We start from the raw sequence: 144,179 nt of genomic DNA, 5'->3' as shown, positions 1-144,179 counted from the left end.
TCCACTAGTACTATAAAGGGTGGTCCTCTCAGTACTATAAAGGGTGGTCCTCTCAGTACTATAAAGGGTGGTCCTCTCAGTACTATAAAGGGTGGTCCTCTCAGTACTATAAAGGGTTAACCTCATAGTACTATATTCCACTAGTACTATAAAGGGTGGTCCTCTCAGTACTATAAAGGGTGGTCCTCTCAGTACTATAAAGGGTGGTCCTCTCAGTACTATAAAGGGTGGTCCTCTCAGTACTATAAAGGGTGGTCCTCTCAGTACTATAAAGGGTGGTCCTCTCAGTACTATAAAGGGTGGTCCTCTCAGTACTATAAAGGGTGGTCCTCTGTACTATAAAGGGTGGTCCTCTCAGTACTATAAAGGGTGGTCCTCTCAGTACTATAAAGGGTGGTCCTCTCAGTACTATAAAGGGTGGTCCTCTCAGTACTATAAAGGGTGGTCCTCTCAGTACTATATTCCACTAGTACTATAAAGGGTGGTCCTCTCAGTACTATATTCCACTAGTACTATAAAGGGTGGTCCTCTCAGTACTATAAAGGGTGGTCCTCTCAGTACTATAAAGGGTGGTCCTCTCAGTACTATATTCCACTAGTACTATAAAGGGTGGTCCTCTCAGTACTATAAAGGGTGGTCCTCTCAGTACTATAAAGGGTGGTCCTCTCAGTACTATAAAGGGTGGTCCTCTCAGTACTATAAAGGGTGGTCCTCTCAGTACTATAAAGGGTGGTCCTCTCAGTACTATAAAGGGTGGTCCTCTCAGTACTATAAAGGGTGGTCCTCTCAGTACTATAAAGGGTGGTCCTCTCAGTACTATAAAGGGTGGTCCTCTCAGTACTATAAAGGGTGGTCCTCTCAGTACTATAAAGGGTGGTCCTCAGTACTATAAAGGGTGGTCCTCTCAGTACTCACGTTTGATCTGTTTCAGGGTGGGCTTCAGCAGGTCTAACCACACCTACAAGAACAGACAAACAACAATACGCTTTAGAACTACTTTATTAACACTTCAGAAACCTTTAGAAACAGAACCACAGAATAGCAGAACTAGAGCCTGCCTCTAACACAGCTGAGACCGGATGGCTCTTCGTGGGTGGGTGTGTGTGTGTGTGTGTGTGTGTGTGTGTGTGTGTGTGTGTGTGTGTGTGTGTGTGTGTGTGGTGTGTGTGTGTGTGTGGCTCCATTCCAACAGTCTTAGGTTTTAGGGAGGGAACACCACATGATGAAACACAGGCATGCACAGCCAGCTCCATACAGCCTGGGGTTAAAGGGGTTAAAGCAGCCAGCTCCATACAGCCTGGGGTTAAAGGGGTTAAAGCAGCCAGCTCCATACAGCCTGGGGTTAAAGGGGTTAAAGCAGCCAGCTCCATACAGCCTGGGGTTAAAGGGGTTAAAGCAGCCAGCTCCATACAGCCTGGGGTTAAAGGGGTTAAAGCAGCCAGCTCCATACAGCCTGGGGTTAAAGGGGTTAAAGCAGCCAGCTCCATACAGCCTGGGGTTAAAGGGGTTAAAGCAGCCACCTCCATACAGCCTGGGGTTAAAGGGGTTAAAGCAGCCACCTCCATACAGCCTGGGGTTAAAGGGGTTAAAGCAGCCAGCTCCATACAGCCTGGGGTTAAAGGGGTTAAAGCAGCCACCTCCATACAGCCTGGGGTTAAAGGGGTTAAAGCAGCCAGCTCCATACAGCCTGGGGTTAAAGGGGTTAAAGCAGCCACCTCCATACAGCCTGGGGTTAAAGGGGTTAAAGCAGCCACCTCCATACAGCCTGGGGTTAAAGGGGTTAAAGCAGCCAGCTCCATACAGCCTGGGGTTAAAGGGGTTAAAGCAGCCACCTCCATACAGCCTGGGGTTAAAGGGGTTAAAGCAGCCACCTCCATACAGCCTGGGGTTAAAGGGGTTAAAGCAGCCAGCTCCATACAGCCTGGGGTTAAAGGGGTTAAAGCAGCCAGCTCCATACAGCCTGGGGTTAAAGGGGTTAAAGCAGCCAGCTCCATACAGCCTGGGGTTAAAGGGGTTAAAGCAGCCACCTCCATACAGCCTGGGGTTAAAGGGGTTAAAGCAGCCACCTCCATACAGCCTGGGGTTAAAGGGGTTAAAGCAGCCACCTCCATACAGCCTGGGGTTAAAGGGGTTAAAGCAGCCAGCTCCATACAGCCTGGGGTTAAAGGGGTTAAAGCAGCCAGCTCCATACAGCCTGGGGTTAAAGGGGTTAAAGCAGCCACCTCCATACAGCCTGGGGTTAAAGCAGCCAGCTCCATACAGCCTGGGGTTAAAGCAGCCAGCTCCATACAGCCTGGGGTTAAAGGGGTTAAAGCAGCCAGCTCCATACAGCCTGGGGTTAAAGGGGTTAAAGCAGCCAGCTCCATACAGCCTGGGGTTAAAGGGGTTAAAGCAGCCAGCTCCATACAGCCTGGGGTTAAAGGGGTTAAAGCAGCCAGCTCCATACAGCCTGGGGTTAAAGGGGTTAAAGCAGCCAGCTCCATACAGCCTGGGGTTAAAGGGGTTAAAGCAGCCAGCTCCATACAGCCTGGGGTTAAAGGGGTTAAAGCAGCCAGCTCCATACAGCCTGGGGTTAAAGGGGTTAAAGCAGCCACCTCCATACAGCCTGGGGTTAAAGGGGTTAAAGCAGCCACCTCCATACAGCCTGGGGTTAAAGGGGTTAAAGCAGCCAGCTCCATACAGCCTGGGGTTAAAGGGGTTAAAGCAGCCAGCTCCATACAGCCTGGGGTTAAAGGGGTTAAAGCAGCCAGCTCCATACAGCCTGGGGTTAAAGGGGTTAAAGCAGCCACCTCCATACAGCCTGGGGTTAAAGGGGTTAAAGCAGCCAGCTCCATACAGCCTGGGGTTAAAGGGGTTAAAGCAGCCACCTCCATACAGCCTGGGGTTAAAGGGGTTAAAGCAGCCAGCTCCATACAGCCAGGGGTTAAAGGGGTTAAAGCAGCCAGCTCCATACAGCCTGGGGTTAAAGGGGTTAAAGCAGCCAGCTCCATACAGCCTGGGGTTAAAGCAGCCAGCTCCATACAGCCTGGGGTTAAAGGGGTTAAAGCAGCCACCTCCATACAGCCTGGGGTTAACGCAGCCAGCTCCATACAGCCTGGGGTTAAAGCAGCCAGCTCCATACAGCCTGGGGTTAAAGGGGTTAAAGCAGCCAGCTCCATACAGCCTGGGGTTAAAGGGGTTAAAGCAGCCACCTCCATACAGCCTGGGGTTAAAGGGGTTAAAGCAGCCACCTCCATACAGCCTGGGGTTAAAGGGGTTAAAGCAGCCACCTCCATACAGCCTGGGGTTAAAGGGGTTAAAGCAGCCAGCTCCATACAGCCTGGGGTTAAAGGGGTTAAAGCAGCCAGCTCCATACAGCCTGGGGTTAAAGGGGTTAAAGCAGCCACCTCCATACAGCCTGGGGTTAAAGGGGTTAAAGCAGCCACCTCCATACAGCCTGGGGTTAAAGGGGTTAAAGCAGCCACCTCCATACAGCCTGGGGTTAAAGGGGTTAAAGCAGCCACCTCCATACAGCCTGGGGTTAAAGGGGTTAAAGCAGCCACCTCCATACAGCCTGGGGTTAAAGGGGTTAAAGCAGCCAGCTCCATACAGCCTGGGGTTAAAGGGGTTAAAGCAGCCAGCTCCATACAGCCTGGGGTTAAAGGGGTTAAAGCAGCCAGCTCCATACAGCCTGGGGTTAAAGGGGTTAAAGCAGCCACCTCCATACAGCCTGGGGTTAAAGGGGTTAAAGCAGCCAGCTCCATACAGCCTGGGGTTAAAGGGGTTAAAGCAGCCAGCTCCATACAGCCTGGGGTTAAAGGGGTTAAAGCAGCCAGCTCCATACAGCCTGGGGTTAAAGGGGTTAAAGCAGCCAGCTCCATACAGCCTGGGGTTAAAGGGGTTAAAGCAGCCACCTCCATACAGCCTGGGGTTAAAGGGGTTAAAGCAGCCAGCTCCATACAGCCTGGGGTTAAAGGGGTTAAAGCAGCCAGCTCCATACAGCCTGGGGTTAAAGGGGTTAAAGCAGCCAGCTCCATACAGCCTGGGGTTAAAGGGGTTAAAGCAGCCAGCTCCATACAGCCTGGGGTTAAAGGGGTTAAAGCAGCCACCTCCATACAGCCTGGGGTTAAAGGGGTTAAAGCAGCCACCTCCATACAGCCTGGGGTTAAAGGGGTTAAAGCAGCCACCTCCATACAGCCTGGGGTTAAAGGGGTTAAAGCAGCCAGCTCCATACAGCCTGGGGTTAAAGGGGTTAAAGCAGCCACCTCCATACAGCCTGGGGTTAAAGGGGTTAAAGCAGCCACCTCCATACAGCCTGGGGTTAAAGGGGTTAAAGCAGCCACCTCCATACAGCCCGGGGTTAAAGGGGTTAAAGCAGCCAGCTCCATACAGCCTGGGGTTAAAGGGGTTAAAGCAGCCAGCTCCATACAGCCTGGGGTTAAAGGGGTTAAAGCAGCCAGCTCCATACAGCCTGGGGTTAAAGGGGTTAAAGCAGCCAGCTCCATACAGCCTGGGGTTAAAGGGGTTAAAGCAGCCAGCTCCATACAGCCTGGGGTTAAAGGGGTTAAAGCAGCCAGCTCCATACAGCCTGGGGTTAAAGGGGTTAAAGCAGCCACCTCCATACAGCCTGGAGTTAAAGGGGTTAAAGCAGCCAGCTCCATACAGCCTGGGGTTAAAGGGGTTAAAGCAGCCAGCTCCATACAGCCTGGGGTTAAAGGGGTTAAAGCAGCCACCTCCATACAGCCTGGGGTTAAAGGGGTTAAAGCAGCCAGCTCCATACAGCCTGGGGTTAAAGGGGTTAAAGCAGCCAGCTCCATACAGCCTGGGGTTAAAGGGGTTAAAGCAGCCAGCTCCATACAGCCTGGGGTTAAAGGGGTTAAAGCAGCCAGCTCCATACAGCCTGGGGTTAAAGGGGTTAAAGCAGCCAGCTCCATACAGCCTGGGGTTAAAGGGGTTAAAGCAGCCAGCTCCATACAGCCTGGGGTTAAAGGGGTTAAAGCAGCCACCTCCATACAGCCTGGAGTTAAAGGGGTTAAAGCAGCCAGCTCCATACAGCCTGGGGTTAAAGGGGTTAAAGCAGCCACCTCCATACAGCCAGTCTTCATCTAGCCCATTATCAAGTCACCAGTAGCACTGTCCAGGGGTCAGTAACTAACTAACCATAACCCTAACTCACTGTCCAGGGGTCAGTATTGGGCAACATTCATGACTCAGAACATTGCAGATATAAAAGCGTGGCATTAGGCTCTGGTCTAAAGTAGTGCACTAAAGAGAGAATGGGGTTCCATTTGGGACGTATCCTAGTTATAAAGAACACAGTGCTGCCGTCTGACCATCATCCTCCTGGGGTTAATTAGTTAGTTATAAAGAACACAGTGCTGCTGTCTCACCATCATCCTCCTGGGGTTAATTAGTTAGTTATAAAGAACACAGTGCTGCCGTCTCACCATCATCCTCCTGGGGTTAATTAGTTAGTTATAAAGAACACAGTGCTGCCGTCTGACCATCATCCTCCTGGGGTTAATTAGTTAGTTATAAAGAACACAGTGCTGCCGTCTCACCATCATCCTCCTGGGGTTAATTAGTTAGTTATAAAGAACACAGTGCTGCCGTCTGACCATCATCCTCCTGGGGTTAATTAGTTAGTTATAAAGAACACAGTGCTGCCGTCTCACCATCATCCTCCTGGGGTTAATTAGTTAGTTATAAAGAACACAGTGCTGCCGTCTGACCATCATCCTCCTGGGGTTAATTAGTTAGTTATAAAGAACACAGTGCTGCCGTCTGACCATCATCCTCCTGGGGTTAATTAGTTAGTTATAAAGAACACAGTGCTGCTGTCTCACCATCATCCTCCTGGGGTTAATTAGTTAGTTATAAAGAACACAGTGCTGCCGTCTGACCATCATCCTCCTGGGGTTAATTAGTTAGTTATAAAGAACACAGTGCTGCCGTCTGACCATCATCCTCCTGGGGTTAATTAGTTAGTTATAAAGAACACAGTGCTGCCGTCTCACCATCATCCTCCTGGGGTTAATTAGTTAGTTATAAAGAACACAGTGCTGCCGTCTGACCATCATCCTCCTGGGGTTAATTAGTTAGTTATAAAGAACACAGTGCTGCTGTCTCACCATCATCCTCCTGGGGTTAATTAGTTAGTTATAAAGAACACAGTGCTGCCGTCTCACCATCATCCTCCTGGGGTTAATTAGTTAGTTATAAAGAACACAGTGCTGCCGTCTGACCATCATCCTCCTGGGGTTAATTAGTTAGTTATAAAGAACACAGTGCTGCCGTCTCACCATCATCCTCCTGGGGTTAATTAGTTAGTTATAAAGAACACAGTGCTGCCGTCTGACCATCATCCTCCTGGGGTTAATTAGTTAGTTATAAAGAACACAGTGCTGCCGTCTCACCATCATCCTCCTGGGGTTAATTAGTTAGTTATAAAGAACACAGTGCTGCTGTCTGACCATCATCCTCCTGGGGTTAATTAGTTAGTTATAAAGAACACAGTGCTGCCGTCTGACCATCATCCTCCTGGGGTTAATTAGTTAGTTATAAAGAACACAGTGCTGCTGTCTGACCATCATCCTCCTGGGGTTAATTAGTTAGTTATAAAGAACACAGTGCTGCCGTCTGACCATCATCCTCCTGGGGTTAATTAGTTAGTTATAAAGAACACAGTGCTGCCGTCTGACCATCATCCTCCTGGGGTTAATTAGTTAGTTATAAAGAACACAGTGCTGCTGTCTCACCATCATCCTCCTGGGGTTAATTAGTTAGTTATAAAGAACACAGTGCTGCCGTCTGACCATCATCCTCCTGGGGTTAATTAGTTAGTTATAAAGAACACAGTGCTGCCGTCTGACCATCATCCTCCTGGGGTTAATTAGTTAGTTATAAAGAACACAGTGCTGCCGTCTCACCATCATCCTCCTGGGGTTAATTAGTTAGTTATAAAGAACACAGTGCTGCCGTCTGACCATCATCCTCCTGGGGTTAATTAGTTAGTTATAAAGAACACAGTGCTGCCGTCTCACCATCATCCTCCTGGGGTTAATTAGTTAGTTATAAAGAACACAGTGCTGCTGTCTGACCATCATCCTCCTGGGGTTAATTAGTTAGTTATAAAGAACACAGTGCTGCCGTCTCACCATCATCCTCCTGGGGTTAATTAGTTAGTTATAAAGAACACAGTGCTGCTGTCTCACCATCATCCTCCTGGGGTTAATTAGTTAGTTATAAAGAACACAGTGCTGCCGTCTGACCATCATCCTCCTGGGGTTAATTAGTTAGTTATAAAGAACACAGTGCTGCTGTCTCACCATCATCCTCCTGGGGTTAATTAGTTAGTTATAAAGAACACAGTGCTGCTGTCTCACCATCATCCTCCTGGGGTTAATTAGTTAGTTATAAAGAACACAGTGCTGCCGTCTGACCATCATCCTCCTGGGGTTAATTAGTTAGTTATAAAGAACACAGTGCTGCCGTCTGACCATCATCCTCCTGGGGTTAATTAGTTAGTTATAAAGAACACAGTGCTGCTGTCTGACCATCATCCTCCTGGGGTTAATTAGTTAGTTATAAAGAACACAGTGCTGCTGTCTCACCATCATCCTCCTGGGGTTAATTAGTTAGTTATAAAGAACACAGTGCTGCTGTCTCACCATCATCCTCCTGGGGTTAATTAGTTAGTTATAAAGAACACAGTGCTGCCGTCTGACCATCATCCTCCTGGGGTTAATTAGTTAGTTATAAAGAACACAGTGCTGCCGTCTGACCATCATCCTCCTGGGGTTAATTAGTTAGTTATAAAGAACACAGTGCTGCCGTCTGACCATCATCCTCCTGGGGTTAATTAGTTAGTTATAAAGAACACAGTGCTGCCGTCTGACCATCATCCTCCTGGGGTTAATTAGTTAGTTATAAAGAACACAGTGCTGCCGTCTCACCATCATCCTCCTGGGGTTAATTAGTTAGTTATAAAGAACACAGTGCTGCCGTCTCACCATCATCCTCCTGGGGTTAATTAGTTAGTTATAAAGAACACAGTGCTGCTGTCTCACCATCATCCTCCTGGGGTTAATTAGTTAGTTATAAAGAACACAGTGCTGCCGTCTGACCATCATCCTCCTGGGGTTAATTAGTTAGTTATAAAGAACACAGTGCTGCCGTCTGACCATCATCCTCCTGGGGTTAATTAGTTAGTTATAAAGAACACAGTGCTGCTGTCTCACCATCATCCTCCTGGGGTTAATTAGTTAGTTATAAAGAACACAGTGCTGCTGTCTGACCATCATCCTCCTGGGGTTAATTAGTTAGTTATAAAGAACACAGTGCTGCCGTCTCACCATCATCCTCCTGGGGTTAATTAGTTAGTTATAAAGAACACAGTGCTGCTGTCTGACCATCATCCTCCTGGGGTTAATTAGTTAGTTATAAAGAACACAGTGCTGCCGTCTGACCATCATCCTCCTGGGGTTAATTAGTTAGTTATAAAGAACACAGTGCTGCCGTCTGACCATCATCCTCCTGGGGTTAATTAGTTAGTTATAAAGAACACAGTGCTGCCGTCTCACCATCATCCTCCTGGGGTTAATTAGTTAGTTATAAAGAACACAGTGCTGCCGTCTCACCATCATCCTCCTGGGGTTAATTAGTTAGTTATAAAGAACACAGTGCTGCCGTCTGACCATCATCCTCCTGGGGTTAATTAGTTAGTTATAAAGAACACAGTGCTGCCGTCTCACCATCATCCTCCTGGGGTTAATTAGTTAGTTATAAAGAACACAGTGCTGCTGTCTGACCATCATCCTCCTGGGGTTAATTAGTTAGTTATAAAGAACACAGTGCTGCTGTCTCACCATCATCCTCCTGGGGTTAATTAGTTAGTTATAAAGAACACAGTGCTGCCGTCTGACCATCATCCTCCTGGGGTTAATTAGTTAGTTATAAAGAACACAGTGCTGCTGTCTGACCATCATCCTCCTGGGGTTAATTAGTTAGTTATAAAGAACACAGTGCTGCCGTCTGACCATCATCCTCCTGGGGTTAATTAGTTAGTTATAAAGAACACAGTGCTGCCGTCTGACCATCATCCTCCTGGGGTTAATTAGTTAGTTATAAAGAACACAGTGCTGCCGTCTGACCATCATCCTCCTGGGGTTAATTAGTTAGTTATAAAGAACACAGTGCTGCTGTCTCACCATCATCCTCCTGGGGTTCTGGTACTGTAGCCCAAAGTAGTCTCCTTCAGACAGGTTCAGATGGACACACACCAGGTCAAACAGAGCCTTGGCCGGGGCACGTTGCTGTGGAGAGACAGAATAGAACAGAAAACATCAGGTTACAGACAGAACAGACACCAGGTTACAGACAGAACAGACACCAGGTTACAGACAGAACAGACACCAGGTTACAGACAGAACAGACACCAGGTTACAGACAGAACAGACACCAGGTTACAGACACCAGGTTACAGACAGAACAGACACCAGGTTACAGACAGAACAGACACCAGGTTACAGACAGAACAGACACCAGGTTACAGACAGAACAGACACCAGGTTACAGACAGAACAGACACCAGGTTACAGACAGAACAGACACCAGGTTACAGACAGAACAGACACCAGGTTACAGACAGAACAGACACCAGGTTACAGACAGAACAGACACCAGGTTACAGACAGAACAGACACCAGGTTACAGACAGAACAGACACCAGGTTACAGACAGAACAGACACCAGGTTACAGACAGAACAGACACCAGGTTACAGACAGAACAGACATCAGGTTACAGACAGAACAGACACCAGGTTACAGACAGAACAGACATCAGGTTACAGACAGAACAGACGCCAGGTCAAACAGGGCCTGTGGCTATGGCTCCATCCAATGAATATAGAGCTGAAGGCAGGTTAAGTTCCAATGTCCACACTAGCCTCCACCTAGAGACCACCATCCAATACACATAGAGCTGAAGGCAGGTTCAGTTCCAATGTCCACACTAGCCTCCACCTAGAGACCACCATCCAATAAATATAGAGCCAATCACAGTGCTGTGAGAGAAAACAACCTCTCTCTAATTGGCTGTTCCTTCTCCTCAGCTGGAGTTAATAGATGGTAGAGCCACAGTCAACAGCTTCTATCCAGGCTGTAGAAGTTAGTGTGTTGTTAGCAGAGCTACAGTCAACAGCTTCTATCCAGGCTGTAGAAGTTAGTGTGTTGTTAGCAGAGCCACAGTCAACAGCTTCTATCCAGGCTGTAGAAGTTAGTGTGTTGTTAGCAGAGCTACAGTCTACAGCTTCTATCCAGGCTGTAGAAGTTAGTGTGTTGTTAGCAGAGCTACAGTCTACAGCTTCTATCCAGGCTGTAGAAGTTAGTGTGTTGTTAGCAGAGCCACAATCTACAGCTTCTATCCAGGCTGTAGAAGTTAGTGTGTTGTTAGCAGAGCTACAGTCTACAGCTTCTATCCAGGCTGTAGAAGTTAGTGTGTTGTTAGCAGAGCTACAGTCTACAGGTTCTATCCAGGATGTGGTAGTTAGTGTGTTGTTAGCAGAGCCACAGTCAACAGCTTCTATCCAGGATGTAGAAGTTAGTGTGTTGTTAGCAGAGCTACAGTCAACAGCTTCTATCCAGGCTGTAGAAGTTAGTGTGTTGTTAGCAGAGCTACAGTCTACAGCTTCTATCCAGGCTGTAGAAGTTAGTGTGTTGTTAGCAGAGCTACAGTCTACAGCTTCTATCCAGGCTGTAGAAGTTAGTGTGTTGTTAGCAGAGCCACAGTCAACAGCTTCTATCCAGGCTGTAGAAGTTAGTGTGTTGTTAGCAGAGCTACAGTCTACAGCTTCAATCCAGGCTGTAGAAGTTAGTGTGTTGTTAGCAGAGCTACAGTCTACAGCTTCTATCCAGGATGTAGAAGTTAGTGTGTTGTTAGCAGAGCCACAATCTACAGCTTCTATCCAGGCTGTAGAAGTTAGTGTGTTGTTAGCAGAGCTACAGTCTACAGCTTCTATCCAGGCTGTAGAAGTTAGTGTGTTGTTAGCAGAGCCACAGTCTACAGCTTCTATCCAGGATGTAGAAGTTAGTGTGTTGTTAGTAGAGCTACAGTCTACAGCTTCTATCCAGGCTGTAGAAGTTAGTGTGTTGTTAGCAGAGCCACAGTCAACAGCTTCTATCCAGGATGTAGAAGTTAGTGTGTTGTTAGCAGAGCCACAGTCAACAGCTTCTATCCAGGCTGTAGAAGTTAGTGTGTTGTTAGCAGAGCTACAGTCTACAGCTTCTATCCAGGATGTGGTAGTTAGTGTGTTGTTAGCAGAGCTACAGTCTACAGCTTCTATCCAGGCTGTAGAAGTTAGTGTGTTGTTAGCAGAGCTACAGTCTACAGCTTCTATCCAGGCTGTAGAAGTTAGTGTGTTGTTAGCAGAGCTACAGTCAACAGCTTCTATTCAGGATGTAGAAGTTAGTGTGTTGTTAGCAGAGCCACAGTCAACAGCTTCTATCCAGGCTGTAGAAGTTAGTGTGTTGTTAGCAGAGCCACAGTCAACAGCTTCTATCCAGGCTGTAGAAGTTAGTGTGTTGTTAGCAGAGCCACAGTCAACAGCTTCTATCCAGGCTGTAGAAGTTAGTGTGTTGTTAGCAGAGCTACAGTCAACAGCTTCTATCCAGGCTGTAGAAGTTAGTGTGTTGTTAGCAGAGCTACAGTCAACAGCTTCTATCCAGGATGTAGAAGTTAGTGTGTTGTTAGCAGAGCTACAGTCTACAGCTTCTATCCAGGATGTAGAAGTTAGTGTGTTGTTAGCAGAGCTACAGTCAACAGCTTCAATCCAGGCTGTAGAAGTTAGTGTGTTGTTAGCAGAGCTACAGTCAACAGCTTCTATCCAGGCTGTAGAAGTTAGTGTGTTGTTAGCAGAGCTACAGTCTACAGCTTCTATCCAGGCTGTAGAAGTTAGTGTGTTGTTAGCAGAGCTACAGTCAACAGCTTCTATCCAGGCTGTAGAAGTTAGTGTGTTGTTAGCAGAGCTACAGTCTACAGCTTCTATCCAGGCTGTAGAAGTTAGTGTGTTGTTAGCAGAGCTACAGTCTACAGCTTCTATCCAGGCTGTAGAAGTTAGTGTGTTGTTAGCAGAGCTACAGTCAACAGCTTCTATCCAGGCTGTGGTAGTTAGTGTGTTGTTAGCAGAGCCACAGTCAACAGCTTCTATCCAGGCTGTAGAAGTTAGTGTGTTGTTAGCAGAGCCACAGTCTACAGCTTCTATCCAGGCTGTAGAAGTTAGTGTGTTGTTAGCAGAGCTACAGTCTACAGCTTCTATCCAGGCTGTAGAAGTTAGTGTGTTGTTAGCAGAGCCACAGTCAACAGCTTCTATCCAGGCTGTAGAAGTTAGTGTGTTGTTAGCAGAGCCACAGTCTACAGCTTCTATCCAGGATGTAGAAGTTAGTGTGTTGTTAGCAGAGCTACAGTCTACAGCTTCTATCCAGGCTGTAGAAGTTAGTGTGTTGTTAGCAGAGCTACAGTCAACAGCAGGGTTCTTCATTTCCAGTCCTGGAGGATGATTCATCTGTTAATAGAGCATCAAACTCTCACCTTCTCCTCGCTCTCTGTCAGCAACAGAGACCTCAGTTTGTCCCAGATACAGCAGCTGCCACGAGGCCCTGACTGTTCCCCGATGTCCTGAATGAACCCAGATACAGAAGCTGCCACAAGGCCCTGACTGTTCCCCGTTGTCCTGAATGAACCCAGATACAGAAGCTGCCACGAGGCCCTGACTGTTCCCCGTTGTCCTGAATGAACCCAGATACAGAAGCTGCCACGAGGCCCTGACTGTTCCCCGTTGTCCTGAATGAACCCAGATACAGAAGCTGCCACGAGGCCCTGACTGTTCCCCGTTGTCCTGAATGAACCCAGATACAGAAGCTGCCATGAGGCCCTGACTGTTCCCCGTTGTCCTGAATGAACCCAGATACAGAAGCTGCCACGAGGCCCTGACTGTTCCCCGTTGTCCTGAATGAACCCAGATACAGAAGCTGCCATGAGGCCCTGACTGTTCCCCGTTGTCCTGAATGAACCCAGATACAGAAGCTGCCATGAGGCCCTGACTGTTCCCCGTTGTCCTGAATGAACCCAGATACAGAAGCTGCCACGAGGCCCTGACTGTTCCCCGTTGTCCTGAATGAACCCAGATACAGAAGCTGCCATGAGGCCCTGACTGTTCCCCGTTGTCCTGAATGAACCCAGATACAGAAGCTGCCATGAGGCCCTGACTGTTCCCCGTTGTCCTGAATGAACCCAGATACAGAAGCTGCCACGAGGCCCTGACTGTTCCCCGTTGTCCTGAATGAACCCAGATACAGAAGCTGCCATGAGGCCCTGACTGTTCCCCGTTGTCCTGAATGAACCCAGATACAGAAGCTGCCATGAGGCCCTGACTGTTCCCCGTTGTCCTGAATGAACCCAGATACAGAAGCTGCCATGAGGCCCTGACTGTTCCCCGTTGTCCTGAATGAACCCAGATACAGAAGCTGCCACTAGGCCCTGACTGTTCCCCGTTGTCCTGAATGAACCCAGATACAGAAGCTGCCACGAGGCCCTGACTGTTCCCCGTTGTCCTGAATGAACCCAGATACAGAAGCTGCCATGAGGCCCTGACTGTTCCCCGTTGTCCTGAATGAACCCAGATACAGAAGCTGCCACGAGGCCCTGACTGTTCCCCGTTGTCCTGAATGAACCCAGATACAGAAGCTGCCACTAGGCCCTGACTGTTCCCCGTTGTCCTGAATGAACCCAGATACAGAAGCTGCCATGAGGCCCTGACTGTTCCCCGTTGTCCTGAATGAACCCAGATACAGAAGCTGCCATGAGGCCCTGACTGTTCCCCGTTGTCCTGAATGAACCCAGATACAGAAGCTGCCAAGAGGCCCTGACTGTTCCCCGTTGTCCTGAATGAACCCAGATACAGAAGCTGCCACGAGGCCCTGACTGTTCCCCGTTGTCCTGAATGAACCCAGATACAGAAGCTGCCACTAGGCCCTGACTGTTCCCCGTTGTCCTGAATGAACCCAGATACAGAAGCTGCCATGAGGCCCTGACTGTTCCTCGTTGTCCTGAATGAACCCAGATACAGAAGCTGCCACGAGGCCCTGACTGTTCCCCGTTGTCCTGAATGAACCCAGATACAGAAGCTGCCATAAGGCCCTGACTGTTCCCCGTTGTCTTGAATGAACCCAGATACAGAAGCTGCCATGAGGCCCTGACAGTTCCCCGTTGAACCCAGAAGTAAAAAGGAGAGGCGTGGAGAGGCCTAAGCAGCACCAGACCTCCAGACCCTACACATACCAACATTACAGCAGCACCAGACCTCCAGACCTCCAGACCCTACACATACCAACATTACAGCAGCACCAGACCTCCAGACCTCCAGACCCTACACATACCAACATTACAGCAGCACCAGACCTCCAGACCTCCAGACCTCCAGACCCTACACATACCAACATTACAGCAGCACCAGACCTCCAGACCCTACACATACCAACATTACAGCAGCACCAGACCTCCAGACCTCCAGACCCTACACATACCAACATTACAGCAGCACCGGGACCTCCAGACCTCCAGACCCTACACATACCAACATTACAGCAGCACCAGACCTCCAGACCTCCAGACCCTACACATACCAACATTACAGCAGCACCAGACTTCCAGACCTCCAGACCCTACACATACCAACATTACAGCAGCACCAGACCTCCAGACCTCCAGACCTCCAGACCCTACACATACCAACATTACAGCAGCACCAGACCTCCAGACCCTACACATACCAACATTACAGCAGCACCAGACCTCCAGACCTCCAGACCTCCAGACCCTACACATACCAACATTACAGCAGCACCAGACCTCCAGACCCTACACATACCAACATTACAGCAGCACCAGACCTCCAGACCCTACACATACCAACATTACAGCAGCACCAGTCCTCCAGACCTCCAGACCCTACACATACCAACATTACAGCAGCACCAGTCCTCCAGACCTCCAGACCTCCAGACCCTACACATACCAACATTACAGCAGCACCAGACCTCCAGACCCTACACATACCAACATTACAGCAGCACCAGACCTCCAGACCTCCAGACCCTACACATACCAACATTACAGCAGCACCGGGACCTCCAGACCCTACACATACCAACATTACAGCAGCACCATACCTCCAGACCTCCAGACCCTACACATACCAACATTACAGCAGCACCAGACCTCCAGACCTCCAGACCCTACACATACCAACATTACAGCAGCACCAGACCTCCAGACCCTACACATACCAACATTACAGCAGCACCAGACCTCCAGACCTCCAGACCCTACACATACCAACATTACAGCAGCACCAGACCTCCAGACCTCCAGACCTCCAGACCCTACACATACCAACATTACAGCAGCACCAGACCTCCAGACCTCCAGACCTCCAGACCCTACACATACCAACATTACAGCAGCACCATACCTCCAGACCTCCAGACCTCCAGACCCTACACATACCAACATTACAGCAGCACCATACCTCCAGACCCTACACATACCAACATTACAGCAGCACCATACCTCCAGACCCTACACATACCAACATTACAGCAGCACCAGTCCTCCAGACCTCCAGACCCTACACATACCAACATTACAGCAGCACCAGACCTCCAGACCTCCAGACCCTACACATACCAACATTACAGCAGCACCAGACCTCCAGACCTCCAGACCTCCAGACCCTACACATACCAACATTACAGCAGCACCAGACCTCCAGACCCTACACATACCAACATTACAGCAGCACCAGACCTCCAGACCTCCAGACCCTACACATACCAACATTACAGCAGCACCAGTCCTCCAGACCTCCAGACTTCCAGACCCTACACATACCAACATTACAGCAGCACCAGTCCTCCAGACCTCCAGACCTCCAGACCCTACACATACCAACATTACAGCAGCACCAGACCTCCAGACCTCCAGACCCTACACATACCAACATTACAGCAGCACCAGACCTCCAGACCCTACACATACCAACATTACAGCAGCACCAGACCTCCAGACCCTACACATACCAACATTACAGCAGCACCGGGACCTCCAGACCCTACACATACCAACATTACAGCAGCACCATACCTCCAGACCTCCAGACCCTACACATACCAACATTACAGCTCCACGAGGTGAGATCTTGTATGGAGCCCCAGGCCGAGGGAGATTGACAGTTATTTTGTGTTTCTTCCATTTGCGAATAATCGCACCAACTGTTGTCACCTTCTCACCAAGCTGCTTGGCGATGGTCTTGTAGCCCATTCCAGCCTTGTGTAGGTCTACAATATTGTCCCTGACATCCTTGGAGAGCTCTTTGGTCTTGGCCATGGTGGAGAGTTTGGAATCTGATTGATTGATTGCTTCTGTGGACAGGTGTCTTTTATACAGGTAACAAGCTGAGATTAGGAGCACTCCCTTTAAGAGTGTGCTCCTAATCTCAGCTCGTTACCTGTATAAAAGACACCTGGGAGCCAGAAATATTTCTGATTGAGAGGGAGTCAAATACTTATTTCCCTCATTAAAATGCAAATCAATTTGTAACATTTTTGACATGCGTTTTTCTGGATTTTTCTGTTGTTATTCTGTCTCTCACTGTTCAAATAAACCTACCATTAAAATGATAGACTGATCATGTCTTTGTCAGTGGGCAAACGTACAAAATCAGCAGGGGATCAAATACTTTTTTCCCCTCACTGTACACCCACCTAGTACCGGGTCGGACCCTCCTTTGCCTCGAGAACAGCCTGAAATTGTTGGGGCATGGAAACGTTGCTCAATTGGCATCAAGGGACCTAACGTATGCGAGGAAAATATTTCCCACATCATTACACCAACGCCACCAGCCTGTACCGTTGACAGAGATACATGACTACAATGTACATCTGTATAGCAAGCCACGGCCACATGACTCACTGTCTGTAGGGGTGGTGTACCTAATAATCTGGCCACTCAGTGTATATTATAGAACGTGACTCACTGTCTGTAGGGGTGGTGTTCCTAATAATCTGGCCACTCAGTGTATATTATAGAACATGACTGTCTGTCTGTAGGGGTGGTGTACCTAATAATCTGGCCACTCAGTGTATATTATAGAACATGACTCACTGTCTGTAGGGGTGGTGTTCCTAATAATCTGGCCACTCAGTGTATATTATAGAACGTGACTCACTGTCTGTAGGGGTGGTGTACCTAATAATCTGGCCACTCAGTGTATATTATAGAACGTGACTCACTGTCTGTAGGGGTGGTGTACCTAATAATCTGGCCACTCAGTGTATATTATAGAACGTGACTCACTGTCTGTAGGGGTGGTGTACCTAATAATAATATCATAGAACATGGTTCCAACATCCATCCATCCACCAGTACATTAATCAGCACCGCTCCCACAACAGGCAATGGAAAAATAGTTAATCTTGGACCTAATAGGACTCAGCCAAGAGAATGGGAAGGATCTAACCTCCAGTGTTAAAGCATTGGTGCCAGAGCTAATAGGACTCAGCCAAGAGAATGGGAAGGATATATCCTCCAGTGTTAAAGCATTGGTGCCAGAGCTAATAGGACTCAGCCAAGAGAATGGGAAGGATATATCCTCCAGTGTTAAAGCATTGGTGCCAGAGCTAATAGGACTCAGCCAAGAGAATGGGAAGGATATATCCTCCAGTGTTAAAGCATTGGTGCCAGAGCTAATAGGACTCAGCCAAGAGAATGGGAAGGATCTAACCTCCAGTGTTAAAGCATTGGTGCCAGAGCTAATAGGACTCAGCCAAGAGAATGGGAAGGATCTATCCTCCAGTGTTAAAGCATTGGTGCCAGATCCTGGGAACTACAGACATCGTCCAAAGCATTGGTTCCTGTACTCACTGATACGTGGAAGACCTCCGTGACGTCGTCCAGCAGCTGTACCCGGATAGAGACCTGTCGTCCTGGGGCCGTGGTTCGGGGCTGCTGGCCTGGTTCCAGGGTAGACACCCCAAAACTCTCTGGGGCCCCCAGCCTCTGGGCCGCCAGCGCGCTGTCCACCGGATCCACCATGGTGCCTCAGATCAGTTCCTCAGACAGCAGAGTCAGCCTCTCTACTACACTCACACACCTGAGGACAGACAGGGAGACACGTCCAGGATCCACTCTGAAAACAAGGACACATATCTGAACAGGGAGGCTCAGAGACTGACCTCCAGAAATGTATTGTGGGGGTATCTTAAGAACAGCGATTCTCAACTGGTGGGTCGTGACCCAAATTTGGGTCGCAGGAGGTTTTGAAATGGGTCATGGGTGATTTATTTATTTATTTGTATTAATAATTTGAAATGAAAATAATACTCCAGTCTGAATTTAACTTAAACCAGGTAGAAAGTGTGTAGAAATGATAATGAATTTACATTTTTTTTATAATTTAATCTCTGAACAATATTTCTTCAATCCCAGTATTTTCCATATTGAGCTATTAGCAGCTATTTCGGTTGATTTTGTCTCAAACCAGGGAGTTTATTAACATTCTTCATCAAGAATATTGGCTAAATGTTATTATTGGCAATGAAAGAGGTGGGAATGTTGTTCCCTTGTCATATAATTGCTACATTTAATATCAATATAGCGTTAAAAATAGTTTTCCAGATTGTATTTCGCCGATTCTTTTTCGCGATGCAAATATTGGGTTGCGACTGAGACAACCTGGTTCAATTTGGGTCCTGTGGCAAAAACCAGTTGAGAACCACCGATTTAGAGGACAGAGTATTGTTTTCGATACTAACAAGCTAGACATGTTGTTTTGTCCATCTAATTCTCTTGCTGCAGCTTTTTTAGTTCCAGTATTTCCATTGATGTTTCAGCAGGCAAGCAGCCCTCCCAGCCGGAGTGGACAGAGACGGTGAACAGAGAGCCAGCCGGAGTGGACAGAGACGGGGAACAGAGAGCCAGCCGGAGTGGACAGAGACGGGGAACAGAGAGCCAGCCGGAGTGGACAGAGACGGGGAACAGAGAGCCAGCCGGAGTGGACAGAGACGGGGAACAGAGAGCCAGCCGGAGTGGACAGAGACGGGGAACAGAGAGTCAGCCGGAGTGGACAGAGACGGTGAACAGAGAGCCAGCCGGAGTGGACAGAGACGGGGAACAGAGAGCCAGCCGGAGTGGACAGAGACGGGGAACAGAGAGCCAGCCGGAGTGGACAGAGACGGGGAACAGAGAGCCAGCCGGAGTGGACAGAGACGGGGAACAGAGAGCCAGCCGGAGTGGACAGAGACGGGGAACAGAGAGCCAGCCGGAGTGGACAGAGACGGGGAACAGAGAGCCAGCCGGAGTGGACAGAGACGGTGAACAGAGAGCCAGCCGGAGTGGACAGAGACGGGGAACAGAGAGCCAGCCGGAGTGGACAGAGACGGGGAACAGAGAGCCAGCCGGAGTGGACAGAGACGGGGAACAGAGAGCCAGCCGGAGTGGACAGAGACGGGGAACAGAGAGCCAGCCGGAGTGGACAGAGACGGGGAACAGAGAGCCAGCCGGAGTGGACAGAGACGGTGAACAGAGAGCCAGCCGGAGTGGACAGAGACGGTGAACAGAGAGCCAGCCGGAGTGGACAGAGACGGTGAACAGAGAGCCAGCCGGAGCAGCAAGGACATACAGAACAGACACAGGTTGCCATGGGAATAGAAGTATTCAGCCCAAAAAAGGACAGATAATTACAGTGTGAACCAGGCCAGATCCTGTCTGCCTGTAACAGTGTGAACCAGGCCAGATCCTGTCTGCCTGTAACAGTGTGAACCAGGCCAGATCCTGTCTGCCTGTAACAGTGTGAACCAGGCCAGATCCTGTCTGCCTGTAACAGTGTGAACCAGGCCAGATCCTGTCTGCCTGTAACAGTGTGAACCAGGCCAGATACAGTACTTCCCTGTCTAAACCAGGCCAGATACAGTTCTTCTCTGCCTAAACCAGGCCAGATACGGTACTTCTCTGTGTAAACCAGGCCAGATAAAGTACTTCCCTGTCTAAACCAGGCCAGAAGCAGTACTTCCCTGTCTAAACCAGGCCAGAAGCAGTACTTCCCTGTCTAAACCAGGCCAGAAGCAGTACTTCTCTGTGTAAACCAGGCCAGATAAAGTACTTCCCTGTCTAAACCAGGCCAGATACAGTACTTCCCTGTCTAAACCAGGCCAGATACAGTACTTCCCTGTCTAAACCAGGCCAGATACAGTACTTCCCTGTCTAAACCAGGCCAGATACAGTTCTTCTCTGCCTAAACCAGGCCAGATACGGTACTTCCCTGTCTAAACCAGGCCAGATACAGTTCTTCTCTGCCTAAACCAGGCCAGATACAGTACTTCCCTGCCTAAACACGGCCAAATACAGTACTTCCCTGCCTAAACCAGGCCAGATACAGTTCTTCTCTGCCTAAACCAGGCCAGATAAAGTACTTCCCTGTCTAAACCAGGCCAGATACAGTACTTCCCTGTCTAAACCAGGCCAGATACAGTACTTCCCTGTCTAAACCAGGCCAGATACAGTACTTCCCTGTCTAAACCAGGCCAGATACAGTACTTCCCTGTCTAAACCAGGCCAGATACAGTACATCTCTGTCTAAACCAGGCCAGATACAGTACTTCCCTGTCTAAACCAGGCCAGAAGCAGTACTTCCCTGTCTAAACCAGGCCAGATGCAGTACTTCTCTGTCTAAACCAGGCCAGAAGCAGTACTTCCCTGTCTAAACCAGGCCAGAAGCAGTACTTCTCTGTCTAAATCATGCCAGATACAGTACTTCCCTGTCTAAACCAGGCCAGATACAGTACTTCCCTGCCTAAACCAGGCCAAATCCAGTACTTCCCTGCCTAAACCAGGCCAGATACAGTACTTCCCTGTCTAAACCAGGCCAGATACAGTTCTTCTCTGCCTAAACCAGGCCAGATAAAGTACTTCCCTGTCTAAACCAGGCCAGATACAGTACTTCCCTGTCTAAACCAGGCCAGATACAGTACTTCCCTGTCTAAACCAGGCCAGATACAGTACTTCCCTGTCTAAACCAGGCCAGATACAGTACTTCCCTGTCTAAACCAGGCCAGAAGCAGTACTTCCCTGTCTAAACCAGGCCAGATGCAGTACTTCTCTGTCTAAACCAGGCCAGAAGCAGTACTTCCCTGTCTAAACCAGGCCAGAAGCAGTACTTCTCTGTCTAAACCAGGCCAGATACAGTACTTCCCTGTCTAAACCAGGCCAGATACAGTACTTCCCTGTCTAAACCAGGCCAGATACAGTACTTCCCTGTCTAAACCAGGCCAGATGCAGTACTTCTCTGTCTAAACCAGGCCAGAAGCAGTACTTCCCTGTCTAAACCAGGCCAGAAGCAGTACTTCTCTGTCTAAATCATGCCAGATACAGTACTTCCCTGTCTAAACCAGGCCAGATACAGTACTTCCCTGTCTAAACCAGGCCAGATACAGTACTTCCCTGTCTAAACCAGGCCAGATACAGTACTTCCCTGTCTAAACCAGGCCAGATACAGTACTTCCCTGTCTAAACCAGGCCAGATACAGTACTTCCCTGTCTAAACCAGGCCAGATACAGTACTTCCCTGTCTAAACCAGGCCAGATACAGTACTTCCCTGTCTAAACCAGGCCAGAAGCAGTACTTCCCTGTCTAAACCAGGCCAGATGCAGTACTTCTCTGTCTAAACCAGGCCAGAAGCAGTACTTCCCTGTCTAAACCAGGCCAGAAGCAGTACTTCTCTGTCTAAACCAGGCCAGATGCAGTACTTCCCTGTCTAAACCAGGCCAGAAGCAGTACTTCCCTGTCTAAACCAGGCCAGATGCAGTACTTCTCTGTCTAAACCAGGCCAGAAGCAGTACTTCCCTGTCTAAACCAGGCCAGAAGCAGTACTTCTCTGTCTAAATCATGCCAGATACAGTACTTCCCTGTCTAAACCAGGCCAGATACAGTACTTCCCTGTCTAAACCAGGCCAGATACAGTACTTCCCTGTCTAAACCAGGCCAGATACAGTACTTCCCTGTCTAAACCAGGCCAGATACAGTACTTCCCTGTCTAAACCAGGCCAGAAGCAGTACTTCTCTGTGTAAACCAGGCCAGATAAAGTACTTCCCTGTCTAAACCAGGCCAGATACAGTACTTCCCTGTCTAAACCAGGCCAGATACAGTACTTCCCTGTCTAAATCAGACCAGATACAGTACTTCCCTGTCTAAACCAGGCCAGATACAGTTCTTCTCTGCCTAAACCAGGCCAGATACGGTACTCCCCTGTCTAAACCAGGCCAGATGTAGTGCTTCTCTTTCTGAATCAGAGACCACTTCATCTGAGGGAGTGAACCGCATCGGTGGTCAGTGACCTAACAGCTAACACAGTAAAATTTCAGCCAGCTTGCAGGTTAGTCACTAGACTCTACCATGACGTTGACACAAGTCTAAAAAAAAAATGGTATTTTATAATAATAATAATATGCCATTTAGCAGACGCTTTTATCCAAAGCGACTTACAGTCATGCGTGCATAATTTTTTTTTTGGGGTGTATGGGTGGTCCCGGGGATCGAACCCACTACCTTGGCGTTACAAGCGCGGTGCTCTACCAGCTGAGCTACAGAGGACCACAGACTCTGGGACAGACTCTAAACCAGACAGTATCATTGATATAGACAGTTAGACACCGAGAGATTAGAGGAGGTTAAAGGTTAAGACAGAACAAACCTCTGTCCCTCAGCCCTCAGGTTATCCTCCTCCACATCAGTCTGGAACCACAGCCTCCCCCTCCTCTGCCCCCTTAAGGGGTCTATACAGTCTGGAACCACAGCCTCCCCCTCCTCTGCCCCCTTAAGGGGTCTATACAGTCTACTGGAACCACAGCCTCCCCCTCCTCTGCCCCCTTAAGGGGTCTATACAGTCTGGAACCACAGCCTCCCCCTCCTCTGTCCCCTTAAGGGGTCTATACAGTCTGGAACCACAGCCTCCCCCTCCTCTGTCCCCTTAAGGGGTCTATACAGTCTACTGGAACCACAGCCTCCCCCTCCTCTGCCCCCTTAAGGGGTCTATACAGTCTGGAACCACAGCCTCCCCCTCCTCTGCCCCCTTAAGGGGTCTACACAGTCTACTGGAACCACAGCCTCCCCCTCCTCTGCCCCCTTAAGGGGTCTACACAGTCTACTGGAACCACAGCCTCCCCCTCCTCTGTCCCCTTAAGGGGTCTATACAGTCTGGAACCACAGCCTCCCCCTCCTCTGCCCCCTTAAGGGGTCTATACAGTCTACTGGAACCACAGCCTCCCCCTCCTCTGCCCCCTTAAGGGGTCTATACAGTCTACTGGAACCACAGCCTCCCCCTCCTCTGCCCCCTTAAGGGGTCTACACAGTCTACTGGAACCACAGCCTCCCCCTCCTCTGCCCCCTTAAGGGGTCTATACAGTCTGGAACCACAGCCTCCCCCTCCTCTGCCCCCTTAAGGGGTCTATACAGTCTGGAACCACAGCCTCCCCCTCCTCTGCCCCCTTAAGGGGTCTATACAGTCTACTGGAACCACAGCCTCCCCCTCCTCTGCCCCCTTAAGGGGTCTATACAGTCTGGAACCACAGCCTCCCCCTCCTCTGGCCCCTTAAGGGGTCTATACAGTCTACTGGAACCACAGCCTCCCCCTCCTCTGGCCCCTTAAGGGGTCTATACAGTCTACTGGAACCACAGCCTCCCCCTCCTCTGCCCCCTTAAGGGGTCTATACAGTCTGGAACCACAGCCTCCCCCTCCTCTGCCCCCTTAAGGGGTCTATACAGTCTGGAACCACAGCCTCCCCCTCCTCTGCCCCCTTAAGGGGTCTATACAGTCTGGAACCACAGCCTCCCCCTCCTCTGCCCCCTTAAGGGGTCTATACAGTCTGGAACCACAGCCTCCCCCTCCTCTGCCCCCTTAAGGGGTCTATACAGTCTGGAACCACAGCCTCCCCCTCCTCTGCCCCCTTAAGGGGTCTATACAGTCTACTGGAACCACAGCCTCCCCCTCCTCTGCCCCCTTAAGGGGTCTACACAGTCTGGAACCACAGCCTCCCCCTCCTCTGTCCCCTTAAGGGGTCTATACAGTCTGGAACCACAGCCTCCCCCTCCTCTGCCCCCTTAAGGGGTCTACACAGTCTACTGGAACCACAGCCTCCCCCTCCTCTGCCCCCTTAAGGGGTCTATACAGTCTGGAACCACAGCCTCCCCCTCCTCTGGCCCCTTAAGGGGTCTATACAGTCTGGAACCACAGCCTCCCCCTCCTCTGCCCCCTTAAGGGGTCTATACAGTCTACTGGAACCACAGCCTCCCCCTCCTCTGCCCCCTTAAGGGGTCTATACAGTCTACTGGAACCACAGCCTCCCCCTCCTCTGGCCCCTTAAGGGGTCTATACAGTCTGGAACCACAGCCTCCCCCTCCTCTGCCCCCTTAAGGGGTCTATACAGTCTACTGGAACCACAGCCTCCCCCTCCTCTGCCCCCTTAAGGGGTCTATACAGTCTGGAACCACAGCCTCCCCCTCCTCTGGCCCCTTAAGGGGTCTATACAGTCTACTGGAACCACAGCCTCCCCCTCCTCTGCCCCCTTAAGGGGTCTATACAGTCTACTGGAACCACAGCCTCCCCCTCCTCTGGCCCCTTAAGGGGTCTATACAGTCTACTGGAACCACAGCCTCCCCCTCCTCTGCCCCCTTAAGGGGTCTATACAGTCTACTGGAACCACAGCCTCCCCCTCCTCTGCCCCCTTAAGGGGTCTATACAGTCTACTGGAACCACAGCCTCCCCCTCCTCTGGCCCCTTAAGGGGTCTATACAGTCTACTGGAACCACAGCCTCCCCCTCCTCTGGCCCCTTAAGGGGTCTATACAGTCTACTGGAACCACAGCCTCCCCCTCCTCTGCCCCCTTAAGGGGTCTACACAGTCTGGAACCACAGCCTCCCCCTCCTCTGTCCCCTTAAGGGGTCTATACAGTCTACTGGAACCACAGCCTCCCCCTCCTCTGGCCCCTTAAGGGGTCTATACAGTCTGGAACCACAGCCTCCCCCTCCTCTGGCCCCTTAAGGGGTCTACACAGTCTGGAACCACAGCCTCCCCCTCCTCTGGCCCCTTAAGGGGTCTATACAGTCTACTGGAACCACAGCCTCCCCCTCCTCTGGCCCCTTAAGGGGTCTATACAGTCTGGAACCACAGCCTCCCCCTCCTCTGGCCCCTTAAGGGGTCTATACAGTCTGGAACCACAGCCTCCCCCTCCTCTGGCCCCTTAAGGGGTCTATACAGTCTACTGGAACCACAGCCTCCCCCTCCTCTGCCCCCTTAAGGGGTCTATACAGTCTGGAACCACAGCCTCCCCCTCCTCTGTCCCCTTAAGGGGTCTATACAGTCTACTGGAACCACAGCCTCCCCCTCCTCTGGCCCCTTAAGGGGTCTATACAGTCTGGAACCACAGCCTCCCCCTCCTCTGTCCCCTTAAGGGGTCTATACAGTCTACTGGAACCACAGCCTCCCCCTCCTCTGTCCCCTTAAGGGGTCTATACAGTCTGGAACCACAGCCTCCCCCTCCTCTGGCCCCTTAAGGGGTCTATACAGTCTACTGGAACCACAGCCTCCCCCTCCTCTGGCCCCTTAAGGGGTCTATACAGTCTGGAACCACAGCCTCCCCCTCCTCTGGCCCCTTAAGGGGTCTATACAGTCTGGAACCACAGCCTCCCCCTCCTCTGCCCCCTTAAGGGGTCTACACAGTCTACTGGAACCACAGCCTCCCCCTCCTCTGGCCCCTTAAGGGGTCTACACAGTCTACTGGAACCACATCCTCCCCCTCCTCTGTCCCCTTAAGGGGTCTATACAGTCTGGAACCACAGCCTCCCCCTCCTCTGCCCCCTTAAGGGGTCTACACAGTCTGGAACCACAGCCTCCCCCTCCTCTGCCCCCTTAAGGGGTCTACACAGTCTGGAACCACAGCCTCCCCCTCCTCTGCCCCCTTAAGGGGTCTATACAGTCTGGAACCACAGCCTCCCCCTCCTCTGCCCCCTTAAGGGGTCTATACAGTCTGGAACCACAGCCTCCCCCTCCTCTGGCCCCTTAAGGGGTCTATACAGTCTGGAACCACAGCCTCCCCCTCCTCTGGCCCCTTAAGGGGTCTATACAGTCTACTGGAACCACAGCCTCCCCCTCCTCTGCCCCCTTAAGGGGTCTACACAGTCTGGAACCACAGCCTCCCCCTCCTCTGTCCCCTTAAGGGGTCTATACAGTCTACTGGAACCACAGCCTCCCCCTCCTCTGGCCCCTTAAGGGGTCTATACAGTCTGGAACCACAGCCTCCCCCTCCTCTGCCCCCTTAAGGGGTCTACACAGTCTGGAACCACAGCCTCCCCCTCCTCTGGCCCCTTAAGGGGTCTATACAGTCTGGAACCACAGCCTCCCCCTCCTCTGCCCCCTTAAGGGGTCTATACAGTCTGGAACCACAGCCTCCCCCTCCTCTGCCCCCTTAAGGGGTCTATACAGTCTACTGGAACCACAGCCTCCCCCTCCTCTGCCCCCTTAAGGGGTCTATACAGTCTACTGGAACCACAGCCTCCCCCTCCTCTGCCCCCTTAAGGGGTCTATACAGTCTACTGGAACCACAGCCTCCCCCTCCTCTGCCCCCTTAAGGGGTCTATACAGTCTGGAACCACAGCCTCCCCCTCCTCTGCCCCTTAAGGGGTCTACACAGTCTACTGGAACCACAGCCTCCCCCTCCTCTGGCCCCTTAAGGGGTCTATACAGTCTACTGGAACCACAGCCTCCCCCTCCTCTGCCCCCTTAAGGGGTCTATACAGTCTGGAACCACAGCCTCCCCCTCCTCTGTCCCCTTAAGGGGTCTATACAGTCTGGAACCACAGCCTCCCCCTCCTCTGGCCCCTTAAGGGGTCTATACAGTCTACTGGAACCACAGCCTCCCCCTCCTCTGGCCCCTTAAGGGGTCTATACAGTCTACTGGAACCACAGCCTCCCCCTCCTCTGGCCCCTTAAGGGGTCTATACAGTCTACTGGAACCACAGCCTCCCCCTCCTCTGGCCCCTTAAGGGGTCTATACAGTCTGGAACCACAGCCTCCCCCTCCTCTGCCCCCTTAAGGGGTCTATACAGTCTGGAACCACAGCCTCCCCCTCCTCTGCCCCCTTAAGGGGTCTATACAGTCTACTGGAACCACAGCCTCCCCCTCCTCTGGCCCCTTAAGGGGTCTATACAGTCTACTGGAACCACAGCCTCCCCCTCCTCTGGCCCCTTAAGGGGTCTATACAGTCTGGAACCACAGCCTCCCCCTCCTCTGCCCCCTTAAGGGGTCTATACAGTCTACTGGAACCACAGCCTCCCCCTCCTCTGCCCCCTTAAGGGGTCTATACAGTCTGGAACCACAGCCCCCCCCTCCTCTGGCCCCTTAAGGGGTCTATACAGTCTGGAACCACAGCCTCCCCCTCCTCTGGCCCCTTAAGGGGTCTACACAGTCTACTGGAACCACAGCCTCCCCCTCCTCTGGCCCCTTAAGGGGTCTATACAGTCTGGAACCACAGCCTCCCCCTCCTCTGCCCCCTTAAGGGGTCTACACAGTCTACTGGAACCACAGCCTCCCCCTCCTCTGCCCCCTTAAGGGGTCTATACAGTCTGGAACCACAGCCTCCCCCTCCTCTGGCCCCTTAAGGGGTCTATACAGTCTACTGGAACCACAGCCTCCCCCTCCTCTGCCCCCTTAAGGGGTCTATACAGTCTGGAACCACAGCCTCCCCCTCCTCTGGCCCCTTAAGGGGTCTATACAGTCTACTGGAACCACAGCCTCCCCCTCCTCTGGCCCCTTAAGGGGTCTATACAGTCTACTGGAACCACAGCCTCCCCCTCCTCTGGCCCCTTAAGGGGTCTATACAGTCTGGAACCACAGCCTCCCCCTCCTCTGCCCCCTTAAGGGGTCTATACAGTCTACTGGTACCACAGCCCCCCCCTCCTCTGCCCCCTTAAGGGGTCTATACAGTCTGGAACCACAGCCTCCCCCTCCTCTGCCCCCTTAAGGGGTCTACACAGTCTGGAACCACAGCCTCCCCCTCCTCTGCCCCCTTAAGGGGTCTATACAGTCTACTGGAACCACAGCCTCCCCCTCCTCTGCCCCCTTAAGGGGTCTATACAGTCTGGAACCACAGCCTCCCCCTCCTCTGTCCCCTTAAGGGGTCTATACAGTCTGGAACCACAGCCTCCCCCTCCTCTGCCCCCTTAAGGGGTCTATACAGTCTACTGGAACCACAGCCTCCCCCTCCTCTGCCCCCTTAAGGGGTCTACACAGTCTACTGGAACCACAGCCTCCCCCTCCTCTGGCCCCTTAAGGGGTCTACACAGTCTACTGGAACCACAGCCTCCCCCTCCTCTGCCCCCTTAAGGGGTCTATACAGTCTACTGGAACCACAGCCTCCCCCTCCTCTGGCCCCTTAAGGGGTCTATACAGTCTACTGGAACCACAGCCTCCCCCTCCTCTGCCCCCTTAAGGGGTCTATACAGTCTACTGGAACCACAGCCTCCCCCTCCTCTGCCCCCTTAAGGGGTCTATACAGTCTGGAACCACAGCCTCCCCCTCCTCTGCCCCCTTAAGGGGTCTATACAGTCTACTGGAACCACAGCCTCCCCCTCCTCTGCCCCCTTAAGGGGTCTATACAGTCTGGAACCACAGCCTCCCCCTCCTCTGCCCCCTTAAGGGGTCTATACAGTCTGGAACCACAGCCTCCCCCTCCTCTGTCCCCTTAAGGGGTCTATACAGTCTACTGGAACCACAGCCTCCCCCTCCTCTGCCCCCTTAAGGGGTCTATACAGTCTACTGGAACCACAGCCTCCCCCTCCTCTGCCCCCTTAAGGGGTCTATACAGTCTACTGGAACCACAGCCTCCCCCTCCTCTGGCCCCTTAAGGGGTCTATACAGTCTACTGGAACCACAGCCTCCCCCTCCTCTGGCCCCTTAAGGGGTCTACACAGTCTACTGGAACCACAGCCTCCCCCTCCTCTGGCCCCTTAAGGGGTCTATACAGTCTACTGGTACCACAGCCTCCCCCTCCTCTGGCCCCTTAAGGGGTCTATACAGTCTGGAACCACAGCCTCCCCCTCCTCTGCCCCCTTAAGGGGTCTACACAGTCTGGAACCACAGCCTCCCCCTCCTCTGGCCCCTTAAGGGGTCTATACAGTCTACTGGAACCACAGCCTCCCCCTCCTCTGGCCCCTTAAGGGGTCTATACAGTCTGGAACCACAGCCTCCCCCTCCTCTGCCCCCTTAAGGGGTCTACACAGTCTGGAACCACAGCCCCCCCCTCCTCTGCCCCCTTAAGGGGTCTATACAGTCTGGAACCACAGCCTCCCCCTCCTCTGGCCCCTTAAGGGGTCTATACAGTCTACTGGTACCACAGCCTCCCCCTCCTCTGGCCCCTTAAGGGGTCTATACAGTCTGGAACCACAGCCTCCCCCTCCTCTGCCCCCTTAAGGGGTCTACACAGTCTGGAACCACAGCCTCCCCCTCCTCTGGCCCCTTAAGGGGTCTATACAGTCTACTGGAACCACAGCCTCCCCCTCCTCTGGCCCCTTAAGGGGTCTATACAGTCTGGAACCACAGCCTCCCCCTCCTCTGCCCCCTTAAGGGGTCTATACAGTCTGGAACCACAGCCTCCCCCTCCTCTGCCCCCTTAAGGGGTCTACACAGTCTGGAACCACAGCCCCCCCCTCCTCTGCCCCCTTAAGGGGTCTATACAGTCTGGAACCACAGCCTCCCCCTCCTCTGGCCCCTTAAGGGGTCTATACAGTCTACTGGAACCACAGCCTCCCCCTCCTCTGTCCCCTTAAGGGGTCTATACAGTCTGGAACCACAGCCTCCCCCTCCTCTGGCCCCTTAAGGGGTCTATACAGTCTACTGGAACCACAGCCTCCCCCTCCTCTGCCCCCTTAAGGGGTCTATACAGTCTGGAACCACAGCCTCCCCCTCCTCTGCCCCCTTAAGGGGTCTATACAGTCTGGAACCACAGCCTCCCCCTCCTCTGTCCCCTTAAGGGGTCTATACAGTCTACTGGAACCACAGCCTCCCCCTCCTCTGGCCCCTTAAGGGGTCTATACAGTCTACTGGAACCACAGCCTCCCCCTCCTCTGGCCCCTTAAGGGGTCTACACAGTCTGGAACCACAGCCTCCCCCTCCTCTGCCCCCTTAAGGGGTCTACACAGTCTGGAACCACAGCCCCCCCCTCCTCTGCCCCCTTAAGGGGTCTATACAGTCTGGAACCACAGCCTCCCCCTCCTCTGCCCCCTTAAGGGGTCTACACAGTCTACTGGAACCACAGCCTCCCCCTCCTCTGCCCCCTTAAGGGGTCTACACAGTCTACTGGAACCACAGCCTCCCCCTCCTCTGCCCCCTTAAGGGGTCTATACAGTCTGGAACCACAGCCTCCCCCTCCTCTGTCCCCTTAAGGGGTCTACACAGTCTGGAACCACAGCCTCCCCCTCCTCTGGCCCCTTAAGGGGTCTACACAGTCTGGAACCACAGCCTCCCCCTCCTCTGCCCCCTTAAGGGGTCTATACAGTCTGGAACCACAGCCTCCCCCTCCTCTGGCCCCTTAAGGGGTCTACACAGTCTACTGGAACCACAGCCTCCCCCTCCTCTGGCCCCTTAAGGGGTCTATACAGTCTACTGGAACCACAGCCTCCCCCTCCTCTGGCCCCTTAAGGGGTCTATACAGTCTGGAACCACAGCCTCCCCCTCCTCTGGCCCCTTAAGGGGTCTATACAGTCTACTGGAACCACAGCCTCCCCCTCCTCTGGCCCCTTAAGGGGTCTATACAGTCTGGAACCACAGCCTCCCCCTCCTCTGCCCCCTTAAGGGGTCTACACAGTCTGGAACCACAGCCTCCCCCTCCTCTGGCCCCTTAAGGGGTCTATACAGTCTACTGGAACCACAGCCTCCCCCTCCTCTGCCCCCTTAAGGGGTCTATACAGTCTGGAACCACAGCCTCCCCCTCCTCTGGCCCCTTAAGGGGTCTATACAGTCTACTGGAACCACAGCCTCCCCCTCCTCTGCCCCCTTAAGGGGTCTATACAGTCTACTGGAACCACAGCCTCCCCCTCCTCTGCCCCCTTAAGGGGTCTATACAGTCTGGAACCACAGCCTCCCCCTCCTCTGGCCCCTTAAGGGGTCTATACAGTCTACTGGAACCACAGCCTCCCCCTCCTCTGCCCCCTTAAGGGGTCTACACAGTCTACTGGAACCACAGCCTCCCCCTCCTCTGGCCCCTTAAGGGGTCTATACAGTCTGGAACCACAGCCTCCCCCTCCTCTGGCCCCTTAAGGGGTCTATACAGTCTGGAACCACAGCCTCCCCGTCCTCTGCCCCCTTAAGGGGTCTATACAGTCTGGAACCACAGCCTCCCCCTCCTCTGCCCCCTTAAGGGGTCTATACAGTCTACTGGAACCACAGCCTCCCCCTCCTCTGGCCCCTTAAGGGGTCTATACAGTCTACTGGAACCACAGCCTCCCCCTCCTCTGCCCCCTTAAGGGGTCTATACAGTCTGGAACCACAGCCTCCCCCTCCTCTGCCCCCTTAAGGGGTCTATACAGTCTGGAACCACAGCCTCCCCCTCCTCTGCCCCCTTAAGGGGTCTATACAGTCTGGAACCACAGCCTCCCCCTCCTCTGCCCCCTTAAGGGGTCTATACAGTCTGGAACCACAGCCTCCCCCTCCTCTGGCCCCTTAAGGGGTCTATACAGTCTGGAACCACAGCCTCCCCCTCCTCTGCCCCCTTAAGGGGTCTATACAGTCTGGAACCACAGCCTCCCCCTCCTCTGCCCCCTTAAGGGGTCTATACAGTCTGGAACCACAGCCTCCCCCTCCTCTGCCCCCTTAAGGGGTCTATACAGTCTGGAACCACAGCCTCCCCCTCCTCTGCCCCCTTAAGGGGTCTATACAGTCTGGAACCACAGCCTCCCCCTCCTCTGGCCCCTTAAGTGGTCTATACAGTCTGGAACCACAGCCTCCCCCTCCTCTGCCCCCTTAAGGGGTCTATACAGTCTACTGGAACCACAGCCTCCCCCTCCTCTGGCCCCTTAAGGGGTCTATACAGTCTGGAACCACAGCCTCCCCCTCCTCTGCCCCCTTAAGGGGTCTATACAGTCTGGAACCACAGCCTCCCCCTCCTCTGCCCCCTTAAGGGGTCTATACAGTCTGGAACCACAGCCTCCCCCTCCTCTGCCCCCTTAAGGGGTCTATACAGTCTGGAACCACAGCCTCCCCCTCCTCTGGCCCCTTAAGTGGTCTATACAGTCTGGAACCACAGCCTCCCCCTCCTCTGCCCCCTTAAGGGGTCTACACAGTCTACCAAACAGAGCCAACGGAGGTCCATTTGCGTCGCTCTCTATGTACATTTGTGCGGCTGAAATTTCGGAACGCGACACAAACGGACCTCCGTCGGCGCCGTTTTACGTAGAGCCCCTTTACCGTCTACAAAACAAAACATTCCAAAGCAGTGATGTCAATCTCAGACCAGATCGGACATGACTGGGCTGAATTCATCTCATTCTATAAAAGTTCCTTCCAACATTGTCCTGTTGACTGATCCAAAGCCTAAATAGGTGACAGCGTTATAGGTTGAGGGATTTGACAGAGGAAACAGCAACATGCAACCTTCCTTGAAGAAGAGCAGTATTTCAGCTAGATATCCCTGAGATAAATAATCACAATCAGCCATTAGATCAGATCTCACTTTCAGACTGTGCCAACCCTCCTTAGGCCGACAAGCTGCAATCAAAAGGTTAGGTTGGAAGTAATGGTTGGGACTTGGAACATTACCTGGCTGTATCCAAAATGGCCCCCTATTCCTTATGGGCCCTGGTCTAATGTACTGCATTATATTACACATCTTAGAATCAGCTATTAAAAACTACCAGAACCCACTGGATTCTCCAATTACATTGAATGAACTACAGGACGCAATACAAACCCTTCAACCCTTAAAAGTCCTGTGGTGTTGATGGTATCCTCAATGAAATGATCAAATATACAGACCACAAATTTCAATTAGCTATACTTAAACTCTTTAACATCATCCTTAGCTCTGGCATCTTCCCCAATACTTGGAACAAAGGACTGATCACCCCAATCCACAAAAGTGGAGACAAATCTGACCCTAATAGCTACCGTGGGATATGCGTCAACAGCAACCTTGGGAAAATCCTCTACATTATCATTAACAGCAGACTAGTTCATTTCCTCAGTGAAAACAATGTACTGAGCAAATGTCAAATTGGCTTTTTACCAAAACACCCTACGACAGACCACGTATTCACCCTGCACACCCTTATTGACGAACAAACAAAACAAAAGCAAAGTCTTCTCATGCTTTGTTGATTTCAAAAAACCTTTTGACTCAATTTGGCATGAGGGTCTACTATATAAATTGATGGAAAGCTGTGTTGGGGAAAAACCGTACGACATTATAAAATCCATGTACACAAACAACAAGTGTGCAGTTAAAATTGGCAAAAAAAAACAAATGTCTTTCCTCAGGGCTGTGGGGTGAGACAGGGATGCAGTTTAAGCCCCACCCTCTTCAACATATATATCAACGAATTGGCGAGGGCACTAGAACAGTCTGCAGCACCCGGTCTCACCCTACTAGAATCTGAAGTCAAATGTCTACTGTTTGCTGATGATCTGGTGCTTCTGTCACCAACCAAGGAGGGCCTACAGCAGCACCTAGATCTTCTGCACAGATTATGTCAGACCTGGGCCCTGACAGAAAATCTCAGTAAGACAAAAATAATGGTGTTCCAAACAAAGGTCCAGTTGCCAGGACCACAAATACAAATTCCATCTAGACACCGTTGCCCTAGAGCACACAAAAACACTAAATAATAATAATGCATTCAGAGCAGAATTAGGATGATTCCCGCTAATTATAAAAATCCAGAAAAGAGCCGTTTAATTCTACAACCACCTAAAAGGAAGCGATTCCCAAACCTTAAATAACAAAGCCATCACCTACAGAGAGATGAACCTGGAGAAGAGTCCCCTAAGCAAGCTGGTCCTGGGGCTCTGTTCACAAACAGACCCCACAGAGCCCCAGGACAGCAACACAATTAGACCCAACCAAATCATGAGAAAACAAAAAAAGAATTACTTGACACATTGGAAAGAACTAACCAAAAATACAGAGCAAACTAGAATGCTATTTGGCCCAAACAGAGAGTACACAGTGGCAGAATACCTTACCACTGTGACTGACCCAATATTCAGTGAGCATAGCCTTGCTATTGAGAAAGGCCGCCGTAGGCAGACCTGGCTCTCAAGAGAAGACAGGCTATGTGCACACTGCCCACAAAATGAGGTGGAAACTGAGATGCACTTCCTAACTTCCTGCCAAATGTATGACCATATTAGAGACTCATATTTCCCTCAGATTACACAGACCCACAAAGAATTCGAAAACAAATCTAATTTTGATAAACTCCCTTATCTACTGGGTGAAAAACCACAGTGTGCCATCACAGCTGCAAGATTTGTGACCTGTTGCCACAAGAAAAGGGCAACCAGTGAAGAACAAACACCATTGAAAATACAACCCATATTTATGTTGATTTATTTTCCCTTCTGTACTTTAACTATTTGCATATCATTAAAACACTGTATATAGACATAATGACATTTGAAATGTCTTTATTCTTTTGGAACTTCTGAGTGTAATGTTTCCTGTTAATATTTATTGTTTATTTCACTTTTGTTTATTATCTACTTCACTTGCTTTGGCAATGTTAACATACGTTTCCCATGCCAATAAAACCCTTTGAATTGAGAGAGAGAGAGCGAGAGAGACCGGCACAGTGTTTCCACAAAACCTTGTGTGCTAAGTGCTTCGACAAACAGTGCCATAAAGAGGCCTATTCTTCCTGAGGCAGCAGGCCTAACTAACTGAGTACACATCCAAAGCCTAAGTAGACAGCAACAAAGACAAAGACCACACTGACTAACGTTACTTTAATAAAGCGTTTACTATATAGCTGGTTGAGGAATAAAGTGTAACATTGATGGAGTAATTATTGAAGAAAATATGACTGGCTAGGCCACTCCAGGACCTTAATGTGCTTCTTCTTGAGCCACTCCTTTGTTGCCTTGGCCGTGTGTTTTGGGTCACTGTCATGCTGGAATACCCATCCACGACCCATTTTCAATGCCCTGGCTGAGGGAAAGAGGTTCTCACCCAAGATTTGACGGTACATGGCCCCGTCCATCGTCCCTTTGATGCGGTGAAGTTGTCCTGTCCCCTTAGCAGAAAAACACCCCCAAAGCATAATGTTTCCACCTCCATGTTTGACGGTGGGGATGGTGTTCTTGGGGTCATAGGCAGCATTCCTCCTCCTCCAAACACGGCGAGTTGAGTTGATGCCAAAGAGCTCGATTTCGGTCTCATCTGACCACAACACTTTCACCCAGTTCTCCTCTGAATTATTCAGATGTTCATTGGCAAACTTCAGACGGGCCTGTATATGTGCTTTCTTGAGCAGGGGGACCTTGCGGGCGCTGCAGGATTTCAGTCCTTCACGGCGTAGTGTGTTACCAATTGTTTTCTTGGTGACTATGGTCCCAGCTGCCTTGAGATCATTGACAAGATCCTCCCGTGTAGTTCTGGGCTGATTCCTCACCGTTCTCATGATCATTGCAACGAGGTGAGATCTTGCATGGAGCCCCAGGCCGAGGGAGATTGACAGTTCTTTTGTGTTTCTTCCATTTGCGAATAATCCCACCAACTGTTGTCACCTTCTCACCAAGCTGCTTGGCGATGGTCTTGTAGCCCATTCCAGCCTTGTGTAGGTCTACAATCTTGTCCCTGACATCCTTGAAGAGCGCTTTGGTCTTGGCCATGGTGGAGAGTTTGGAATCTGATTGATTGCTTCTGTGGACAGGTGTCTTTTATACAGGTAACAAACTGAGATTAGGAGCACTCCCTGTAAGAGTGTGCTCCTAATCTCAGCTCGTTACCTGTATAAAAGACACCTGGGAGCCAGAAATCTTTCTGATTGAGAGGGGGTCAAATACTTATTTCCCTCATTAAAATGCAAATCAATTTATAATTTTTTTTATCATGTGTTTTTCTGGATTTCTTTGTTGTTATTCTGTCTCTCACTGTTCAAATAAACCTACCATTAAAATTATAGACTGATCATGTCTTTGTCAGTGGGCAAACGTACAAAATCAGCAGGGGATCAAATACTTTTTTCCCCTCACTGTATGTTCTAAAACTTTGAACCGGTAGCAAAAAAAGAAACGTCCCTTTTTCAGGACCCTGTCTTTCAAAGAGAATTTGTAAAAATCCAAATAACTTCACAGATCTTCATTGTAAAGGGTTTAAACACTGTTTCCCATGCTTGTTCAATGAACCATAAACAATTAAATGAACATGCAGCTGTGGAACGGTTGTTAAGACACTAACAGCTTACAGACGGTAGGCAATTAAGGTCACAGTTATGAAAACTTAGGACACTAAAGAGGCCTTTCTACTGAAAAACACCAAAAGAAAGATGCCCAGGGTCCCTGCTCATCTGCGTGAACGTGCCTTAGGCATGCTGCAAGGAGGCATGAGGATAAATAAATTGCAATGCAACTCCAAACCGAGCTTCTTTAACAATGCGGAGGGCTCTGTATAGCTCCACATTGACATGATTGGTTGAAGGTAGATGGGGGCGGTACATCCTGTAGAAAACACAAGCTCACTTCCTTGACAACAGCTCTGCACTGCTCTGCGAAGCATGAATGCCCTGAGGTCATATCACCGTAAATACTGCCTGGCCAATGCAGACGTTGGATTGACCCTGCGCCCAGATGCACAAGGCACTTCTCTCTCCAGAATGCACTTCTCTCTCCAGAATGCACTTCTCTCTCCAGAATGCACTTCTCTCTCCAGAATGCACTTCTCTCTCCAGAATACGCTCTCACCCGCCAATTTGTGCACATTCATTGTTTCACACCTTCATTGTATAAATTGTTTGCGTTTGATTGTTAGTGTCTATCAATTCCCCATTACATATATCACCAGTAGTACATTTACCTTTAATTCCTATCATTTCTAATGTACAATGTTTGTTACAGTAATTTATTTTAATGCATTCAATATATTATTATTCCAGTCTTCCTGTTCTCATTGTCGGAGTGGACACATTGTTTGCAGAGTGCACAACCTACGCTATAATATATATATATTCACCTGCTATAGATGTGAGAAAACTTTTGGTTGATTTCATTCCACTTACAAGTTGTCAATTTAGTCCTTGTCTTTTGTTTGGAGCTCCTGTCCATGTTGAGTAAAGACGCATAGAAGTAGTCCTATAGGCTACCTGGCCTGCGCTCAAATGTAGGCCTATAAATGTAATAAATGTGCCCATTTGGGGATCTGATAGTATTTCTGATTGGCTTAATGCACCACCACTAATGACCTGTGGAGCTTCTCACAGTAATGTTTTCTTCACCTCAAACAGCAAGAAAACAAAGTCTGTTTTACGTCCATTGAGAATTACAATAGTTCCTCAATGTATTTGAAAAATCTTTCCAGCTCTCTCCATTTCGATTACCACTCAGCGTGAAAGGGAAAAATGTCATGCTCTGATCTCTGGAAACATCATAAAATAGGCTGATTTATCTATCAGTGCTCGACTTGGACTGAAATAGTTTCTGGTACTAATTTTGGCCTCTGGTACAGTTAATATTTAGGTGCAGGAGCTCCACAATCCTTTTGAGCTTCTGATATTCTATAAGACGAACAGGAGCTCAAGCAGTAAGCAGGGGGCTGTTTTCTTAGACTTCAGTGCGGCTTTTGACATTATCGATCATAGTCTGCTGCTGGAAAAACTTGTGTTATGGCTTTACACCCCCTGCTATATTGTGGATAAAGATGTACCTGTCTAACAGAACACAGAGGGGGATATTTAATGGGAGCCTCTCCAACATAATCCAGGTAGAATCAGGAATTCCCCAGGGCAGCTGTCTAGGCCCCTTATTTTTTATCAATCTTTACTAATGACATGCCACTGGTCTTGAGTAAAGCCAGTGTGTCTATGTATGTGGATGACTCAACACTATACATGTCAGCTACCACAGCGACTGAAATTACTGCAACACTTAACAAAGAGCTGCAGTTAGCTTCAGAATGGGTGGCAAAGAATAAGTTAGTCCTAAATATTTCAAGATCTAAAATAATTGTATTTGGTCCTCTGTAGCTCAGCTGGTAGAGCACGGCGCTTGTAACGCCAAGGTAGTGGGTTCGATCCCCGGGACCACCCATACACAAAAAAATAAAATAATGTATGCACGCATGACGGTAAGTTGCTTTGGATAAAAGCGTCTGCTAAATGGCATATTATATATTATATTACAAATCATTCACTAAACCCTAAACCTCAACTAAACCTTGTAATAAATAATATGGAAATTGAGCAAGTTGAGGTGACTAAACTGCTTGGAGGAACCCTGGATTGTAAACTGTCATGGTCAAAACATATTGATACAACAGTAGCTAGGATGGGGAGAAGTCTGTCCATAATAAAGTGCTGCTCTACCTTCTTAACAGCATTATCAACAAGGCAGGTCCTACAGGCCCTAGTTTTGTCGCACCTGGACTACTGTTCAGTTGTGTGGTCAGGTGCCACAAAGAGGGACTTAGGAAAATTGCAATTGGCTCAGAACAGGGCAGACTGTGAAGCAACACAAATGTATATCAGCGAGAAAGAATCCTTTAAACAAAAAACTATGGAGCCTCCATCCTACTAAACTACACTGTAGCAGTTACAGATCCATACAGCTATGGTGCCTCCATCCTACTAAACTACACTGTAGCAGTTACAGATCCATACAGCTATGGGGCCTCCATCCTACTAAACTACACTGTAGCAGTTACAGATCCATACAGCTATGGTGCCTCCATCCTACTAAACTACACTGTAGCAGTTACAGATCCATACAGCTATGGAGCCTCCATCCTACTAAACTACACTGTAGCAGTTACAGATCCATACAGCTATGGTGCCTCCATCCTACTAAACTACACTGTAGCAGTTACAGATCCATACAGCTATGGGGCCTCCATCCTACTAAACTACACTGTAGCAGTTACAGATCCATACAGCTATGGGGCCTCCATCCTACTAAACTACACTGTAGCAGTTACAGATCCATACAGCTATGGGGCCTCCATCCTACTAAACTACACAGCAGTTACAGATCCATACAGCTATGGAGCCTCCATCCTACTAAACTACACTGTAGCAGTTACAGATCCATACAGCTATGGGGCCTCCATCCTACTACACTACACTGTAGCAGTTACAGATCCATACAGCTATGGTGCCTCCATCCTACTAAACTACACTGTAGCAGTTACAGATCCATACAGCTATGGTGCCTCCATCCTACTAAACTACACTGTAGCAGTTACAGATCCATACAGCTATGGGGCCTCCATCCTACTAAACTACACTGTAGCAGTTACAGATCCATACAGCTATGGGCCCTCCATCCTACTAAACTACACTGTAGCAGTTACAGATCCATACAGCTATGGTGCCTCCATCCTACTAAACTACACTGTAGCAGTTACAGATCCATACAGCTATGGAGCCTCCATCCTACTAAACTACACTGTAGCAGTTACAGATCCATACAGCTATGGTGCCTCCATCCTACTAAACTACACTGTAGCAGTTACAGATCCATACAGCTATGGGGCCTCCATCCTACTAAACTACACTGTAGCAGTTACAGATCCATACAGCTATGGTGCCTCCATCCTACTAAACTACACTGTAGCAGTTACAGATCCATACAGCTATGGGGCCTCCATCCTACTAAACTACACTGTAGCAGTTACAGATCCATACAGCTATGGAGCCTCCATCCTACTAAACTACACTGTAGCAGTTACAGATCCATACAGCTATGGGGCCTCCATCCTACTAAACTACACTGTAGCAGTTACAGATCCATACAGCTATGGTGCCTCCATCCTACTAAACTACACTGTAGCAGTTACAGATCCATACAGCTATGGGGCCTCCATCCTACTAAACTACACTGTAGTTACAGATCCATACAGCTATGGGGCCTCCATCCTACTAAACTACACTGTAGTTACAGATCCATACAGCTATGGGGCCTCCATCCTACTAAACTACACTGTAGTTACAGATCCATACAGCTATGGGGCCTCCATCCTACTAAACTACACTGTAGCAGGTACAGATCCATACAGCTATGGGGCCTCCATCCTACTAAACTACACTGTAGCAGTTACAGATCCATACAGCTATGGAGCCTCCATCCTACTAAACTACACTGTAGCAGTTACATATCCATACAGCTATGGAGCCTCCATCCTACTAAACTACACTGTAGCAGTTACAGATCCATACAGCTATGGTGCCTCCATCCTACTAAACTACACTGTAGCAGTTACAGATCCATACAGCTATGGTGCCTCCATCCTACTAAACTACACTGTAGCAGTTACAGATCCATACAGCTATGGTGCCTCCATCCTACTAAACTACACTGTAGCAGTTACAGATCCATACAGCTATGGGGCCTCCATCCTACTAAACTACACTGTAGCAGTTACAGATCCATACAGCCACGGGGCCTCCATCCTACTAAACTACACTGTAGCCGTTACAGATCCATACAGCTATGGGGCCTCCATCCTACTAAACTACACTGTAGCAGTTACAGATCCATACAGCTATGGAGCCTCCATCCTACTAAACTACACTGTAGCAGTTACAGATCCATACAGCTATGGGGCCTCCATCCTACTAAACTACACTGTAGCAGTTACAGATCCATACAGCTATGGGGCCTCCATCCTACTAAACTACACTGTAGCAGTTACAGATCCATACAGCTATGGGGCCTCCATCCTACTAAACTACACTGCAGCAGTTACAGATCCATACAGCTATGGGGCCTCCATCCTACTAAACTACACTGTAGCAGTTACAGATCCATACAGCTATGGGGCCTCCATCCTACTAAACTACACTGTAGCAGTTACAGATCCATACAGCTATGGAGCCTCCATCCTACTAAACTACACTGTAGCAGTTACAGATCCATACAGCTATGGGGCCTCCATCCTACTAAACTACACTGTAGCAGTTACAGATCCATACAGCTATGGTGCCTCCATCCTACTAAACTACACTGTAGCAGTTACAGATCCATACAGCTATGGAGCCTCCATCCTACTAAACTACACTGTAGCAGTTACAGATCCATACAGCTATGGGGCCTCCATCCTACTAAACTACACTGTAGCAGTTACAGATCCATACAGCTATGGGGCCTCCATCCTACTAAACTACACTGTAGCAGTTACAGATCCATACAGCTATGGTGCCTCCATCCTACTAAACTACACAGCAGTTACAGATCCATACAGCTATGGGGCCTCCATCCTACTAAACTACACTGTAGCAGTTACAGATCCATACAGCTATGGGGCCTCCATCCTACTAAACTACACTGTAGCAGTTACATATCCATACAGCTATGGGGCCTCCATCCTACTAAACTACACTGTAGCAGTTACAGATCCATACAGCCATGGTGCCTCCATCCTACTAAACTACACTGTAGCAGTTACAGATCCATACAGCTATGGGGCCTCCATCCTACTAAACTACACTGTAGCAGTTACAGATCCATACAGCTATGGTGCCTCCATCCTACTAAACTACACTGTAGCAGTTACAGATCCATACAGCTATGGAGCCTCCATCCTACTAAACTACACTGTAGCAGTTACAGATCCATACAGCTATGGTGCCTCCATCCTACTAAACTACACTGTAGCAGTTACAGATCCATACAGCTATGGGGCCTCCATCCTACTAAACTACACTGTAGCAGTTACAGATCCATACAGCTATGGGGCCTCCATCCTACTAAACTACACTGTAGCAGTTACAGATCCATACAGCTATGGGGCCTCCATCCTACTAAACTACACTGTAGCAGTTACAGATCCATACGGCTATGGGGCCTCCATCCTACTAAACTACACTGTAGCAGTTACAGATCCATACAGCTATGGGGCCTCCATCCTACTAAACTACACTGTAGCAGTTACAGATCCATACAGCTATGGTGCCTCCATCCTACTAAACTACACTGTAGCAGTTACAGATCCATACAGCTATGGTGCCTCCATCCTACTAAACTACACAGCAGTTACAGATCCATACAGCTATGGTGCCTCCATCCTACTAAACTACACTGTAGCAGTTACAGATCCATACAGCTATGGGGCCTCCATCCTACTAAACTACACTGTAGCAGTTACAGATCCATACAGCTATGGGGCCTCCATCCTACTAAACTACACTGTAGCAGTTACAGATCCATACAGCTATGGTGCCTCCATCCTACTAAACTACACAGCAGTTACAGATCCATACAGCTATGGTGCCTCCATCCTACTAAACTACACTGTAGCAGTTACAGATCCATACAGCTATGGGGCCTCCATCCTACTAAACTACACTGTAGCAGTTACAGATCCATACAGCTATGGGGCCTCCATCCTACTATACTGTAGTAGTTACAGATCCATACAGCTATGGGGCCTCCATCCTACTAAACTACACTGTAGCAGTTACAGATCCATACAGCTATGGGGCCTCCATCCTACTAAACTACACTGTAGCAGTTACAGATCCATACAGCTATGGGGCCTCCATCCTACTAAACTACACTGTAGCAGTTACAGATCCATACAGCTATGGTGCCTCCATCCTACTAAACTACACTGTAGCAGTTACAGATCCATACAGCTATGGGGCCTCCATCCTACTAAACTACACTGTAGTTACAGATCCATACAGCTATGGGGCCTCCATCCTACTAAACTACACTGTAGTTACAGATCCATACAGCTATGGGGCCTCCATCCTACTAAACTACACTGTAGTTACAGATCCATACAGCTATGGGGCCTCCATCCTACTAAACTACACTGTAGCAGGTACAGATCCATACAGCTATGGGGCCTCCATCCTACTAAACTACACTGTAGCAGTTACAGATCCATACAGCTATGGAGCCTCCATCCTACTAAACTACACTGTAGCAGTTACATATCCATACAGCTATGGAGCCTCCATCCTACTAAACTACACTGTAGCAGTTACAGATCCATACAGCTATGGTGCCTCCATCCTACTAAACTACACTGTAGCAGTTACAGATCCATACAGCTATGGTGCCTCCATCCTACTAAACTACACTGTAGCAGTTACAGATCCATACAGCTATGGTGCCTCCATCCTACTAAACTACACTGTAGCAGTTACAGATCCATACAGCTATGGGGCCTCCATCCTACTAAACTACACTGTAGCAGTTACAGATCCATACAGCCACGGGGCCTCCATCCTACTAAACTACACTGTAGCCGTTACAGATCCATACAGCTATGGGGCCTCCATCCTACTAAACTACACTGTAGCAGTTACAGATCCATACAGCTATGGAGCCTCCATCCTACTAAACTACACTGTAGCAGTTACAGATCCATACAGCTATGGGGCCTCCATCCTACTAAACTACACTGTAGCAGTTACAGATCCATACAGCTATGGGGCCTCCATCCTACTAAACTACACTGTAGCAGTTACAGATCCATACAGCTATGGGGCCTCCATCCTACTAAACTACACTGCAGCAGTTACAGATCCATACAGCTATGGGGCCTCCATCCTACTAAACTACACTGTAGCAGTTACAGATCCATACAGCTATGGGGCCTCCATCCTACTAAACTACACTGTAGCAGTTACAGATCCATACAGCTATGGAGCCTCCATCCTACTAAACTACACTGTAGCAGTTACAGATCCATACAGCTATGGGGCCTCCATCCTACTAAACTACACTGTAGCAGTTACAGATCCATACAGCTATGGTGCCTCCATCCTACTAAACTACACTGTAGCAGTTACAGATCCATACAGCTATGGAGCCTCCATCCTACTAAACTACACTGTAGCAGTTACAGATCCATACAGCTATGGGGCCTCCATCCTACTAAACTACACTGTAGCAGTTACAGATCCATACAGCTATGGGGCCTCCATCCTACTAAACTACACTGTAGCAGTTACAGATCCATACAGCTATGGTGCCTCCATCCTACTAAACTACACAGCAGTTACAGATCCATACAGCTATGGGGCCTCCATCCTACTAAACTACACTGTAGCAGTTACAGATCCATACAGCTATGGGGCCTCCATCCTACTAAACTACACTGTAGCAGTTACATATCCATACAGCTATGGGGCCTCCATCCTACTAAACTACACTGTAGCAGTTACAGATCCATACAGCCATGGTGCCTCCATCCTACTAAACTACACTGTAGCAGTTACAGATCCATACAGCTATGGGGCCTCCATCCTACTAAACTACACTGTAGCAGTTACAGATCCATACAGCTATGGTGCCTCCATCCTACTAAACTACACTGTAGCAGTTACAGATCCATACAGCTATGGAGCCTCCATCCTACTAAACTACACTGTAGCAGTTACAGATCCATACAGCTATGGTGCCTCCATCCTACTAAACTACACTGTAGCAGTTACAGATCCATACAGCTATGGGGCCTCCATCCTACTAAACTACACTGTAGCAGTTACAGATCCATACAGCTATGGGGCCTCCATCCTACTAAACTACACTGTAGCAGTTACAGATCCATACAGCTATGGGGCCTCCATCCTACTAAACTACACTGTAGCAGTTACAGATCCATACGGCTATGGGGCCTCCATCCTACTAAACTACACTGTAGCAGTTACAGATCCATACAGCTATGGGGCCTCCATCCTACTAAACTACACTGTAGCAGTTACAGATCCATACAGCTATGGTGCCTCCATCCTACTAAACTACACTGTAGCAGTTACAGATCCATACAGCTATGGTGCCTCCATCCTACTAAACTACACAGCAGTTACAGATCCATACAGCTATGGTGCCTCCATCCTACTAAACTACACTGTAGCAGTTACAGATCCATACAGCTATGGGGCCTCCATCCTACTAAACTACACTGTAGCAGTTACAGATCCATACAGCTATGGGGCCTCCATCCTACTAAACTACACTGTAGCAGTTACAGATCCATACAGCTATGGTGCCTCCATCCTACTAAACTACACAGCAGTTACAGATCCATACAGCTATGGTGCCTCCATCCTACTAAACTACACTGTAGCAGTTACAGATCCATACAGCTATGGGGCCTCCATCCTACTAAACTACACTGTAGCAGTTACAGATCCATACAGCTATGGGGCCTCCATCCTACTATACTGTAGTAGTTACAGATCCATACAGCTATGGGGCCTCCATCCTACTAAACTACACTGTAGCAGTTACAGATCCATACAGCTATGGGGCCTCCATCCTACTAAACTACACTGTAGCAGTTACAGATCCATACAGCTATGGGGCCTCCATCCTACTAAACTACACAGCAGTTACAGATCCATACAGCTATGGAGCCTCCATCCTACTAAACTACACTGTAGCAGTTACAGATCCATACAGCTATGGAGCCTCCATCCTACTAAACTACACTGTAGCAGTTACAGATCCATACAGCTATGGGGCCTCCATCCTACTAAACTACACTGTAGCAGTTACAGATCCATACAGCTATGGGGCCTCCATCCTACTAAACTACACTGTAGCAGTTACAGATCCATACAGCTATGGGGCCTCCATCCTACTAAACTACACTGTAGCAGTTACAGATCCATACAGCTATGGAGCCTCCATCCTACTAAACTACACTGTAGCCGTTACAGATCCATACAGCTATGGAGCCTCCATCCTACTAAACTACACTGTAGCAGTTACAGATCCATACAGCTATGGAGCCTCCATCCTACTAAACTACACTGTAGCAGTTACAGATCCATACAGCTATGGTGCCTCCATCCTACTAAACTACACTGTAGCAGTTACAGATCCATACAGCTATGGGGCCTCCATCCTACTAAACTACACTGTAGCAGTTACAGATCCATACAGCTATGGTGCCTCCATCCTACTAAACTACACTGTAGTTACAGATCCATACAGCTATGGAGCCTCCATCCTACTACACTACACTGTAGCAGTTACAGATCCATACAGCTATGGAGCCTCCATCCTACTACACTACACTGTAGCAGTTACAGATCCATACAGCTATGGAGCCTCCATCCTACTAAACTACACTGTAGCAGTTACAGATCCATACAGCTATGGGGCCTCCATCCTACTAAACTACACTGTAGCAGTTACAGATCCATACAGCTATGGGGCCTCCATCCTACTAAACTACACTGTAGCAGTTACAGATCCATACAGCTATGGGGCCTCCATCCTACTAAACTACACTGTAGCAGTTACAGATCCATACAGCTATGGGGCCTCCATCCTACTAAACTACACTGTAGCAGTTACAGATCCATACAGCTATGGAGCCTCCATCCTACTAAACTACACTGTAGCCGTTACAGATCCATACAGCTATGGAGCCTCCATCCTACTAAACTACACTGTAGCAGTTACAGATCCATACAGCTATGGAGCCTCCATCCTACTAAACTACACTGTAGCAGTTACAGATCCATACAGCTATGGTGCCTCCATCCTACTAAACTACACTGTAGCAGTTACAGATCCATACAGCTATGGGGCCTCCATCCTACTAAACTACACTGTAGCAGTTACAGATCCATACAGCTATGGTGCCTCCATCCTACTACACTACACTGTAGCAGTTACAGATCCATACAGCTATGGAGCCTCCATCCTACTAAACTACACTGTAGCAGTTACAGATCCATACAGCTATGGGGCCTCCATCCTACTAAACTACACTGTAGCAGTTACAGATCCATACAGCTATGGGGCCTCCATCCTACTAAACTACACTGTAGCAGTTACAGATCCATACAGCTATGGAGCCTCCATCCTACTAAACTACACTGTAGCAGTTACAGATCCATACAGCTATGGAGCCTCCATCCTACTAAACTACACTGTAGCAGTTACAGATCCATACAGCTATGGTGCCTCCATCCTACTAAACTACACTGTAGCAGTTACATATCCATACAGCTATGGAGCCTCCATCCTACTAAACTACACTGTAGCAGTTACAGATCCATACAGCTATGGTGCCTCCATCCTACTAAACTACACTGTAGCAGTTACAGATCCATACAGCTATGGGGCCTCCATCCTACTAAACTACACTGTAGCAGTTACAGATCCATACAGCTATGGTGCCTCCATCCTACTACACTACACTGTAGCAGTTACAGATCCATACAGCTATGGAGCCTCCATCCTACTAAACTACACTGTAGCAGTTACAGATCCATACAGCTATGGGGCCTCCATCCTACTAAACTACACTGTAGCAGTTACAGATCCATACAGCTATGGGGCCTCCATCCTACTAAACTACACTGTAGCAGTTACAGATCCATACAGCTATGGAGCCTCCATCCTACTAAACTACACTGTAGCAGTTACAGATCCATACAGCTATGGAGCCTCCATCCTACTAAACTACACTGTAGCAGTTACAGATCCATACAGCTATGGTGCCTCCATCCTACTAAACTACACTGTAGCAGTTACATATCCATACAGCTATGGAGCCTCCATCCTACTAAACTACACTGTAGCAGTTACAGATCCATACAGCTATGGTGCCTCCATCCTACTAAACTACACTGTAGCAGTTACAGATCCATACAGCTATGGTGCCTCCATCCTACTAAACTACACTTCTCCAGTTAGTTTACACCAAGTTGTTGGAGCACGCTAGATTCAGTAGCTAATTAGCACAGGTGGTCACCTCATGTCTTCAGTCTGTTTTCCATAAACAAGCGCTGTAACATGGAGATATGGCCTTGTGGGAACACTAACCCTATCAAGGTGTGTATCAATTTAACCTTTCGTTTTTTGAAGAAAATAAAATAAATAAATAAATCACTGATATGAATGATAATGCGCTTCCAAAACTGTACCTGAAGCGACGCGTGTTAATGTTCAGATTGAGATTAGGGACTCGTAACAATACTCCCCCATACAGAAGACCCCTTCATCCTTAGCGCTTGATCATGACTCTCAGTTCCATTACACATAAGAGTCATCGGAGGAAGGCGTCTTCTGTAGGGGGGAGTTTTGTTAAGATCCCCGACGCCCGATCTGAACAGTAACATGCATCGCTTGCGGTACGGTTTTGGAAGCATAAGGACCATATCTTTCATATCAACCAGGTTAAATTGATACACACCTTGAAAGGGTTAGGGTTCCCACAAGGCCATATCTCCATGTTACAGCGCTTGTTTAAGTTACACAAGAGGCGGTCACCTGTGCTAATTAGCTATCTAGCATGCTCCCAACACCTGTGCTAATTAGCTATCTAGCATGCTCCCAACACCTGTGCTAATTAGCTATCTAGCATGCTCCCAACACCTGTGCTAATTAGCTATCTAGCATGCTCCCAACACCTGTGCTAATTAGCTATCTAGCATGCTCCCAACACCTGTGCTAATTAGCTATCTAGCATGCTCCCAACACCTGTGCTAATTAGCTATTTAGCATGCTCCCAACACCTGTGCTAATTAGCTATCTAGCATGCTCCCAACACCTGTGCTAATTAGCTATCTAGCATGCTCCCAACACCTGTGTGTAAACTTAACTCGGGAAGTGTAGTTTCATCGACTGGAGGCATCCACAGCTGTATGGATCTGTAACTGCTACACTAGGTATCTTTTTTATTTGAAGGATTCTTTCTCGCTGCTGTTTCGAAAGCCATAAATCAAGCTATGATGGACGTTTCTAAATGATGATTGACTTTTCAAAACATTTAAAACACAGCGTCGGGATTGTAGTTGACATGAGGCAGTCCCGGGTGAAGCTGGTGGCTGAGAACTGGAGGGAGAAGGCGGAATGCCTCCTGGAGTTTAACAGATACTCCGTCCAATGACTCTTCTGTTTACTGGACCTGAGACCTGGAGGGAGAAGGCAGAATGCCTCCTAGAGTTTAACAGATACTCCGTCCAATGACTCTTCTGTTTACTGGACCTGAGACCTGGAGGGAGAAGGCAGAATGCCTCCTAGAGTTTAACAGATACTCCGTCCAATGACTCTTCTGTGTACTGGACCTGAGAACTGGAGGGAGAAGGCGGAATGCCTCCTAGAGTTTAACAGATACTCCGTCCAATGACTCTTCTGTTTACTGGACCTGAGAACTGGAGGGAGAAGGCGGAATGCCTCCTGGAGTTTAACAGCTACTCCGTCCAATGACTCTTCTGTTTACTGGACCTGAGAACTGGAGGGAGAAGGCGGAATGCCTCCTAGAGTTTAACAGCTACTCCGTCCAATGACTCTTCTGTTTACTGGACCTGAGAACTGGAGGGAGAAGGCGGAATGCCTCCTAGAGTTTAACAGATACTCCGTCCAATGACTCTTCTGTTTACTGGACCTGAGAACTGGAGGGAGAAGGCAGAATGCCTCCTAGAGTTTAACAGATACTCCGTCCAATGACTCTTCTGTGTACTGGACCTGAGAACTGGAGGGAGAAGGCGGAATGCCTCCTAGAGTTTAACAGATACTCCGTCCAATGACTCTTCTGTTTACTGGACCTGAGAACTGGAGGGAGAAGGCAGAATGCCTCCTAGAGTTTAACAGCTACTCCGTCCAATGACTCTTCTGTTTACTGGACCTGAGAACTGGAGGGAGAAGGCGGAATGCCTCCTAGAGTTTAACAGATACTCCGTCCAATGACTCTTCTGTTTACTGGACCTGAGAACTGGAGGGAGAAGGCGGAATGCCTCCTAGAGTTTAACAGATACTCCGTCCAATGACTCTTCTGTTTACTGGACCTGAGAACTGGAGGGAGAAGGCGGAATGCCTCCTAGAGTTTAACAGATACTCCGTCCAATGACTTCTGTTTACTGGACCTGAGTCCCGATCAAGGGCTAGGGGAAAACACAGCTGCAAACACACGGTGTTAGCCAAAGCCCCGAAACAAATATTATATTATAGGCTAACTCTGTCTTGGATAACTTGGCTATTCACTATAACTCTGTCTTGGATAACTTGGCTATTCACTATAACTCTGTCTTGGATAACTTGGCTATTCACTATAATCCTGTTGGACGATGATCTTATCTATACATCTATTATATTCCAACTGGAGGAGATCTGTACATTCAGACAATGCAAAGGAGATAGAGAATTAACTGGCAAACCGCAGGAATTAGAGGTAAAGGAAAAATACAGGATATGATCGAAATTGGTTTTCCACTTGCATTTAAACTAGTATGGCTATCTTCCATCTAGCCTACACGGTTAGGGTGCTCGGGTAGCCTAAACTAAATAAAGACGCCCGTTCCTTTCTTACCCTTTTCTTTCAGATCGGGAGAGATTGTCCACGTGTATATTTTCCAACAGTGAGTTGACCGAGGTTTTATTCCTTTACGATCCAAACTCCGCAGATTTTAAACATTTGAAAGTTTCAGAGAGGAGAAGCGGCTCTTGAAACGCAGATTCTTCCTGGTCGCCATATCGGCTCGACTGACTGAAGGCTAACACTGCGTTACACTGTTATAAAATGTGGCAGACCATTGATTTTGTTACCCGGACAATAAAATCAGCACAGTAGTGCCTCCAGCACTCGGAACTGGCACTACACCTCAGCTGGTGTCTTCTGTATCAGGCCTCTAGAGTGGGAGCAATAGTACCACCTAGCGGCTTCACTTAAGCATGACCACGGTTGGGGCCGTTCAAAGTCGACCACTAGAATAGAATAGCCCCATATCATATGGGACCAGTAGAATAGAATAGCCCCATATCATATGGGACCAGTAGAATAGAATAGCCCCATATCATATGGGACCAGTAGAATAGAATAGCCCCATATCATATGGGACCAGTAGAATAGAATAGCCCCATATCATATGGGACCACTAGAATAGAATAGCCCCATATCATATGGGACCACTAGAATAGAATAGCCCCATATCATATGGGACCAGTAGAATAGAATAGCCCCATATCATATGGGACCACTATAATAGAATAGCCCCATATCATATGGGACCACTAGAATAGAATAGCCCCATATCATATGGGACCAGTAGAATAGAATAGCCCCATATAATATGGGACCACTATAATAGAATAGCCCCATATCATATGGGACCACTAGAATAGAATAGCCCCATATCATATGGGACCAGTAGAATAGAATAGCCCCATATCATATGGGACCACTAGAATAGAATAGCCCCATATCATATTTTAGCTCATTGGTCACCATAGCAACACCCACCCGTAGTATGCACTCCAGCAGGTATATCTCACTGGTCAACCCCAAAGCCAACACCTCATTTGGCCTCCATTCCTTCCAGTTCTCTGCTGCCAATGACTGGAACGAATTGCAAAAATCTCTGAAGCTGGAGACTCTTATCTCCCTCACTAACTTTAAGCATCAGTTGTCAGAGCAGCTTACCGATCACTGCACCTGTACACAGCCCATCTGAAATTAGCCCACCCAACTACCTCATCCCCATATTGTTATTTATTTTGCTCATTTGCACCCCAGTATCTCTATTTGCACATCATCTCTTGCACATCTAGCATTCCAGTGTTAATACTAATTGTAATTAGTTTGCACTATGGCCTATTTATTGCCTTACCTCCATAACTTGCTACATTTGCACACACTGTATATATATTTTCTGTTGTATTTTTGACTTTATGTTTTGTTTTACCCCATATGTTACTCTGTGTTGTTGTTTTTATCGCACTGCTTTGCTTTATCTTGGCCAGGTCGCAGTTGTAAATGAGAACTTGTTCTCAACTGGCTTCTTACCTGGTTACATAAAGGTGAAATAAAAAAATAAAAAAATAGAATAGAATAGGTCCAACTTGATCTAGAGACGCGGAACATAAACATTCAACAGCCAAAAGTGCTCTGGCCAGTACGGGTATCGAACCCGCGACCTTCGCGTTATTAGCACGACGCTCTAACCAACTGAGCTAACCGGCCGCTGAACACTCTTCGCGAAATGGAGTAATTTATCCCGGGGAAGAACAGCCGTTTTGCTTTTATGAATGCCGCAACAGTTTTGCGCTCATTTGGATTTTCAACGTCTTCTCCAAACAGCTACAAAATATCACCAAATATATAATTCAATAATATTATGTAGCTCAATTGGTAGAGCATGGCGCTTGCAACGCCAGGGTAGTGGGTTCGATCCCCGGGACCACACATACGTAAAAATGTATGCACACATGACTGTAAGTCCCTTTGGATAAAAGCGTCTGCTAAATGGCATTTTATTATTATTATTATCACATGTACTAAAATGCTCGGTGCAAATGTAGTGAACCGTGTCCTTGCGCCCTCCGCCGTTCACAGACTGTCACATCCAGTCCGGAGACGCGCTCTGCTTCGCGCCAATAGTGACAGCGCTGACAAGATGGCGGACAGTAGAGGAGGACAGGGAGAAAGGACAACACAGCATCATATTTAGAGTTGTCAGCGTGTTTTAAATGGCCTTTTTTTCCGATTTTAAGATAGCCAATGACTGCAAGATCGGAGCGTATCATATCCACTGAAACGGCTTTATGTTTGCGAGATGCAGGACAAAATCTGCTCTTTATCTGGCTGCGTTGAAAAGTCTGACAGTGCGGTTGGATGAAAGACTAGTAGGCTACAGTACAGCTGGCGAAGTGGCAGCCAGTAGTTCGATAACTAATCAGTGAAATAAGATCGTGAATGCTTTGCGGTCAAAATAAATGTAACTGTTCGCTAGTACAGTCCAGCTAACATTGTCAGCTAGCTATTTGTATTCATGTTGATGTGTTGGCACTGTGCAGCTAGCTAGCTAGGTAGGGTACGATGCTAGCGAAAAAGCTAAATAGGCAGTTTGCAAGCTAGCTAATTTTCTCAAGTAAATATTCCTCAGATGATTTGCTAGTGACAGTAGTTATGTTAACACAAGGACAACGATCGACGGACTAGCTTGCTAACACCATAAGGTTTTCGTGGCCGAGTCAACATGTTTTGAGCTTGTTCAGAAGGGGAAGGATTCACAAAACGCATCGATACGGACGCAAGACGCCATCCCCAGTCGGACCGACGCACGACCTGTGTCGTGTATTCTGCGTTCTAACTAGTGACCAGCTGAAGCTAGTTACCTGTAATAACCGGTCACTCTGTCGACGGGCGACATGGCTCACTCTCCGGTTCAGAGTAGCCTGCCAGGGATGCAGGTACGCTTGTTTTCACCTCATTTCTAGTAGCTAGCTGGCTAACGTCCACCTTACCAGAGCTCTCTATAGCTACATCACCTGCTGTCAGTTGCAGTTAACAATACTAAAGGCATGCACGGTAATCACAGAATGCTGCAGATTACTACTGTACTCATTTCTACTGTACAGTAATCCTTTCTACTGTACTGATTACTACTGTACTCATTTCTACTGTACAGTAATCCTTTCTACTGTACTGATTACTACTGTACTGATTACTACTGTACTCATTTCTACTATACAGTAATCCTTTCTACTGATTACTACTGTACTCCTTTCTACTGTACTGATTACTACTGTACTGATTACTACTGTACTCATTTCTACTGTACAGTAATCCTTTCTACTGATTACTACTGTAATCCTTTCTACTGTACTGATTACTACTGTACTGATTACTACTGAACTCTACTGTACTGATTACTACTGAACTGTGATGTCCAAACTTCTGAAACATAGACATGTATGATTGGTTCAGATTCGGTCTGGCCCGGACCAACCATGTGGTCTTATTTGGGGGCGGCGCTCATTAGAATAGTAGCCAAAATAAGAACATTTGCATATTTCTACCTTTTGTGTACCTATTTAGGTTACATAACCAGGAAGAGAATGATAGTCATATCCAGAATTATGCATTTCTGTAAAGTACAGATCAAGGACCCATGATGTAATTCCGTTACCGTAATTCCGTTACCGGATGTAAATCCTACTATAGTTCAATATACTTAACCAAACATTTTGTCTTTTTCAAACTCAAGGTGTCATGTCATATAGTTGATACCCCATTCTTTCTGCAGACATCTTTGAATCTTAATTCGGAGCAGATGTTTAAGAGTTTTTGGAAAACGTGATCGCATAAAAACTGAGGGAGATTTTAGTATAATTCTGTTACCAAACTTTGTATCTGCACAGTTCTTCCAGTAAATGTGTTTTTGTGACATTTCTAGCTGGGTTTATACACCATGATATCTGTGGCTGGGAGAGTTCACACAGGGAGGCTGGTTCTGTGGTTCTGTGGGGCGGCAGGTAGCTTAGTGGTTAAGAGCGTTGTGCCAGTAACCGAAAGGTCGCTGGTTCTAATCCCCAAGCCAACTAGGTGAAAAATCTGTCGATGTGCCCTTGAGCAAGGCACTTAACCCTAATTGCTCCTGTAAGTCGCTCTGGATAAGAGCGTCTGCTAAATAATGTAAATGTAAAAATGTAATGTAAATGTGTTTGGGTTTATACACCATGATATCTGTGGCTGGGAGAGTTCACACAGGGAGCCTGGTTCTGTGTTTGGGTTTATACACCATGATATCTCTGGCTGGGAGAGTTCACACAGGGAGCCTGGTTCTGTGTTTGGGTTTATACACCATGATATCTGTGGCTGGGAGAGTTCACACAGGGAGCCTGGTTCTGTGTTTGGGTTTATACACCATGATATCTCTGGCTGGGAGAGTTCACACAGGGAGCCTGGTTCTGTGTTTGGGTTTATACACCATGATATCTCTGGCTGGGAGAGTTCACACAGGGAGCCTGGTTCTGTGTTTGGGTTTATACACCATGATATCTGTGGCTGGGAGAGTTCACACAGGGAGCCTGGTTCTGTGTTTGGGTTTATACACCATGATATCTCTGGCTGGGAGAGTTCACACAGGGAGCCTGGTTCTGTGTTTGGGTTTATACACCATGATATCTCTGGCTGGGAGAGTTCACACAGGGAGCCTGGTTCTGTGTTTGGGTTTATACACCATGATATCTCTGGCTGGGAGAGTTCACACAGGGAGCCTGGTTCTGTGTTTGGGTTTATACACCATGATATCTCTGGCTGGGAGAGTTCACACAGGGAGCCTGGTTCTGTGTTTGGGTTAATACACCATGATATCTCTGGCTGGGAGAGTTCACACAGGGAGCCTGGTTCTGTGTTTGGGTTTATACACCATGATATCTCTGGCTGGGAGAGTTCACACAGGGAGCCTGGTTCTGTGTTTGGGTTAATACACCATGATATCTCTGGCTGGGAGAGTTCACACAGGGAGCCTGGTTCTGTGTTTGGGTTTATACACCATGATATCTCTGGCTGGGAGAGTTCACACAGGGAGCCTGGTTCTGTGTTTGGGTTTATACACCATGATATCTCTGGCTGGGAGAGTTCACACAGGGAGCCTGGTTCTGTGTTTGGGTTTATACACCATGATATCTCTGGCTGGGAGAGTTCACACAGGGAGCCTGGTTCTGTGTTTGGGTTAATACACCATGATATCTCTGGCTGGGAGAGTTCACACAGGGAGCCTGGTTCTGTGTTTGGGTTAATACACCATGATATCTCTGGCTGGGAGAGTTCACACAGGGAGGCTGGTTCTGTGTTTGGGTTAATACACCATGATATCTCTGGCTGGGAGAGTTCACACAGGGAGCCTGGTTCTGTGTTTGGGTTAATACACCATGATATCTCTGGCTGGGAGAGTTCACACAGGGAGGCTGGTTCTGTGTTTGGGTTAATACACCATGATATCTCTGGCTGGGTTAATACACCATGATATCTCTGGCTGGGTTAATACACCATGATATCTCTGGCTGGGAGAGTTCACACAGGGAGCCTGGTTCTGTGTTTGGGTTTATACACCATGATATCTCTGGCTGGGTTAATACACCATGATATCTCTGGCTGGGAGAGTTCACACAGGGAGCCTGGTTCTGTGTTTGGGTTAATACACCATGATATCTCTGGCTGGGAGAGTTCACACAGGGAGCCTGGTTCTGTGTTTGGGTTAATACACCATGATATCTCTGGCTGGGAGAGTTCACACAGGGAGCCTGGTTCTGTGTTTGGGTTAATACACCATGATATCTCTGGCTGGGTTTATACACCATGATATCTCTGGCTGGGAGAGTTCACACAGGGAGCCTGGTTCTGTGTTTGGGTTAATACACCATGATATCTCTGGCTGGGAGAGTTCACACAGGGAGCCTGGTTCTGTGTTTGGGCCTGGTTGGGAGGCTGGTTCTGTGTTTGTGCCTGGTTGGCACCTTGCTCTCCTTGCTGAGCATTTGTCTCCTTGCTGCTCTGCTGTTTGTTGCTACTTGGCTACCTGCCAAACTATTCACGTTTTACTTTTAATAAACGTTTAATCAATCTCTGTGTTCAACAAATTTACCAACTTTTTAGTTTTGTCCTCACTCATCTTTTTTCGTTAAACTTTTTCACCCCGGACGTTTATCCCGAGACAGAAGAGTCATTTTCCTGTGCGTTTTAGCTGCCAACTTTACGTTATTTTCCGTTTTTCCATCGCAACTTTTTTTTCCCTTATTCAACTTTTTCACTCCGGACGCTTTATCTGGACATGGCTCATCAACATCTTCAACAGCCGAAGCTAAGTAGTAACATTAACATGATGTCTTTTAATTGCAGTCGCTGTACTCATAATATACAGGAGAATTCTCGCCTTACGGCGAGAATAGCTGTGCTACAAGCCCAGCTTCAGACGCAATCGTTAGGCAAGAGTATTATCAGTGTAGGAAAGGAAGAAACAGCGTCTGTGCCACCAGTAAGTACAGACAGTAACGTTAGTATAACTCCCCCCGCACAGTCCCTGCAGCCGGACAACTTTCTCATGGCTTCTGGAGGGAAATACTGTTGGAATGCTCAACCGGTGTCGCTCATTCAGCCGACAGAAACCTTCAACCGGTTTTCCCCATTATGTAGCGAGTCGGAGTCTGAGTCTGAGTCTTCTCTAGTCTCTACTCCTCCCGTTACGGGGTCTGAGACGCCGAAGGCTCCCACCATTAGCTCTGACAAATTGAAAACCCTAGTCATTGGCGACTCCATTACCCGCAGTATTAGACTTAAAACGAATCACCCAGCGATCATACACTGTTTACCAGGGGGCAGGGCTACCGACGTTAAGGCTAATCTAAAGATGGTGCTGGCTAAAGCTAAAACTGGCGAGTGTAGAGAGTATAGAGATATTGTTATCCACGTCGGCACCAACGATGTTAGGATGAAACAGTCAGAGGTCACCAAGTGCAACATAGCTTCAGCGTGTAAATCAGCTAGAAAGATGTGTCGGCATCGAGTAATTGTCTCTGGCCCCCTCCCAGTTAGGGGAAGTGACGAGCTCTACAGCAGAGTCTCAGCACTTAATCGCTGGTTGAAAACTGTTTTCTGCCCCTCCCAAAAGATAACATTTGTGGATAATTGGCCCTCTTTCTGGGACTCACCCACAAACAGGATCAAGCCTGACCTGCTGAGGAGTGACGGACTCCATCCTAGCTGGAGGGGTGCTCTCCTCTTATCTACCAACATAGATAGGGCTCTAACTCCTTTAGCCCCACAGTGAAATAGGGTGCAGGCCAGGCAGCAGGCTGTTAGCCAACCTGCCAGCTTAGTGGAGTCTGCCAATAGCATAGTCAGTGTAGTCAGCTCAGCCATACCCATTGAGACTGTGTCTGTGCCTCGACCTAGGTTGGGCAAAACTAAACATGGTGGTGTCCACCCTAGCAATCTTATTAGGATAAAGACCTCCTCCATTCCTGCCATTATTGAAAGAGATCGTGATACCTCACATCTCAAAATAGGGTTACTTAATGTTAGATCCCTCACTTCAAAGGCAGTCATAGTCAATGAACTAATCACTGATCATAATCTTGATGTGATTGGCCTGACTGAAACATGGCTTAAGCCTGATGAATTTGCTGTGTTAAATGAGGCCTCACCTCCTGGTTACACTAGTGACCATATTCCCCGTGCATCCCGCAAAGGCGGAGGTGTTGCTAACATTTACGATAGCAAATTTCAATTTACAAAAAAAAAAATGACGTTTTCATCTTTCGAGCTTCTAGTCATGAAATCTATGCAGCCTACTCAATCACTTTTTATAGCTACTGTTTACAGGCCTCCTGGGCCATATACAGCGTTCCTCTCTGAGTTTCCTGAATTCCTATCAGACCTTGTAGTCATAGCAGATCATATTCTAATTTTTGGTGATTTTAATATTCACATGGAGAAGTCCACAGACCCACTCCAAAAGTCCTTCGGAGCCATTATCGACTCAGTGGGTTTTGTCCAACATGTCTCTGGACCTACTCACTGCCACAGTCATACTCTGGACCTAGTTTTGTCCCATGGAATAAATGTTGTAGATCTTAATGTTTTTCCACAAAATCCTGGACTATCGGACCACCATTTTATTACGTTTGCAATCGCAACAAATAATCTGCTCAGACCCCAACCAAGGAGCATCAAAAGTCGTGCTATAAATTCTCAGACAACACAAAAATTCATTGATGCCCTTCCAGACCCCTTCTGCCTACCCAAGGACGTCAGAGGACAAAAATCAGTTAACCACTTAACTGAGGAACTAAATTTAACCTTGCACAATACCCTAGATGCAGTTGCACCCCTAAAAACGAAAAACATTTGTCATAAGAAACTAGCTCCCTGGTATACAGAAAATACCCGAGCTTTGAAGCAAGCTTCCAGGAAATTGGAACGGAAATGGCGCCACACCAAACTGGAAGTCTTCCGACTAGCTTGGAAAGACAGTACCGTGCAGTACCGAAGAGCCCTCACTGCTGCTCGATCATCCTACTTTTCCAAATTAATCGAGGAAAATAAGAACAATCCAAAATTTCTTTTTGATACTGTTGCAAAGCTAACTAAAAAGCAGCATTCCCCAAGAGAGGATGGTTTTCACTTCAGCAGTGATAAATTCATGAACTTCTTTGAGGAAAAGATCATGACCATTAGAAAGCAAATTACGGACTCCTCTTTGAATCTGCGTATTCCTCCAGGGCTTAGCTGTCCTGGATCTGCACAGCTCTGCGAGGGCCTGGGATCGGGAGAGACACTTAAGTGTTTTAGTACTATATCTCTTGACACAATGATGAAAATAATCATGGCCTCTAAACCTTCAAGCTGCATACTGGATCCTATTCCTACTAAACTGCTGAAGGAGCTGCTTCCTGTGCTTGGCCCTCCTATGTTGAACATAATAAACAGCTCTCTATCCACCGGATGTGTACCAAACTCACTAAAAGTGGCAGTGATAAAGCCTCTCTTGAAAAAGCCAAACCTTGACCCGGAAAATATAAAAAACTATCGGCCAATATCGAATCTTCCATTCCTCTCAAAAATTTTAGAAAAAGCTGTTGCGCAGCAACTCACTGCCTTTCTGAAGACAAACAATGTATACGAAATGCTTCAGTCTGGTTTTAGACCCCATCATAGCACTGAGACTGCACTTGTGAAGGTGGTAAATGACCTTTTAATGGCGTCAGACCGAGGCTCTGCATCTGTCCTCGTGCTACTAGACCTTAGTGCTGCCTTTGACACCATCGATCACCACATTCTTTTGGAGAGACTGGAAACCCAAATTGGTCTACACGGACAAGTTCTGGCCTGGTTTAGATCCTACCTGTCGGAAAGATATCAGTTTGTCTCTGTGAATGGTCTGTCCTCCGACAAATCAACTGTACATTTCGGTGTTCCTCAAGGTTCCGTTTTAGGACCACTATTGTTTTCACTATATATTTTACCTCTTGGGGATGTTATTCGAAAACATAATGTTAACTTTCACTGCTATGCGGATGACACACAGCTGTACATTTCAATGAAGCATGGTGAAGCCCCAAAATTGCCCTCGCTAGAAGCCTGTGTTTCAGACATAAGGAAGTGGATGGCTGAAAACTTTTTACTTTTAAACTCGGACAAAACAGAGATGCTTGTTCTAGGTCCCAAGAAACAAAGAGATCTTCTGTTAAATCTGACAATTCATCTTGATGGTTGTAAAGTCGTCTCAAATAAAACTGTGAAGGACCTAGGCGTTACTCTTGACCCTGATCTCTCTTTTGACGAACATATCAAGACTGTTTCAAGGACAGCTTTTTTCCATCTACGTAACATTGCAAAAATCAGAAATTTTCTGTCCAAAAATGATGCAGAAAAATTAATCCATGCATTTGTTACTTCTAGATTAGACTACTGCAATGCTCTATTTTCCGGCTACCCGGATAAAGCACTAAATAAACTTCAGTTAGTGCTAAATACGGCTGCTAGAATCCTGACTAGAACCAAGAAATTTGATCATATTACTCCAGTGCTAGCTTCCCTACACTGGCTTCCTGTTAAGGCAAGGGCTGATTTCAAGGTTTTACTGTTAACCTATAAAGCGTTACATGGGCTTGCTCCTACCTATCTTTCCGAGTTGGTCCTGCCGTACATACCAATACGTACGCTACGGTCACAAGACGCAGGCCTCCTAATTGTCCCTAGAATTTCTAAGCAAACAGCGGGAGGCAGGGCTTTCTCCTATAGATCTCCATTTTTATGGAACAGTCTGCCTACCCATGTGAGAGACGCAGACTCGGTCTCAACCTTTAAGTCTTTACTGAAGACTTATCTCTTCAGTAGGTCATATGATTGAGTGTAGTCTGGCCCAGGAGTGTGAAGGTGAACGGAAAGGCTGGAGCAACGAACAGCCCTTGCTGTCTCTGCCAGGCCGGTTCCCCTCTCCACTGGGGTTCTCTGCCTCTAACCCTGTTGCAGGGGCTGAGTCACTGGCCTGCTGGTGCTCTTTCATGCCGTCCCTGGGAGGGGTGCGTCACTTGAGTGGGTTGAGTTACTGACGTGATCTTCCTGTCTGGGTTGGCGCCCCCCCCCCCCTTGGTTTGTGCTGTGGTGGAGACCTCTGTGGGCTATACTCGGCCTTGTCTCAGGATTGTAAGTTGGTGGTTGGGGATATCCCTCTAGTGGTGCGGGGGCTGTGCTTTGGCGGAGTGGGTGGGGTTATATCCTTCCTGTTTGGCCCTGTCCGGGGGTTTCTTCGGATGGGGCCACAGTGTCTCCGGACCGCTCCTGTCTCAGCCTCCAGTATTTATGCTGCAGTAGTTTATGTGTCGGGGGGCTGGGGTTAGTTGGTTATACCTGGAGTACTTCTCCTGTCTTATCCAGTGTCCTGTGTGAATTTAAGTATGCTCTCTCTAATTCTCTCGTTCTCTCTTTCTCTCTGAGAACCTGAGCCCTAGGACCATACGTCAGGACTACCGGGCATGATGACACCCTGCTGCCCCCAGTCCGCCTGGCCTTGCTGCTATTCCAGTTTCAACTGTTCTGCCTGCGGCTACGAAACCCCTACCTGTCCCAGACCTGCTGTTTTCAACTCTAAATGATCGGCTATGAAAAGCCAACTGAGAGACCTGAGCCCTAGGACCATACGTCGGGACTACCGGCCGTGGTGACTCCTTGCTATCCCCAGTCCGCCTGGCCTTGCTGCTATTCCAGTTTAAACTGTTCTGCCTGCGGTTATGGAACCCCTACCTGTCCCAGACCTGCTGTTTTAAACTCTAATGATCGGCTATGAAAAGCCAACTGAGATTTATTCCTGATTATTATTTGACCATGCTTGTCACTTATGAACATTTTTGAACATCTTGGCATGGTTCTGTTATAATCTCCACCCGGCACAGCCAGAAGAGGACTGGCCACCCCTCATAGCCTGGTTCCTCTCTAGGTTTCTTCCTAGGTTTTGCCTTTCTAGGGAGTTTTTCCTAGCCACCGTGCTTCTACACCTGCATTACTAGCTGTTTGGGGTTTTAGGCTGGGTTTCTGTACAGCACTTCGAGATATTAGCTGATGTAAGAAGGGCTATATAAAATAAAATTGATTGATTGATTGATTGGTTGGGAGGCTGGTTCTGTGTTTGGGCCTGGTTGGGAGGCTGGTTCTGTGTTTGTGCCTGGTTGGGAGGCTGGGACTGCTCTACCCTGGAGTTTCCTTCTGGAGAACCCCTTGGGAGTTAGGGTTAGGGCTCCCTGAGTGTTTCACTGTTGTTTCTCCTCTGATAAAGCTGCAGCTATAGACTGAGATAAAGCCAGGGACAGGAAAGAGTACTGTAGGGTTAGGGTCACAGGTCAGGACCAGGGAAGAGTACTGTAGGGTTAGGGTCACAGGTCAGGACCAGGGAAGAGTACTGTAGGGTTAGGGTCACAGGTCAGGACCAGGGAAGAGTACTGTAGGGTTAGGGTCACAGGTCAGGACCAGGGAATAGTACTGTAGGGTTAGGGTCACAGGTCAGGACCAGGGAAGAGTACTGTAGGGTTAGGGTCACAGGTCAGGACCAGGGAAGAGTACTGTAGGGTTAGGGTCACAGGTCAGGGTTAGGGTCACAGGTCAGGACCAGGGAAGAGTACTGTAGGGTTAGGGTCACAGGTCAGGACCAGGGAAGAGTACTGTAGGGTTAGGGTCACAGGTCAGGACCAGGGAAGAGTACTGTAGGGTTAGGGTCACAGGTCAGGACCAGGGAATAGTACTGTAGGGTTAGGGTCACAGGTCAGGACCAGGGAAGAGTACTGTAGGGTTAGGGTCACAGGTCAGGACCAGGGAAGAGTACTGTAGGGTTAGGGTCACAGGTCAGGGTTAGGGTCACAGGTCAGGACCAGGGAAGAGTACTGTAGTGTTAGGGTCACAGGTCAGGACCAGGGAAGAGTACTGTAGGGTTAGGGTCACAGGTCAGGACCAGGGAATAGTACTGTAGGGTTAGGGTCACAGGTCAGGACCAGGGAAGAGTACTGTAGGGTTAGGGTCACAGGTCAGGACCAGGGAAGAGTACTGTAGGGTTAGGGTCACAGATCAGGGTTAGGGTCACAGGTCAGGACCAGGGAAGAGTACTGTAGGGTTAGGGTCACAGGTCAGGACCAGGGAAGAGTACTGTAGGGTTAGGGTCACAGGTCAGGACCAGGGAAGAGTACTGTAGGCTTAGGGTCACAGGTCAGGACCAGGGAAGAGTACTGTAGGGTTAGGGTCACAGGTCAGGGTTAGGGTCACAGGTCAGGACCAGGGAAGAGTACTGTAGGGTTAGGGTCACAGGTCAGGACCAGGGAAGAGTACTGTAGGGTTAGGGTCACAGGTCAGGACCAGGGAAGAGTACTGTAGGGTTAGGGTCATAGGTCAGGACCAGGGAAGAGTACTGCAGGGTTAGGGTCACAGGTCAGGACCAGGGAAGAGTACTGTAGGGTTAGGGTCACAGGTCAGGACCAGGGAAGAGTACTGTAGGGTTAGGGTCACAGGTCAGGACCAGGGAAGAGTACTGTAGGGTTAGGGTCACAGGTCAAGACCAGGGAAGAGTACTGTAGGGTTAGGTTCAGAGCTGAGTGATATCCTAGCCCTAGGTTATGTCAGGGAAACAGAATAGAATATAACTCCTTTATTCAATATTCTGTTAGACATAAAGAGGACTTTTTGGCTTCATCATTGCTGCAGTGTTGCAACACGTGTTGTTGACAAATTAATGATATTGCTTAACTCTTATCACATGTCATGTAATCATATTCTAAGCATTGCTGCTCTCTCTCCCTCCTCCCCCCTCTCTCTCCCTCCTCCCCCCTCTCTCTCTCCCTCCTCCCCCCTCTCTCTCTCCCTCCTCCCCCCTCTCTCCCTCCTCCCCCTCTCTCTCCCTCCTCCCCCCTCTCTCTCCCTCCTCCCCCCTCTCTCTCCCTCCTCCCCCCTCTCTCTCTCCCTCCTCCCCCCTCTCTCTCCCTCCTCCCCCCTCTCTCTCCCTCCTCCCCCTCTCTCCCTCCTCCCCCCTATCTCTCCCTCCTCCCCCCTCTCTCTCTCACTCCTCCCCCCTCTCTCTCCCTCCTCCCCCCTCTCTCTCCCTCCTCCCCCTCTCTCTCCCTCCTCCCCTCTATCTCTCCCTCCTCCCTCCACCCCCTCTCTCTCTCCCTCTCCCTCCCTTCTCCCCTCTCTCCCTCTCTCCCTCCTCCCTCCTCCCCCTCTCTCTCTCTCCCTCTTTCCCCCTCTCTTTCCCCCCCTCTTTCCCTCCCTTCTCCCTCTTGCCCTCCCTCCCTCCTCGCCCCCTCTCGCCCTACCTCCCTTCCTCGCCCTCCCACCCTCCCTCCCTCTCACCCTCCCACCCTCCCACCTTCCTCGCCCTCCCTCCTCCCCTCCCTCCCTCCTCCCCTCCCTCCCTCCCTCCTCCCCTCCCTCCCTCGCCCCCTCCTCCCCTCCTCCCCTCCCTCCCTCCCTCCTCCCCTCCCTCCCTCGCCCCCTCCTCCCCTCCCTCTCTCCCTCTCTCCCTTCTCCTCCTGTAGAACCTGAAAGCGGACCCAGAGGAGCTGTTCACTAAGTTGGAGAGGATAGGTAAAGGCTCGTTTGGTGAGGTGTTTAAAGGAATAGACAACAGGACTCAGAAGGTGGTGGCCATTAAGATCATTGACCTGGAGGAGGCTGAGGACGAGATAGAGGACATCCAGCAGGAGATCACCGTGCTGAGTCAGTGTGACAGCCCCTTCATCACCAAGTACTATGGATCATACCTGAAGGTAGGTTATAGGGTTAAGGGTCAGCCTTATAGATCAGGAGGTCACCGTGCTGAGTCAGTGGGACAGCCCCTTCATCACCAAGTACTATGGATCATACCTGAAGGTAGGTTATAGGGTTAAGGGTCAGCCTTATAGATCAGGAGGTCACCGTGCTGAGTCAGTGGGACAGCCCCTTCATCACCAAGTACTATGGATCATACCTGAAGGTAGGTTATAGGGTTAAGGGTCAGGAGATCACCGTGCTGAGTCAGTGGGACAGCCCCTTCATCACCAAGTACTATGGATCATACCTGAAGGTAGGTTATAGGGTTAAGGGTCAGCCTTATAGATCAGGAGGTCACCGTGCTGAGTCAGTGTGACAGCCCCTTCATCACCAAGTACTATGGATCATACCTGAAGGTAGGTTATAGGGTTAAGGGTCAGCCTTATAGATCAGGAGGTCACCGTGCTGAGTCAGTGTGACAGCCCCTTCATCACCAAGTACTATGGATCATACCTGAAGGTAGGTTATAGGGTTAAGGGTCAGGAGGTCACCGTGCTGAGTCAGTGTGACAGCCCCTTCATCACCAAGTACTATGGATCATACCTGAAGGTAGGTTATAGGGTTAAGGGTCAGCCTTATAGATCAGGAGGTCACCGTGCTGAGTCAGTGTGACAGCCCCTTCATCACCAAGTACTATGGATCATACCTGAAGGTAGGTTATAGGGTTAAGGGTCAGCCTTATAGATCAGGAGGTCACCGTGCTGAGTCAGTGGGACAGCCCCTTCATCACCAAGTACTATGGATCATACCTGAAGGTAGGTTATAGGGTTAAGGGTCAGCCTTATAGATCAGGAGGTCACCGTGCTGAGTCAGTGGGACAGCCCCTTCATCACCAAGTACTATGGATCATACCTGAAGGTAGGTTATAGGGTTAAGGGTCAGCCTTATAGATCAGGAGGTCACCGTGCTGAGTCAGTGGGACAGCCCCTTCATCACCAAGTACTATGGATCATACCTGAAGGTAGGTTATAGGGTTAAGGGTCAGGAGATCACCGTGCTGAGTCAGTGGGACAGCCCCTTCATCACCAAGTACTATGGATCATACCTGAAGGTAGGTTATAGGGTTAAGGGTCAGCCTTATAGATCAGGAGGTCACCGTGCTGAGTCAGTGTGACAGCCCCTTCATCACCAAGTACTATGGATCATACCTGAAGGTAGGTTATAGGGTTAAGGGTCAGGAGATCACCGTGCTGAGTCAGTGGGACAGCCCCTTCATCACCAAGTACTACGGATCATACCTGAAGGTAGGTTATAGGGTTAAGGGTCAGCCTTATAGATCAGGAGGTCACCGTGCTGAGTCAGTGTGACAGCCCCTTCATCACCAAGTACTATGGATCATACCTGAAGGTAGGTTATAGGGTTAAGGGTCAGCCTTATAGATCAGGAGGTCACCGTGCTGAGTCAGTGGGACAGCCCCTTCATCACCAAGTACTATGGATCATACCTGAAGGTAGGTTATAGGGTTAAGGGTCAGCCTTATAGATCAGGAGGTCACCGTGCTGAGTCAGTGGGACAGCCCCTTCATCACCAAGTACTATGGATCATACCTGAAGGTAGGTTATAGGGTTAAGGGTCAGCCTTATAGATCAGGAGGTCACCGTGCTGAGTCAGTGTGACAGCCCCTTCATCACCAAGTACTATGGATCATACCTGAAGGTAGGTTATAGGGTTAAGGGTCAGCCTTATAGATCAGGAGGTCACCGTGCTGAGTCAGTGGGACAGCCCCTTCATCACCAAGTACTATGGATCATACCTGAAGGTAGGTTATAGGGTTAAGGGTCAGCCTTATAGATCAGGAGGTCACCGTGCTGAGTCAGTGGGACAGCCCCTTCATCACCAAGTACTATGGATCATACCTGAAGGTAGGTTATAGGGTTAAGGGTCAGCCTTATAGATCAGGAGGTCACCGTGCTGAGTCAGTGGGACAGCCCCTTCATCACCAAGTACTATGGATCATACCTGAAGGTAGGTTATAGGGTTAAGGGTCAGCCTTATAGATCAGGAGGTCACCGTGCTGAGTCAGTGGGACAGCCCCTTCATCACCAAGTACTATGGATCATACCTGAAGGTAGGTTATAGGGTTAAGGGTCAGGAGATCACCGTGCTGAGTCAGTGTGACAGCCCCTTCATCACCAAGTACTACGTCTCCTATCTCAAAGTGAGCACCACTATCCCATAATACCCCCCTGCTGTACCACTGTCCCCTGCAACACAACACTATTGATCCAGTCTGTTAGTCAGTACCATGTACAGTTCTGAACAGATGACCTCCATGTCGCTGTCTCTGGAGTGAATTCCCTGTTGGAGGGCAAACTGGGCCATGTCGCTGTCTCTGGAGTGAATTCCCTGTTGGAGGGCAAACTGGGCCATGTCTCTGTCTCTGGAGTGAATTCCCTGTTGGAGGGCAAACTGGGCCATGTCGCTGTCTCTGGAGTGAATTCCCTGTTGGAGGGCAAACTGGGCCATGTCGCTGTCTCTGGAGTGAATTCCCTGTTGGAGGGCAAACTGGGCCATGTCTCTGTCTCTGGAGTGAATTCCCTGTTGGAGGGCAAACTGGGCCATGTCGCTGTCTCTGGAGTGAATTCCCTGTTGGAGGGCAAACTGGGCCATGTCGCTGTCTCTGGAGTGAATTCCCTGTTGGAGGGCAAACTGGGCCATGTCTCTGTCTCTGGAGTGAATTCCCTGTTGGAGGGCAAACTGGGCCATGTCGCTGTCTCTGGAGTGAATTCCCTGTTGGAGGGCAAACTGGGCCATGTCGCTGTCTCTGGAGTGAATTCCCTGTTGGAGGGCAAACTGGGCCATGTCGCTGTCTCTGGAGTGAATTCCCTGTTGGAGGGCAAACTGGGCCATGTCGCTGTCTCTGGAGTGAATTCCCTGTCGGAGGGCAAACTGGGCCATGTCGCTGTCTCTGGAGTGAATTCCCTGTTGGAGGGCAAACTGGGCCATGTCGCTGTCTCTGGAGTGAATTCCCTGTTGGAGGGCAAACTGGGCCATGTCGCTGTCTCTGGAGTGAATTCCCTGTTGGAGGGCAAACTGGGCCATGTCGCTGTCTCTGGAGTGAATTCCCTGTTGGAGGGCAAACTGGGCCATGTCGCTGTCTCTGGAGTGAATTCCCTGTTGGAGGGCAAACTGGGCCATGTCGCTGTCTCTGGAGTGAATTCCCTGTTGGAGGGCAAACTGGGCCATGTCGCTGTCTCTGGAGTGAATTCCCTGTTGGAGGGCAAACTGGGCCATGTCGCTGTCTCTGGAGTGAATTCCCTGTTGGAGGGCAAACTGGGCCATGTCGCTGTCTCTGGAGTGAATTCCCTGTTGGAGGGCAAACTGGGCCATGTCGCTGTCTCTGGAGTGAATTCCCTGTTGGAGGGCAAACTGGGCCATGTCGCTGTCTCTGGAGTGAATTCCCTGTTGGAGGGCAAACTGGGCCATGTCGCTGTCTCTGGAGTGAATTCCCTGTTGGAGGGCAAACTGGGCCATGTCGCTGTCTCTGGAGTGAATTCCCTGTTGGAGGGCAAACTGGGCCATGTCTCTGTCTCTGGAGTGAATTCCCTGTTGGAGGGCAAACTGGGCCATGTCGCTGTCTCTGGAGTGAATTCCCTGTTGGAGGGCAAACTGGGCCATGTCGCTGTCTCTGGAGTGAATTCCCTGTTGGAGGGCAAACTGGGCCATGTCGCTGTCTCTGGAGTGAATTCCCTGTTGGAGGGCAAACTGGGCCATGTCGCTGTCTCTGGAGTGAATTCCCTGTCGGAGGGCAAACTGGGCCATGTCGCTGTCTCTGGAGTGAATTCCCTGTTGGAGGGCAAACTGGGCCATGTCGCTGTCTCTGGAGTGAATTCCCTGTTGGAGGGCAAACTGGGCCATGTCGCTGTCTCTGGAGTGAATTCCCTGTTGGAGGGCAAACTGGGCCATGTCGCTGTCTCTGGAGTGAATTCCCTGTTGGAGGGCAAACTGGGCCATGTCGCTGTCTCTGGAGTGAATTCCCTGTTGGAGGGCAAACTGGGCCATGTCGCTGTCTCTGGAGTGAATTCCCTGTTGGAGGGCAAACTGGGCCATGTCGCTGTCTCTGGAGTGAATTCCCTGTTGGAGGGCAAACTGGGCCATGTCGCTGTCTCTGGAGTGAATTCCCTGTTGGAGGGCAAACTGGGCCATGTCGCTGTCTCTGGAGTGAATTCCCTGTTGGAGGGCAAACTGGGCCATGTCGCTGTCTCTGGAGTGAATTCCCTGTTGGAGGGCAAACTGGGCCATGTCGCTGTCTCTGGAGTGAATTCCCTGTTGGAGGGCAAACTGGGCCATGTCGCTGTCTCTGGAGTGAATTCCCTGTTGGAGGGCAAACTGGGCCATGTCGCTGTCTCTGGAGTGAATTCCCTGTTGGAGGGCAAACTGGGCCATGTCGCTGTCTCTGGAGTGAATTCCCTGTCGGAGGGCAAACTGGGCCATGTCGCTGTCTCTGGAGTGAATTCCCTGTCGGAGGGCAAACTGGGCCATGTCGCTGTCTCTGGAGTGAATTCCCTGTCGGAGGGCAAACTGGGCCATGTCGCTGTCTCTGGAGTGAATTCCCTGTCGGAGGGCAAACTGGGCCATGTCGCTGTCTCTGGAGTGAATTCCCTGTCGGAGGGCAAACTGGGCCATGTCGCTGTCTCTGGAGTGAATTTCCTGTTGGAGGGCAAACTGGGCCATGTCGCTGTCTCTGGAGTGAATTCCCTGTTGGAGGGCAAACTGGGCCATGTCGCTGTCTCTGGAGTGAATTCCCTGTTGGAGGGCAAACTGGGCCATGTCGCTGTCTCTGGAGTGAATTCCCTGTTGGAGGGCAAACTGGGCCATGTCGCTGTCTCTGGAGTGAATTCCCTGTTGGAGGGCAAACTGGGCCATGTCGCTGTCTCTGGAGTGAATTCCCTGTTGGAGGGCAAACTGGGCCATGTCGCTGTCTCTGGAGTGAATTCCCTGTTGGAGGGCAAACTGGGCCATGTCGCTGTCTCTGGAGTGAATTCCCTGTTGGAGGGCAAACTGGGCCATGTCGCTGTCTCTGGAGTGAATTCCCCGTTGGAGGGCAAACTGGGCCATGTCGCTGTCTCTGGAGTGAATTCCCCGTTGGAGGGCAAACTGGGCCATGTCGCTGTCTCTGGAGTGAATTCCCTGTTGGAGGGCAAACTGGGCCATGTCGCTGTCTCTGGAGTGAATTCCCTGTCGGAGGGCAAACTGAAGGCTTTTACAGGTTGTTTTCTAAACATACCGTACTTCAGCCTAGTGTCCTCGTTTCTGGCCTAGATATTAAACAGTTAGAGCCACTAGATGGAAGATACTAAGTGAAAAGCAAAGTGGTTCTCCCCTGCAGACATCTGGTCCACAGGCTGATATTCAGGACCATTATCATGTTAGTAGGAAGGGATTTAACCGCATTTTAATCTCTCTTCCCACTTCTCTCCATTTTAATCCCAAATTAAACCAGGATAAAAGACTCCTGACTCCCACCAGACCGAGCGTCTCATGGCACCAGCACTTATTTAGAAAGATTTGGAGGAACCAGCCCCTGCCCTAACACACCTGTAACGGGTCTCTCCTCTCTGTTTTAGGAGGCCAAGCTATGGATCATCATGGAGTATCTAGGGGGAGGCTCAGCATTAGATCTGGTGAGTGATGTTACCAGGAGTCGCCCAATATGTGTACGTTGTGCTAGCTAACAGTGGTGGTTGTTGTGAGTTGTGCTAGCTAACAGTGTTGGTTGTGTGAGTTGTACTAACTAACAGTGGTGGTTGTGTGAGTTGTACTAGCTAACAGTGGTGGTTTTGTGAGTTGTGCTAACTAACAGTGGTGGTTGTGTGAGTTGTGCTAACTAACAGTGGTGGTTGTGTGAGTTGTGCTAGCTAACAGTGGTGGTTGTGTGAGTTGTACTAACTAACAGTGGTGGTTGTGTGAGTTGTACTAACTAACAGTGGTGGTTGTGTGAGTTGTGCTAACTAACAGTGGTGGTTGTGTGAGTTGTACTAACTAACTGTGGTGGTTGTGTGAGTTGTGCTAACTAACAGTGGTGGTTGTGTGAGTTGTGCTAACTAACAGTGGTGGTTGTGTGAGTTGTACTAGCTAACAGTGGTGGTTGTGTGAGTTGTACTAGCTAACAGTGGTGGTTGTGTGAGTTGTGCTAACTAACGGTGGTTGTGTGAGTTGTACTAACGGTGGTTGTGTGAGTTGTGCTAGCTAACAGTGGTGGTTGTGTGAGTTGTGCTAGCTAACAGTGGTGGTTGTGTGAGTTGTGCTAACTAACAGTGGTGGTTCTGTGAGTTGTGCTAGCTAACAGTGGTGGTTGTGTGAGTTGTACTAACTAACAGTGGTGGTTGTGTGAGTTGTACTAGCTAACAGTGGTGGTTGTGTGAGTTGTACTAACTAACAGTGGTGGTTGTGTGAGTTGTACTAACTAACAGTGGTGGTTGTGTGAGTTGTGCTAACTAACAGTGGTGGTTGTGTGAGTTGTACTAACTAACTGTGGTGGTTGTGTGAGTTGTGCTAGCTAACAGTGGTGGTTGTGTGAGTTGTACTAACTAACAGTGGTGGTTGTGTGAGTTGTACTAGCTAACAGTGGTGGTTGTGTGAGTTGTACTAACTAACAGTGGTGGTTGTGTGAGTTGTACTAACTAACAGTGGTGGTTGTGTGAGTTGTGCTAACTAACAGTGGTGGTTGTGTGAGTTGTACTAACTAACTGTGGTGGTTGTGTGAGTTGTGCTAGCTAACAGTGGTGGTTGTGTGAGTTGTACTAACTAACAGTGGTGGTTGTGTGAGTTGTACTAGCTAACAGTGGTGGTTGTGTGAGTTGTACTAACTAACAGTGGTGGTTTTGTGAGTTGTGCTAACTAACGGTGGTTGTGTGAGTTGTACTAACGGTGGTTGTGTGAGTTGTACTAACTAACAGTGGTGGTTGTGTGAGTTGTACTAACTAACAGTGGTGGTTGTGTGAGTTGTACTAGCTAACAGTGGTGGTTGTGTGAGTTGTGCTAACTAACAGTGGTGGTTGTGTGAGTTGTACTAGCTAACAGTGGTGGTTGTGTGAGTTGTACTAGCTAACAGTGGTGGTTGTGTGAGTTGTGCTAACTAACGGTGGTTGTGTGAGTTGTACTAACGGTGGTTGTGTGAGTTGTGCTAGCTAACAGTGGTGGTTGTGTGAGTTGTGCTAACTAACAGTGGTGGTTGTGTGAGTTGTGCTAGCTAACAGTGGTGGTTGTGTGAGTTGTACTAACTAACAGTGGTGGTTGTGTGAGTTGTGCTAACTAACAGTGGTGGTTGTGTGAGTTGTGCTAACTAACAGTGGTGGTTGTGTGAGTTGTACTAGCTAACAGTGGTGGTTGTGTGAGTTGTACTAGCTAACAGTGGTGGTTGTGTGAGTTGTACTAACTAACAGTGGTGGTTGTGTGAGTTGTACTAACTAACAGTGGTGGTTGTGTGAGTTGTACTAACTAACAGTGGTGGTTGTGTGAGTTGTACTAACTAACAGTGGTGGTTGTGTGAGTTGTGCTAGCTAACAGTGTTGGTTGTGTGAGTTGTACTAGCTAACAGTGGTGGTTGTGTGAGTTGTACTAGCTAACAGTGGTGGTTGTGTGAGTTGTGCTAACTAACAGTGGTGGTTGTGTGAGTTGTGCTAACTAACAGTGGTGGTTGTGTGAGTTGTGCTAACTAACAGTGGTGGTTGTGTGAGTTGTACTAGCTAACAGTGGTGGTTGTGTGAGTTGTGCTAACTAACGGTGGTTGTGTGAGTTGTACTAACGGTGGTTGTGTGAGTTGTGCTAGCTAACAGTGGTGGTTGTGTGAGTTGTGCTAGCTAACAGTGGTGGTTGTGTGAGTTGTGCTAACTAACAGTGGTGGTTCTGTGAGTTGTGCTAGCTAACAGTGGTGGTTGTGTGAGTTGTACTAACTAACAGTGGTGGTTGTGTGAGTTGTACTAGCTAACAGTGGTGGTTGTGTGAGTTGTGCTAACTAACGGTGGTTGTGTGAGTTGTACTAACGGTGGTTGTGTGAGTTGTGCTAGCTAACAGTGGTGGTTGTGTGAGTTGTGCTAACTAACAGTGGTGGTTGTGTGAGTTGTGCTAGCTAACAGTGGTGGTTGTGTGAGTTGTACTAACTAACAGTGGTGGTTGTGTGAGTTGTGCTAACTAACAGTGGTGGTTGTGTGAGTTGTGCTAACTAACAGTGGTGGTTGTGTGAGTTGTACTAACTAACAGTGGTGGTTGTGTGAGTTGTGCTAGCTAACAGTGTTGGTTGTGTGAGTTGTACTAGCTAACAGTGGTGGTTGTGTGAGTTGTACTAGCTAACAGTGGTGGTTGTGTGAGTTGTACTAGCTAACAGTGGTGGTTTTGTGAGTTGTGCTAACTAACAGTGGTGGTTGTGTGAGTTGTACTAACTAACAGTGGTGGTTGTGTGAGTTGTACTAACTAACAGTGGTGGTTGTGTGAGTTGTACTAACTAACAGTGGTGGTTGTGTGAGTTGTGCTAGCTAACAGTGTTGGTTGTGTGAGTTGTACTAGCTAACAGTGGTGGTTGTGTGAGTTGTACTAGCTAACAGTGGTGGTTGTGTGAGTTGTGCTAACTAACAGTGGTGGTTGTGTGAGTTGTGCTAACTAACAGTGGTGGTTGTGTGAGTTGTGCTAACTAACAGTGGTGGTTGTGTGAGTTGTGCTAACTAACAGTGGTGGTTGTGTGAGTTGTACTAGCTAACAGTGGTGGTTGTGTGAGTTGTGCTAACTAACGGTGGTTGTGTGAGTTGTACTAACGGTGGTTGTGTGAGTTGTGCTAGCTAACAGTGGTGGTTGTGTGAGTTGTGCTAGCTAACAGTGGTGGTTGTGTGAGTTGTGCTAACTAACAGTGGTGGTTCTGTGAGTTGTGCTAGCTAACAGTGGTGGTTGTGTGAGTTGTACTAACTAACAGTGGTGGTTGTGTGAGTTGTACTAGCTAACAGTGGTGGTTGTGTGAGTTGTGCTAACTAACGGTGGTTGTGTGAGTTGTACTAACGGTGGTTGTGTGAGTTGTGCTAGCTAACAGTGGTGGTTGTGTGAGTTGTGCTAGCTAACAGTGGTGGTTGTGTGAGTTGTGCTAACTAACAGTGGTGGTTGTGTGAGTTGTGCTAGCTAACAGTGGTGGTTGTGTGAGTTGTACTAACTAACAGTGGTGGTTGTGTGAGTTGTGCTAACTAACAGTGGTGGTTGTGTGAGTTGTGCTAACTAACAGTGGTGGTTGTGTGAGTTGTGCTAACTAACAGTGGTGGTTGTGTGAGTTGTGCTAACTAACAGTGGTGGTTGTGTGAGTTGTGCTAACTAACAGTGGTGGTTGTGTGAGTTGTGCTAACTAACAGTGGTGGTTGTGTGAGTTGTACTAGCTAACAGTGGTGGTTGTGTGAGTTGTACTAGCTAACAGTGGTGGTTGTGTGAGTTGTGCTAACTAACGGTGGTTGTGTGAGTTGTACTAACGGTGGTTGTGTGAGTTGTGCTAGCTAACAGTGGTGGTTGTGTGAGTTGTGCTAGCTAACAGTGGTGGTTGTGTGAGTTGTACTAACTAACAGTGGTGGTTGTGTGAGTTGTGCTAACTAACAGTGGTGGTTGTGTGAGTTGTGCTAACTAACAGTGGTGGTTGTGTGAGTTGTACTAGCTAACAGTGGTGGTTGTGTGAGTTGTACTAGCTAACAGTGGTGGTTGTGTGAGTTGTACTAGCTAACAGTGGTGGTTGTGTGAGTTGTACTAACTAACAGTGGTGGTTGTGTGAGTTGTACTAACTAACAGTGGTGGTTGTGTGAGTTGTACTAACTAACAGTGGTGGTTGTGTGAGTTGTGCTAGCTAACAGTGTTGGTTGTGTGAGTTGTACTAGCTAACAGTGGTGGTTGTGTGAGTTGTACTAGCTAACAGTGGTGGTTGTGTGAGTTGTGCTAACTAACAGTGGTGGTTGTGTGAGTTGTGCTGGCTAACAGTGGTGGTTGTGTGAGTTGTGCTAACTAACAGTGATGGTTTTGTGAGTTGTACTAACTAACAGTGGTGGTTGTGTGAGTTGTGCTAACTAACAGTGGTGGTTGTGTGAGTTGTACTAACTAACAGTGGTGGTTGTGTGAGTTGTGCTAACTAACAGTGGTGGTTATATGAGTTGTACTAACTAACAGTGGTGGTTGTGTGAGTTGTACTAACTAACAGTGGTGGTTGTGTGAGTTGTACTAACTAACAGTGGTGGTTGTGTGAGTTGTACTAGCTAACAGTGGTGGTTGTGTGAGTTGTGCTAACTAACGGTGGTTGTGTGAGTTGTACTAACTAACAGTGGTGGTTGTGTGAGTTGTGCTAACTAACAGTGGTGGTTGTGTGAGTTGTGCTAACTAACAGTGGTGGTTGTGTGAGTTGTGCTAACTAACAGTGGTGGTTGTGTGAGTTGTGCTAACTAACAGTGGTGGTTGTGTGAGTTGTGCTAACTAACAGTGGTGGTTGTGTGAGTTGTACTAGCTAACAGTGGTGGTTGTGTGAGTTGTACTAGCTAACAGTGGTGGTTGTGTGAGTTGTGCTAACTAACGGTGGTTGTGTGAGTTGTACTAACGGTGGTTGTGTGAGTTGTGCTAGCTAACAGTGGTGGTTGTGTGAGTTGTGCTAGCTAACAGTGGTGGTTGTGTGAGTTGTACTAACTAACAGTGGTGGTTGTGTGAGTTGTGCTAACTAACAGTGGTGGTTGTGTGAGTTGTGCTAACTAACAGTGGTGGTTGTGTGATTTGTACTAGCTAACAGTGGTGGTTGTGTGAGTTGTACTAGCTAACAGTGGTGGTTGTGTGAGTTGTACTAGCTAACAGTGATGGTTGTGTGAGTTGTACTAGCTAACAGTGGTGGTTGTGTGAGTTGTACTAACTAACAGTGGTGGTTGTGTGAGTTGTACTAACTAACAGTGGTGGTTGTGTGAGTTGTGCTAGCTAACAGTGTTGGTTGTGTGAGTTGTACTAGCTAACAGTGGTGGTTGTGTGAGTTGTACTAGCTAACAGTGGTGGTTGTGTGAGTTGTGCTAACTAACAGTGGTGGTTGTGTGAGTTGTGCTAACTAACAGTGGTGGTTGTGTGAGTTGTGCTGGCTAACAGTGGTGGTTGTGTGAGTTGTGCTAACTAACAGTGATGGTTGTGTGAGTTGTACTAACTAACAGTGGTGGTTGTGTGAGTTGTGCTAACTAACAGTGGTGGTTGTGTGAGTTGTACTAACTAACAGTGGTGGTTGTATGAGTTGTGCTAACTAACAGTGGTGGTTATATGAGTTGTACTAACTAACAGTGGTGGTTGTGTGAGTTGTACTAACTAACAGTGGTGGTTGTGTGAGTTGTACTAACTAACAGTGGTGGTTGTGTGAGTTCTACTAGCTAACAGTGGTGGTTGTGTGAGTTGTGCTAACTAACGGTGGTTGTGTGAGTTGTACTAACGGTGGTTGTGTGAGTTGTGCTAGCTAACAGTGGTGGTTGTGTGAGTTGTGCTAGCTAACAGTGGTGGTTGTGTGAGTTGTACTAACTAACAGTGGTGGTTGTGTGAGTTGTGCTAACTAACAGTGGTGGTTGTGTGAGTTGTGCTAACTAACAGTGGTGGTTGTGTGAGTTGTGCTAACTAACAGTGGTGGTTGTGTGAGTTGTGCTAACTAACAGTGGTGGTTGTGTGAGTTGTGCTAACTAACAGTGGTGGTTGTGTGAGTTGTACTAGCTAACAGTGGTGGTTGTGTGAGTTGTATTAGCTAACAGTGGTGGTTGTGTGAGTTGTGCTAACTAACGGTGGTTGTGTGAGTTGTACTAACGGTGGTTGTGTGAGTTGTGCTAGCTAACAGTGGTGGTTGTGTGAGTTGTGCTAGCTAACAGTGGTGGTTGTGTGAGTTGTACTAACTAACAGTGGTGGTTGTGTGAGTTGTGCTAACTAACAGTGGTGGTTGTGTGAGTTGTGCTAACTAACAGTGGTGGTTGTGTGAGTTGTACTAGCTAACAGTGGTGGTTGTGTGAGTTGTACTAGCTAACAGTGGTGGTTGTGTGAGTTGTACTAGCTAACAGTGGTGGTTGTGTGAGTTGTACTAACTAACAGTGGTGGTTGTGTGAGTTGTACTAACTAACAGTGGTGGTTGTGTGAGTTGTACTAACTAACAGTGGTGGTTGTGTGAGTTGTGCTAGCTAACAGTGTTGGTTGTGTGAGTTGTACTAGCTAACAGTGGTGGTTGTGTGAGTTGTACTAGCTAACAGTGGTGGTTGTGTGAGTTGTGCTAACTAACAGTGGTGGTTGTGTGAGTTGTGCTAACTAACAGTGGTGGTTGTGTGAGTTGTGCTGGCTAACAGTGGTGGTTGTGTGAGTTGTGCTAACTAACAGTGATGGTTGTGTGAGTTGTACTAACTAACAGTGGTGGTTGTGTGAGTTGTGCTAACTAACAGTGGTGGTTGTGTGAGTTGTACTAACTAACAGTGGTAGTTGTGTGAGTTGTGCTAACTAACAGTGGTGGTTATATGAGTTGTACTAACTAACAGTGGTGGTTGTGTGAGTTGTACTAACTAACAGTGGTGGTTGTGTGAGTTGTGCTAACTAACAGTGGTGGTTATATGAGTTGTACTAACTAACAGTGGTGGTTATATGATTTGTACTAACTAACAGAGGTGGTTGTGTGAGTTGTACTAACTAACAGTGTTGGTTGTGTGTTTGTTCCAGTTGGAGCCGGGGTTGCTGGATGAGACTCAGATCGCTACCATCCTCAGAGAGATTCTGAAGGGTCTGGAATACCTTCACTCAGAGAAGAAGATACACAGAGATATCAAAGGTACTAACTAACAGGGATACTAGTAGGGGCTAACTTAACTAACAGGGATACTAGTAGGGGCTAACCTAACTAACAGGGATACTAGTAGGGGCTGACCTAACTAACAGGGATACTAGTAGGGGCTGACCTAACTAACAGGGATACTAGTAGGGGCTGACCTAACTAACAGGGATACTAGTAGGGGCTGACCTAACTAACAGGGATACTAGTAGGGGCTGACCTAACTAACAGGGATACTAGTAGGGGCTGACCTAACTAACAGGGATACTAGTAGGGGCTGACCTAACTAACAGGGATACTAGTAGGGGCTAACCTAACTAACAGGGATACTAGTAGGGGCTGACCTAACTAACAGGGATACTAGTAGGGGCTAACCTAACTAACAGGGATACTAGTAGGGGCTGACCTAACTAACAGGGATACTAGTAGGGGCTAAACTAACTAACAGGGATACTAGTAGGGGCTGACCTAACTAACAGGGATACTAGTAGGGGCTAACCTAACTAACAGGGATACTAGTAGGGGCTAACCTAACTAACAGGGATACTAGTAGGGGCTAAACTAACTAACAGGGATACTAGTAGGGGCTGACCTAACTAACAGGGATACTAGTAGGGGCTAAACTAACTAACAGGGATACTAGTAGGGGCTGACCTAACTAACAGGGATACTAGTAGGGGCTGACCTAACTAACAGGGATACTAGTAGGGGCTAACCTAACTAACAGGGATACTAGTAGGGGCTAACCTAACTAACAGGGATACTAGTAGGGGCTAACCTAACTAACAGGGATACTAGTAGGGGCTAACCTAACTAACAGGGATACTAGTAGGGGCTAACCTAACTAACAGGGATACTAGTAGGGGCTGACCTAACTAACAGGGATACTAGTAGGGGCTGACCTAACTAACAGGGATACTAGTAGGGGCTGACCTAACTAACAGGGATACTAGTAGGGGCTGACCTAACTAACAGGGATACTAGTAGGGGCTGACCTAACTAACAGGGATACTAGTAGGGGCTAACCTAACTAACAGGGATACTAGTAGGGGCTGACCTAACTAACAGGGATACTAGTAGGGGCTAACCTAACTAACAGGGATACTAGTAGGGGCTGACCTAACTAACAGGGATACTAGTAGGGGCTAAACTAACTAACAGGGATACTAGTAGGGGCTGACCTAACTAACAGGGATACTAGTAGGGGCTAACCTAACTAACAGGGATACTAGTAGGGGCTAACCTAACTAACAGGGATACTAGTAGGGGCTAAACTAACTAACAGGGATACTAGTAGGGGCTGACCTAACTAACAGGGATACTAGTAGGGGCTAAACTAACTAACAGGGATACTAGTAGGGGCTGACCTAACTAACAGGGATACTAGTAGGGGCTGACCTAACTAACAGGGATACTAGTAGGGGCTAACCTAACTAACAGGGATACTAGTAGGGGCTAACCTAACTAACAGGGATACTAGTAGGGGCTAACCTAACTAACAGGGATACTAGTAGGGGCTAACCTAACTAACAGGGATACTAGTAGGGGCTAACCTAACTAACAGGGATACTAGTAGGGGCTAACCTAACTAACAGGGATACTAGTAGGGGCTGACCTAACTAACAGGGATACTAGTAGGGGCTGACCTAACTAACAGGGATACTAGTACGGGCTAACCTAACTAACAGGGATACTAGTAGGGGCTAACCTAACTAACAGGGATACTAGTAGGGGCTGACCTAACTAACAGGGATACTAGTAGGGGCTAACCTAACTAACAGGGATACTAGTAGGGGCTAACCTAACTAACAGGGATACTAGTAGGGGCTGACCTAACTAACAGGGATACTAGTAGGGGCTGACCTAACTAACAGGGATACTAGTAGGGGCTGACCTAACTAACAGGGATACTAGTAGGGGCTGACCTAACTAACAGGGATACTAGTAGGGGCTAACCTAACTAACAGGGATACTAGTAGGGGCTGACCTAACTAACAGTGATACTAGTAGGGGCTAACCTAACTAACAGGGATACTAGTAGGGGCTAACCTAACTAACAGGGATACTAGTAGGGGCTAACCTAACTAACAGGGATACTTGTAGGGGCTGACCTAACTAACAGGGATACTAGTAGGGGCTGACCTAACTAACAGGGATACTAGTAGGGGCTGACCTAACTAACAGGGATACTAGTAGGGGCTGACCTAACTAACAGGGATACTAGTAGGGGCTGACCTAACTAACAGGGATACTAGTAGGGGCTAAACTAACTAACAGGGATACTAGTAGGGGCTAAACTAACTAACAGGGATACTAGTAGGGGCTGACCTAACTAACAGGGATACTAGTAGGGGCTAACCTAACTAACAGGGATACTAGTAGGGGCTAAACTAACTAACAGGGATACTAGTAGGGGCTAACCTAACTAACAGGGATACTAGTAGGGGCTAAACTAACTAACAGGGATACTAGTAGGGGCTGACCTAACTAACAGGGATACTAGTAGGGGCTAACCTAACTAACAGGGATACTAGTAGGGGCTAACCTAACTAACAGGGATACTAGTAGGGGCTAACCTAACTAACAGGGATACTAGTAGGGGCTAAACTAACTAACAGGGATACTAGTAGGGGATAACCTAACTAACAGGGATACTAGTAGGGGCTGACCTAACTAACAGGGATACTAGTAGGGGCTAACCTAACTAACAGGGATACTAGTAGGGGCTAACCTAACTAACAGGGATACTAGTAGGGGCTGACCTAACTAACAGGGATACTAGTAGGGGCTAAACTAACTAACAGGGATACTAGTAGGGGCTAACCTAACTAACAGGGATACTAGTAGGGGCTGACCTAACTAACAGGGATACTAGTAGGGGCTGACCTAACTAACAGGGATACTAGTAGGGGCTGACCTAACTAACATGGATACTAGTAGGGGCTGACCTAACTAACAGGGATACTAGTAGGGGCTGACCTAACTAACAGGGATACTAGTAGGGGCTAACCTAACTAACAGGGATACTAGTAGGGGCTAACCTAACTAACAGGGATACTAGTAGGGGCTAACCTAACTAACAGGGATACTAGTAGGGGCTAACCTAACTAACAGGGATACTAGTAGGGGCTAAACTAACTAACAGGGATACTAGTAGGGGCTGACCTAACTAACAGGGATACTAGTAGGGGCTGACCTAACTAACAGGGATACTAGTAGGGGCTGACCTAACTAACAGGGATACTAGTAGGGGCTGACCTAACTAACAGGGATACTAGTAGGGGCTGACCTAACTAACAGGGTTATTAGAAGGGGCTGACCTAACTAACAGGGTTATTAGAAGGGGCTAACAGGGTTAATGTAGAGGGGGAATACCTCCACTCAGAGAAGGTACAAGGAGACAGCAACACTACTGACAGGGTTAATGTAGAGGGGGAATACCTCCACTCAGAGAAGGTACAAGGAGACATCAACACTACTGACAGGGTTAATGTAGAGGGGGAATACCTCCACTCAGAGAAGGTACAAGGAGACATCAACACTACTGACAGGGTTAATGTAGAGGGGGAATACCTCCACTCAGAGAAGGTACAAGGAGACAGCAACACTACTGACAGGGTTAATGTAGAGGGGGAATACCTCCACTCAGAGAAGGTACAAGGAGACATCAACACTACTGACAGGGTTAATGTAGAGGGGGAATACCTCCACTCAGAGAAGGTACAAGGAGACATCAACACTACTGACAGGGTTAATGTAGAGGGGGAATACCTCCACTCAGAGAAGGTACAAGGAGACATCAACACTACTGACAGGGTTAATGTAGAGGGGGAATACCTCCACTCAGAGAAGGTACAAGGAGACATCAACACTACTGACAGGGTTAATGTAGAGGGGGAATACCTCCACTCAGAGAAGGTACAAGGAGACATCAACACTACTGACAGGGTTAATGTAGAGGGGGAATACCTCCACTCAGAGAAGGTACAAGGAGACATCAACACTACTGACAGGGTTAATGTAGAGGGGGAATACCTCCACTCAGAGAAGGTACAAGGAGACATCAACACTACTGACAGGGTTAATGTAGAGGGGGAATACCTCCACTCAGAGAAGGTACAAGGAGACATCAACACTACTGACAGGGTTAATGTAGAGGGGGAATACCTCCACTCAGAGAAGGTACAAGGAGACATCAACACTACTGACAGGGTGTAGAGGGGGAATACCTCCACTCAGAGAAGGTACAAGGAGACAGCAACACTACTGACAGGGTTAATGTAGAGGGGGAATACCTCCACTCAGAGAAGGTACAAGGAGACATCAACACTACTGACAGGGTTAATGTAGAGGGGGAATACCTCCACTCAGAGAAGGTACAAGGAGACATCAACACTACTGACAGGGTTAATGTAGAGGGGGAATACCTCCACTCAGAGAAGGTACAAGGAGACATCAACACTACTGACAGGGTTAATGTAGAGGGGAATACCTCCACTCAGAGAAGGTACAAGGAGACATCAACACTACTGACAGGGTTAATGTAGAGGGGAATACCTCCACTCAGAGAAGGTACAAGGAGACATCAACACTACTGACAGGGTTAATGTAGAGGGAGAATACCTCCACTCAGAGAAGGTACAAGGAGACATCAACACTACTGACAGGGTTAATGTAGAGGGGGGAATACCTCCACTCAGAGAAGGTACAAGGAGACATCAACACTACTGACAGGGTTAATGTAGAGGGGGAATACCTCCACTCAGAGAAGGTACAAGGAGACATCAACACTACTGACAGGGTTAATGTAGAGGGGGAATACCTCCACTCAGAGAAGGTACAAGGAGACATCAACACTACTGACAGGGTTAATGTAGAGGGGGAATACCTCCACTCAGAGAAGGTACAAGGAGACATCAACACTACTGACAGGGTTAATGTAGAGGGGGAATACCTCCACTCAGAGAAGGTACAAGGAGACATCAACACTACTGACAGGGTTAATGTAGAGGGGGGAATACCTCCACTCAGAGAAGGTACAAGGAGACATCAACACTACTGACAGGGTTAATGTAGAGGGGGAATACCTCCACTCAGAGAAGGTACAAGGAGACATCAACACTACTGACAGGGTTAATGGAGAGGGGGGAATACCTCCACTCAGAGAAGGTACAAGGAGACATCAACACTACTGACAGGGTTAATGTAGAGGGGGAATACCTCCACTCAGAGAAGGTACAAGGAGACATCAACACTACTGACAGGGTTAATGTAGAGGGGGAATACCTCCACTCAGAGAAGGTACAAGGAGACATCAACACTACTGACAGGGTTAATGTAGAGGGGGAATACCTCCACTCAGAGAAGGTACAAGGAGACATCAACACTACTGACAGGGTTAATGTAGAGGGGGAATACCTCCACTCAGAGAAGGTACAAGGAGACAGCAACACTACTGACAGGGTTAATGTAGAGGGGGAATACCTCCACTCAGAGAAGGTACAAGGAGACATCAACACTACTGACAGGGTTAATGTAGAGGGGGAATACCTCCACTCAGAGAAGGTACAAGGAGACATCAACACTACTGACAGGGTTAATGTAGAGGGGGAATACCTCCACTCAGAGAAGGTACAAGGAGACATCAACACTACTGACAGGGTTAATGTAGAGGGGGGAATACCTCCACTCAGAGAAGGTACAAGGAGACATCAACACTACTGACAGGGTTAATGTAGAGGGGGAATACCTCCACTCAGAGAAGGTACAAGGAGACATCAACACTACTGACAGGGTTAATGTAGAGGGGGGAATACCTCCACTCAGAGAAGGTACAAGGAGACATCAACACTACTGACAGGGTTAATGTAGAGGGGGAATACCTCCACTCAGAGAAGGTACAAGGAGACATCAACACTACTGACAGGGTTAATGTAGAGGGGGAATACCTCCACTCAGAGAAGGTACATGGAGACATCAACACTACTGACAGGGTTAATGTAGAGGGGGAATACCTCCACTCAGAGAAGGTACAAGGAGACATCAACACTACTGACAGGGTTAATGTAGAGGGGGGAATACCTCCACTCAGAGAAGGTACAAGGAGACATCAACACTACTGACAGGGTTAATGTAGAGGGGGAATACCTCCACTCAGAGAAGGTACATGGAGACATCAACACTACTGACAGGGTTAATGTAGAGGGGGAATACCTCCACTCAGAGAAGGTACAAGGAGACATCAACACTACTGACAGGGTTAATGTAGAGGGGGAATACCTCCACTCAGAGAAGGTACAAGGAGACATCAACACTACTGACAGGGTTAATGTAGAGTGGGAATACCTCCACTCAGAGAAGGTACAAGGAGACATCAACACTACTGACAGGGTTAATGTAGAGGGGGGAATACCTCCACTCAGAGAAGGTACAAGGAGACATCAACACTACTGACAGGGTTAATGTAGAGGGGGAATACCTCCACTCAGAGAAGGTACAAGGAGACATCAACACTACTGACAGGGTTAATGTAGAGGGGGAATACCTCCACTCAGAGAAGGTACAAGGAGACATCAACACTACTGACAGGGTTAATGTAGAGGGGGAATACCTCCACTCAGAGAAGGTACAAGGAGACATCAACACTACTGACAGGGTTAATGTAGAGGGGGAATACCTCCACTCAGAGAAGGTACAAGGAGACATCAACACTACTGACAGGGTTAATGTAGAGAGGGAATACCTCCACTCAGAGAAGGTACAAGGAGACATCAACACTACTGACAGGGTTAATGTAGAGGGGGAATACCTCCACTCAGAGAAGGTACAAGGAGACATCAACACTACTGACAGGGTTAATGTAGAGGGGGAATACCTCCACTCAGAGAAGGTACAAGGAGACATCAACACTACTGACAGGGTTAATGTAGAGGGGGAATACCTCCACTCAGAGAAGGTACAAGGAGACATCAACACTACTGACAGGGTTAATGTAGAGGGGGAATACCTCCACTCAGAGAAGGTACAAGGAGACATCAACACTACTGACAGGGTTAATGTAGAGGGGGGAATACCTCCACTCAGAGAAGGTACAAGGAGACATCAACACTACTGACAGGGTTAATGTAGAGGGGGGAATACCTCCACTCAGAGAAGGTACAAGGAGACATCAACACTACTGACAGGGTTAATGTAGAGGGGGAATACCTCCACTCAGAGAAGGTACAAGGAGACATCAACACTACTGACAGGGTTAATGTAGAGGGGGAATACCTCCACTCAGAGAAGGTACAAGGAGACATCAACACTACTGACAGGGTTAATGTAGAGGGGGAATACCTCCACTCAGAGAAGGTACAAGGAGACATCAACACTACTGACAGGGTTAATGTAGAGGGGAATACCTCCACTCAGAGAAGGTACAAGGAGACATCAACACTACTGACAGGGTTAATGTAGAGGGGGAATACCTCCACTCAGAGAAGGTACAAGGAGACATCAACACTACTGACAGGGTTAATGTAGAGGGGGAATACCTCCACTCAGAGAAGGTACAAGGAGACATCAACACTACTGACAGGGTTGCTATAGAGGGCCTATTCTATGAAGTGAACAGAGAGTTGTCCAGATTAGAATGAGTGACCTTAGCCCACAGCTAGTGACCTCGTCAAGGGGTTTGGCTCTCTAGGCGTAACGGTTAAGGTGTTGGGTTGACGGTGGCTGGACCAGGGTTTGAGTCCTGGTCGGGGCGACCCCCTGATCCGGGGCTACCCCCTGATTTGGCTCCATTAATGATCCAAACTGCTCTCTTCCCTCCCTCAGCTGCCAACGTCCTGCTGTCGGAGCATGGGGAGGTGAAGCTGGCAGACTTCGGGGTGGCCGGACAGCTAACAGACACCCAGCTCAAACGCAGCACCTTCGTTGGCACGCCCTTCTGGATGGCTCCAGAGGTCATCAAGCAGTCAGCCTACGACTGTAAGGTGAGAGGTTAGGGGTCATACGGGAAGTTCTGTTTATAATGACAACAAAGAAGTTATCCCAAATGCCACACAAGGCTTCTGAAATGGCACCCTATTCCCTATATAGTGCACTAGCCCATAGGGCTCTGGTCAAAAGTAATGACTTATATAATAAGGATGGGTGTCATTTTGGATGTACCTAAGTTCCCTCAAGGTGAAAACATCTCTCTCCCTGTCTCCCTCTGTGTGTTGCAGGCAGACATCTGGTCCCTGGGTATAACCTGTATAGAGCTGGCTAAAGGGGAACCTCTAACTCTCTCTCCCTGTCCCCTCCTAGGCAGACATCTGGTCCCTGGGTATAACCTGTATAGAGCTGGCTAAAGGAGAGCCTCTAACTCTCTCTCCCTGTCCCCTCTGTGTGTTGCAGGCAGACATCTGGTCCCTGGGTATAACCTGTATAGAGCTGGCCAAAGGGGAACCCCCCCACTCTGAGCTACACCCTATGAAGGTGCTGTTCCTCATCCCAAAGAACACCCCTCCTACCCTGGAGGGGAACTACAGCAAGCCCCTCAAGGAGTTTGTGGAGGCCTGCCTGAACAAGGAGCCAAGCTTCGTAAGTGTTCCTTTAGAGTTCGGGTTCAGAAGTGTTCTGTTAGGGAACACTTTACTTCCATTTGAAGTGTTCTGTTAGGGTTTGGAAGTGTTCCCTGGCTGGTTTCAACTGATTTTACTTCCATTTGAAGTGTTCTGTTAGGGTTTGAAAGTGTTCCCTGACTGGTTTCAACTGATTTTACTTCCATTTGAAGTGTTCTGTTAGGGTTTGAAAGTGTTCCCTGACTGGTTTCAACTGATTTTACTTCCATTTGAAGTGTTCTGTTAGGGTTTGGAAGTGTTCCCTGACTGGTTTCAACTGATTTTACTTCCATTTGAAGTGTTCTGTTAGGGTTTGGAAGTGTTCCCTGACTGGTTTCAACTGATTTTACTTCCATTTGAAGTGTTCTGTTAGGGTTTGGAAGTGTTCCCTGACTGGTTTCAACTGATTTTACTTCCATTTGAAGTGTTCTGTTAGGGTTTGAAAGTGTTCCCTGACTGGTTTCAACTGATTTTACTTCCATTTAAAGTGTTCTGTTAGGGTTTGAAAGTGTTCCCTGACTGGTTTCAACTGATTTTACTTCCATTTAAAGTGTTCTGTTAGGGTTTGGAAGTGTTCCCTGACTGGTTTCAACTGATTTTACTTCCATTTGAAGTGTTCTGTTAGGGTTTGGAAGTGTTCCCTGACTGGTTTCAACTGATTTTACTTCCATTTGAAGTGTTCTGTTAGGGTTTGAAAGTGTTCCCTGACTGGTTTCAACTGATTTTACTTCCATTTGAAGTGTTCTGTTAGGGTTAGGGTTTGAAAGTGTTCCCTGACTGGTTTCAACTGATTTTACTTCCATTTGAAGTGTTCTGTTAGGGTTTGAAAGTGTTCCCTGACTGGTTTCAACTGATTTTACTTCCATTTGAAGTGTTCTGTTAGGGTTTGGAAGTGTTCCCTGACTGGTTTCAACTGATTTTACTTCCATTTGAAGTGTTCTGTTAGGGTTTGAAAGTGTTCCCTGACTGGTTTCAACTGATTTTACTTCCATTTGAAGTGTTCTGTTAGGGTTTGGAAGTGTTCCCTGACTGGTTTCAACTGATTTTACTTCCATTTGAAGTATTCTGTTAGGGTTTGGAAGTGTTCCCTGACTGGTTTCAACTGATTTTACTTCCATTTGAAGTGTTCTGTTAGGGTTTGAAAGTGTTCCCTGACTGGTTTCAACTGATTTTACTTCCATTTGAAGTGTTCTGTTAGGGTTTGGAAGTGTTCCCTGGCTGGTTTCAACTGATTTTACTTCCATTTGAAGTGTTCTGTTAGGGTTTGAAAGTGTTCCCTGACTGGTTTCAACTGATTTTACTTCCATTTGAAGTGTTCTGTTAGGGTTAGGGTTTGGAAGTGTTCCCTGACTGGTTTCAACTGATTTTACTTCCATTTGAAGTGTTCTGTTAGGGTTAGGGTTTGGAAGTGTTCCCTGACTGGTTTCAACTGATTTTACTTCCATTTGAAGTGTTCTGTTAGGGTTTGGAAGTGTTCCCTGACTGGTTTCAACTGATTTTACTTCCATTTGAAGTGTTCTGTTAGGGTTTGGAAGTGTTCCCTGACTGGTTTCAACTGATTTTACTTCCATTTGAAGTGTTCTGTTAGGGTTTGAAAGTGTTCCCTGACTGGTTTCAACTGATTTTACTTCCATTTGAAGTGTTCTGTTAGGGTTTGGAAGTGTTCCCTGACTGGTTTCAACTGATTTTACTTCCATTTGAAGTGTTCTGTTAGGGTTTGGAAGTGTTCCCTGACTGGTTTCAACTGATTTTACTTCCATTTGAAGTGTTCTGTTAGGGTTTGGAAGTGTTCCCTGACTGGTTTCAACTGATTTTACTTCCATTTGAAGTGTTCTGTTAGGGTTTGAAAGTGTTCCCTGACTGGTTTCAACTGATTTTACTTCCATTTGAAGTGTTCTGTTAGGGTTTGAAAGTGTTCCCTGACTGGTTTCAACTGATTTTACTTCCATTTGAAGTGTTCTGTTAGGGTTTGAAAGTGTTCCCTGACTGGTTTCAACTGATTTTACTTCCATTTGAAGTGTTCTGTTAGGGTTTGAAAGTGTTCCCTGACTGGTTTAAACTGATTTTACTTCCATTTGAAGTGTTCTGTTAGGGTTTGGAAGTGTTCCCTGACTGGTTTCAACTGATTTTACTTCCATTTGAAGTGTTCTGTTAGGGTTTGGAAGTGTTCCCTGACTGGTTTCAACTGATTTTACTTCCATTTGAAGTGTTCTGTTAGGGTTTGAAAGTGTTCCCTGGCTGGTTTCAACTGATTTTACTTCCATTAGAAGTATTCTGTTAGGGTTTGAAAGTGTTCCCTGACTGGTTTCAACTGATTTTACTTCCATTTGAAGTGTTCTGTTAGGGTTTGAAAGTGTTCCCTGACTGGTTTCAACTGATTTTACTTCCATTTGAAGTGTTCTGTTAGGGTTTGAAAGTGTTCCCTGACTGGTTTCAACTGATTTTACTTCCATTTGAAGTGTTCTGTTAGGGTTTGAAAGTGTTCCCTGACTGGTTTCAACTGATTTTACTTCCATTTGAAGTGTTCTGTTAGGGTTTGAAAGTGTTCCCTGACTGGTTTCAACTGATTTTACTTCCATTTGAAGTGTTCTGTTAGGGTTTGGAAGTGTTCCCTGACTGGTTTCAACTGATTTTACTTCCATTTGAAGTGTTCTGTTAGGGTTTGGAAGTGTTCCCTGACTGGTTTCAACTGATTTTACTTCCATTTGAAGTGTTCTGTTAGGGTTTGAAAGTGTTCCCTGGCTGGTTTCAACTGATTTTACTTCCATTAGAAGTATTCTGTTAGGGTTTGAAAGTGTTCCCTGACTGGTTTCAACTGATTTTACTTCCATTAGAAGTATTCTGTTAGGGTTTGAAAGTGTTCCCTGACTGGTTTCAATTGATTTTACTTCCATTTGCTGGTCTGGCAATATCAGAGAGCATTTTGGAAGTTATTTGTGCATCTGTGCATTTCTTTCCTCTTTCTGTTTCCAGTCCTATCTCTCCGCTCCTCACCTTGCTTACACTTCCTTTTTCTTCTCATTCCTTCTGCTTCCCTCCTCCCCCCCGTCTCTCTGCAGAGGCCTACTGCCAAAGAACTGTTGAAACACAAGCTGATTGTGCGTTACGCCAAGAAGACGTCGTACCTGACAGAGCTGGTGGATAAATACAGGAGGTGGAAGGCTGAGCAGACCAGACAGCAGGCGGAGTCCAGCTCAGACGAGTCTGACTCGTAAGTCAGGATCAGAACTAGGCAGACCAGACAGCAGGCGGAGTCCAGCTCAGACGAGTCTGACTCGTAAGTCAGTATCAGAACTAGGCAGACCAGACAGCAGGCGGAGTCCAGCTCAGACGAGTCTGACTCGTAAGTCAGGATCAGAACTAGGCAGACCAGACAGCAGGCGGAGTCCAGCTCAGACGAGTCTGACTCGTAAGTCAGGATCAGAACTAGGCAGACCAGACAGCAGGCGGAGTCCAGCTCAGACGAGTCTGACTCGTAAGTCAGTATCAGAACTAGGCAGACCAGACAGCAGGCGGAGTCCAGCTCAGACGAGTCTGACTCGTAAGTCAGGATCAGAACTAGGCAGACCAGACATCAGGCAGAGTCCAGCTCAGACGAGTCTGACTCGTAAGTCAGGATCAGAACTAGGCAGACCAGACATCAGGCAGAGTCCAGCTCAGACGAGTCTGACTCGTAAGTCAGGATCAGAACTAGGCAGACCAGACAGCAGGCAGAGTCCAGCTCAGACGAGTCTGACTCGTAAGTCAGGATCAGAACTAGGCAGACCAGACAGCAGGCGGAGTCCAGCTCAGACGAGTCTGACTCGTAAGTCAGGATCAGAACTAGGCAGACCAGACAGCAGGCGGAGTCCAGCTCAGACGAGTCTGACTCGTAAGTCAGTATCAGAACTAGGCAGACCAGACAGCAGGCGGAGTCCAGCTCAGACGAGTCTGACTCGTAAGTCAGGATCAGAACTAGGCAGACCAGACATCAGGCAGAGTCCAGCTCAGACGAGTCTGACTCGTAAGTCAGGATCAGAACTAGGCAGACCAGACATCAGGCAGAGTCCAGCTCAGACGAGTCTGACTCGTAAGTCAGGATCAGAACTAGGCAGACCAGACAGCAGGCAGAGTCCAGCTCAGACGAGTCTGACTCGTAAGTCAGGATCAGAACTAGGCAGACCAGACAGCAGGCGGAGTCCAGCTCAGACGAGTCTGACTCGTAAGTCAGTATCAGAACTAGGCAGACCAGACAGCAGGCAGAGTCCAGCTCAGACGAGTCTGACTCGTAAGTCAGGATCAGAACTAGGCAGACCAGACATCAAGCAGAGTCCAGCTCAGACGAGTCTGACTCGTAAGTCAGGATCAGAACTAGGCAGACCAGACATCAGGCTCAGACGAGTCTGACTCGTAAGTCAGGATTAGAACTAGGCAGCATACTAAATGAGACCCTCTTCCCTTTAAAATGCACTACTTTAACCAGGGCTATGGAGTCATACTGTCATGTTGAGCTGAGCCAATTGGAGTCCTGACTGGTCTCTCTTGTCCAATCAGGGAGCAGGATGGGCAGGCGTCGGGCGGGAACAACTTTGGGAGTGATGACTGGATCTTCACCATCAGAGAGAAGGATCCTAAGAAACTCCAGAACGGGGGAGAGGGACCGGCAGGGGAGAGTGGAGACATTTCAAAGAGGCCGTATTCCACCAGCCTGTCCTCCATCATCTCTCCTTCGCTGGCCGAGGTAAGAAGCTCTCTGCTGTCATATAGTGTAGTCGGACCAACCCGGCCCTCGGCCACGCGCAGTCCGTCGCCTGCTGGCCGAGGTAAGAAGCTCTCTGCTGTCATATAGCGTAGTCGGACCAACCCGGCCCTCGGCCACGCGCAGTCCGTCGCCTGCTGGCCGAGGTAAGCAGCTCTCTGCTGTCATATAGCGTAGTCGGACCAACCCGGCCCTCGGCCACGCGCAGTCCGTCGTCTGCTGGCCGAGGTAAGCAGCTCTCTGCTGTCATATAGCGTAGTCGGACCAACCCGGCCCTCGGCCACGCGCAGTCCGTCGCCTGCTGGCCGAGGTAAGCAGCTCTCTGCTGTCATATAGCGTAGTCGGACCAACCCGGCCCTCGGCCACGCGCAGTCCGTCGCCTGCTGGCCGAGGTAAGCAGCTCTCTGCTGTCATATAGCGTAGTCGGACCAACCCGGCCCTCGGCCACGCGCAGTCCGTCGCCTGCTGGCCGAGGTAAGAAGCTCTCTGCTGTCATATAGTGTAGTCGGACCAACCCGGCCCTCGGCCACGCGCAGTCCGTCGCCTGCTGGGTGTTGATGAAGGTGGTGATTCAACATGTAGAATCGTTGTGAAGTTAATAGAAAACAGCGTCTGATATCGTGGTCAGAGGCGTTAGGAAGGTCACCCACTGCTTAATAGTAAACAGCGTCTGATATCGTGGTCAGAGGCGTTAGGAAGGTCACCCACTGCTTAATAGTAAACAGCGTCTGATATCGTGGTCAGAGGCGTTAGGAAGGTCACCCACTGCTTAATAGTAAACAGCGTCTGATATCGTGGTCAGAGGCGTTAGGAAGGTCACCCACTGCTTAATAGTAAACAGCGTCTGATATCGTGGTCAGAGGCGTTAGGAAGGTCACCCACTGCTTAATAGTAAACATCGTCTGATATCGTGGTCAGAGGCGTTAGGAAGGTGTCTGATATCGTGGTCAGAGGCGTTAGGAAGGTCACCCACTGCTTAATAGTAAACAGTATGAATATCAAATCAAATCAAATCAAATTTTATTGGTCACATGCGCCGAATACAACAGGTGCAGACATTACAGTGAAATGCTTACTTACAGCCCTTAACCAACAGTGCATTTATTTTAAACAAAAAAGTAAGAATAAAACAACAACAAAAAAGTGTTGAGAAAAAAAGAGCAGAAGTAAAAATAAAGTGACAGTAGGGAGGCTATATATACAATAGAATAAAGTGACAGTAGGGAGGCTATATATACAGGGGGGTACCGTTGCATAGTCAATGTGCGGGGGCACCGGCTAGTTGAGGTAGTTGAGGTAATATGTACATGTGGGTAGAGTTAAAGTGACTATGCATAAATACTTAACAGAGTAGCAGCAGCGTAAAAAGTATGGGGTGGGGGGGCAGTGCAAATAGTCCGGGTAGCCATGATTAGCTGTTCAGGAGTCTTATGGCTTGGGGGTAGAAGCTGTTGAGAAGTCTTTTGGACCTAGACTTGGCACTCCGGTACCGCTTGCCGTGCGGTAGCAGAGAGAAAAGTCTATGACTAGGGTGACTGGAGTCTTTGACAATTTTGAGGGCCTTCCTCTGACACCGCCTGGTATAGAGGTCCTGGATGGCAGGGAGCTTTGCCCCTGTGATGTACTGGGCCGTACGCACTACCCTCTGTAGTGCCTTGCGGTCAGAGGCCAAGCAGTTGCCATACCAGGCGGTGATGCAACCAGTCAGGATGCTCTCGATGGTGCAGCTGTAGAATTTTTTGAGGATCTGAGGACCCATGCCAAATCTTTTTAGTCTCCTGAGGGGGAATAGGCTTTGTCGTGCCCTCTTCACGACTGTCTTGGTGTGTTTGGACCATGATAGTTCGTTGGTGATGTGGACACCAAGGAACTTGAAGCTCTCAACCTGTTCCACTACAGCCCCGTCGATGAGAATGGGGGCGTGCTCAGTCCTCTTTTTTTTCCTGTAGTCCACAATCATCTCCTTTGTCTTGGTCACGTTGAGGGAGAGGTTGTTGTCCTGGCACCACACGGCCAGATCTCTGACCTCCTCCCTATAGGCTGTCTCATCGTTGTCGGTGATCAGGCCTACCACTGTTGTGTCGTCGGCAAACTTAATGATGGTGTTGGAGTCGTGCCTGGCCATGCAGTCATGGGTGAACAGAGAGTACAGGAGGGGACTGAGCACGCACCCCTGAGGGGCCCCCGTGTTGAGGATCAGTGTGGCAGATGTGTTGTTACCTACCCTTACCACCTGGGGGCGGCCCGTTAGGAAGTCCAGGATCCAGTTGCAGAGGGAGGTGTTTAGTCCCAGGATCCTTAGCTTAGTGATGAGCTTTGAGGGCACTATGGTGTTGAATGCTGAGCTGTAGTCAATGAATAGCATTCTCACGTAGGTGTTCCTCTTGTCCAGGTGGGAAAGGGCAGTGTGGAGTGCGATAGAGATTGCATCATCTGTGGATCTGTTGGGGCGGTATGCAAATTGGAGTGGGTCTAGGGTTTCTGGGATTATGCTGTTGATGTGAGCCATGACCAGTCTTTCAAAGCACTTCATGGCTACAGACGTCAGTGCCACGGGTCGGTAGTCATTTAGGCAGGTTATCTTAGAGTTCTTGGGCACGGGGACTATGGTGGTCTGCTTGAAACATGTTGGTATTACAGACTCAGTCAGGGACATGTTGAAAATGTCAGTGAAGACACTTGCCAGTTGGTCAGCACATGCTCGGAGTACACGTCCTGGTAATCCGTCTGGCCCTGCGGCCTTGTGAATGTTGACCTGCTTAAAAGTCTTACTCACATCGGCTACGGAGAGCGTGATCACATAGTCGTCCGGAACAGCTGGTGCTCTCATGCATGCTTCAGTGTTGCTTGCCTCGAAGCGAGCATAGAAGTGGTTTAGCTCGTCTGGTAGGCTTGTGTCACTGGGCAGCTCGCGGCTGTGCTTCCCTTTGTAGTCTGTAATAGTTTTCAAGCCCTGCCACATCCGACGAGCGTCAGAGCCAGTGTAGTATGATTCAATCTTAGACCTGTATTGACTCTTTGCCTGTTTGATGGTTCGTCGGAGGTCATAGCGGGATTTCTTATAAGCGTCCGGGTTAGAGTCCCGTTCCTTGAAAGCGGCAGCTCTACCCTTTAGCTCAGTGCGGATGTTTCCTGTAATCCATGGCTTCTGGTTGGGGTATGTACGTACGGTCACTGTGGGGACGACATCATCGATGCACTTATTGATGAAGCCAGTGACTGATGTGGTGTACTCCTCAATGCTGTCTGAAGAATCCCGGAACATGTTCCAGTCTGTGCTAGCAAAACAGTCCTGTAGCTTAGCATCTGCGTCATCTGACCACTTTTTTATTAGCCGAATCACTGGTGCTTCCTGCTTCAGTTTTTGCTTATAAGCAGGAATCAGGAGGATAGAGTTATGGTCAGATTTGCCAAATGGAGGGCGAGGGAGAGCTTTGTATGCGTCTCTGTGTGTGGAGTAAAGGTGGTCTAGAGTTTTTTCCCCTCTGGTTGCACATTTAACATGCTGGTAGAAATTAGGTAGAACGGATTTAAGTTTCCCTGCATTAAAGTCCCCTGCTACTAGGAGCGCTGCATCTGGATGAGCGTTTTCCTGTTGATTAATGGCCTTGTACAACTCATTCAGAGCAATCTTAATGCCAGCATTGGTTTGTGGTGGTAAATAGACAGCTATGAAAAATATAGATGAAAACTCTCTTGGTAAATAGTGTGGTCTACAGCTTATCATAAGATACTCTACCTCAGGCGAGCAAAACCTTGAGACTTCCTTAGTATTTGATTTTGTGCACCAGCTGTTGTTTACAAATATACAGAGACCGCCACCCCTCGTCTTACCCGAGTCTGCCGTTCTGTCCTGCCGATGTAGCGTATAGCCTGCTAGCTGAATGTTATCATTGTCGTCGTTCAGCCACGACTCCGTGAAACATAAGATATTACAGTTTTTAATGTCCCGTTGGTAGGATAACCGTAATCTTAAATCGTCCATTTTATTCTCCAAAGCTTGAACGTTGGCTAATAGGATTGATGGGAGAGGCAGTTTACTCGTTCGCCGTCGGATCCTTACAAGGCACCCGGATCTGCGTCCACGATATCTCCGTCTCTTCCTCACGCGAATGACGGGGATCTGGGCCTTGTCGGGAGTCTGTAGAATATCCTTCGCGAACGCCTCGTTGAAGAAAAAGTGTTCGTCCAACGCGAGGTGAGTAATCGCTGTCCTGATATCCAGAAGCTCTCTTTGGTTATAAGAGACGATGGCAGAAACATTATGTACAAAATAAATTACAAATAACGCGGAAAAACACACATAATAGTACAATTGGTTAGAGGGCTGTAAAACGGCAGCCATCTTCTTCCGGCGCTGTTATGCTGAATATAGACTAATCTAATGAATAGCAGTGTTCAGGTGGTTTATGCCTACTAGTTGAAGATGCTTGTCGTCATCTTACATAAACAACGCATGATGCCTTTATGAGTTGCCTAGCATGTGCACAATACTAAAATGTCAAATGATATTTGATTCCTGGAGCATTTAATATCCAATGCTTATTTGTGTGACTTATTCCAAGCTGTCCGTGAATGGCTGCAAAAATGCATAGCCTTCTGATCAGACTAAATGAAGTCAATAGATAATAATAAAATCTCCTGAAGACTAGATGACATTAATCTGCCCCTACACCCTAACCTCCTGAAGACTAGATGACATTAATCTGCCCTACACCCTAACCTCCTGAAGACTAGATGACATTAATCTGCCCCTACACCCTAACCTCCTGAAGACTAGATTACATTAATCTGCTCCTACACCCTAACCTCCTGAAGACTAGATGACATTAATCTGCTCCTACACCCTAACCTCCTGAAGACTAGATGACATTAATCTGCCCCTACACCCTAACCTCCTGAAGACTAGATGACATTAATCTGCTCCTACACCCTAACCTCCTGAAGACTAGATTACATTAATCTGCTCCTACACCCTAACCTCCTGAAGACTAGATTACATTAATCTGCTCCTACACCCTAACCTCCTGAAGGCTAGATTACATTAATCTGCTCCTACACCCTAACCTCCTGAAGACTAGATTACATTAATCTGCTCCTACACCCTAACCTCCTGAAGACTAGATTACATTAATCTGCTCCTACACCCTAACCTCCTGAATACTAGATTACATTAATCTACTCCTACACCCTAACCTCCTGAAGATTAGATTACATTAATCTGCTCCTACACTCTAACCTCCTGAAGACTAGATGACATTAATCTGCCCTACACCCTAACCTCCTGAAGACTAGATGACATTAATCTGCTCCTACACCCTAACCTCCTGAAGACTAGATGACATTAATCTGCCCCTACACCCTAACCTCCTGAAGACTAGATGACATTAATCTGCCCTACACCCTAACCTCCTGAAGACTAGATGACATTAATCTGCTCCTACACCCTAACCTCCTGAAGACTAGATGACATTAATCTGCTCCTACACCCTAACCTCCTGAAGACTAGATGACATTAATCTGCCCCTACACCCTAACCTCCTGAAGACTAGATTACATTAATCTGCCCCTACACCCTAACCTCCTGAAGACTAGATTACATTAATCTGCTCCTACACCCTAACCTCCTGAAGACTAGATGACATTAATCTGCTCCTACACCCTAACCTCCTGAAGACTAGATTACATTAATCTGCCCTACACCCTAACCTCCTGAAGACTAGATTACATTCATCTGCTCCTACACCCTAACCTCCTGAAGGCTAGATTACATTAATCTGCTCCTACACCCTAACCTCCTGAAGACTAGATTACATTAATCTGCCCCTACACCCTAACCTCCTGAAGACTAGATTACATTAATCTGCTCCTACACCCTAACCTCCTGGAGACTAGATGACATTAATCTGCTCCTACACCCTAACCTCCTGGAGACTAGATGACATTAATCTGCTCCTACACCCTAACCTCCTGAAGACTAGATTACATTAATCTGCCCCTACACCCTAACCTCCTGAAGACTAGATTACATTAATCTGCCCCTACACCCTAACCTCCTGAAGACTAGATTACATTAATCTGCCCTACACCCTAACCTCCTGAAGACTAGATGACATTAATCTGCCCTACACCCTAACCTCCTGAAGACTAGATTACATTAATCTACTCCTACACCCTAACCTCCTGAAGACTAGATTACATTAATCTGCTCCTACACCCTAACCTCCTGAAGACTAGATTACATTAATCTGCTCCTACACCCTAACCTCCTGAAGACTAGATGACATTAATCTGCCCTACACCCTAACCTCCTGAAGACTAGATTACATTAATCTGCTCCTACACCCTAACCTCCTGAAGACTAGATTACATTAATCTGCCCTACACCCTAACCTCCTGAAGACTAGATTACATTAATCTGCCCCTACACCCTAACCTCCTGAAGACTAGATTACATTAATCTGCCCCTACACCCTAACCTCCTGAAGACTAGATTACATTAATCTGCCCCTACACCCTAACCTCCTGAAGACTAGATGACATTAATCTGCTCCTACACCCTAACCTCCTGAAGACTAGATGACATTAATCTGCTCCTACACCCTAACCTCCTGAAGACTAGATTACATTAATCTGCCCCTACACCCTAACCTCCTGAAGACTAGATTACATTAATCTGCCCCTACACCCTAACCTCCTGAAGACTAGATGACATTAATCTGCTCCTACACCCTAACCTCCTGAAGACTATATGACATTAATCTGCTCCTACACCCTAACCTCCTGAAGACTAGATGACATTAATCTGCTCCTACACCCTAACCTCCTGAAGACTATATGACATTAATCTGCCCCTACACCCTAACCTCCTGAAGACTAGATGACATTAATCTGCCCCTACACCCTAACCTCCTGAAGACTAGATGCCAATCTGCTCCTACACCCTAACCTCCTGAAGACTAGATTACATTAATCTGCCCTACACCCTAACCTCCTGAAGACTAGATGACATTAATCTGCCCCTACACCCTAACCTCCTGAAGACTAGATTACATTAATCTGCTCCTACACCCAACCTCCTGAAGACTAGATTACATTAATCTGCCCCTACACCCTAACCTCCTGAAGACTAGATTACATTAATCTGCCCCTACACCCTAACCTCCTGAAGGCTAGATTACATTAATCTGCCCTACACCCTAACCTCCTGAAGACTAGATGACATTAATCTGCCCTACACCCTAACCTCCTGAAGACTAGATGACATTAATCTGCCCCTACACCCTAACCTCCTGAAGTCTAGATTACATTAATCTGCCCCTACACCCTAACCTGAAGACTAGATTACATTAATCTGCTCCTACACCCTAACCTCCTGAAGACTAGATTACATTAATCTGCTCCTACACCCTAACCTCCTGAAGACTAGATGACATTAATCTGCCCCTACACCCTAACCTCCTGAAGACTAGATGACATTAATCTGCCCTACACCCTAACCTCCTGAAGACTAGATTACATTAATCTGCTCCTACACCCTAACCTCCTGAAGACTAGATGCCAATCTGCTCCTACACCCTAACCTCCTGAAGACTAGATTACAATCTGCCCTACACCCTAACCTCCTGAAGACTATATTACATTAATCTGCCCTACACCCTAACCTCCTGAAGACTAGATGACATTAATCTGCCCCTACACCCTAACCTCCTGAAGACTAGATTACATTAATCTGCTCCTACACCCTAACCTCCTGAAGACTAGATGACATTAATCTGCCCCTACACCCTAACCTCCTGAAGACTAGATGACATTAATCTGCCCCTACACCCTAACCTCCTGAAGACTAGATTACATTAATCTGCTCCTACACCCTAACCTCCTGAAGACTAGATGACATTATTCTGCTCCTACACCCTAACCTCCTGAAGACTAGATGACATTAATCTGCCCCTACACCCTAACCTCCTGAAGGCTAGATTACATTAATCTGCTCCTACACCCTAACCTCCTGAAGACTAGATTACATTAATCTGCTCCTACACCCTAACCTCCTGAAGGCTAGATTACATTAATCTGCTCCTACACCCTAACCTCCTGAAGACTAGATTACATTAATCTGCTCCTACACCCTAACCTCCTGAAGACTAGATTACATTAATCTGCTCCTACACCCTAACCTCCTGAAGACTAGATTACATTAATCTACTCCTACACCCTAACCTCCTGAAGATTAGATTACATTAATCTGCTCCTACACTCTAACCTCCTGAAGACTAGATGACATTAATCTGCCCTACACCCTAACCTCCTGAAGACTAGATGACATTAATCTGCTCCTACACCCTAACCTCCTGAAGACTAGATGACATTAATCTGCTCCTACACCCTAACCTCCTGAAGACTAGATGACATTAATCTGCCCCTACACCCTAACCTCCTGAAGACTAGATTACATTAATCTGCCCCTACACCCTAACCTCCTGAAGACTAGATTACATTAATCTGCTCCTACACCCTAACCTCCTGAAGACTAGATGACATTAATCTGCTCCTACACCCTAACCTCCTGAAGACTAGATTACATTAATCTGCCCTACACCCTAACCTCCTGAAGACTAGATTACATTCATCTGCTCCTACACCCTAACCTCCTGAAGGCTAGATTACATTAATCTGCTCCTACACCCTAACCTCCTGAAGACTAGATTACATTAATCTGCCCCTACACCCTAACCTCCTGAAGACTAGATTACATTAATCTGCTCCTACACCCTAACCTCCTGGAGACTAGATGACATTAATCTGCTCCTACACCCTAACCTCCTGGAGACTAGATGACATTAATCTGCTCCTACACCCTAACCTCCTGAAGACTAGATTACATTAATCTGCCCCTACACCCTAACCTCCTGAAGACTAGATTACATTAATCTGCCCCTACACCCTAACCTCCTGAAGACTAGATTACATTAATCTGCCCTACACCCTAACCTCCTGAAGACTAGATGACATTAATCTGCCCTACACCCTAACCTCCTGAAGACTAGATTACATTAATCTACTCCTACACCCTAACCTCCTGAAGACTAGATTACATTAATCTGCTCCTACACCCTAACCTCCTGAAGACTAGATTACATTAATCTGCTCCTACACCCTAACCTCCTGAAGACTAGATGACATTAATCTGCCCTACACCCTAACCTCCTGAAGACTAGATTACATTAATCTGCTCCTACACCCTAACCTCCTGAAGACTAGATTACATTAATCTGCCCTACACCCTAACCTCCTGAAGACTAGATTACATTAATCTGCCCCTACACCCTAACCTCCTGAAGACTAGATTACATTAATCTGCCCCTACACCCTAACCTCCTGAAGACTAGATTACATTAATCTGCCCCTACACCCTAACCTCCTGAAGACTAGATGACATTAATCTGCTCCTACACCCTAACCTCCTGAAGACTAGATGACATTAATCTGCTCCTACACCCTAACCTCCTGAAGACTAGATTACATTAATCTGCCCCTACACCCTAACCTCCTGAAGACTAGATTACATTAATCTGCCCCTACACCCTAACCTCCTGAAGACTAGATTAATCTGCTCCTACACCCTAACCTCCTGAAGACTATATGACATTAATCTGCTCCTACACCCTAACCTCCTGAAGACTAGATGACATTAATCTGCTCCTACACCCTAACCTCCTGAAGACTATATGACATTAATCTGCCCCTACACCCTAACCTCCTGAAGACTAGATGACATTAATCTGCCCCTACACCCTAACCTCCTGAAGACTAGATTACATTAATCTGCCCTACACCCTAACCTCCTGAAGACTAGATGACATTAATCTGCTCCTACACCCTAACCTCCTGAAGACTAGATTACATTAATCTGCCCCTACACCCTAACCTCCTGAAGACTAGATGCCAATCTGCTCCTACACCCTAACCTCCTGAAGACTAGATTACATTAATCTGCCCTACACCCTAACCTCCTGAAGACTAGATGACATTAATCTGCCCCTACACCCTAACCTCCTGAAGACTAGATTACATTAATCTGCTCCTACACCCAACCTCCTGAAGACTAGATGACATTAATCTGCCCCTACACCCTAACCTCCTGAAGACTAGATGACATTAATCTGCCCCTACACCCTAACCTCCTGAAGTCTAGATTACATTAATCTGCCCCTACACCCTAACCTCCTGAAGGCTAGATTACATTAATCTGCCCTACACCCTAACCTCCTGAAGACTAGATGACATTAATCTGCCCTACACCCTAACCTCCTGAAGACTAGATGACATTAATCTGCCCCTACACCCTAACCTCCTGAAGTCTAGATTACATTAATCTGCCCCTACACCCTAACCTGAAGACTAGATTACATTAATCTGCTCCTACACCCTAACCTCCTGAAGACTAGATTACATTAATCTGCTCCTACACCCTAACCTCCTGAAGACTAGATGACATTAATCTGCCCCTACACCCTAACCTCCTGAAGACTAGATGACATTAATCTGCCCTACACCCTAACCTCCTGAAGACTAGATTACATTAATCTGCTCCTACACCCTAACCTCCTGAAGACTAGATGCCAATCTGCTCCTACACCCTAACCTCCTGAAGACTAGATTACAATCTGCCCTACACCCTAACCTCCTGAAGACTAGATTACATTAATCTGCCCTACACCCTAACCTCCTGAAGACTAGATGACATTAATCTGCCCCTACACCCTAACCTCCTGAAGACTAGATTACATTAATCTGCTCCTACACCCTAACCTCCTGAAGACTAGATGACATTAATCTGCCCCTACACCCTAACCTCCTGAAGACTAGATGACATTAATCTGCCCCTACACCCTAACCTCCTGAAGACTAGATTACATTAATCTGCTCCTACACCCAACCTCCTGAAGACTAGATGACATTAATCTGCCCCTACACCCTAACCTCCTGAAGACTAGATGACATTAATCTGCCCCTACACCCTAACCTCCTGAAGTCTAGATTACATTAATCTGCCCCTACACCCTAACCTCCTGAAGGCTAGATTACATTAATCTGCCCTACACCCTAACCTCCTGAAGACTAGATGACATTAATCTGCCCCTACACCCTAACCTCCTGAAGACTAGATTACATTAATCTGCCCCTACACCCTAACCTCCTGAAGACTAGATTACATTAATCTGCTCCTACACCCTAACCTCCTGAAGACTAGATGACATTAATCTGCTCCTACACCCTAACCTCCTGAAGACTAGATGACATTAATCTGCTCCTACACCCTAACCTCCTGAAGACTAGATTACATTAATCTGCCCCTACACCCTAACCTCCTGAAGACTAGATTACATTAATCTGCCCTACACCCTAACCTCCTGAAGGCTAGATTACATTAATCTGCTCCTACACCCTAACCTCCTGAAGACTAGATGACATTAATCTGCTCCTACACCCTAACCTCCTGAAGACTAGATGACATTAATCTGCCCTACACCCTAACCTCCTGAAGTCTAGATTACATTAATCTGCCCCTACACCCTAACCTGAAGACTAGATTACATTAATCTCCTCCTACACCCTAACCTCCTGGAGACTAGATGACATTAATCTGCTCCTACACCCTAACCTCCTGAAGTCTAGATTACATTAATTTGCTCCTACACCCTAACCTCCTGAAGACTAGATTACATTAATCTGCTCCTACACCCTAACCTCCTGAAGACTAGATTACATTAATCTGCTCCTACACCCTAACCTCCTGAAGACTAGATGACATTAATCTGCCCTACACCCTAACCTCCTGAAGACTAGATGACATTAATCTGCCCTACACCCTAACCTCCTGAAGACTAGATGACATTAATCTGCCCTACACCCTAACCTCCTGAAGACTAGATGACATTAATCTGCCCCTACACCCTAACCTCCTGAAGTCTAGATTACATTCATCTGCCCCTACACCCTAACCTGAAGACTAGATTACATTAATCTGCTCCTACACCCTAACCTCCTGGAGACTAGATGACATTAATCTGCTCCTACACCCTAACCTCCTGAAGTCTAGATTACATTAATCTGCTCCTACACCCTAACCTCCTGAAGACTAGATTACATTAATCTGCTCCTACACCCTAACCTCCTGAAGACTAGATTACATTAATCTGCTCCTACACCCTAACCTCCTGAAGACTAGATGACATTAATCTGCCCTACACCCTAACCTCCTGAAGACTAGATGACATTAATCTGCCCTACACCCTAACCTCCTGAAGACCTGATGACATTAATCTGCCCTACACCCTAACCTCCTGAAGACTAGATGACATTAATCTGCCCTACACCCTAACCTCCTGAAGACTAGATGACATTAATCTGCCCCTACACCCTAACCTCCTGAAGACTAGATGACATTAATCTGCCCTACACCCTAACCTCCTGAAGACTAGATGACATTAATCTGCTCCTACACCCTAACCTCCTGAAGACTAGATGACATTAATCTGCCCTACACCCTAACCTCCTGAAGACTAGATTACATTAATCTGCTCCTACACCCTAACCTCCTGAAGGCTAGATTACATTAATCTGCCCCTACACCCTAACCTCCTGAAGACTAGATTACATTAATCTGCCCCTACACCCTAACCTCCTGAAGACTAGATGACATTAATCTGCCCTACACCCTAACCTCCTGAAGACTAGATGACATTAATCTGCCCTACACCCTAACCTCCTGAAGACTAGATGACATTAATCTGCTCCTACACCCTAACCTCCTGAAGACTAGATGACATTAATCTGCCCCTACACCCTAACCTCCTGAAGTCTAGATTACATTAATCTGCTCCTACACCCTAACCTCCTGAAGACTAGATTACATTAATCTGCCCTACACCCTAACCTCCTGAAGGCTAGATTACATTAATCTGCTCCTACACCCTAACCTCCTGAAGACTAGATGACATTAATCTGCCCTACACCCTAACCTCCTGAAGACTAGATGACATTAATCTGCCCCTACACCCTAACCTCCTGAAGTCTAGATTACATTCATCTGCCCCTACACCCTAACCTGAAGACTAGATTACATTAATCTGCTCCTACACCCTAACCTCCTGGAGACTAGATGACATTAATCTGCTCCTACACCCTAACCTCCTGAAGTCTAGATTACATTAATCTGCTCCTACACCCTAACCTCCTGAATACTAGATTACATTAATCTGCTCCTACACCCTAACCTCCTGAAGACTAGATTACATTAATCTGCTCCTACACCCTAACCTCCTGAAGACTAGATTACATTAATCTGCTCCTACACCCTAACCTCCTGGAGACTAGATGACATTAATCTGCTCCTACACCCTAACCTCCTGGAGACTAGATGACATTAATCTGCTCCTACACCCTAACCTCCTGAAGACTAGATTACATTAATCTGCCCCTACACCCTAACCTCCTGAAGACTAGATTACATTAATCTGCCCTACACCCTAACCTCCTGAAGACTAGATTACATTAATCTGCTCCTACACCCTAACCTCCTGAAGACTAGATTACATTAATCTGCTCCTACACCCTAACCTCCTGAAGACTAGATTACATTAATCTGCTCCTACACCCTAACCTCCTGAAGACTAGATGACATTAATCTGCCCTACACCCTAACCTCCTGAAGACTAGATTACATTAATCTGCTCCTACACCCTAACCTCCTGAAGACTAGATTACATTAATCTGCCCTACACCCTAACCTCCTGAAGACTAGATTACATTAATCTGCCCCTACACCCTAACCTCCTGAAGACTAGATTACATTAATCTGCCCCTACACCCTAACCTCCTGAAGACTAGATTACATTAATCTGCCCCTACACCCTAACCTCCTGAAGACTAGATGACATTAATCTGCTCCTACACCCTAACCTCCTGAAGACTAGATGACATTAATCTGCTCCTACACCCTAACCTCCTGAAGACTAGATTACATTAATCTGCCCCTACACCCTAACCTCCTGAAGACTAGATGACATTAATCTGCCCCTACACCCTAACCTCCTGAAGACTAGATTACATTAATCTGCCCTACACCCTAACCTCCTGAAGGCTAGATTACATTAATCTGCTCCTACACCCTAACCTCCTGAAGACTAGATGACATTAATCTGCCCTACACCCTAACCTCCTGAAGACTAGATGACATTAATCTGCCCCTACACCCTAACCTCCTGAAGTCTAGATTACATTCATCTGCCCCTACACCCTAACCTGAAGACTAGATTACATTAATATGCTCCTACACCCTAACCTCCTGGAGACTAGATGACATTAATCTGCTCCTACACCCTAACCTCCTGAAGACTAGATTACATTAATCTGCTCCTACACCCTAACCTCCTGAAGACTAGATTACATTAATCTGCTCCTACACCCTAACCTCCTGAAGACTAGATGACATTAATCTGCCCTACACCCTAACCTCCTGAAGACTAGATTACATTAATCTGCTCCTACACCCTAACCTCCTGAAGGCTAGATTACATTAATCTGCTCCTACACCCTAACCTCCTGAAGACTAGATTACATTAATCTGCCCCTACACCCTAACCTCCTGAAGACTAGATTACATTAATCTGCTCCTACACCCTAACCTCCTGGAGACTAGATGACATTAATCTGCTCCTACACCCTAACCTCCTGGAGACTAGATGACATTAATCTGCTCCTACACCCTAACCTCCTGAAGACTAGATTACATTAATCTGCCCCTACACCCTAACCTCCTGAAGACTAGATTACATTAATCTGCCCCTACACCCTAACCTCCTGAAGACTAGATTACATTAATCTGCCCTACACCCTAACCTCCTGAAGACTAGATGACATTAATCTGCCCTACACCCTAACCTCCTGAAGACTAGATTACATTAATCTGCTCCTACACCCTAACCTCCTGAAGACTAGATTACATTAATCTGCTCCTACACCCTAACCTCCTGAAGACTAGATTACATTAATCTGCTCCTACACCCTAACCTCCTGAAGACTAGATGACATTAATCTGCCCTACACCCTAACCTCCTGAAGACTAGATTACATTAATCTGCTCCTACACCCTAACCTCCTGAAGACTAGATTACATTAATCTGCCCTACACCCTAACCTCCTGAAGACTAGATGACATTAATCTGCCCCTACACCCTAACCTCCTGAAGACTAGATTACATTAATCTGCCCCTACACCCTAACCTCCTGAAGACTAGATTACATTAATCTGCCCCTACACCCTAACCTCCTGAAGACTAGATGACATTAATCTGCTCCTACACCCTAACCTCCTGAAGACTAGATGACATTAATCTGCTCCTACACCCTAACCTCCTGAAGACTAGATTACATTAATCTGCCCCTACACCCTAACCTCCTGAAGACTAGATTACATTAATCTGCCCCTACACCCTAACCTCCTGAAGACTAGATGACATTAATCTGCTCCTACACCCTAACCTCCTGAAGACTAGATTACATTAATCTGCTCCTACACCCTAACCTCCTGAAGACTAGATGACATTAATCTGCCCCTACACCCTAACCTCCTGAAGACTAGATGACATTAATCTGCTCCTACACCCTAACCTCCTGAAGACTAGATGACATTAATCTGCCCCTACACCCTAACCTCCTGAAGACTAGATTACATTAATCTGCTCCTACACCCTAACCTCCTGAAGACTAGATGACATTAATCTGCCCCTACACCCTAACCTCCTGAAGACTAGATGACATTAATCTGCCCCTACACCCTAACCTCCTGAAGACTAGATGACATTAATCTGCCCCTACACCCTAACCTCCTGAAGACTAGATGACATTAATCTGCCCTACACCCTAACCTCCTGAAGACTAGATGACATTAATCTGCCCCTACACCCTAACCTCCTGAAGACTAGATGACATTAATCTGCTCCTACACCCTAACCTCCTGAAGACTAGATTACATTAATCTGCCCCTACACCCTAACCTCCTGAAAACTAGATTACATTAATCTGCTCCTACACCCTAACCTCCTGAAGACTAGATTACATTAATCTGCTCCTACACCCTAACCTCCTGAAGACTAGATTACATTAATCTGCCCCTACACCCTAACCTCCTGAAGACTAGATTACATTAATCTGCTCCTACACCCTAACCTCCTGAAGACTAGATGACATTAATCTGCCCCTACACCCTAACCTCCTGAAGACTAGATTACATTAATCTGCTCCTACACCCTAACCTCCTGAAGACTAGATGCCAATCTGCTCCTACACCCTAACCTCCTGAAGACTAGATTACAATCTGCCCTACACCCTAACCTCCTGAAGACTAGATTACATTAATCTGCCCTACACCCTAACCTCCTGAAGACTAGATGACATTAATCTGCCCCTACACCCTAACCTCCTGAAGACTAGATTACATTAATCTGCTCCTACACCCAACCTCCTGAAGACTAGATGACATTAATCTGCCCCTACACCCTAACCTCCTGAAGACTAGATGACATTAATCTGCCCCTACACCCTAACCTCCTGAAGTCTAGATTACATTAATCTGCCCCTACACCCTAACCTCCTGAAGGCTAGATTACATTAATCTGCCCTACACCCTAACCTCCTGAAGACTAGATGACATTAATCTGCCCCTACACCCTAACCTCCTGAAGACTAGATTACATTAATCTGCCCTACACCCTAACCTCCTGAAGGCTAGATTACATTAATCTGCTCCTACACCCTAACCTCCTGAAGACTAGATGACATTAATCTGCCCTACACCCTAACCTCCTGAAGACTAGATGACATTAATCTGCCCCTACACCCTAACCTCCTGAAGTCTAGATTACATTAATCTGCCCCTACACCCTAACCTGAAGACTAGATTACATTAATCTGCTCCTACACCCTAACCTCCTGAAGACTAGATTACATTAATCTGCTCCTACACCCTAACCTCCTGAAGACTAGATGACATTAATCTGCCCTACACCCTAACCTCCTGAAGACTAGATGACATTAATCTGCCCTACACCCTAACCTCCTGAAGACTAGATTACATTAATCTGCTCCTACACCCTAACCTCCTGAAGACTAGATGCCAATCTGCTCCTACACCCTAACCTCCTGAAGACTAGATTACAATCTGCCCTACACCCTAACCTCCTGAAGACTAGATTACATTAATCTGCCCTACACCCTAACCTCCTGAAGACTAGATGACATTAATCTGCCCCTACACCCTAACCTCCTGAAGACTAGATTACATTAATCTGCTCCTACACCCAACCTCCTGAAGACTAGATGACATTAATCTGCCCCTACACCCTAACCTCCTGAAGACTAGATTACATTAATCTGCCCTACACCCTAACCTCCTGAAGACTAGATTACATTAATCTGCTCCTACACCCTAACCTCCTGAAGACTAGATGACATTAATCTGCCCCTACACCCTAACCTCCTGAAGTCTAGATTACATTAATCTGCCCCTACACCCTAACCTCCTGAAGGCTAGATTACATTAATCTGCCCTACACCCTAACCTCCTGAAGACTAGATGACATTAATCTGCCCCTACACCCTAACCTCCTGAAGACTAGATTACATTAATCTGCCCTACACCCTAACCTCCTGAAGACTAGATTACATTAATCTGCTCCTACACCCTAACCTCCTGAAGACTAGATGACATTAATCTACCCCTACACCCTAACCTCCTGAAGTCTAGATTACATTAATCTGCCCCTACACCCTAACCTCCTGAAGGCTAGATTACATTAATCTGCCCTACACCCTAACCTCCTGAAGACTAGATGACATTAATCTGCCCCTACACCCTAACCTCCTGAAGACTAGATTACATTAATCTGCCCTACACCCTAACCTCCTGAAGGCTAGATTACATTAATCTGCCCTACACCCTAACCTCCTGAAGACTAGATGACATTAATCTGCCCCTACACCCTAACCTCCTGAAGTCTAGATTACATTAATCTGCCCCTACACCCTAACCTCCTGAAGGCTAGATTACATTAATCTGCCCTACACCCTAACCTCCTGAAGACTAGATGACATTAATCTGCCCCTACACCCTAACCTCCTGAAGACTAGATTACATTAATCTGCCCTACACCCTAACCTCCTGAAGGCTAGATTACATTAATCTGCCCTACACCCTAACCTCCTGAAGACTAGATGACATTAATCTGCTCCTACACCCTAACCTCCTGAAGACTAGATTACATTAATCTGCTCCTACACCCTAACCTCCTGAAGACTAGATGACATTAATCTGCCCTACACCCTAACCTCCTGAAGACTAGATGACATTAATCTGCCCCTACACCCTAACCTCCTGAAGTCTAGATTACATTAATCTGCCCCTACACCCTAACCTGAAGACTAGATTACATTAATCTCCTCCTACACCCTAACCTCCTGAAGACTAGATGACATTAATCTGCCCTACACCCTAACCTCCTGAAGACTAGATTACATTAATCTGCTCCTACACCCTAACCTCCTGAAGACTAGATTACATTAATCTGCCCTACACCCTAACCTCCTGAAGACTAGATGACATTAATCTGCCCCTACACCCTAACCTCCTGAAGACTAGATTACATTAATCTGCCCCTACACCCTAACCTCCTGAAGACTAGATTACATTAATCTGCCCCTACACCCTAACCTCTTGAAGACTAGATGACATTAATCTGCTCCTACACCCTAACCTCCTGAAGACTAGATGACATTAATCTGCTCCTACACCCTAACCTCCTGAAGACTAGATTACATTAATCTGCCCCTACACCCTAACCTCCTGAAGACTAGATTACATTAATCTGCCCCTACACCCTAACCTCCTGAAGACTAGATGACATTAATCTGCTCCTACACCCTAACCTCCTGAAGACTAGATTACATTAATCTGCTCCTACACCCTAACCTCCTGAAGACTAGATGACATTAATCTGCCCCTACACCCTAACCTCCTGAAGACTAGATGACATTAATCTGCTCCTACACCCTAACCTCCTGAAGACTAGATGACATTAATCTGCCCCTACACCCTAACCTCCTGAAGTCTAGATTACATTAATCTGCCCTACACCCTAACCTCCTGAAGACTAGATGACATTAATCTGCCCCTACACCCTAACCTCCTGAAGTCTAGATTACATTAATCTGCCCCTACACCCTAACCTCCTGAAGGCTAGATTACATTAATCTGCCCTACACCCTAACCTCCTGAAGACTAGATGACATTAATCTGCCCCTACACCCTAACCTCCTGAAGACTAGATTACATTAATCTGCCCTACACCCTAACCTCCTGAAGGCTAGATTACATTAATCTGCCCTACACCCTAACCTCCTGAAGACTAGATGACATTAATCTGCTCCTACACCCTAACCTCCTGAAGACTAGATTACATTAATCTGCTCCTACACCCTAACCTCCTGAAGACTAGATGACATTAATCTGCCCTACACCCTAACCTCCTGAAGACTAGATGACATTAATCTGCCCCTACACCCTAACCTCCTGAAGTCTAGATTACATTAATCTGCCCCTACACCCTAACCTGAAGACTAGATTACATTAATCTCCTCCTACACCCTAACCTCCTGAAGACTAGATGACATTAATCTGCTCCTACACCCTAACCTCCTGAAGACTAGATTACATTAATCTGCTCCTACACCCTAACCTCCTGAAGACTAGATGACATTAATCTGCCCTACACCCTAACCTCCTGAAGACTAGATTACATTAATCTGCTCCTACACCCTAACCTCCTGAAGACTAGATTACATTAATCTGCCCTACACCCTAACCTCCTGAAGACTAGATGACATTAATCTGCCCCTACACCCTAACCTCCTGAAGACTAGATTACATTAATCTGCCCCTACACCCTAACCTCCTGAAGACTAGATTACATTAATCTGCCCCTACACCCTAACCTCCTGAAGACTAGATGACATTAATCTGCTCCTACACCCTAACCTCCTGAAGACTAGATGACATTAATCTGCTCCTACACCCTAACCTCCTGAAGACTAGATTACATTAATCTGCCCCTACACCCTAACCTCCTGAAGACTAGATTACATTAATCTGCCCCTACACCCTAACCTCCTGAAGACTAGATGACATTAATCTGCTCCTACACCCTAACCTCCTGAAGACTAGATTACATTAATCTGCTCCTACACCCTAACCTCCTGAAGACTAGATGACATTAATCTGCCCCTACACCCTAACCTCCTGAAGACTAGATGACATTAATCTGCTCCTACACCCTAACCTCCTGAAGACTAGATGACATTAATCTGCCCCTACACCCTAACCTCCTGAAGACTAGATTACATTAATCTGCTCCTACACCCTAACCTCCTGAAGACTAGATGACATTAATCTGCCCCTACACCCTAACCTCCTGAAGACTAGATGACATTAATCTGCCCCTACACCCTAACCTCCTGAAGACTAGATGACATTAATCTGCCCCTACACCCTAACCTCCTGAAGACTAGATGACATTAATCTGCCCTACACCCTAACCTCCTGAAGACTAGATGACATTAATCTGCCCCTACACCCTAACCTCCTGAAGACTAGATGACATTAATCTGCTCCTACACCCTAACCTCCTGAAGACTAGATTACATTAATCTGCCCCTACACCCTAACCTCCTGAAAACTAGATTACATTAATCTGCTCCTACACCCTAACCTCCTGAAGACTAGATTACATTAATCTGCTCCTACACCCTAACCTCCTGAAGACTAGATTACATTAATCTGCCCCTACACCCTAACCTCCTGAAGACTAGATTACATTAATCTGCTCCTACACCCTAACCTCCTGAAGACTAGATGACATTAATCTGCCCCTACACCCTAACCTCCTGAAGACTAGATTACATTAATCTGCTCCTACACCCTAACCTCCTGAAGACTAGATGCCAATCTGCTCCTACACCCTAACCTCCTGAAGACTAGATTACAATCTGCCCTACACCCTAACCTCCTGAAGACTAGATTACATTAATCTGCCCTACACCCTAACCTCCTGAAGACTAGATGACATTAATCTGCCCCTACACCCTAACCTCCTGAAGACTAGATTACATTAATCTGCTCCTACACCCAACCTCCTGAAGACTAGATGACATTAATCTGCCCCTACACCCTAACCTCCTGAAGACTAGATGACATTAATCTGCCCCTACACCCTAACCTCCTGAAGACTAGATTACATTAATCTGCCCTACACCCTAACCTCCTGAAGGCTAGATTACATTAATCTGCTCCTACACCCTAACCTCCTGAAGACTAGATGACATTAATCTGCCCTACACCCTAACCTCCTGAAGACTAGATGACATTAATCTGCCCCTACACCCTAACCTCCTGAAGTCTAGATTACATTAATCTGCCCCTACACCCTAACCTGAAGACTAGATTACATTAATCTGCTCCTACACCCTAACCTCCTGAAGACTAGATTACATTAATCTGCTCCTACACCCTAACCTCCTGAAGACTAGATGACATTAATCTGCCCTACACCCTAACCTCCTGAAGACTAGATGACATTAATCTGCCCTACACCCTAACCTCCTGAAGACTAGATTACATTAATCTGCTCCTACACCCTAACCTCCTGAAGACTAGATGCCAATCTGCTCCTACACCCTAACCTCCTGAAGACTAGATTACAATCTGCCCTACACCCTAACCTCCTGAAGACTAGATTACATTAATCTGCCCTACACCCTAACCTCCTGAAGACTAGATGACATTAATCTGCCCCTACACCCTAACCTCCTGAAGACTAGATTACATTAATCTGCTCCTACACCCAACCTCCTGAAGACTAGATGACATTAATCTGCCCCTACACCCTAACCTCCTGAAGACTAGATTACATTAATCTGCCCTACACCCTAACCTCCTGAAGACTAGATTACATTAATCTGCTCCTACACCCTAACCTCCTGAAGACTAGATGACATTAATCTGCCCCTACACCCTAACCTCCTGAAGTCTAGATTACATTAATCTGCCCCTACACCCTAACCTCCTGAAGGCTAGATTACATTAATCTGCCCTACACCCTAACCTCCTGAAGACTAGATGACATTAATCTGCCCCTACACCCTAACCTCCTGAAGACTAGATTACATTAATCTGCCCTACACCCTAACCTCCTGAAGGCTAGATTACATTAATCTGCCCTACACCCTAACCTCCTGAAGACTAGATGACATTAATCTGCTCCTACACCCTAACCTCCTGAAGACTAGATTACATTAATCTGCTCCTACACCCTAACCTCCTGAAGACTAGATGACATTAATCTGCCCTACACCCTAACCTCCTGAAGACTAGATGACATTAATCTGCCCCTACACCCTAACCTCCTGAAGTCTAGATTACATTAATCTGCCCCTACACCCTAACCTGAAGACTAGATTACATTAATCTCCTCCTACACCCTAACCTCCTGGAGACTAGATGACATTAATCTGCTCCTACACCCTAACCTCCTGAAGTCTAGATTACATTAATCTGCTCCTACACCCTAACCTCCTGAAGTCTAGATTACATTAATCTGCTCCTACACCCTAACCTCCTGAAGACTAGATGACAATCTGCCCTACACCCTAACCTCCTGAAGACTAGATTACATTAATCTGCTCCTACACCCTAACCTCCTGAAGGCTAGATTACATTAATCTGCTCCTACACCCTAACCTCCTGAAGACTAGATGACATTAATCTGCCCCTACACCCTAACCTCCTGAAGACTAGATTACATTAATCTGCCCCTACACCCTAACCTCCTGAAGACTAGATTACATTAATCTGCCCCTACACCCTAACCTCCTGAAGACTAGATTACATTAATCTGCTCCTACACCCTAACCTCCTGAAGACTAGATGACATTAATCTGCCCTACACCCTAACCTCCTGAAGACTAGATGACATTAATCTGCTCCTACACCCTAACCTCCTGAAGACTAGATTACATTAATCTGCCCCAACACCCTAACCTCCTGAAGACTAGATGACATTAATCTGCCCCTACACCCTAACCTCCTGAAGACTAGATGACATTAATCTGCCCCTACACCCTAACCTCCTGAAGTCTAGATTACATTCATCTGCCCCTACACCCTAACCTGAAGACTAGATTACATTAATCTGCCCCTACACCCTAACCTCCTGAAGACTAGATGACATTAATCTGCTCCTACACCCTAACCTCCTGGAGACTAGATTACATTAATCTGCCCCAACACCCTAACCTCCTGAAGACTAGATGACATTAATCTGCCCCTACACCCTAACCTCCTGAAGACTAGATGACATTAATCTGCCCCTACACCCTAACCTGAAGACTAGATGACATTAATCTGCTCCTACACCCTAACCTCCTGAAGACTAGATTACATTAATCTGCCCCTACACCCTAACCTCCTGAAGACTAGATGACATTAATCTGCCCTACACCCTAACCTCCTGAAGACTAGATGACATTAATCTGCCCCTACACCCTAACCTCCTGGAGACTAGATGACATTAATCTACTCCTACACCCTAACCTCCTGAAGACTAGATGACATTAATCTGCCCCTACACCCTAACCTCCTGAAGACTAGATGACATTAATCTGCTCCTACACCCTAACCTCCTGAAGACTAGATTACATTAATCTGCCCCTACACCCTAACCTCCTGAAGACTAGATGACATTAATCTGCTCCTACACCCTAACCTCCTGAAGACTAGATGACATTAATCTGCCCTACACCCTAACCTCCTGAAGACTAGATGACATTAATCTGCTCCTACACCCTAACCTCCTGAAGACTAGATTACATTAATCTGCCCTACACCCTAACCTCCTGAAGACTAGATTACATTAATCTGCTCCTACACCCTAACCTCCTGAAGACTAGATTACATTAATCTGCTCCTACACCCTAACCTCCTGAAGACTAGATGACATTAATCTGCTCCTACACCCTAACCTCCTGAAGACTAGATTACATTAATCTGCTCCTACAGGTGTGGTGTGAGTAGAGGGTCAAATGCGCGTCTCTCTGCCAATGCGTGAGAGTTGGCAGCTCAGCCTCAATCTACTGTAGTAAAAAGCTTCTGAAGGACAAACTGACTGCACACCCCTCCTAACCCTGTTCTGTTCTCCTCCAGTTGAAGCAGCGTCAGGAGGCAGTGAATGGGAACCCCATGGCTCTGGATGAACTGAGAGAAGCTATTCTCCTTGCTGAGGAGGCCTACCCTGGGATCTCTGACTCCCTGGTCACCCAGCTGGTTAACAGGCTGCAGAGGTGAGGCTACTAACCCCTAGTACCCTAGTACCCTACCACTAACCCCTACCCTGGGATCTCTGACTCCCTGGTCACCCAGCTGGTTAACAGGCTGCAGAGGTGAGGCTACTAACCCCTAGTACCCTAGTACCCTACCACTAACCCCTAGTACCCTAGTACCCTACCACTAACCCCTAGTACCCTAGTACCCTACCACTAACCCCTAGTACCCTAGTACCCTACCACTAACCCCTAGTACCCTACCACTAACCCCTAGTACCCTACCACTAACCCCTACCCTGGGATCTCTGACTCCCTGGTCACCCAGCTGGTTAACAGGCTGCAGAGGTGAGGCTACTAACCCCTAGTACCCTAGTACCCTACCACTAACCCCTACCCTGGGATCTCTGACTCCCTGGTCACCCAGCTGGTTAACAGGCTGCAGAGGTGAGGCTACTAACCCCTAGTACCCTAGTACCCTACCACTAACCCCTACCCTGGGATCTCTGACTCCCTGGTCACCCAGCTGGTTAACAGGCTGCAGAGGTGAGGCTACTAACCCCTAGTACCCTAGTACCCTACCACTAACCCCTACCCTGGGATCTCTGACTCCCTGGTCACCCAGCTGGTTAACAGGCTGCAGAGGTGAGGCTACTAACCCCTAGTACCCTAGTACCCTACCACTAACCCCTACCCTGGGATCTCTGACTCCCTGGTCACCCAGCTGGTTAACAGGCTGCAGAGGTGAGGCTACTAACCCCTAGTACCCTAGTACCCTACCACTAACCCCTAGTACCCTAGTACCCTACCACTAACCCCTAGTACCCTAGTACCCTACCACTAACCCCTAGTACCCTAGTACCCTACCACTAACCCCTAGTACCCTAGTACCCTACCACTAACCCCTAGTACCCTAGTACCCTACCACTAACCCCTAGTACCCTAGTACCCTACCACTAACCCCTAGTACCCTAGTACCCTACCACTAACCCCTAGTACCCTAGTACCCTAGTACCCTACCACTAACCCCTAGTACCCTACCACTAACCCCTAGTACCCTAGTACCCTACCACTAACCCCTACCCAGCTGGTTAACAGTCGTTGGGACCCAATGCGTATGAATTGGTCTGCTCTACATCTAAACCCACACCTGTCCACAGCTTGATTACTGACTGGAACTTAGTTTATCCTGACCTCTCTCCATCTTCTCTGTCCACAGCTTGATTACTGACTGGAACTTAGTTTATCCTGACCTCTCTCCATCTTCTCTGTCCACAGCTTGATTACTGACTGGAACTTAGTTTATCCTCACCTCTCTCCATCTTCTCTGTCCACAGCTTGATTACTGACTGGAACTTAGTTTATCCTCACCTCTCTCCATCTTCTCTGTCCACAGCTTGATTACTGACTGGAACTTAGTTTATCCTGACCTCTCTCCATCTTCTCTGTCCACAGCTTGATTACTGACTGGAACTTAGTTTATCCTGACCTCTCTCCATCTTCTCTGTCCACAGCTTGATTACTGACTGGAACTTAGTTTATCCTGACCTCTCCATCTTCTCTGTCCACAGCTTGATTACTGACTGTAACTTAGTTTATCCTGACCTCTCTCCATCTTCTCTGTCCACAGCTTGATTACTGACTGGAACTTAGTTTATCCTGACCTCTCTCCATCTTCTCTGTCCACAGCTTGATTACTGACTGGAACTTAGTTTATCCTCACCTCTCTCCATCTTCTCTGTCCACAGCTTGATTACTGACTGGAACTTAGTTTATCCTCACCTCTCTCCATCTTCTCTGTCCACAGCTTGATTACTGACTGGAACTTAGTTTATCCTGACCTCTCTCCATCTTCTCTGTCCACAGCTTGATTACTGACTGGAACTTAGTTTATCCTGACCTCTCTCCATCTTCTCTGTCCACAGCTTGATTACTGACTGGAACTTAGTTTATCCTGACCTCTCTCCATCTTCTCTGTCCACAGCTTGATTACTGACTGGAACTTAGTTTATCCTCACCTCTCTCCATCTTCTCTGTCCACAGCTTGATTACTGACTGGAACTTAGTTTATCCTTACCTCTCTCCATCTTCTCTGTCCACAGCTTGATTACTGACTGGAACTTAGTTTATCCTGACCTCTCTCCATCTTCTCTGTCCACAGCTTGATTACTGACTGGAACTTAGTTTATCCTGACCTCTCTCCATCTTCTCTGTCCACAGCTTGATTACTGACTGGAACTTAGTTTATCCTGACCTCCCTCCATCTTCTCTGTCCACAGCTTGATTACTGACTGTAACTTAGTTTATCCTCACCTCTCTCCATCTTCTCTGTCCACAGCTTGATTACTGACTGGAACTTAGTTTATCCTGACCTCTCTCCATCTTCTCTGTCCACAGCTTGATTACTGACTGGAACTTAGTTTATCCTGACCTCTCTCCATCTTCTCTGTCCACAGCTTGATTACTGACTGGAACTTAGTTTATCCTGACCTCTCTCCATCTTCTCTGTCCACAGCTTGATTACTGACTGTAACTTAGTTTATCCTGACCTCTCTCCATCTTCTCTATCCACAGCTTGATTACTGACTGGAACTTAGTTTATCCTCACCTCTCTCCATCTTCTCTGTCCACAGCTTGATTACTGACTGGAACTTAGTTTATCCTGACCTCTCTCCATCTTCTCTGTCCACAGCTTGATTACTGACTGGAACTTAGTTTATCCTGACCTCTCTCCATCTTCTCTGTCCACAGCTTGATTACTGACTGGAACTTAGTTTATCCTGACCTCTCTCCATCTTCTCTGTCCACAGCTTGATTACTGACTGGAACTTAGTTTATCCTGACCTCTCTCCATCTTCTCTGTCCACAGCTTGATTACTGACTGGAACTTAGTTTATCCTCACCTCTCTCCATCTTCTCTGTCCACAGCTTGATTACTGACTGTAACTTAGTTTATCCTCACCTCTCTCCATCTTCTCTGTCCACAGCTTGATTACTGACTGGAACTTAGTTTATCCTGACCTCTCTCCATCTTCTCTGTCCACAGCTTGATTACTGACTGGAACTTAGTTTATCCTTACCTCTCTCCATCTTCTCTGTCCACAGCTTGATTACTGACTGGAACTTAGTTTATCCTCACCTCTCCATCTTCTCTGTCCACAGCTTGATTACTGACTGGAACTTAGTTTATCCTGACCTCTCTCCATCTTCTCTGTCCACAGCTTGATTACTGACTGGAACTTAGTTTATCCTGACCTCTCTCCATCTTCTCTGTCCACAGCTTGATTACTGACTGGAACTTAGTTTATCCTGACCTCTCTCCATCTTCTCTGTCCACAGCTTGATTACTGACTGTAACTTAGTTTATCCTCACCTCTCTCCATCTTCTCTGTCCACAGCTTGATTACTGACTGGAACTTAGTTTATCCTGACCTCTCTCCATCTTCTCTGTCCACAGCTTGATTACTGACTGTAACTTAGTTTATCCTCACCTCTCTCCATCTTCTCTGTCCACAGCTTGATTACTGACTGGAACTTAGTTTATCCTGACCTCTCTCCATCTTCTCTGTCCACAGCTTGATTACTGACTGGAACTTAGTTTATCCTCACCTCTCTCCATCTTCTCTGTCCACAGCTTGATTACTGACTGGAACTTAGTTTATCCTGACCTCTCTCCATCTTCTCTGTCCACAGCTTGATTACTGACTGGAACTTAGTTTATCCTGACCTCTCCATCTTCTCTGTCCACAGCTTGATTACTGACTGGAACTTAGTTTATCCTGACCTCTCTCCATCTTCTCTGTCCACAGCTTGATTACTGACTGGAACTTAGTTTATCCTGACCTCTCTCCATCTTCTCTGTCCACAGCTTGATTACTGACTGTAACTTAGTTTATCCTGACCTCTCCATCTTCTCTGTCCACAGCTTGATTACTGACTGGAACTTAGTTTATCCTCACCTCTCCATCTTCTCTGTCCACAGCTTGATTACTGACTGGAACTTAGTTTATCCTCACCTCTCTCCATCTTCTCTGTCCACAGCTTGATTACTGACTGGAACTTAGTTTATCCTAACCTCTCCATCTTCTCTGTCCACAGCTTGATTACTGACTGGAACTTAGTTTATCCTCACCTCTCTCCATCTTCTCTGTCCACAGCTTGATTACTGACTGGAACTTAGTTTATCCTGACCTCTCTCCATCTTCTCTGTCCACAGCTTGATTACTGACTGGAACTTAGTTTATCCTCACCTCTCTCCATCTTCTCTGTCCACAGCTTGATTACTGACTGGAACTTAGTTTATCCTGACCTCTCTCCATCTTCTCTGTCCACAGCTTGATTACTGACTGTAACTTAGTTTATCCTCACCTCTCTCCATCTTCTCTGTCCACAGCTTGATTACTGACTGGAACTTAGTTTATCCTCACCTCTCTCCATCTTCTCTGTCCACAGCTTGATTACTGACTGGAACTTAGTTTATCCTTACCTCTCTCCATCTTCTCTGTCCACAGCTTGATTACTGACTGGAACTTAGTTTATCCTTACCTCTCTCCATCTTCTCTGTCCACAGCTTGATTACTGACTGGAACTTAGTTTATCCTTACCTCTCTCCATCTTCTCTGTCCACAGCTTGATTACTGACTGGAACTTAGTTTATCCTCACCTCTCTCCATCTTCTCTGTCCACAGCTTGATTACTGACTGTAACTTAGTTTATCCTGACCTCTCTCCATCTTCTCTGTCCACAGCTTGATTACTGACTGGAACTTAGTTTATCCTGACCTCCCTCCATCTTCTCTGTCCACAGCTTGATTACTGACTGGAACTTAGTTTATCCTCACCTCTCTCCATCTTCTCTGTCCACAGCTTGATTACTGACTGGAACTTAGTTTATCCTGACCTCTCTCCATCTTCTCTGTCCACAGCTTGATTACTGACTGGAACTTAGTTTATCCTTACCTCTCTCCATCTTCTCTGTCCACAGCTTGATTACTGACTGGAACTTAGTTTATCCTGACCTCCCTCCATCTTCTCTGTCCACAGCTTGATTACTGACTGGAACTTAGTTTATCCTGACCTCTCTCCATCTTCTCTGTCCACAGCTTGATTACTGACTGGAACTTAGTTTATCCTCACCTCTCTCCATCTTCTCTGTCCACAGCTTGATTACTGACTGGAACTTAGTTTATCCTGACCTCTCCATCTTCTCTGTCCACAGCTTGATTACTGACTGGAACTTAGTTTATCCTGACCTCTCTCCATCTTCTCTGTCCACAGCTTGATTACTGACTGGAACTTAGTTTATCCTGACCTCTCTCCATCTTCTCTGTCCACAGCTTGATTACTGACTGGAACTTAGTTTATCCTGACCTCTCTCCATCTTCTCTGTCCACAGCTTGATTACTGACTGGAACTTAGTTTATCCTCACCTCTCTCCATCTTCTCTGTCCACAGCTTGATTACTGACTGGAACTTAGTTTATCCTGACCTCTCTCCATCTTCTCTGTCCACAGCTTGATTACTGACTGGAACTTAGTTTATCCTGACCTCTCTCCATCTTCTCTGTCCTAGATTTTCTGAAGGCAGGACGTCTCCCTAGTGATTGGCTCTCTGCCCCAGCCCGCCTCTCCCAGGTCCCGCCCCCCTGTCTGTGGTCAAGCCAGAGGTTAGAGGTCAGCTTGGCTAACACCATAGGTGTCCGTCACATATTCCTGCTGGAGAACACTCAACACAACAGGCGCTTGGTGAAGAACTCCAAGGCCTCTTTTAGTAACTTGATAAACCTGTGGAGATCAGAAGGGGGCAGTAGAGCCCAGACTCTCAGTTAACACTGCTGGAATATTAACCCCAGAGCAAGGAGGAGACACTGCTTCTCAGAGGGAGACCCATCAGCATGGACCCAGTCCGACTGACTGGAACCAGAGGGAGACCCATCAGCATGGACCCAGTCCGACTGGAACCAGAGGGAGACCCATCAGCATGGACCCAGTCCGACTGGAACCAGAGGGAGACCCATCAGCATGGACCCAGTCCGACTGGAACCAGAGGGAGACCCATCAGCATGGACCCAGTCGGACTGGAACCAGAGGGAGACCCATCAGCATGGACCCAGTCGGACTGGAACCAGAGGGAGACCCATCAGCATGGACCCAGTCGGACTGGAACCAGAGGGAGACCCATCAGCATGGATCCAGTCTGGCTGGAACCAGAGGGAGACCCATCAGCATGGACCCAGTCGGACTGGAACCAGAGGGAGACCCATCAGCATGGACCCAGTCGGACTGGAACCAGAGGGAGACCCATCAGCATGGATCCAGTCTGGCTGGAACCAGAGGGAGACCCATCAGCATGGACCCAGTCGGACTGGAACCAGAGGGAGACCCATCAGCATGGACCCAGTCGGACTGGAACCAGAGGGAGACCCATCAGCATGGACCCAGTCGGACTGGAACCAGAGGGAGACCCATCAGCATGGACCCAGTCGGACTGGAACCAGAGGGAGACCCATCAGCATGGACCCAGTCGGACTGGAACCAGAGGGAGACCCATCAGCATGGACCCAGTCGGACTGACTGACTGGAACCAGAGGGAGACCCATCAGCATGGACCCAGTCTGTCTGGAACCAGAGGGAGACCCATCAGCATGGACCCAGTCGGACTGGAACCAGAGGGAGACCCATCAGCATGGACCCAGTCGGACTGGAACCAGAGGGAGACCCATCAGCATGGACCCAGTCGGACTGGAACCAGAGGGAGACCCATCAGCATGGACCCAGTCGGACTGGAACCGGAGGGAGACCCATCAGCATGGACCCAGTCGGACTGGAACCAGAGGGAGACCCATCAGCATGGACCCAGTCGGACTGGAACCAGAGGGAGACCCATCAGCATGGACCCAGTCTGTCTGGAACCAGAGGGAGACCCATCAGCATGGACCCAGTCGGACTGGAACCAGAGGGAGACCCATCAGCATGGACCCAGTCGGACTGGAACCAGAGGGAGACCCATCAGCATGGACCCAGTCGGACTGACTGACTGGAACTAGAGTTAACTAACCTGTGTCCTGGTGATGGGTTAACTAACCTGTGTCCTGGTGATGGGTTAACTAACCTGTGTCCTGGTGATGGGTTAACTAACCTGTGTCCTGGTGATGGGTTAACTAACCTGTGTCCTGGTGATGGGTTAACTAACCTGTGTCCTGGTGATGGGTTAACTAACCTGTGTCCTGGTGATGGGTTAACTAACCTGTCTCTGCAGCACCACGCCTGAAGGGGAGAGAACCAAGCGCAACCCAGCCAGACCTCCCCACTACCACCCCAACCCCCACCTGACCCAACCCCCACCTGAACCAACCCCCACTACCACCCCCACCCCAACCCCCACTACCATCCCAACCCCCACTACCACCCCAACCCCCACCTGACCCAACCCCCACCTGAACCAACCCCCACTACCACCCCCACCCCAACCCCCACTACCATCCCAACCCCCACTACCACCCCAACCCCCACCTGACCCAACCCCCACTACCACCCCCACCCCAACCCCCACTACCATCCCAACCCCCACTACCACCCCAACCCCCACCTGACCCAACCCCCACTACCACCCCAACCCCAACCCCAACCCCCACCTGAACCAACCCCCACTACCACCCCCACCCCAACCCCCACTACCATCCCAACCCCCACTACCACCCCAACCCCCACCTGACCCAACCCCCACTACCACCCCCACCCCAACCCCAACCCCCACCTGAACCAACCCCCACTACCACCCCCACCCCAACCCCCACTACCATCCCAACCCCCACTACCACCCCAACCCCCACCTGACCCAACCCCCACTACCACCCCCACCCCAACCCCCAACCCCCACCTGACCCCAACTACCACCCCCACCCCAACCCCCACCTGACCCCCACTACCACCCCCACCCCAACCCCCACCTGACCCCAACTACCACCCCCACCCCAACCCCCACCTGACCCCAACTACCACCCCAACCCCCACTACCACCCCAACCCCCACTACCACCCCAACCCCCACCTGACCCCAACCCCCACTCCACCCCAACCCCCGCCCCAACTCCCACTCCACCCCAACTACCACCACAACCCCCACTACCACCGCCAACCCCCACTACCACCGCCAACCCCCAACTGACCCCAACCCCCACCCCAACCCCCACCCCAACCACAGTCTCCTGACTGTGTTCTGCCTGCTCCTCTGTGGTCTCCTGACTCCTCCCTGCTCCTCAAGGCTGTTGCGGCATTCTTTATGAACCTCAGGTAAAGTGCTTTAGATGGACGGCTCCTCCAAGCCACTGGGGGCACTGTGATGTGTAGGATTTATTTGTATACAAACCAACCTGTATATATGTTCAGCTGTCACTGATGTTGCAGACATGAATCACTGTGTACAAACGGTCATGATGCGCTGTTGTAGATAATGTTAAAGGTGAATATTAAAGATTCAAGTCACTCTAACGGACAAAATGCCTTGTCTTTTTTTTTTTTTACATGCGTTGTCAACATTTGTTCAGCGGTTTTACTGAGCAGAGAAACTCTTTTGTTTGTGAGTTTGACCCCGTTGGGCTAGGTCAGTAACCACAGTAACCAACCACAGCCTAATGGAAGCCTGAACAGGAAGTTCACTACAGAGGGACTGAGTTGACGTCTCTACTAGTCTACTGACAGATGTGTTCTCACCGTCTGATCTTGTCCTTATAACGATCCACTGCTTTTAAACCCATGAAGGGTAGTGAGTTCACCCAGCTCCTCTCGGCTCAGTGTATATATAGACACTCTGTTCTGCTGAAGGGTAGTGAGTTCACCCAGCTCCTCTCAGCTCAGTGTATATATAGACACTCTGTTCTGTTGAAGGGTAGTGAGTTCACCCAGCTCCTCTCAGCTCAGTGTATATATAGACCCTCTGTTCTGTTGAAGGGTAGTGAGTTCACCCAGCTCCTCTCGGCTCAGTGTGTATATAGACACTCTGTTCTGTTGAAGGGTAGTGAGTTCACCCAGCTCCTCTCGGCTCAGTGTGTATATAGACACACTGTTCTGTTGAAGGGTAGTGAGTTCACCCAGCTCCTCTCGGCTCAGTGTGTATATAGACCCTCTGTTCTGTTGAAGGGTAGTGAGTTCACCCAGCTCCTCTCGACTCAGTGTGTATATAGACCCTCTGTTCTGTTGAAGGGTAGTGAGTTCACCCAGCTCCTCTCGGCTCAGTGTGTATATAGACACTCTGTTCTGTTGAAGGGTAGTGAGTTCACCCAGCTCCTCTCGGCTCAGTGTATATATAGACACTCTGTTCTGTTGAAGGGTAGTGAGTTCACCCAGCTCCTCTTGGCTCAGTGTGTATATAGACACTCTGTTCTGTTGAAGGGTAGTGAGTTCACCCAGCTCCTCTTGGCTCAGTGTGTATATAGACACTCTGTTCTGTTGAAGGGTAGTGAGTTCACCCAGCTCCTCTCGGCTCAGTGTATATATAGACCCTCTGTTCTGTTGAAGGGTAGTGAGTTCACCCAGCTCCTCTTGGCTCAGTGTGTATATAGACACTCTGTTCTGTTGAAGGGTAGTGAGTTCACCCAGCTCCTCTCGGCTCAGTGTGTATATAGACACTCTGTTCTGTTGAAGGGTAGTGAGTTCACCCAGCTCCTCTCGGCTCAGTGTGTATATAGACACACTGTTCTGTTGAAGGGTAGTGTGTTCACCCAGCTCCTCTCGGCTCAGTGTGTTTATAGACACTCTGTTCTGTTGAAGGGTAGTGAGTTCACCCAGCTCCTCTCGGCTCAGTGTGTATATAGACACTCTGTTCTGTTGAAGGGTAGTGAGTTCACCCAGCTCCTCTCGGCTCAGTGTGTATATAGACACTCTGTTCTGTTGAAGGGTAGTGAGTTCACCCAGCTCCTCTCGGCTCAGTGTGTATATAGACCCTCTGTTCTGTTGAAGGGTAGTGAGTTCACCCAGCTCCTCTCGGCTCAGTGTGTATATAGACCCTCTGTTCTGTTGAAGGGTAGTGAGTTCACCCAGCTCCTCTCGGCTCAGTGTATATATAGACACTCTGTTCTGTTGAAGGGTAGTGAGTTCACCCAGCTCCTCGGCTCAGTGTGTATATAGACCCTCTGTTCTGTTGAAGGGTAGTGAGTTCACCCAGCTCCTCTCGGCTCAGTGTGTATATAGACCCTCTGTTCTGTTGAAGGGTAGTGAGTTCACCCAGCTCCTCTCGGCTCAGTGTGTATATAGACACTCTGTTCTGTTGAAGGGTAGTGAGTTCACCCAGCTGTGTCGAGTGTTTAAAGGGGAAAAAAAACTGTTACTAATAACCATCTTCTACTGTACGTTGACAATTGGCCGGGATTCAATCCAATCCCGGTTTATAGGCATTGCTGCTTTTAAATGGGCACATTTTCAGTTGAGCCGACCGTGGTCTCCACAAACGGCAGAACATTGTCTTTTAACCCTTTAAATGGCACACCAAGAGAAAAATATCAGAAAAGGGTTCTGCAAAATATGTGTATTTAGCCTCAATATAGGTCATAAATGAATAATGTTTGTTTGCATGACTCAAACTGATAGATAATGCATCGCAAAGATCTCAACCAGCCGGTTGCCCAATTAGGGTAAACTCATTTTGTATTGGAATTTGCGTAGACTTTTTAAATCCATCAAAAAAATATATATACATTCATTTACATTGTCTGCTTCGTTTACTTATATTGGAAGATAGGCCTAGATAAATTAGGACTGATATCAAATATTAATAAAATATTATAGATTTGTGTGTCAAAATATGAATATTCACATGCATGTCAATTAATGCGTTTACAATTTTATACGCTTAGAATACGATAAAATGACATGTAATGAATGATATGGTGAAACATATTGAAGATAACAGGCAGACAGTAAATCATTATATGGATTTGGAAGGATTTTTGTATTTGCAGACAAACGTCCCGTAGCTATATTTCTCTATGGCCCATAATCACCAGCTTGGACTTCACAGCAGTCCTTTAATGGGCAACTCAATCACCTGGTACGGCAGATTATCACCAGCTTGGACTTCACAGCAGTCCTTTAATGGGCAACTCAATCACCTGGTACGGCAGATTATCACCAGCTTGGACTTCACAGCAGTCCTTTAATGGGCAACTCAATCACCTGGTACGGCAGATTTCTCAAGAGTTCTTCAAATTGTAAAACAACATATTAGTAATTGAATTCATTCTTAAATGATGTTTTAGAGATTCAACAACATTTTACAACCTTGTCATTTCCCATTTTTTAAACACATAATTAATACAATGTGTGGTAAATGATGTTCGGTTTGGCTCACGTTCACTTTCTGGTTTTCAACTATCTTTGAATGGGTGTTTTTAAAAAAATATGGGAGTACCGTAATTATCATTTTTACTAAATGGCTTGGTTGGTTGAGATGATAAAATATGCAAACAGTAGATTGCATCTTGGATGTAGTCTATCACAGTGCCATCCGTTTTGTCTCCAAAGCCCCATACACTACCCACCACTGTGACCTGTACGCTCTTGTTGGCTGGTCCTCACTACATGTTCGTCGTCAAACCCACTGGCTCCAGGCCATCTATAAATCACTGCTAGGCAAATCCCCGCCTTATCTTAGCTCATTGGTCACCATAGCAGCACCCACCCGTAGTCTGCGCTCCAGCAGGTATATCTCACTGGTCATCCCCAAAGCCAACACCTCCTTTGGCCGCCATTCCTTCCAGTTCTCTGCTGCCAATGACTGGAACGAATTGCAAAATTCTCTGAAGCTGGAGACTCTTATCTCCCTCAATAACTTTAAGCATCAGTTGTCAGAGCACCTTACCGATCACTGCACCTGTACACAGCCCATCTGAAATTAGCCCACCCAACTACCTCATCCCTATATTGTTATTTATTTTGCTCTTTTGCACCCCAGTATCTCTATTTGCACATAATCTCTTGCACATCTAGCATTCCAGTGTTAATACTATTGTAATTATTCTGCACTATAGCCTATTTATTGCCTTACCTCCATAACTTGCTACATTTGCACACACTGTATATATATTTTCTGTTGTATTTCTGACTTTATGTTTTTTACCCCATATGTAACTCTGTGTTGTTTTATTGCACTACTTTGCTTTATCTTGGCCAGGTCGCAGTTGTAAATGAGAACCTGTTCTCAACTGGCTTACCTGGTTAAATAAAGGTGAAATAAAAAAATAAAAATAAAAATAATGTTTAATTTCATTTTTAAAAATGAGTTTGCTGCCTGTTAAAGGGTTAAAATGTGCGGATGGTATTGAATCCCAGCCGATGTGTTGACGATATGGTTCAGATGGACTACTGTGCTACTGCAGCCATAATGTTGAGGGGTTCATCATCTACACAGGGACGAACTGAAGAGAGAGCTGATCTAATGTTGAGGGGTTCATCATCTACACAGGGATGAACTGAAGAGAGATCTGATCTAATGTTGAGGGGTTCATCATCTACACAGGGATGAACTGAAGAGAGATCTGATCTAATGTTGAGGGGTTCATCATCTACACAGGGATGAACTGAAGAGAGAGCTGATCTAATGTTGAGGGGTTCATCATCTACACAGGGACGAACTGAAGAGAGATCTGATCTAATGTTGAGGGGTTCATCATCTACACAGGGATGAACTGAAGAGAGAGCTGATCTAATGTTGAGGGGTTCATCATCTACACAGGGATGAACTGAAGAGAGAGCTGATCTAATGTTGAGGGGTTCATCATCTACACAGGGACGAACTGAAGAGAGATCTGATCTAATGTTGAGGGGTTCATCATCTACACAGGGATGAACTGAAGAGAGATCTGATCTAATGTTGAGGGGTTCATCATCTACACAGGGATGAACTGAAGAGAGATCTGATCTAATGTTGAGGGGTTCATCATCTACACAGGGATGAACTGAAGAGAGAGCTGATCTAATGTTGAGGGGTTCATCATCTACACAGGGATGAACTGAAGAGAGAGCTGATCTAATGTTGAGGGGTTCATCATCCACACAGGGATGAACTGGAGAGAGAGCTGATCTAATGTTGAGGGGTTCGTCATCTACACAGGGATGAACTGAAGAGAGAGCTGATCTAATGTTGAGGGGTTCATCATCTACACAGGGATGAACTGAAGAGAGAGCTGATCTAATGTTGAGGGGTTCATCATCTACACAGGGATGAACTGAAGAGAGAGCTGATCTAATGTTGAGGGGTTCATCATCTACACAGGGATGAACTGAAGAGAGAGCTGATCTAATGTTGAGGGGTTCATCATCTACACAGGGACGAACTGAAGAGAGAGCTGATCTAATGTTGAGGGGTTCATCATCTACACAGGGATGAACTGAAGAGAGAGCTGATCTTTTTGTAACGTTTAGAGGCAAGTATCAAGAATAAGATTAAGGAGTGCTGTAAGGATTTGGTCCCTCTGGTCATTACAGCTTCTAGAAAACACCGTGCCACAGACGGACAAACATGTAACTTGTACATTTGGTTCCTTTATCCTGTCTGTCAGTTTCTAGGACTGTCTGTGGACGTCATCTCTGCTTGTCATCCAAACCCCTCAAGCTCCTGTAGCTTTCAGCCACATCACAAATAAACACTTCATGCTAACAGACTCTGGTCCCTGGATGTATGTCTGTTCATCACACATGCAGAAAACCCTGTACACCATCACCATGCAGAAAACCCTGTACACCATGCAGAAAACCCTGTACACCATGCAGAAAACCCTGTACGCCATGCAGAAAACCCTGTACGCCATCACCATGCAGAAAACCCTGTACGCCATGCAGAAAACCCTGTACACCATCACCATGCAGAAAACCCTGTACACCATCACCATGCAGAAAACCCTGTACACCATCACCATGCAGAAAACCCTGTACACCATCACCATGCAGAAAACCCTGTACGCCATCACCATGCAGAAACCCCTGTACACCATCACCATGCAGAAAACCCTGTACACCATCACCATGCGTCAAACTCCAGTCCTTGAGGGCCTTGTGTCTGGGGTTTTAGCTCTTCCCTTGATTGATCAATTAAGGTCCTTAATTAGTTAGGAACTCCCCTCCCCAGGTTGTCTAATTTCAGAGAGCCACACCGGACGCTCTGGCGGAGGAGTAGGGTTGATCCGAGCGTTCTGACCTCACAACGGCAGTCAAGCACCCAAGCTAACTGGCTAACGTTGGCTAGCTTGCTAGCTTCTTACAGACACAATGAGAGAACAGCTCACTCTGACCATTTTACTCCCCCAAGCAGAGCTGGTTAGGCTGTTTTCATGTTATCTAGAGCGTTGGTAACTGGAACTGTGCTGCTGGCAACAATTTAATTATGTTTTTTTGCCGACGTTTACTGACACCGGTCATATTCAACGGGTGCTGCGCATTCATAAATTCATCAATTATGTCTCATGTCACCCCGCTCCTCCGCACACTCCACTGGCTTCCAGTTGAGGCTCGCATCTGCTACAAGACCATGGTGCTTGCCTATGGAGCTGTGAGGGGAACGGCACCTCCGTACCTTCAGGCTCTGATCAGACCCTACACCCAAACGAGGGCACTACGTTCATCCACCTCTGGCCTGCTGGCTCCCCTTCCTCTGCGGAAGCACAGTTCCCGCTCAGCCCAGTCAAAACTGTTCGCTGCTCTGGCACCCCAATGGTGGAACAAGCTCCCTCACGACGCCAGGACAGCGGAGTCACTCACCACCTTCCGGAGACACTTGAAACCCTACCTCTTTAAGGAATACCTTAAAGAACTTGACTGGCCTGCACAGAGCCCTGACCTCAACCCCATCGAACACCTTTGGGATGAATTGGAACGCCGACCGCGAGCCAGGCCTAATCGCCCAACATCAGTGCCCGACCTCACTAATGCTCTTGGCTGAATGGAAGCAAGTCCCCGCAGCAATGTTCCAACATCTAGTGGAAAGCCTTCCCAGAAGAGTGGAGGCTGTTATAGCAGCAAAGGGGGGACCAACTCCATATTAATGCCCATGATTTTGGAATGAGATGTTGGACGAGCAGGTGTCCACATCCTAGTGTATTAGCCACTATCAGTATCGAGCAGGTGTCCACATCCTAGTGTATTAGCCACTATCAGTATCGAGCAGGTGTCCCCATCTTAGTGTATTAGCCACTATCAGTATCGAGCAGGTGTCCCCATCCTAGTGTATTAGCCACTATCAGTATCGACCGTCGGAAGGCCTAACAACGGCACATATTCAACTGCCAGTTTACTGTTAGTTCCCTTTAGTTGGTATAGCCAACCGTTGACCTTCCTCTGTAAACGCCGTAGTTCCCTTTAGTTGGTATAGCCAACCGTTGACCTTCCTCTGTAAACGCCGTAGTTCCCTTTAGTTGGTATAGCCAACCGTTGACCTTCCTCTGTAAACGCCGTAGTTCCCTTTAGTTGGTATAGCCAACCGTTGACCTTCCTCTGTAAACGCCGTAGTTCCCTTTAGTTGGTATAGCCAACCGTTGACCTTCCTCTGTAAACGCCGTAGTTCCCTTTAGTTGGTATAGCCAACCGTTGACCTTCCTCTGTAAACGCCGTAGTTCCCTTTAGTTGGTATAGCCAACCGTTGACCTTCCTCTGTAAACGCCGTAGTTCCCTTTAGTTGGTATAGCCAACCGTTGACCTTCCTCTGTAAACGCCGTAGTTCCCTTTAGTTGGTATAGCCAACCGTTGACCTTCCTCTGTAAACGCCGTAGTTCCCTTTAGTTGGTATAGCCAACCGTTGACCTTCCTCTGTAAACGCCGTAGTTCCCTTTAGTTGGTATAGCCAACCGTTGACCTTCCTCTGTAAACGCCGTAGTTCCCTTTAGTTGGTATAGCCAACCGTTGACCTTCCTCTGTAAACGCCGTAGTTCCCTTTAGTTGGTATAGCCAACCGTTGACCTTCCTCTGTAAACGCCGTAGTTCCCTTTAGTTGGTATAGCCAACCGTTGACCTTCCTCTGTAAATGCCGTAGTTCCCTTTAGTTGGTATAGCCAACCGTTGACCTTCCTCTGTAAACGCCGTAGTTCCCTTTAGTTGGTATAGCCAACCGTTGACCTTCCTCTGTAAACGCCGTAGTTCCCTTTAGTTGGTATAGCCAACCGTTGACCTTCCTCTGTAAACGCCGTAGTTCCCTTTAGTTGGTATAGCCAACCGTTGACCTTCCTCTGTAAACGCCGTAGTTCCCTTTAGTTGGTATAGCCAACCGTTGACCTTCCTCTGTAAACGCCGTAGTTCCCTTTAGTTGGTATAGCCAACCGTTGACCTTCCTCTGTAAACGCCGTAGTTCCCTTTAGTTGGTATAGCCAACCGTTGACCTTCCTCTGTAAACGCCGTAGTTCCCTTTAGTTGGTATAGCCAACCGTTGACCTTCCTCTGTAAACGCCGTAGTTCCCTTTAGTTGGTATAGCCAACCGTTGACCTTCCTCTGTAAACGCCGTAGTTCCCTTTAGTTGGTATAGCCAACCGTTGACCTTCCTCTGTAAACGCCGTAGTTCCCTTTAGTTGGTATAGCCAACCGTTGACCTTCCTCTGTAAACGCCGTAGTTCCCTTTAGTTGGTATAGCCAACCGTTGACCTTCCTCTGTAAACGCCGTAGTTCCCTTTAGTTGGTATAGCCAACCGTTGACCTTCCTCTGTAAACGCCGTAGTTCCCTTTAGTTGGTATAGCCAACCGTTGACCTTCCTCTGTAAACGCCGTAGTTCCCTTTAGTTGGTATAGCCAACCGTTGACCTTCCTCTGTAAACGCCGTAGTTCCCTTTAGTTGGTATAGCCAACCGTTGACCTTCCTCTGTAAACGCCGTAGTTCCCTTTAGTTGGTATAGCCAACCGTTGACCTTCCTCTGTAAACGCCGTAGTTCCCTTTAGTTGGTATAGCCAACCGTTGACCTTCCTCTGTAAACGCCGTAGTTCCCTTTAGTTGGTATAGCCAACCGTTGACCTTCCTCTGTAAACGCCGTAGTTCCCTTTAGTTGGTATAGCCAACCGTTGACCTTCCTCTGTAAACGCCGTAGTTCCCTTTAGTTGGTATAGCCAACCGTTGACCTTCCTCTGTAAACGCCGTAGTTCCCTTTAGTTGGTATAGCCAACCGTTGACCTTCCTCTGTAAACGCCGTAGTTCCCTTTAGTTGGTATAGCCAACCGTTGACCTTCCTCTGTAAACGCCGTAGTTCCCTTTAGTTGGTATAGCCAACCGTTGACCTTCCTCTGTAAACGCTGTAGTTCCCTTTAGTTGGTATAGCCAACCGTTGACCTTCCTCTGTAAACGCCGTAGTTCCCTTTAGTTGGTATAGCCAACCGTTGACCTTCCTCTGTAAACGCCGTAGTTCCCTTTAGTTGGTATAGCCAACCGTTGACCTTCCTCTGTAAACGCCGTAGTTCCCTTTAGTTGGTATAGCCAACCGTTGACCTTCCTCTGTAAACGCCGTAGTTCCCTTTAGTTGGTATAGCCAACCGTTGACCTTCCTCTGTAAACGCCGTAGTTCCCTTTAGTTGGTATAGCCAACCGTTGACCTTCCTCTGTAAACGCCGTAGTTCCCTTTAGTTGGTATAGCCAACCGTTGACCTTCCTCTGTAAACGCCATAGTTCCCTTTAGTTGGTATAGCCAACCGTTGACCTTCCTCTGTAAACGCCGTAGTTCCCTTTAGTTGGTATAGCCAACCGTTGACCTTCCTCTGTAAACGCCGTAGTTCCCTTTAGTTGGTATAGCCAACCGTTGACCTTCCTCTGTAAACGCCGTAGTTCCCTTTAGTTGGTATAGCCAACCGTTGACCTTCCTCTGTAAACGCTGTAGTTCCCTTTAGTTGGTATAGCCAACCGTTGACCTTCCTCTGTAAACGCCGTAGTTCCCTTTAGTTGGTATAGCCAACCGTTGACCTTCCTCTGTAAACGCCGTAGTTCCCTTTAGTTGGTATAGCCAACCGTTGACCTTCCTCTGTAAACGCCGTAGTTCCCTTTAGTTGGTATAGCCAACCGTTGACCTTCCTCTGTAAACGCCGTCACGGCCGTGTGGTTGTTGCTAAGGATCATTAGTAACAGTTGATAATATATTTATGCAGAGCCTTAGACCGCTGCGTCAATACACATACACTATACAGTATATAGAGTTAGTATATAGTTTATAGAACAGAGTTAGTATATAGTTTATAGAACAGAGTTAGTATATCGTTTATAGTATAGAGTTAGTATATAGTTTATAGTATAGAGTTAGTATATAGTTTATAGAACAGAGTTAGTATATAGTTTATAGTATAGAGTTAGTATATAGTTTATAGAACAGAGTTAGTATATCGTTTATAGTATAGAGTTAGTATATAGTTTATAGTATAGAGTTAGTATATAGTTTATAGTATAGAGTTAGTATATAGTTTATAGAACAGAGTTAGTATATAGTTTATAGTATAGAGTTAGTATATAGTTTATAGTATAGAGTTAGTATATAGTTTATAGTATAGAGTTAGTATATAGTTTATAGAACAGAGTTAGTATATTGTTTATAGTATAGAGTTAGTATATAGTTTATAGAACAGAGTTAGTATATAGTTTATAGTATAGAGTTAGTATATAGTTTATAGTATAGAGTTAGTATACAGTTTATAGAACACAGTTAGTATATAGTTTATAGTATAGAGTTAGTATACAGTTTATAGTATAGAGTTAGTATATAGTTTATAGTATAGAGTTAGTATATAGTTTATAGAACAGAGTTAGTATATAGTTTATAGTATAGAGTTAGTATATAGTTTATAGTATAGAGTTAGTATATAGTTTATAGTATAGAGTTAGTATATAGTTTATAGAACAGAGTTAGTATATTGTTTATAGTATAGAGTTAGTATATAGTTTATAGAACAGAGTTAGTATATAGTTTATAGTATAGAGTTAGTATATAGTTTATAGTATAGAGTTAGTATACAGTTTATAGAACAGAGTTAGTATATAGTTTATAGTATAGAGTTAGTATACAGTTTATAGTATAGAGTTAGTATATAGTTTATAGTATAGAGTTAGTATATAGTTTATAGAACAGAGTTAGTACAGTTAGTATATATATATCCATTTTAATTCCAGGTTGTAAGGCAACAAAATAGGAAAAATGCCAAGGGGGGTGAATACTTTCGCAAGCACCTGTACCTAGCTCTTATCAATAGCTCTTATCAATAGATCTTATCAAGTTGTAAATTACAGTGCATGGAGAATGGTGTTTTGTCTATCGGGAACAATAAAGTAGATGTTGTTCCACTTGGAACCGACAGGTTGGTCGACCTTATTCATCACAAGTAAAGGTGGTGGAAATATGAGGGAATTAAGTCCAGGTCAGAATACAGAATCTGTAGACACACATTTACATTTTAGTCATTTAGCAGACGCTCTTATCCAGAGCGACTTACAGTTAGTGAGTGCATACATGATTTTATTAATTTTTTCATACATACCCCGTGGGAATCGAACCCACAACCCTGGCGTTGCAAACGCCATGCTCTACCAACTGAGCTACATCCCTGCCGGCCATTCCCTCCCCTACCCTGGACGACGCTGGGCCAATTGTGCGCCGCCCCATGGGTCTCCCGGTCGCGGCCGGCTACGACAGAGCCTGGATTCGAACCAGGATCTCTAGTGGCACAGCTAGCACTGCGATGCAGATACACCTCCACCACACCTCCATTAATACAGTGTATCTGTAGACACACCTCCACCACACCTTCATTAATACAGTGTATCTGTAGACACACCTCCACCACACCTTCATTAATACAGTGTATCTGTAGACACACCTCCTCCACACCTTCATTAATACAGTGTATCTATAGACACACCTCCACCACACCTTCATTAATACAGTGTATCTGCAGACACACCTCCACCACACCTTCATTAATACAGTGTATCTATAGACACACCTCCACCACACCTTCATTAATACAGTGTATCTGTAGACACACCTCCTCCACACCTTCATTTATTAGATCTCCACCTCTAATGAATAGCAGGTTATAGTGCTGTTGTAATGCTTCAGTTCAAGGTCTGATACGTAGAGAGGAAAGTCCATCAAAAGGGAAATACGTTCCATTTACAGGCACTGAACTCGGGTTGGAATTACGCCCCCAGGAACCTAACTAAACTGGAATAGAGCTATCTGAATTTGTCCAATAAAAACTCTAATTTTCGTTCCAAAAACGCAGCGGTCTGCTACGGTTTGGACTAATGATTACCTTACCCCCGGCTAGTGATTACCTTACCCCCGGCTAGTGATTACCTTACCCCCGGCTAGTGATTACCTTACCCCCGGCTAGTGATTACCTTACCCCCGGCTAGTGATTGCCTTACCCCCGGCTAGTGATTGCCTTACCCCCGGCTAGTGATTACCTTACCCCCGGCTAGTGATTACCGTACCCCCGGCTAGTGATTACCTTACCCCCGGCTAGGGATTACCTTACCCCCGGCTAGTGATCACCTTACCCCCGGCTAGTGATTACCGTACCCCCGGCTAGTGATTACCTTACCCCCGGCTAGTGATTACCGTACCCCCGGCTAGTGATTACCTTACCCCCGGCTAGTGATTACCTTACCCCCGGCTAGTGATTACCTTACCCCCGGCTAGTGATTACCGTACCCCCGGCTAGTGATTACCTTACCCCCGGCTAGTGATTACCTTACCCCCGGCTAGTGATTACCTTACCCCCGGCTAGTGATTACCGTACCCCCGGCTAGTGATTACCGTACCCCCGGCTAGTGATTACCTTACCCCCGGCTAGTGATTACCGTACATTCTGTACATTCAGCCTTACATTCTGGCACAGAGACTCATTCTGGACTTTTCCTTAGATGGGGGGCTGGTTTTGTGGCTGTTGGACTTCCTGAGCCAACGCTCACAGCGAGTCAAAATAGGTCCCCATGTGTCGGATATACGCAATACCAACACAGGCTCTCCTCAGGGATGTGTTTTGTCCCCACTTCTGTACATCTTGTACACTAATAGTTGTACTAGTTCCCATACTGACAGACACCTCGTTAAGTTCGCTGATGACACTGCCTTGATCAGCCTGTTGCATGATGACGAGGAACATCATGGCCCGGTCCTAGATGACTTTGTAGAGTGGTGTGAGGAATCACACTTGGTCCTCAATACTAACAAGACCAAAGAGATGTGCATAGACTTCAGGAAGCGTACAACACCTACCTCTGCAACATCTATCAGAGGCCAGAATATAGAAATTGTAGAGGAATATAAATATCTGGGTGTCTTTTTGGACAGTAAGCTTCAGTGGAGTAAATGTACAGACCAGATCTACAAAAAGAGCCAACAGAGACTGTACGTTCTAAAAAAGTTGGGTTCTTTTAATATAGACTGTACTATATTGACTCTGTTTTACAAATCCTTTATTGAGAGTATTTTAACTTTTTGTATTGTTTGTTGGTTTGGCAATGCCACTGTCAGTCAGAGAAACATGCTGAGAAGGATTATTACCACAGCAAGTAAGGTACTTGGAGTCAAACAGACAGGCCTGGATGAGATCTTTAAGGTCAGGGCCCTCCGTAAGGCTCACAAAATCATTTTAGACCCAAGTCACCCTCTGTACCTGGACTTTGAATTACTCCCCTCTGGGCGTAGGTATAGGGCACCCCTCAGCAGGAAAAATAGAACGAGACAATAATTTGTGCCAGGTGTGATATCCCTCTTAAATAGCTCGGGCAAATGTTCCCATTGACCCCGTAAGGCCAGCAGGCTAGTCTTTGTTTTAAATGTTTTATTTCTTATTTCTTACTTTTATTGGTGCGTGACTGTTATTGAAAGTTGTATTGTCAATCTTGTTTTGTATTTAACGCCACTTTAAATGTGTACATGACACTGCAACAAAATTTCCCCATGGGGACAATAAAGTAAGTAAGTAAGTACCCCCGGCTAGTGATTACCGTACCCCCGGCTAGTGATTACCGTACCCCCGGCTAGTGATTACCGTACCCCCGGCTAGTGATTACCTTACCCCCGGCTAGTGATTACCTTACCCCCGGCTAGTGATTACCGTACCCCCGGCTAGTGATTACCTTACCCCCGGCTAGTGATTACCGTACCCCCGGCTAGTGATTACCGTACCCCCGGCTAGTGATTACCTTACCCCCGGCTAGTGATTACTGTACCCCCGGCTAGTGATTACCGTACCCCCGGCTAGTGATTACCTTACCCCCGGCTAGTGATTACCTTACCCCCGGCTAGTGATTACCGTACCCCCGGCTAGTGATTACCTTACCCCCGGCTAGTGATTACCTTACCCCCGGCTAGTGATTACCGTACCCCCGGCTAGTGATTACCTTACCCCCGGCTAAGCATTTCACGACACAAAGTAAGACTCATCCTCTTTATTGAAGCACTTGACTGCCAGGGACTCACTTGGTGTGGAATTAATACCAAGAGTCTATGGCAACATCAAACCCAAAACAACAATATATCCAGTACATACAACACTGTACTGTGAAATGAATACAAATGCTGGAATGGTTATTCATACAGTATGTCCTCTTTCTAATAAAATATGATGAAACAAAAAGAAAAGCAATGTTGCTTTTGCTACATGGTGCAAAATTAAATTATTTACAATATCAAAGTACAAATTTACCCATAAAGCTGTATCGAAGGATTAATGTTTTGATGAAGAACTACTACAAAATGTTTATAAGATTAAGTTCCAATGGTTCTCTCTCCGAGACCTGTTCTCTGATTGGTTCAGGAGGAGGAAGTGGAGGAGGAGGTGGTGTGAACGGGGAGTTTTACATCTTGCTCTGTTTAACTTCTTGGTTGTGTTGCTCAGCAACAGAATAGCTCTTGTTGTTGTCAGAAGCCTTGCTGTTGTTGCTGCAGTCTGAGTCTTTACTCTCCATCTTAACGCTATCTCTCTTCTTCTTCTCCTCTGGCTCGTGTTGCAGCTGGCTGAACTTGGCCTCGATCTCCGCTGGGTCAGTGTAGGTGTAGAAATAGGACATGACGGCGAACACAATACACACCGCCACAAGGAGAGAGGCAAACAGGATGTACTCTGCCCACTGGAACACACAGGGGTTAATATCAGTACTCTGCCCACTGGAACACACAGGGGTTAATATCAGTACTCTGTCCACTGGAACACACAGGGGTTAATATCAGTACTCTGTCCACTGGAACACACAGGGGTTAATATCAGTACTCTGTCCACTGGAAGACACAGGGGTTAATATCAGTACTCTGTCCACTGGAAGACACAGGGGATAATATCAGTACTCTGTCCACTGGAAGACACCGGGGTTAATATCAGTACTCTGTCCACTGGAAGACACCGGGGTTAATATCAGTACTCTGTCCACTGGAAGACACAGGGGTTAATATCAGTACTCTGTCCACTGGAACACACAGGGGTTAATATCAGTACTCTGTCCACTGGAAGACACAGGGGTTAATATCAGTACTCTGTCCACTGGAACACACAGGGGTTAATATCAGTACTCTGCCCACTGGAACACACAGGGGTTAATATCAGTACTCTGTCCACTGGAAGACACAGGGGTTAATATCAGTACTCTGCCCACTGGAAGACACAGGGGTTAATATCAGTACTCTGTCCACTGGAACACACAGGGGTTAATATCAGTACTCTGTCCACTGGAACACACAGGGGTTAATATCAGTACTCTGTCCACTGGAAGACACAGGGGTTAATATCAGTACTCTGTCCACTGGAAGACACAGGGGTTAATATCAGTACTCTGCCCACTGGAAGACACAGGGGTTAATATCAGTACTCTGTCCACTGGAACACACAGGGGTTAATATCAGTACTCTGTCCACTGGAACACACAGGGGTTAATATCAGTACTCTGTCCACTGGAACACACAGGGGTTAATATCAGTACTCTGTCCACTGGAAGACACGGGTTAATATCAGTACTCTGTCCATGTAAACACACAGGGGTTAATATCAGTACTCTGTCCACTGGAAGACACAGGGGTTAATATCAGTACTCTGTCCACTGGAAGACACAGGGGTTAATATCAGTACTCTGTCCACTGGAAGACACAGGGGTTAATATCAGTACTCTGTCCACTGGAACACACAGGGGTTAATATCAGTACTCTGTCCACTGGAACACACAGGGGTTAATATCAGTACTCTGTCCACTGGAAGACACAGGGGTTAATATCAGTACTCTGTCCACTGGAAGACACAGGGGTTAATATCAGTACTCTGTCCACTGGAAGACACAGGGGTTAATATCAGTACTCTGCCCACTGGAAGACACAGGGGTTAATATCAGTACTCTGTCCACTGGAACACACAGGGGTTAATATCAGTACTCTGTCCACTGGAACACACAGGGGTTAATATCAGTACTCTGTCCACTGGAAGACACAGGGGTTAATATCAGTACTCTGTCCACTGGAAGACACAGGGGTTAATATCAGTACTCTGCCCACTGGAAGACACAGGGGTTAATATCAGTACTCTGTCCACTGGAACACACAGGGGTTAATATCAGTACTCTGTCCACTGGAACACACAGGGGTTAATATCAGTACTCTGTCCACTGGAACACACAGGGGTTAATATCAGTACTCTGTCCACTGGAAGACACGGGTTAATATCAGTACTCTGTCCATGTAAACACACAGGGGTTAATATCAGTACTCTGTCCACTGGAAGACACAGGGGTTAATATCAGTACTCTGTCCACTGGAAGACACAGGGGTTAATATCAGTACTCTGTCCACTGGAAGACACAGGGGTTAATATCAGTACTCTGTCCACTGGAACACACAGGGGTTAATATCAGTACTCTGTCCACTGGAACACACAGGGGTTAATATCAGTACTCTGTCCACTGGAAGACACAGGGGTTAATATCAGTACTCTGTCCACTGGAAGACACAGGGGTTAATATCAGTACTCTGCCCACTGGAAGACACAGGGGTTAATATCAGTACTCTGTCCACTGGAACACACAGGGGTTAATATCAGTACTCTGTCCACTGGAACACACAGGGGTTAATATCAGTACTCTGTCCACTGGAACACACAGGGGTTAATATCAGTACTCTGTCCACTGGAAGACACAGGGGTTAATATCAGTACTCTGTCCATGGGAACACACAGGGGTTAATATCAGTACTCTGTCCACTGGAAGACACAGGGGTTAATATCAGTACTCTGTCCACTGGAAGACACAGGGGTTAATATCAGTACTCTGTCCACTGGAACACACAGGGGTTAATATCAGTACTCTGTCCACTGGAAGACACAGGGGTTAATATCAGTACTCTGTCCACTGGAACACACAGGGGTTAATATCAGTACTCTGTCCACTGGAAGACACAGGGGTTAATATCAGTACTCTGTCCACTGGAACACACAGGGGTTAATATCAGTACTCTGCCCACTGGAACACACAGGGGTTAATATCAGTACTCTGTCCACTGGAACACACAGGGGTTAATATCAGTACTCTGTCCACTGGAAGACACAGGGGTTAATATCAGTACTCTGCCCACTGGAAGACACAGGGGTTAATATCAGTACTCTGTCCACTGGAAGACACAGGGGTTAATATCAGTACTCTGTCCACTGGAAGACACAGACCCCAGGGTTTAGATATCAATGAACTTAGGCCAAATCTGACCTCGGTACAGTGGTCAGTATTGTTTAGGGGGTTGTATAGGGTTCTAGAGGTTAGAAGAGATGTAGTAACCTGATCTGGGAGCTGTGCTGCCTCGGCCACAATCAGCACTATGATGTTGCCCACGGCGACGGTGAACAGCCAACCAGCCTGCAGTACCGACTTCATGTTGCTAGGCGCCTGCGGAACAAGAAGAGATGTGCACAAGATTTTGGGGTTGAGATGAGAATTTAAACTTAATTGACAAAAGAAACAGATCTTAGTTGAGCTATGTTTGGATGAAAGAGAAGTTAAAGGCTAGTGTGACGGGACAGAGTGTCGCCCCCTACCTGTGAGTAGGAGAACTCCAGGCCAGTCACAGAGAACACCACCTCTCCAGCTGTCATGAGGAAGTACTGAGGGATCTGCCAGCCCATGTGGATGGTATTGGGCTTGATGTCTTCTATCACCTGGATGGCCTGCCAACACTGGACACAGTAATCAACACATTCATCACCGTTACTACACAGTGGACACACGGCAAACAACAGAAAAAAACATGCTTTAAAACCCTGCCAAACAGCTCAACATGGGCCTTCAACAACGCAATCACACACAGCGCGTTGCTAGGGTGGTTAGGTGTAGGGGTTAAAGGTTAGAGGACTTACATCAGGGCTGACGATGTCGAATGTGGACGGTATGACGAGGGTGAAGGCGCTGCCAAAGCCCAGCTCTTTAGAGTACAGACATGATGCACCAGCACGGTCCATGATGGTAAACCCTGCCCTGGGACACACAACAACCAATCAGAACACACTCACTAAAGCTCTCTCTCTCTCTCTCTCTCTCTCTCCTCTCTCTCCTCTCTCTCTCTCTCTCTCTCTCTCTCTCTCTCTCTCTCTCTCTCTCTCTCTCTCGCTCTCTCTCTCTGTGTCTCTCTCTCTCTCTCTCTCGCTCTCTCTCTCTCTCTCTCTCTCTCTCTCTTCTCTCTCTCTCTCTCTCTCTCTCTCTCTCTCTCTCTCTCTCTCTCTCTCTCTCTCTCTCTCTCTCTCTCTCGCTCTCTCTCTCTCTCTCTCTCTCTCTCAGCTGTACAGTATGAATGTGTGTTGATATAAATAATTATAAAGCAGAAAGCCACTCACTTTCCCTGTGGAACCAGACTGTAGTTGGAGACAGACAGAGGAGCGATGTCACCGACTCCCAGCGTAACATTCAAGGCACTGCCCAAACCATTCACAAATCTACAACATGGAAGAGGAGAACAACAGGCCAGGAACACTTTAGCTGGATAACTCATTGACCCTGCTTTGGAGTAGACCCCTGACCCTAACCACTACGGGGACTGTTGGTAACACTCAGGGTCCTGACCCTAACCACTACTGGGACTGTTGGTAACACTCGGGGTCCTGACCCTAACCACTACTGGGACTGTTGGTAACACTCAGGGTCCTGACCCTAACCACTACTGGGACTGTTGGTAACACTCGGGGCCCTGACCCTAACCACTACGGGGACTGTTGGTAACACTCGGGGCCCTGACCCTAACCACTACTGGGACTGTTGGTAACACTCGGGGCCCTGACCCTAACCACTACTGGGACTGTTGGTAACACTCGGGGTCCTGACCCTAACCACTACTGGGACTGTTGGTAACACTCAGGGTCCTGACCCTAACCACTACTGGGACTGTTGGTAACACTCGGGGTCCTGACCCTAACCACTACTGGGACTGTTGGTAACACTCAGGGTCCTGACCCTAACCACTACTGGGACTGTTGGTAACACTCGGGGTCCTGACCCTAACCACTACGGGGACTGTTGGTAACACTCAGGGTCCTGACCCTAACCACTACTGGGACTGTTGGTAACACTCGGGGCCCTGACCCTAACCACTACGGGGACTGTTGGTAACACTCAGGGTCCTGACCCTAACCACTACGGGGACTGTTGGTAACACTCGGGGTCCTGACCCTAACCACTACTGGGACTGTTGGTAACACTCGGGGTCCTGACCCTAACCACTACGGGGACTGTTGGTAACACTCGGGGTCCTGACCCTAACCACTACTGGGACTGTTGGTAACACTCGGGGCCCTGACCCTAACCACTACGGGGACTGTTGGTAACACTCAGGGTCCTGACCCTAACCACTACTGGGACTGTTGGTAACACTCGGGGCCCTGACCCTAACCACTACGGGGACTGTTGGTAACACTCAGGGTCCTGACCCTAACCACTACTGGGACTGTTGGTAACACTCGGGGCCCTGACCCTAACCACTACGGGGACTGTTGGTAACACTCAGGGTCCTGACCCTAACCACTACTGGGACTGTTGGTAACACTCGGGGTCCTGACCCTAACCACTACTGGGACTGTTGGTAACACTCAGGGTCCTGACCCTAACCACTACTGGGACTGTTGGTAACACTCGGGGTCCTGACCCTAACCACTACTGGGACTGTTGGTAACACTCAGGGTCCTGACCCTAACCACTACTGGGTCTGTTGGTAACACTCGGGGTCCTGACCCTAACCACTACTGGGTCTGTTGGTAACACTCGGGGTCCTGACCCTAACCACTACTGGGACTGTTGGTAACACTCAGGGTCCTGACCCTAACCACTACTGGGTCTGTTGGTAACACTCGGGGTCCTGACCCTAACCACTACTGGGACTGTTGGTAACACTCAGGGTCCTGACCCTAACCACTACTGGGTCTGTTGGTAACACTCGGGGTCCTGACCCTAACCACTACTGGGTCTGTTGGTAACACTCGGGGTCCTGACCCTAACCACTACTGGGACTGTTGGTAACACTCGGGGTCCTGACCCTAACCACTACTGGGTCTGTTGGTAACACTCGGGGTCCTGACCCTAACCACTACGGGGTCTGTTGTAACTGACCTGATGGCGTTCATGCCCTCATCTGGCTTCTTGCTCAAGTCGTAAACCTGAAGAGAGAAGAAGACGAGAAGGAAACAGGAGGGGATGTTACATTCCTTAGTGGCTGATAGACTGATATCAACAACCGACATAGTGGCTGATAGACTGATATCAACAACAGACAGAGTGGCTGATAGACTGATATCAACAACATGTATAGTGGCTGATAGACTGATATCAACAACATGTATAGTGGCTGATAGACTGATATCAACAACATGTAT

General features: G+C 47.5%; 3 protein-coding genes and 1 long non-coding RNA gene across 5 annotated transcripts in view; 1 reads left to right on the top strand and 3 right to left on the bottom strand.

Moving 5' to 3' along the window:
- The window catches only part of LOC311114556 (FERM, ARHGEF and pleckstrin domain-containing protein 1-like), a gene marked incomplete at its 3' end in the record, with an annotated part of 20,864 nt that extends 2,721 nt beyond the window's left edge, over positions 1–18,143 (bottom strand). Inside the window, exons 1-3 of the mRNA XM_084189797.1 lie at positions 17,958–18,143; positions 9,189–9,293; positions 916–958 (exon numbers count right to left, since the gene is read on the bottom strand). Coding sequence (XP_084045923.1) covers positions 916–958; positions 9,189–9,293; positions 17,958–18,128 — 319 coding nt within the window. The remainder of the gene's footprint in view (positions 1–915; positions 959–9,188; positions 9,294–17,957) is intronic.
- A 34,479-nt stretch (positions 18,144–52,622) lies between these two features.
- On the top strand, positions 52,623–115,511 carry LOC311114558 (serine/threonine-protein kinase 24-like). Its single transcript, XM_084189798.1, has 9 exons — positions 52,623–53,444; positions 64,554–64,784; positions 70,395–70,451; positions 77,485–77,593; positions 85,415–85,572; positions 85,979–86,164; positions 89,244–89,395; positions 90,718–90,904; positions 115,239–115,511. The coding sequence occupies exons 1-9, from the start codon at positions 53,403–53,405 to the stop codon at positions 115,377–115,379; spliced, it is 1,263 nt and encodes a 420-aa protein (XP_084045924.1). The 5' UTR covers positions 52,623–53,402; the 3' UTR covers positions 115,380–115,511.
- LOC311114555 lies at positions 78,936–79,959 on the bottom strand. Of its 2 annotated transcripts, none has more exons than XR_014611128.1 (3): positions 79,922–79,959; positions 79,271–79,580; positions 78,936–79,177 (listed from the first exon to the last, which is right to left on the bottom strand). It is a non-coding gene; the product is annotated as an uncharacterized lncRNA (long non-coding RNA). The 2 variants fall into 2 exon arrangements; XR_014611129.1 differs by lacking the exon at positions 79,922–79,959 and adding an exon at positions 79,612–79,683 and having other exon boundaries at positions 79,271–79,549.
- A 22,226-nt stretch (positions 115,512–137,737) lies between the features above and the next one.
- Positions 137,738–143,958, bottom strand: LOC311114559 (solute carrier family 15 member 1-like). Its single transcript, XM_084189799.1, has 6 exons — positions 143,917–143,958; positions 142,155–142,253; positions 141,681–141,798; positions 141,363–141,500; positions 141,106–141,213; positions 137,738–138,432 (listed from the first exon to the last, which is right to left on the bottom strand). The coding sequence occupies exons 1-6, from the start codon at positions 143,928–143,930 to the stop codon at positions 138,160–138,162; spliced, it is 750 nt and encodes a 249-aa protein (XP_084045925.1). The 5' UTR covers positions 143,931–143,958; the 3' UTR covers positions 137,738–138,159.
- Positions 143,959–144,179: the final 221 nt, after the last annotated feature.

The sequence above is a fragment of the Coregonus lavaretus genome (genome assembly GCF_964263955.1).
Source record: "Coregonus lavaretus genome assembly, contig: HAP1_SCAFFOLD_1212, whole genome shotgun sequence".
NCBI classification, from domain to species: domain Eukaryota; kingdom Metazoa; phylum Chordata; class Actinopteri; order Salmoniformes; family Salmonidae; genus Coregonus; species Coregonus lavaretus.
The sequence above is the reverse complement of the archived record's forward strand: the minus strand, read 5'-3'. Positions and strand labels throughout refer to the sequence as shown.

What these genes read in the sequence shown, in the direction of transcription:
- LOC311114558 (XM_084189798.1), top strand. Translation starts at nt 53,403, where the DNA reads ATGGCTCACTCTCCGGTTCAGAGTAGCCTGCCAGGGATGCAG. An exon ending in GAGGCTCAGCATTAGATCTG is followed by an intron (nt 70,452 to 77,484) that starts GTGAGTGATGTT and finishes TGTTTGTTCCAG; the next exon opens with TTGGAGCCGGGGTTGCTGGA. An exon ending in AGTCAGCCTACGACTGTAAG is followed by an intron (nt 85,573 to 85,978) that starts GTGAGAGGTTAG and finishes TGTGTGTTGCAG; the next exon opens with GCAGACATCTGGTCCCTGGG.
- LOC311114559 (XM_084189799.1), bottom strand. An exon ending in AGTCTGGTTCCACAGGGAAA is followed by an intron (nt 141,799 to 142,154) that starts GTGAGTGGCTTT and finishes TGTGTGTCCCAG; the next exon opens with GGCAGGGTTTACCATCATGG. An exon ending in TGGAGTTCTCCTACTCACAG is followed by an intron (nt 141,214 to 141,362) that starts GTAGGGGGCGAC and finishes CTTGTTCCGCAG; the next exon opens with GCGCCTAGCAACATGAAGTC.